Source organism: Tursiops truncatus, chromosome 14, assembly GCF_011762595.2.
Source record: "Tursiops truncatus isolate mTurTru1 chromosome 14, mTurTru1.mat.Y, whole genome shotgun sequence".
In the NCBI taxonomy this organism is placed as follows: Eukaryota; Metazoa; Chordata; class Mammalia; order Artiodactyla; family Delphinidae; genus Tursiops; species Tursiops truncatus.
This window is the reverse complement of record NC_047047.1, coordinates 24,409,024-24,553,202: the sequence shown is the minus strand read 5'-3', so window position 1 is coordinate 24,553,202 and position 144,179 is coordinate 24,409,024. Positions and strand designations below refer to the sequence as shown.

Sequence of the window (144,179 nt, the reverse complement as noted above, 5' to 3'; positions counted from 1 at the left end):
TGGGTCTGAATGGAGATAGACATGCTGCTGTGTGGTGGGTGCAAGGGAGGGGACTGGGCCCTGGCCCCTTAGAAGGAAGTGCCCATTGTGTGGTCAGTGGTGGGCTCCCTGGGTTTCTGTCCATGGGGATGTATGTGGGGATGAAATAAGGCTGGGTATATGCAGTTCAATATTGTGTTTCTCAAGCTAAACCCATTGATAAGGTAATCATTAGAAATTCTCCAGACTGTGTCATATAGATTTCTCTAACCTCCAGATTTAGTGCCTTTGCTAGGTTTTCTTCCTTGAAATATGTCTCCTTGGGTATTAAAATACAATGGTGAAAGAAAGCAGTATTAACCTATTATCACGTTATAATGCAAGATGTTAATTTCACATTTGTTTCCTTTCTTTGATTTGGAGTCACTATATCTCAATTTGCTAAACATTGGTATAAAATTCAGTCAATCTTTTACCCATTTTATCTTTTAGAGCTCTCTGGTCAGAAAAGTTTTGAACACACATCAAATTTCTTTTTAAAATAAAGGTACATGTTATATATACAAGGGTATATTGTGAAAATAAGGTATGTTGTTAAAATAATGGTACTATATTTATATGTTAATATTTATTTATTTATAACTGTCCATGACTCATGGACAATGACTCATGGCCATAGGCCCACCACTGGATATCTGGATATCTATATTTTAGAGCTAACTTGATCCTTTGAAAGCAGACATGCACTGGTTTATGTATGATAAAGATTTTTTTTTTCACTTGGGCATTCTGCTGCCTTCTCCCTGCTAACTTCCTAGCCTCTGCCTGAGAATTAGGTACTAAATTACAGTAATTAAATATAGCCTTTGACTCACCATGTTTGACTCTAATGTGACCCAGTTTTCAGATGTCTGTATATTTCTTAGAGATATCTATTGTTTATACACTAAGACATGGTTGAAAATGAGACATTCATTATACAGAGGTTGTTCTGAATAATTACAGAGCACAGGCAGATTGGAATATTTATCAGCCATGAGGCCTTTACAATTTATCTGTTACAGCGCATTTTGGATAGAGGATTTTCAAAAATCTTGTATCCATTTAACTCATGATAAAATGGTCCCAAGACTGTTATCACAAATTTGCTCAATTCTGTTGTCATCCATTCTTGCTTGAAACCCACATAATCCTTGGGTATGAGGTACTTTTTCTTCTGGAGTAGCTCTCAGATTTAATTATGTGCTAGCTCATTTATCCTCTAAGCAAAAATGAGCCAAGCATCCAAAGATCTGTCAACCACTTTCACAATGGTCCATTAAATGAGCAAGTTCTTAGACATTAACACATCCCAGCAACAGTGTTCATGAATTAGCTCATCAAATGCCTGGCAACAGGATGAAGCCATCTGGTGAAGGATGAATTGTAATTATAACCCATACAAATGTTCCTTCTCATCAACAACACTATCATCTCCCCTATCCTTGTAATCAGTCATGAAACACTAGAGAAGAAAAATGAAAAATAAAAGATCTGATCACCAGTGTTGTGTGTGTAAGTTGGTAGCATCCAATCATACCCAACTCTGAGATGAAGATAAATTTAACTTATGGAAATTGCCTCAGTCGTTGAAGACTAATATCTCTCAGCTCAAAGTTTTCCACATGGGATATTCCAGATCACTGTTATACCTCCCCCTCAGCAGGAAGCCCTTCAAAGATCAAGACAAGGTTGTTCAACAGGGATTCCATGGAATAACCCTTCCTTAGTGCATTTGGTGGCCTTCCAGGCATCCTCATGCCTACAGGAAATTGCAAGAACCACAAAACCATGCTGAAATGTGAGTAACATATCAGTGATGATTTCAACAGAGCTCTAATCTGATTGCTTGTGCTGCCATTCCTGTGAAAACACTGCTCCAATCATAGGGCTAAGCAGTATGAAGATGAACCAGTGTTATGACTGGTTGTACGTTGGGATTGCCTGATGCCTGAGTCTCACTCCCAAGGCTGTTTGGCTCTGTTGTGTAGCCAATGTTGACTGCTCTAAGTAGAGTTAGCAGACCAGCAACAGAAGCATCATATGGGAGCTTGTTAGATGTGCAGAATCTCAGCCCTACCTCAGACCTACAGAATCAGAATCTGAGTTTTTACAAGATCTCCAGGGGATTTGCAGGCACATTGCTGTTTGAGAATCACAAAGATAGAGTACTGCTTTCCAAAACATGTTATTCATCAGAATCAGTAGGGGAGCCCAGACTTATAACATCAGAATTTCCAAGGATGAAACCTGGAAATTTCTATTTATAATAAGTTTTCTAGGTGCTTTATATTCCACCAACCTGGCACAGACCTGTGGACAGCAGCATAATCCAGAGTCTCTCTAATTTCTTTGATTATTAGAATCACCTGGAAGAGGATTTTTAATTTTTTAAAAAAATTTCCCAGTACACTTCCCAGAGATTCTGTTTCTATTGGAACTTTGAGTGTGGCTTGGGGCACATGAGAATCTGTGCCCCCTTTCCACACACATATACACAAAAGTAATTCTTAAAAGCTGGTGTGTAACAGAATTATCTAGAACCTGTGAAAATAAATAAAGAGAACAAACAACGGTTATTTGTTCAGAGTTTGCTATAGTAAAGAAGTTAGCCATCGTCATTTGCATTTGGTGGAAACACAAAGGCAAGCAGGGCAGTATAAAAGGTTACAGTGGAAAAAGAAAAGATTCTGGTATGCCCCGATTGAAGGTTGTTGGCACAGGGAAGTTGGAGGCCAACTAACTAGAGCTGGGGCATCCTATGAGGTTAGTTAGGAGAGCATATTTGGCTTTCTTGGGTTAGTACTAACTTGGAAGCAGGGACAAAAGATGTCATGGTTTGGCTTCCTGGACTGGTTGCTGCAGAGGTTGGGGGTCAGAGCTCTATTTTTATATATGGTGGCTGATGCTGATTTGTCGGTTTGTCTCTCAACATCCACACAGAATTACTAGCAAAAAACAATGATATGACGCCTGAACATTGATATTTTAATAAGCTCCTCAGGTTCACAAATTTGTGAACCACCCGTCTAGAGATATCCTGACTTGGAGCTAACTGTTCTAACACATTTTCTAAGGTGTCAGGAAGTCTTTGCACCAACCTTAACTCCCACATACCATTTCAGCAAGAACTTCACAGTCAGAAGTCTTCTTGGCAGCTTCTCACCATGTATACACAGAACTTTAGCCCTATTAAGGGTGTTGGGAATAACGCTTGAACTCTAGGGATGTCAGGCACTTTATTTGGGGATGGACGGGGAGACAAATTATAATAAAAGCATAACGATGTCTTTCAATATACCAGATGTGGAGTTCTCCACCAGATAATCATATCAGTATCTCCTCAACAGCTTTTGCAATTAGATGAGGCCTCCAGGAGGGGTTGGCTTCCCAGATATGCTCATGTGGAAGGATGTGTACTTTGAAAAATGCACTCTATGATTCTGATATTCCTTTACTCCCCTTTGTTGAGAACCACTGATGAAGAGAATGTAATAATTCAGGAGTTCCAACTCCAACACCTACATAGGGCATGAGGGTAACACAAATTAATATGATGGGTTGGCAACTTAAGTTTTCTTATGAATCAGATCCTTGTTTGCTTATTAAACATATGGATATTTTTTCACTTGCACAAATAAACATGGTCAGTTGTTTATCTTGGGGAAAGAAAACAGTTCTTAGCCTGCCTTTCATTTTCCCACTCTCGAGATTTATTTTACTATTACTAAGAAAAACAGCAGCACAAACATGATGCTAAATGACAAGTGAAACTCAGCTAAAGGAAAGAGTTGTGAATATGAGACTAACACAGACTGGGGTAGACAACCACTCAACTTTGTGCAATTAGAATTTGGGGGAAATACAGGCCATTGTTTTCTTATCAAATGTTATCTTATTTTTATTTTTCAAGAAAGCTAGAAATGAGAGTTTTATATGATATCGTCTGATCTTTAAGTGTTGGCTCAGTTTTTTTAAGACTGTGAATGTCAAACAAGCAAGTCTGACGGTCTGGACAAAGACCCCAAGACACCAAATTTGCATCCTTGGCATTACAGTATCACTGGTAAACCATCTTAACAAGAGGACTTGATTTTTGCAAAGAACCAAAATGCTCTCCAAACAAACACACACTAAGAGCAAGACCACGTCAACCCCACCCAACCCCAGCTCCATCGATAGTTTATCATAGTGGTACTCAATCTTGCTTAACATGTGATCAGAAAATAAAAATGTCAACCAGATCAACTCAATAAGCCTCCATTTTAATGATGAGATAAATCTCTATTTTCTTTCCCTTTTCTCCTCTTTATTTATAAAAATCAGTGGTTAGGCAGCCTAAATAGGGACAGTATGGGAGTAAGAAGTGACTGGTTCCTTGTCAGCACTCACTGAGGTAGCTAAATTGTTTACATCTTTTTTAAAAATCTATTTATTTTGGGCTGCTTTGGGTCTTCGTTGCTGCCTGTGGGCTTTCTCTAGTTGTGGCAAGCGAGGATACTCTTTGTTGTGGTGTGTGGGCTTCTCATTGCAGTGGCTTCTCTTGTTGTGCAGCACGGGCTTTAGGCCTGTGGGCTTTAGTAGTTGTAGCACATGAGCTAAGTAGTTGTAGCTCATGGGCTCTAGAGTGCAGCCTCAGTAGTTGTGGTGCACAGGCTTAGTTGCTCTCTGGCATGTGGGATCTTCCCGGACCAGGGATTGAACCCGTGTCCCCTGCATTGGCAGGTGGATTCTTAACCCTGCATCACCAGGGAAGACCTAAATTGTTTATATATTAAATTTAGTTTAAAATGGATGCAGAATTAACAGCTTCTAATTCCTCTAAGGGCTAAAGAAAAAAATGTTTATATTTCCAAGAGATTTAAGCTTTATTTGGAATCAATGTACTCACATTTGGGTCAGGATCAGGAGTTGTTGATTTGGGGAACCAGAAAGAAAGGGTGGAGAAATTTTCAAATATTTTCATGAACTCTTTCTATAAGAGATGCTGAAATTGCTGAATATTTCTAGTCTTTTCAAAATCAATCAGTGTCGAGGGAGAGGGGGAAGATGGCGGAAGAGTAGGATGCAGAGATCACCTTCCTCCCCAAAGATACATCAGAAATACATCTACATGTGGAACAACTCCTACAGAACACCTACTGAATGCTGGCAGAAGACCTCAGACATCCCAAAAGGCAAGAAACTCCCCACTTACCTGGGTAGGGCAAAAGAAAAAATAAACAGAGACAAAAGAATAGGGACGGGACCTGCACCAGTGGGAGGAAGCTGTGAAGGAGGAAAGGTTTCCACACACTAGGAAGCCCTTTCACGGGCGGAGACGGTGGGTGGTGGAGGGGGAAGCTTCAGAGCCGCGAAGGAGAACACAGCCACAGGGGTGCGGAGGGCAAAGGAGAGAGATTCCCGCAGAGAGGATCAGTGCCGACCAGCACCCACTAGCCCGAGAGGCTTGTCTGCTTACCTGCTGGAGCGGGCGGGACTGGGAGCTGAGGCTCAGGCTTCAGTCGGATCGCAGGGAGAGGACTGGCAGCATGAACACAGCCTGAAGGGGTTAATGCACCACGGCTAGCTGGGAGGGAGTTCGGGAAAAATCTGGACCTGCCGAAGAGGCAAGAGACTTTTTCTTCCCTCTTTGTTTCCTGGTGCGCGAGGAGAGAGGATTAAGAGCGCGGCTTAAAGGAGCTCCAGAGACGGGTGCGAGCGCGGCTAACAGTGCAGACCCCAGAGATGGGCATCAGACGATAGGGCTGCTGCTGCCGCCACCAAAAAGCCTGTGTGCGAGCACAGGTCACTACCCACACCTCCCTTCCGGGGAGGCTGTGCAGCCTGCCACTGCCAGAGTCCCGGGATCCAGGGACAAAATCCCCGAGAGAACGCACGGCGTGCCTCAGGCTGGTGCAACGTCACGCTGGCCTCTGCCGCCGCAGGCTTGCCCCGCATCGTGCCCCACCCTCCCCCCGGTCTGAGTGAGCCAGAGCCCCAGAATCAGCGGCTCCTTTAACCCCGTCCTGTCTGAGCGAAGAACAGACGCCCTCAGGCGACCTACACGCAGAGGTGGGGCCAAATCCAAAGCTGAGTCCTGGGAGCCGTGCGAATGAAGTGAAAGGGAAATCTCTCCCAGCAGCCTGATGAGCAGCGGATTAAAGCTCCACAATCAACTTGATGTACCCTGCATCTGTGGAATGCCTGAATAGACAACGAATCATCCCAAATTTAGGAGGTAGACTTTGAGAGCAAGATTTATTATTTTTTCCCCTTTTCCTCCTTTTGTGAGTGTGTATGTGTATGCTTCTGTGTCACATTTTGTCTGTATAGCTTTGCTTTCACCATTTGTCCCAGGGTTCTATCTGTCCTTTATTTTTTTTTTTTTTTACTTAAAAAATTTTTTTTCTTAATAATTATTTTTTATTTTAATAACTTTATTTTATTTCATCTTACATTATTTTATTTTATCCCCTTTGTTTCTTTCTTTCTTCCTTCTTTCTTTCTTTCTTTCTTTTTCTTTCTTTCTTTCTTTCTTTCTTTCTTTTCCTTTCTTTCTTCTTTCTTTCTTTCTTTCTTTCTTTCTATTTTTTCACCCTTTCATTCTGAGCCATGTGGATGAAAGGCTCTTGGTGCTGCAGCCAGCAGTCAGTGCTGTGCCTCTGAGGTGGGAGAGCCAACTTCAGGACACTGGTCAACAAGAGACCTCCCAGCTCGATGTACTATCAAATGGCAAAAATCTCCCAGACATCTCAATATCAACACCGACACCCAGCTTCACTCAACGACCAGCAAGCTACAGTGCTGGACACCTTATGCCAAACAACTAGCAAGACAGGGACACAACTCCACCCATTAGCAGAGAGGCTGCCTAAAATCATAATAAGTCCACAGACACTCCAAAACACACAACCAGACATGAACCTTCCCACCAGAAAGACAAGATACAGCCTCATCCACCAGAACACAGGCACTAGTCCCCTCCACCAGGAAGCCTACACAACACACTGAACCAACTTTAGCCACTGGAGACAGACACCAAAAACAAGAGGAAGTATGAACCTGCAGCCTGAAAAAGGAGACCCCAAACACAGTAAGATAAGCAAAATGAGAAGACAGAAAAACACACAGCAGATGAAGGAGCAAGATAAAAACCCACCAGACCTAACAAATGAAGAGTAAATAGGCAGTCTACCTGAAAAAGAATTCAGAATAATGATAGTAAAGATGATCCAAAATCTTGGAAATAGAATAGAGAAAATGTAAGAAACATTTAACAAGGACCTAGAAGAACTAAAGATGAAACAAGCAATGATGAACAACAATAACTGAAATTAAAAATACTTTAGAAGGGATCAATAGCAGAATAACTGAGGAAGAAGAACGGATAAGTGACCTGGAAGATAAAATAGTGGAAATAAGTACTGCAGAGCAGAATAAAGAAAAAAGAATGAGAAGAACTGAGAGTCTCAGAGACCTCTGGGACAACATAAAATGCACAAACATTCGAATTATAGGGGTTCCAGAAGAAGAAGAGAAAAACAAAGGGACTGAGAAAATATTTGAAGAGATTATAGTTGAAAACTTCCCTAATATGGGAAAGGAAATAGTTAATCAAATCCAGGAAGCACAGAGAGTCCCATATAGGATAAATCTAAGGAGAAATACACCAAGACACATATTAATCAAACTGTCAAAAGTTAAATACAAAGAAAACATGTTAAAAGCAGCAAGAGAAAACAACAAATAATACACAAGGGAATCCCCATAAGGTTAACAGCTTATCTATCAGCAGAAACTCTACAAGCCAGAAGGGACTGGCAGGATATATTTAAAGTGATGAAGGAGAAAAAGCTACAACCAAGATTACTCTACCCAGCAAGGATCTCATTCAGATTTGATGGAGAAATTAAAATCTTTACAGACAAGCAAAAGCTGAGAGAATTCAGCACCACCAAACCAGCTTTACAACAAATGCTAAAGTATCTTCTCTAGGCAAGAAACACAAGAGAAGGAAAATACCTACAATAACAAACCCAAAACAATTCAGAAAATGGGAATAGGAACATACATATTGATAATTACCTTAAATGTAAATGGATTAAATGTTCCAACCAAAAGACACAGACTGGCTGAATGGATAAAAAAAACAAGACCCATATATATGCTGTCTACAAGAGACCCACTTCAGACCTAGAGACATATACAGACTGAAAGTGAGGGGATGGAAAAAGGTATTCTATGCAAATGGAAACCAAAAGAAAGCTGGAGTAGCAATTCTCATATCAAGAAAAATAGACTTTAAAAAAAGACTATTAGAAGAGACAAAGAAGGACACTAAATAATGATCAAGGGATCAATCCAAGAAGAAGATATAACGATTGCAAATATATATGCACCCAACAAAGGAGCACCTCTATACATAACGCAAATACTAACAGCCATAAAAGGGGAAATCGACAGTAACACGTTCATACTAGGGGACTTTAACACCCTACTTTCACCAATGGACAGATCATCCAAAATGAAAATAAATCAGGAAACACAAGCTTTAAATGATACATTAAACAAGATGGACTTAATTGATATTTATAGGACATTGCATCCAAAAACAACAGAATACACATTTTTCTCAAGTGCTCATGGAACATTCTCCAGGATAGATCATATCGTGGGTCACAAATCAAGCCTTGGTAAATCTAAGACAATTGAAATTGTATCAAGTATCTTTTCCGACCACAACGCTATGAGACTAGATATCAATTACAGGAAAAGATCTGTAAAAAATACAAACACATGGAGGCTAAACAATACACTACTTAATAACGAAGTGATCACTGAAGACATCAAAGAGGAAATCAAAAAATACCTACAAACAAATGACAATGGAGACACAACGACCCAAAACCTATGGGATGCAGCAAAAGCAGTTCTAAGAGGGAGTTTTATAGCATTACAATCCTACCTTAAGAAACAGGAAACATCTCAAATAAACAACCTAACCATGCACCTAAAGCAATTAGAGAAAGAAGAACAAAAAAACCCCAAAATTAACAGAAGGAAAGAAATCATAAAGATCAGATCAGAAATAAAAGAAAAAGAAATGAGGGAAAAGATAGCAAAGATGAATAAAACTAAAAGCTTGTTCTTTGAGAAGATAAACATAATTGATAAACCATTAGCCAGACTCATCAAGAAAATAGGGAGAAGACTAAAAGCAATAGAATTAGAAATGAAAAAGGAGAAGTAACAACTGACACTGCAGAAATACAAAAGATCATGACAGATTACTACAAGGAACTCTATGCCAATAAAATGGAGAACCTGGAAGAAATGGACAAATTCTTAGATATGCACACCCTGCCAAGACTGAATCAGGAAGAAATAGAAATTGTGAACAGACCAATCATAAGCACTGAGGTTGAAACTGTGATTAAACATCTTCCAACAAAGAAAAACCCTGGACCGGATGGCTTCACAGGCTAATTCTCTCAAACACTTAGAGAAGAGCTAACACCTATCCTTCTCAAACTCTTCCAAAATATAGCACAGGGAGGAACACTCCCAAACTCACTCTACAAGGCCACTATCACCCTTATACCAAAACCAGACAAGGATGTCACAAAGAAAGATAACTAAAGGCCAATATCACTGATGAACATAGATGTAAAAATCCTCAACAAAATACTAGCAAACAGAATCCTGCAGCTCATTAAGAGGATCATACAAAATGATCAAGTGGGGTTTATTCCAGGAATGCAAGGTTTCTTCAATATATGCAAAAAAATCAATGTTATACACCATATTAACAAATAGAAGGGGAAAAACCATATGGTCATCTCAATAGATGCAGAGAAAGCTTTCGACAAAATTCAACACCCATTTATGATAAAAACCCTCTGGAAAGTAGGCATAGAGGGAAATTTCCTAAACATAATAAAGGCCATATATGACAAACCCACAGCCAACATTGTCCTCATTGGTGAAAAACTGAAAGCATTTCCACTAAGATCAGGAACAAGACAAGGTTGCTCACTCTCACCACTCTTATCCAACATAGTTTTGGAAGTTTTAGCCACAACAATCAGAGAAGAAAAGGAAACTAAATCGGAAAAGAAGAAGTAAAGCTGTCACTGTTTGCAGATGACATGATATTATACATAGAGAATCCTAAAGATGTTACCAGAAAACTACTAGAGCTAATCAATGAATTTGGTAAAGTAGCAGGATACAAAATTAATGCAGAGAAATCTCTGGCATTCCTATACACTCTTGATGAAAAATCTGAAAGTGAAATCAAGAAAACACTCCCATTTACCATTGCAACAAAAAGAATAAAATATCTAGGAATAAACCTACCTAAGGCGACTGAAGACCTGTATGCAGAGAATTAGAAGACACTGATGAAAGAAATTAAAGATGATACAGATAGATGGAGAGATATACCATGTTCTTGGATTGTAAGAATCAACATTGTGAAAATGACTCTACTACTCAAAGCAATCTACAGATTCAATGCAATCCCTGTCAAACTACCACTGGCAGTTTTCACAGAACTATAACAAAAAATTTCACAATTTGTATGGAAACACAGAAGACCCTGAATAGCCAAAGCAATCTTGAGAACGAAAAGCGGAGCTGGAGGAATCAGGCTTCCTGACCTCAGACTATACTACAAAGCTACAGTAATCAAGACAGTATAGTACTGGCACAAAAACAGAAAGATAGATCAATGGAACAGGATAGAAAGCCCAGAGACAAACCCACGCACATATGGTCACCTTATCTTTGATAAAGGAGGCAGGAATATACAGTGGAGAAAAGACAGCCTCTTCAATAAGTGGTGCTGGGAAAACTGGACAGGTACATGTAAAAGTATGAAATTAGAACACTCCCTAACACCATACACAAAAATAAGTTCAAAATGGGTTAAGGACCTAAATGTAAGGCCAGAAACTATCAAACTCTTAGAGGAAAACTTAGGCAGAACACTCTATGACATAAATCACAGCAAGATCCTTTTTGATCCACCTCCTAGAAAAATGGAAATAAAAACAAAAATAAACAAATGGGACCTAATGAAACTTCAAAGCTCAGAATGGGAGAAAATATTTGCAAATGAAGCAACTGACAAAGGATTAATCTCCAAAATTTATAAGCAGCTCATGAAGCTCAATAACAAAAAAACAAACAACCCAATCCAAAAATGGGCAGAAGACCTAAATAGACATTTCTCCAAAGAATATATACAGATTGCCAAGAAACACATGAAAGAATGCTCAACATCATTAATCATTAGAGAAATGCAAATCAAAACTACAATGATATATCATCTCACACTGGTCAGAATGGCCATCATCAAACAATCTAGAAACAATAAATGCTGGAGAGGGAGTGGAGAAAAGGGATCACTCTCACACTGCTGGTGGGAATGTGAATTGGTTCAGCCACTATGTAGAACGGTATGGAGGTTCCTTAAAAAACTACAAATAGGGCTTCCCTGGTGGCGCAGTTGTTGAGAGTCCGCCTGCCGATGCAGGGGACATGGGTTCGTGCCCCGGTCCGGGAAGATCCCACATGCCGTGGAGTGGCTGGGCTCGTGAGCCATGGCCTCTGAACATGCGCATCTGGAGCCTGTGCTCCACGGCGGGAGAGGCCACAACAGTGAGAGGCCCGCGTACCAGAAAAAAAAAATACTACAAATAGAACTACCATATGTCCCAGCAATCCCACTACTGGGCATATACCCTGAGAAAACCATAATTCAAAAAGAGTCATGTACCAAAATGTTCATTGCAGTTCTATTTACAATAGCCTGGAGATGGAAACAACCTAAGTGCCCATCATTAGATGAATGGGTAAAGAAGATGTGGCTCGTATATACAATGGAATATTACTCAGCCATATAAAGAAACAAAATTGAGTTACTTGTAGTGAGGTGGATGGATCTAGAGTCTGTCATACAGAGTGAAGTAAGTAAGAAAGAGAAAGACAAATACCGTATGCTAACACATATATATGGAATCTAAGAGAAAAAATGTCATGAAGAACCTAGGGGTAAGATAGGAATAAAGACACAGACCTACTAGAGAATGGACTTGAGGATATGGGGATGGGGTAGGGTAAGCTGTGACAAAGTGAGAGAGTGGCATGGACATATATACACTACCAAAGGTAAAATAGATAGCTAGTGGGAAGCAGCTGCATAGCACAGCGAGATCAGCTCGGTGCTGTGTGTCCACCTAGAGGGGTTGTATAGGGAGGGTGGGAGGGAGGGAGACGCAAGAGGGAAGAAATATGGGAACATATGTATATGTATAACAGATTCACTTTTTTATAAAGCAGAAACTAACACATCATTGTGGAGCAATTATACTCCAATAAAGATGTAAAAAACAAAAAAAAGAAGCCAGTTCAGAAAGGTTATCATCCAATTGATCTGAAATATCCAGAGTAGGCAAATCCATAGAGACAGAAAGCAGATTAATGGTTGCCAGGGGCTGGGGTGGGTGCGGGAGAGAGGGATAAAGGGGTGATAGCGAAAGACTCGGGTTTCTAGTTGGGGTGATGAAAATGTTCTAAAATGAATTGCAGGGGATGGTTATGTTACAGAGAAGAGCACACGTTACTCCATATCAGATCTGTTCTTTTAGCTCTAACCTTTGTGCTCTGTTTCCTCTGTCTAGTAATGCTGGCTCTGCACCTTTGGTAAAAGAATGTTGCCTTTAGCTTGAAATATACATAATTGTTCATTCTGAAAAAAAAAAATCAATCAGTGTCCCCAAAGGTGGGCTGGAAAAGTGGGTGGCTTAATGAGACTAATATTTTTGGTGGAGTATTTAATTAAAAGTGATATTTTGGATAACAGAGTTGATTGACTTAAGCAATATTTTGACAGGTAATATGTTTTTAAAAAATCGGTGGTGCAAATCTGAATAATGATGTCAATTAATTCAGATTCCCAAGTAGTGAAATCTAGATTGGAATCTCTTTCTACGAACCTTCATGGAAAGTTTTGGGAAAGTGTTCCTCACCAGCACCTTCTCATTTTGTTTTCTATTTCTACAATGCAGTATTTAAGTTGCATGGTGCAACCTAAGGCTGCATCACTAACTCAGAGACCAAGCCAGCAGTCAGGTGAACTGCAAGTCTGAAATTGATTCATGCCTTATGTTAAGGTGATAATTTGTATTAACTAAAATCATAGTAGGCCTAATATGCAAATGACTTGCAATAAATTTCTTATGTTTTAAATACAAATGGTGTATAAAATTTTTATTAGTGGTAAATTTATCTCATCTTCATTTTTAAAAATTGAATAAATATCTGCATGTAAGAAGTTCTTTGGTATGCTTCCTCAAAGTTTAATTGGTCGTGGTTTCACATGATTACTCAGACACTCATGCCTGTTCATTACCAAGCACTGAAAATGGTGAGCCAGTGAAGACTAGAACGTGGTGATAAAATGACACTGTAAGATAGTTACGATGGACTGGAAATGCTAAAGAACAATTGAAACTGGGAAGAATCACCAAATGTGGTGAGCTGATTCCAATGAGAACCAGATATAAGTAGTTAACTGGCTGTAATCAACAAGAAGAGCCAACAGAAAAGTGCTGGAAGAACAAAAACTGAGGTGAACTTGGAGAATGTTTTCCTATCACATGAACACATCAAAATATGATACAAAAATGTTTGCTTTATTCAAAAGAACATCTTATCTGCTTAGCTTTTTCAATGATCATCAAGTCACAAAGGTAGACTTTTGAAGGAATTTGCTGAAACCTATAATTAGCTCTCTACTCTGTGGGGTTTTCAAGAGCTGTCATTGGCTTTCTTGGGAGTTGTAACTGAGAAAAGAAAGGAGGTTGAGTGTACAGTGAAATTGTATATATAAACTTAAGCGTAATTTGTTGATATGTTATCAAGAGCTATGAAGTTTAGCCAGAATGGATTATGTTACATCAGGGTGAGCTAAAGCAGGCACATTCATTTGAAGGTGTGCCAAATTATTAGCCCACCTCAGGGACTCCATGAATTTTCTCACTGTGGTCTGGAGTTTCCTCTCAACTCTTCATTCCTTTTATTCATCTCCTTCCATCCCAGTTCTACTGTCTACTGGGTTCCAAAAACTTAGACCCCATTCTCTGTGTGCCTTCTCACTTCTGTGTCAGGGTTTTGCCTGAGTTCCTCGCATCTCTAGCAAACACTTAAATACCCACTAACCTAATAGCCTACTTCCTGCTTCCTGAAGCATATTCTGTTGCAGGTGGATAGGAGGGAGGAGCAAGAGGAGAAAGAAAGAGCCTTGAACCCAAATCTCTTTTATGTCTCTGAGGAGCTCTAGGATTCAAGAGATTTGGGTACTTGTGAGATTAGGATTTTAGGTGTTTTTTACTGATTTCTTATTTAAACTGATGTTTTCCTTATTTAATTAAGCTCTTTTTTTTCTTACTAACTTGTGTTAGTTACCTGCAAGGATAGAATGGGAATGAAAAATATATATCAGAAAGTTTTATCAGAGATAGCTTCCCATGTCTCTGTATTTAAGCAGGAGTTAAGTACAAACCCTGCAAATGATAGGGCCTCCATGTATCCCTGACCAAAGGTCACAGATATTTTGTCTGTCATCTGCAGTGAAGAAAGCCAGAAGCCTCTTAGATAAAGGTACTTCATGCTTACCTACAGCACTAGAGTATGCCAAAGGTAACTTGTCCACTAGCAGATAGAGACATCAGGTCAACACAGAACTGTTGGACATAAAAAGAAATCCTTTAAACAATAGCAATCCTTTAGAAATTAAAGTATTTAATTGTTATAATGCTTTAACTCATAGCTGTCTCATGATTTTTTGTTATACAGCAAGCATGTTTCTAAGCATCTTTTGAATTTCTGAGACCCAGTTTTAAAAAAATAAAACTAAAGGCTGGTCCTTTATATAGACTTCTTTGTTTATTATGATTACTCTTTCATATAGAAAACAACATTCAAAATGAACCTTTTCTTTCATTTTCCTGTAACTTCTAGATGCTTGGTATTTATGTTATTTTCTATGCAAGTTTGCAACATTTTCAGTAGACTAAGCTAATTTTTCAACCTTAACTAGAGCCATTAATAGTAATAAAACTCTATACTTAACTAGATTTTTAAAAACATCTTTATTGGAGTATAATTGCTTTACAATGGTGTGTTGGTTTCTGCTTTATAAAAAAGTGAATCAGTTATACATAAACATATATCCCCATATCTCTTCCCTCTTGCATCTCCCTCCCTCCCACCCTCCCTATCGCACCCCTCTAGGTGGACACAAAGCACCGAGCTGATCTCCCTGTGCTATGCGGCTGCTTCCCACTAGCTATCTATTTTACATTTGGTAGTGTATATATGTCCATGCCACTCTCTCACTTTGTCCCAGCTTACCCTTCAGGAATTGGAAAATGGATTCTAAACTTGTGCTTTGGTTCTTTGCTCTTGGTTGTATAGATGGAACCAATTATTCCCTCTAGCCATGGGGAGGATCAAATTTGTCTTTACTCCTCAAACACTTCTCATTCAAGTTAGGTTTTAAATTGCAGATTCTACTGGCTGCTGTAACTTACAGGTCACTTTTCCATGGGGAAATAAAAGGAATAGGAATAATACAAAAAGCAACCTACCTCCATGTGTCCATTTATCAGGCTTGTATTTTAGGTCTTGCCCAATTGCTGTGTTTTACTCTCATCTCTTTCTTAGAAACTAACTACTAGGTGATATTCTTATGCTACTTCTTTGTGCTGAGGATCCTGCCCAGACCTGCTTCCTCAACAAGATCTCCCATGTGTCAAGCCTAGTTCCCCTTCCGCCATTGGGAATATTCCAAAAAGGAAGTCTCTGATAAAGTGTTTATTTATAAGGTGTTGATGTCTGAAGTCTCCCAAACAAGATTTCAATTTTAATAAAGATATCCCTACTCCAAAGGAATTTAAGGCCTGTTGAGGAAATATTCTTTTCAGGGAGGCAGAGAGACCCGTTATGATATCATCATTGAAAGTGTATTCCACCTACATCAATACTTTAGTCAGTGCCCTTTCACCTAGAGTGGATACAAAGACTCCCTTGTGCATCCCTATGCACTTTTGCAGACTTCCTTCTCTGACCCTCTCTACCAATAGCCATTGGTACCATTCCTCCAATACAGAGGTGGTCCTATTCCATGTTCATTAACTCACACACTCAGTCCCATTTTCTGAGCACACACTTCATGTCAGGACCACGTAAGACACTAAGAAATGGAATATGAATAAAAATAGTTCGTTCTAAAGGAACTGTGAATAAAACAAGAGTGCAAACAAATAATCATGGCAATGTAATAAGCATCATAATAAGGCTTGGACAAAGGTTTGACTGAGGCTGGAGAGGTCAGAGAATTCTTCCCTGAGGAGCTTTCATTGCCTGCTTCACCATTATTGATTTTGCTTTTGACAGTGTTTCTTTCCAAGTAGATTATGAGGAGTTGTTTTGTCCCTCATAGTTCCTGGCACAACACTTCACGTGTGCTAAGCACTCAATAAATGTTGGTCAACTTATTGAATAACCATAACTACACGTATCTTTCCCCAGCTGTTTATTAACCACCTCATGAGAATCAAAGTGCAGCAATGAAGTGCATAGCCCAAAGGGGCAGACTCTAATTAAAACTTCCAACCCAGACTTTGCTTGTTTAGTGCTTCAGTTTGACAACTCCCTAAGCTGTGCCACATTGCTCCCACACTGTCCACCACACACAACCACAGACAATGCACCTATATTTTTCTGACATGTTTGGAATGTTGAAAAACCTGAAAATGAGAAATTGCATCTCAAATAAAACAATCTCTCATCAGCTCATCTTTCCCCCCTGCAATTCCCCCAGGAGGTGGCTCTCTAGCATTTGTCATAAACAGAATGGAGATCATTAAAGCTGGGAAAAACCTAAAAACATATCTAATTATAGATTTGAAATTGCAGAACCAAGCAGTGATGACTGGGCATGCTGTGTTTAGTTCTTCTCAACATGCTTTATTGCTTTGCTTTGCGATTCCCCATAAAAAGAAGTGATTTGTTGCATTGTCTCCAAAGGGGCAGTAAGTAGGATAATATCGTGAGGCAGAAACAGTTTTTAAAGTTTTCTAAGTAGACTCTTTAACATAGCTGAATGGAAAGTGCAAACTTTATCAAATGAAGCAGGCAAAACGAAGCTTAAGGACATATGGAAAGAGTGACAATTTACATTTATCTCATAACTCTGTCCCCCTCTTCAAGGTCTTACAAGCCTTGAGAGAGTTGCCAATATTTCTTTAAATTTCTGGATGAAACTGAGTACTTTGGTCAGAGAGAAAAAAAAAAGAATAAAATCATGGTTATGGTTTCTGTCTGTACTTTGATTCTTGAAAAAAATTATGTAAACATATATGTAAAAATATATGTTTTATTCTAAGCCTTTCAAAGTATTCAGAACATGAAAATCTTATAACAATGCCTATGTTGCTGTTATCAAATATAAGATGTGAAAAATGTAAAGGTCTTTAAAAAATTAATAAAACAATAACATGTTGCTTAAATCAATTATACTGATATAAATATAAAAATGTAAAATTTGCTATTGGATTAAATGACCTTTCCTATAGTGTATATAGATTACTGGTAGATTAAAAAATTTTTTAATCCATAAAAATAATTCTTTTTAAAAGAATTATTGTTTTATAAGACAAATCATTTTACTAGTTTTCTTTTCAAAATGTTACTAGACACTCTTGCTCTTTTTTTCCCTTCAGAAATATCTAAGTATGTACATTAAATTTCTAAAATCTCCCTTTAGAATTTCAACTGAAAAATATGGGTATAAATAAATTTGGGGGAAAATGTTAACTTTACAAAACTAAATCTTTTTGCTGTATTTTTAATTCCAAGTCTTCTTTTCTATTTTTATTTTATTTATATTCTTCCAGTTTTACTGAGATACAAATGACTTAAAGCACTGTATAAGTTTAAGATGTATAGCATAATAATTTTACTTACATGCATCATGAAATGATTACCACGATAAGTTTAGTGAACTATCATCTATGTAAGCACAAAATAAAAGAAAAATAAAAAAATATATTGTTTCTATGTGATAAGAACACTTATAATTTACTTTCTTAACTTTCATATATAACATACAACTGTGTTAATTATATTAATCTTGCTGTATATTACATCCCTACTACTTATTAACCTTCTAACTGGAAGCTTATACCTTTTGACCACCTTCATCCAGTTCTCCTTCCCCCACACCACACCTCTGGTCTGATCTCCATTTCTATGAGTTTGTTTGTTTGTTTGCTGAAGTATAATTGACCTATAACATTATGTAAGTTCCTGGTACACAACATAGTGATTCAATATTCCTATACGTTAATAAATGATCACCAGGTTAAGTCTAGTTAAAACAATGTCACCATACAAAAATACTATATTATTACTAACTATATTCCAAATGCTGTGCATTTCATCTCCATGACTCATTTGTGTTGTAACTGGAAGTTTGTACCTCTTAATCTAGCTCACCTAACTCATTCATCCCTCTAACCCTTCTCTCTAACAATACCTGTTTTTTCTCTGTATCTTAGACTCTGTTTCTGTTTCTGTTTTTTATGTTTGTTCATTTGACTTATTTTCTATATTCCACATCTAAGTGAAATCATATGGTATTTGTCTTTCTCTGTCTGACTTATTACATGTAGCATAATACCCTCTAGGTCCATCCATGTTGTTCCAAATGACAAGATTTCATTCTTTTTTATGGATGAGTAGTATTCTTGTTTATATCTATGTATCTATGTATATCTCACATATTCTTTTATTGCTTGTCTTCCCAAAGCAGGACGCATAGGACAGGGAGCCTGATGTGGGGCTTGGATCACTCACTCCTTGGCGAGATCATCTGTTATTATGATTATTCTTCCCCTTTTGGTTTGCCTACCAAGGGGTTGTGGTTCTTGACCGTACTGTGTCTCCACCCCTTCTACCCATCTCATTGTGGACCTTTCTTTATGTCTTTAGTTGAGGAAAATCTGTTCTGCTGGTCTTGATGTCATTCTCATTGATAGATGGAAAACATTTTCTGTTAGTCTTCAGGTTGTACTGATTGGTAGGTGCTCTGTAAGGGGTTGTAATTTTTGTGTACCAATGGGAGGAGGTGAGCTCAGTGTCTTCCTACTTTGCCATCTTGGTCACATCCCCTCTAATTCCAAATCTTTTTGTGTTTTTTTCTTTAGCCTTATTCATACAAGTTTTAACTATGTTTATTTCTAAGTATTATGATTTTTCATATTTGAATTATTTTTTAACTTAATAACTCAATAATCAGTCTACTAGTATTATACTGCCAGCATTACATAGGAGAAACACTAATCATGGTTTATAAATTATTGTTGATCTTCACTTGGGACCACACCATAGATAACCATGTGAGGAGCAGTTTGACCAAAAATTAAGGTTTGCAGTTCGGAAAGTTTCTGATTTGAAATACTTATTGGAAACCAGAGTTTGACTTTTTTACCTGTGAGTGTTGGGGGTGGCCTATTATTCTCTATCCCTAGTATCCATTTTTTCCTACCTTGGCATTCATATGTGCCTCCCAAACCTTCGTTTTGTCTTTTGTTATACTAGTGCTCATCTCTTTGAGATGCTTCTTGGGATACCCAAACAAATGTTTATGGCCTGCAGCCTCTTTAAAATCAGACAACCCAAACATGGTCTCTTAATTAGTGGAAATCCAGCCATCCATTTTCATTAGATATAATCATAAACACATTATACTCATACCATTTATTTAAGATATAACCATATGTGTGTTTTTTTGTGATTTTCTTTTTTGCCACCTATATAAATATTCTTAGATAAAACCTGCTTCTTTATATAGACTGCATACATTGCTGTAATTTTCTGTACACTGAAACAATTCCTGTAGTGTGGCTGATACTAAACGCTTGGAAGTTTGAAATTACACTTATTAGAAGTTGCCTAAATCTGTATTTTGACACATATTTCAAATCTTTTCTGCTTATTCATTCAATTTGTTGAGTGTCTGCTCTCTGCCAGAAGCCATACTTGGTATATTTGGTTTTCTCTGATTTTTTATTCAATTTGGAGTAATTATCTTGTCCTGGAGCTTCATCAATTTCATCGAGCTATTCTAATTGGTTGAAGTGAATAATCTTGTAAATTTAGTATCTTTTAATTTCAGTTTTATAATTTTCTTGCTTTTTGATTATGATTGTCATATTTGTTTACTCTTGTTTATATTTTAAAAATTTGTTCAGAATATCTCAATTCTTCTTTTCCCCCTATTTTATTAGCTTTTTATATCATTATTTACATTTTCTTGCATCTTTAGACTTTTTTCTAATTTGGTAATAATCCACATTAAATCTTTTCTTTAATAATAAAATAGGACATTGAATTTATCTGTCAGAACTGTGCTGTATTCATTTCCATACATTTTTGTATAAAACATTTTGTGTTTTTATTTTACAAAAAGCCTGCAATTTTTTTTCTTATATTTTTGTTACAAATTTAATATATATTCATTTTATATTCTCAAATGAAACAGTCATGTTTAAGGAAGCAAAAAACTTTATGCAGAGTCTGTGAGTCTTCTGGCATTTAATAATAACAGTAGTCATAATTCAAATATTTTAAAACATTAAAATTGAGATATAGATATTTAGCAATGGAATAAATCTAACCTAAATTTCATTTTTCAAAATTCTATCCTCTTACATTGATTTATCTTGTCTAATTGTGTAATATGTTAGTGAGGGTTAAGGACATGCTACCCCAAAATATGGCATTTTGGCATATTGAATATTTTAAGCTGAAGGAGTTTGAGAAAACAACAGAAGCAGGAAGATTACTCTGACCTTCCCTACACACACATCCCTAAAGTAGGTCATAAAACTATCATGTGAGAGGTGTCCTCCGTATACTGGGAAGAAAGGAGCATCCTTATCTCTAAAGACATCTGAAAAAATAGACACTGCTAAGTTTTTTTTAGTTTACTACACTTACTTATACTTTGACCTATCACAGACTGTTCACTCCTCACCAAACCTGGTATTAATACTCAGGTTTAACTGTTTCTTCAGGTCTTCATTTCCTTATGAAGCTTCCTGTGTCATGTAAAACTTATATTAAATCAAATTGTATTCTTTTTTTTTCTGTTACTTTGTCTCTGACAGTTTAATTTTCAGACCCAGCCAGGGGCCCTAAGAGGGCTGAGAAAAATGTTTTCTTCCCCAATACTATGAAAGCAAAAAATTAAGCTTTATTTATCGTTTTTATTCTCCAAGACTTGCATAGTTACAGGCACATAAGTTTACATAAAAGTTTAATTAAACACAAAAAAACAACCAATAGACAAGTCAACTTCAGAAACCTGTGTAACCTTTGGAAAACTTTTTCTCTAGTAGTTGCTGTTACAAGTAATCAAAACTCAAATTAGTTTGAGAAAATAGAATGAGGTTATGGGTAGGGTCTGCGGGTTGAACAGGTCATCTGCAACCATGCCAGGATCACAAAAAATGCTATCAGGATCCTTTCATTTTCATTCCATCTTTTAAGTCTTCTTTCTTGTGCATTGGCTTTGTTCTTCTTAAGGATCTCTCCCCATGCTGGGAAATACAGCTATGGCAGCTATAATCATAGGTGACGTACCAGACAGCAATCCCAGTAAATTAAGGCTTATCTCTCCAAGTAAAGCCACCAGAAGGGCTCAAATCAACCCATTTGTGACTCAGTTCCTGAGGATGGGAAGATGAGATGTTCTGAGATTCCACTCCAAAGGCGTGTTCACACCCCATTAACCAGGTCAATATGGAGCAGCTGCCTTTCACCATCACCAAGGTTTATGCTCAACAGGTTGTAGACTCTGTCTTAGAAGAAAAGGGAATAAATATTGGGTCAGGCAAAAGGTAAGATAGATTTGCTAAATCTTTTCTTTTATAGTTTGAATGTTCTATAATTTGTTGTGACATGGTTGCCTGATGTTAGTCCACAGCTCTGAGCTCCCTGGACAGCTCTTTACTCTTTAGCCAAACTTCAGCTCAAGTCCTATAGCTTCTCAGAATGGGGCAGGAGGGGGATACATTCCGCTCCAGACAGCTTAGGGAAAATTAGAAGCAAAAGACAGATCTGAAATGCTGTCTGACAGTCTATTTTTAATAGAAGAGAGCAATTTTCCCCTCTCAGAGGATGGCTCTTCACATGAAGAGCCAAAAAAAAAAAAAATACCAGAGGATGGTATTTATTTTTGAGGTGATTGCTGATTAATTACTCACATTTACATAAAATTGATCTCTTTTCTAACAATTTAGCCAGCTTCCAGCCGTTTCCGTTTTCCCTCCCCAACAGTCTGGCACAACACTCTTTATCTTAAAATGAACAGAACTACTTTACTAATGCATGGATTCTGAAAATATTCACTTAAACAAAACAGAATCAAGGTCTTATGCAAATCTATAAATCATTATTTTTTGTGATAATTTTATAATTGAGAAGTTCAAGACCAAAAATCAAATGAAACTATAAATGTGACCAATAGTTGACAAAACAACCCAAAACCCCAGAACAACGAAACACTTCTGTAACCATTACAAATGGTTAAATGAGCTCCCATACCCATTCAACTGCTCATGCAGTCTATAAAAAGAGCCCCAGTGTGCCACAAAGTGTGTACTGAGTTTCCAGACTGCATAAGAAAATAAATCGTTATACTTGGAATTAATTTAACCTAAAATTAATGTATGAGTTAGAAAAACTTGAAATACATAATTGACCATAATTTTGTTTTGCTTCTTAGAATTTAAAAGGGCAACTTGTGTATGATTTGATGGCATAGGTCTCTTAAGAAAGCCTTCTAGTTAACTTGGATTGATACTGCCATTGTCTTTTGTTCAGGAGTAGAATTGCTGGATTGTATGGGACTTCTATTTTTAATTTTTTGAGGAAGATCCATACTATTTTATATAGTGACTGTACCAACTTAAAGCCCCACCAATGGTGCATGAGGGTTCCGTTTTCTCCACATCCTCACCAACACTCATGATTTCTTGCCTTTTTGATAATAGCCATTCTAACAGGTGTGAGGTGGTAGCTCCTTGTGTTTCTGGTTTGGATTTCCCTGATGATTAGTCATGTCAAGCATCTTATCATGTGCCTGTTGGTCATCAACATGTCTTCTTTGGAAAAATGACTATCCAAGTCCTCTGCCCATTTTTAATCCATTAGTTTTTTCTTTTGATATTGAGTTGTAGGAGTTTGTTATATATTTTGGATATTAACCTCTGATTGAGCATATTGTTTGCACATATCTTCAACTACTCAGTAGGTTGCCTTTTCATTCTGTTGATGGTCTCCTACTCTCTGCAAAAGCTTTTAGGTTTGATTAAGTGCCAGTTGTATATTTTTGCATTTGCTTCCATTGCTTGAAGAGACAGATACAAAAAATTTTGCCTAGACCAGTGTCAAAGAGCATATGCAAATGCTTTCTTCTAGAAGTTTTATGGTTTCAGGTCTTACATTTAGGTTCTTAATTCATTTTGAGTTTATTTTTTGTATACAGTATGGGAAAATGTTCTAGTTTTATTCTTTTACATGTAGCTGTTCAGTTTTCCCAACACTATTTACTTTAGAGACTCTCTTTTTTGCATTATGCATTCTGGCCTCCTTTATTGTAAATTAATAGACCATATATGCATGTGTTTATTTCTGGCCTCTCTATTCTATTCCATTGATCTATGTGTCTGCCTTTGTGCCATTACCGTACTGTTTTGATTACTGTAGCTTTGTGGTATAATTTGAAATCAGATAATGTGGCTACAGCTTAGTTCTCTTTTGTAAAGATTGCTGTGGCTTTTCAGTGTCTTTTTTGGTTCCATACACATTTTAAGATTGTTTCTAGTTCTGTGAAAAATGTTATAGTTATTTTGATAGAGATTGCACTGAATCTGTAAATGCTTTGGGTAGTGTGGATATTTAAACAATATTAATTTTCCAATCCACAAACATGGATTATCTTCAGTTTCCTTCATCAATGTCTTACAATTTTCTTATAATTTTCACCTAGTTGCTTAAATTAACTCCTAGGTATTTTATTCTTTTTTATTTGATTATAAATTGGATTAGGGGTTCTCTTTATGATACTTTGTTCTTAGTGTATAGAAATACAACAGGTTTCTGTATATTAATCTTGTATCCTGAAAATTTACTAAATTCATTTATTAGTTCAAATAGTACTTTTTAAAAAACATCTTTATTGGAGTATAATTGCTTTACAATGGTGTGATAGTTTCTAGTTTATAACAAAGTGAATCAGCTATACATATATCCCCATATCTTCAAATAGTACTTTGGTTGACTCTTTAGGACTTTCTATATACAGTATCATGTCATCTGCAAACAATAACAATTTTACTTCTTACCTTCAAATTTGGATTCCTTTTATTTCTCATTCTTGTCTGATTGCTGTGGCTAGGACTTCCAATACTATGTTAAATAGAAAAGAAGTGGTAAGAGTGGGCATTTTTATCTTACATCTGATCTTAGAGGAAAAGCTTTCAACTTTTCACCATTGAGTATGATGTTCACTATGGGCTTTTCATAAGGGCTTTATTATGTTAAGGTATATTCCCCCATACAAACCCTGTTGAGAGTTTTTATCATGAATGAATGTTGAATTTTGTCAAATTCTTTCCCAGCATTTATTGAGATGATCATGTTTTTTTCATCCTTCTTCTTGTTAACATGATGTATCACATTAATTTTTGTGTGGCAATTGAACCATCCTTGCATCCCTGGAATAAATCCCATTTGATCATGATGTATGATCCTTTTTGTACTGTTGAATTTTGCTTGATAATATTTTGTTGAGGATTTTTGCATCTATATTTATGAGAGATTTCTGGTGTGTAGTTTTCTTTTTTTATAGTGTCCTTGTCTGGTTTTAGTATCATGGTAATGCTGGCCTCATAGAATGAGTTTGGAAGTGATCCCTTCTCTTCAATATTTTTTGGAATAGTTGGAGAACAATAGATGTTAACTCCTCTTTAAATGTTTAGTAACATTCTTCTGTGAAGCCTCCTCATCATGTACTTTTGTTTGTTGAGAGATTTTAAATTACTGATTCAATTTCAATACTAGTAATTAGTCTGTTCAGATATTCTATTTCTTCCTGATTCAGTCTTGGTATATTGTATGTTTCTTGGAATTTATGCATTTCCCCTAGTATGTCCAATTTTTTGGCATGTAACCATCTGTAGTATTCTCTTATGATAATTTGTATTTCTGGAATATTGGTTGTAACCTTCTCTTTCTTTCTTTTTTTTTTTTTTTTTTTGTGATACACGGGCCTCTCACTGTTGTGGCCTCTCCCATTGCGGATCACAGGCTCCGGACGCGCAGGCTCAGCGGCCATGGCTCACGGGCCTAGCCGCTCTGTGGCATGTGAGATCTTTCCAGACCGGGGCACGAACCCGTGTCCCCTGCATCGGCAGGTGGACTCTCAACCACTGCGTCACCAGGGAAGCCCCTTCTCTTTCCTTGTTGATTTTGTTTATTTGAGCCCCCTCTCTTTTTTGCTTAGTGAGCCTGCCTAAATATTTATCAATTTTGCTTATCGTTTTATAAAACCAGCTCTTTCTTTCATTGATCTTTTTTCCTTTGGTCTCTATTCTGTTGCTAGCACTGGGGAGGGGCTTCAAATAAAGATTATCATTAGCAGAGAGGTTTGACTGCACAGAGACCATAATAAATCAATTGATTGCAGACTCATATCAAAACCGTTTCAGTGAGTGGCAAGTGACAATTAAGCTGCATCTAGTGAAAGGCTTTAAGTCAGAATTCAACTTATTTTAGTCCGTGTGTGGCCTGCCCATTATTTTATTTACCACTCCGTCTGTGCCTCTTTCCCGCACTGTGCACTTGTTTTGGTAAGTCAGAGTTTTGGTAAGCCCACAAGCTAACCCTAGCCAAAATGAGTAAAATACAAACATAGCTGGAGAGCTTCTTTGAAAAGGGGGAAAGACCCAATAATGAGACAGCAGAAGACTCTAAGACTGCCAGCAAAAAGAAAGCTGCATTTAAAAGAAAATACCAAGAGTCCTACTTCAATTATGGGTTCATTGCAACAGGTGATTCACATCTCCAAGCCTGCTTTGTATAATATGTGGCAACTGGCTATCCAACGAAGCCATGAAAACTTCAAAACTGCTCCACCACATGGAGACCAAGCACCCTGCATTAAAAGAAGCCTTTGGAGTTTTTCAAAAGAAAAATAATGTGAACACGAAGAATAGAAGCAATTATTGAAGACCACCACTTCATCAAATGTGTCACTGAAGAGCATCATTCTTAGTGGCTAACTGCATTGCTAAAGCTAAGAAGCGCTTTACTTTTGGTGAGAGTTGATCCTGCCTTCTGCTAAGGACATTTGTCATGAACTTTTAGGAAAGGCTGCAGTTCAAATGGTGGCACGTTCTTCTTTCGGCTTAGCACCATAACTTGACGAATTGATAAAATAGCAGAGGACATTGAGGCACAATTTTTAGAAATGATTTATGAATCACCGTGGTACGCAGTACAGGTTGATGAGTCTATTGATGTTGACATCAAGGCAACAATGCTTGTTTTTATGTGATATATTTTTCGGGAGGATGTGCATGAGGATATGTTATGCGAACTTTTGTTGTCAACCCACACCACAGCTGCGGAACTATTCAAGTTTTTGAATGATTACATATCAGGAAAACTGAACTAGTCATTTTATGTCAGTATATGCATGGACAGAGCAGCTGCCATGACTGACGGCTTTCTGGTTTCACTACACAGGTCAAAGAGGTCATTTCTGAATGTGAGTCTATGCACTGTTTCATCGATAGAAAAATGCTGGCTAGCCAAAAAATGTCACCTGAATTTAACAACGTTTTGTAGGATGTGATTAAAATTATCACATTAAAGTACATGCCCTTAACTCATGTCCGTTCACTCAGCTCTTTAAGGAGATGGACACAGAGCACACATGTCTTCTCTTATACACAGAAGTGAGATGGCTTTCTAAAGGTAGATCACTGACCTGAGTTTCTGAGTTATGAGAGCTGCTCCAGAGATTTCTTTTCAAAAAACAGTAACCAATGGCAACACATTTCAGCGAAAGAGAATGGATCTCAAAACTTGCTTACTTGTGTGACATATTCAACCTGCTCAATGAGCTCAATCTGTCACTTCAGGGGAGAATGATAACTGTGTTCAAGTCAGCAGATAAAGTGGCTGCATTCAAAGCCAAACTGGAATTATGGGGGCAACAAGTGAACATTGGGATTTTTGACATATTTCAAACATTAGCAAGAGATTTTGAAAGAGACTGAGCCAAGGCCTTCTTTCTCACAGCTGGTGCATGATCATCTATCTCAGCTTTCAAAAGAGCTTGAGCATTACTTCCCAACTACAAAAGACCTCCAAACTGGGAAGGCATGGATCCATGACCCATTTGTGAATAAGCCAGCTGAATCAACTTTGTCTGTGCTAAAGAGGATCAACTGCTTGAGATTGCAAATAATGGTGGCCTTAAAAGTATGTTTGAGACAACTTCAAATCTCCATGTCTGGATTAAAGTCAAGGCAGAATATCCTGAGATTGCATTGCACAAAAGCACTGAAAAGTCTTCTTTCATTTTGAACATCCTAGCTTTGTGAAGCAGGGTTTTCTGCAGTGACAGCAACCGAAATGAGATTATGGAGTAGACTGGACATAAGCAACATGCTTTGGGTGTCACTGTCTCCCATCACCCCCTGATAGGACCATCTAGTTGCAGGAAAACAAGCTCAGGGCTCCCACTGATTCTGCATTATGGTGAGCTGTACAATTATTTCATTATAAATTACAATGTAATAATAATAGAAATAAAGTGCACAATAAATGTAATGCACTTCAGTCATCCCCAAACCATATCCCCCCCACCCCACCCCCGGTCCATGGAAAAATTGTCTTCCACGAAACTGGTCCCTGGTGCCAAAAAGCTTGGGAACCACTGATTTAAGGTCACTGTTTCCTCATTGATTTTCTGTCTGAATGATCTATCCATTGATGTACATAGGGTAATAAAGTCCCCTTCTATAATTCTACTACTGTCAATTTCTCCATTTTGTCTATTAATATTTGCTTTATATATTTATGTGCTCCTAAATTAGGTGCATACATGTTTATGAATGTTATATCATCTTCTTGGATTGACTCCTTTATCATTAATATAATGCTCTTCATTATCTTTTATTATAGACTTTATTTTACAGTCAATTTTGTCTGATATGAGTATTGTTATCCCCGCTTTCTTTTATTTATCTTTGCATGAAAAATATCTTTATCTTTTTTTCCATCACTTCACTTTCATTCTGTGAGTGTCTTTAGCTCTGAAGTGAGTCTCTTGCAGGCAGCATGTAGATGAGTCTTTTTCATTATTCAGTCAGCCACCCCGTGTGTCTAAAATAAAAATTGGAGCAGTTAGTCCATTTACATTTTCTTTTAATTAAAGAATACTTGATTTACAACATTGTGTCCATTTCAGGTAAATAGCAAAATGATTCAGTTATACATATATTACATATACACATGTATATATTCTTTTACAGATTCTTTTCCATTATAGGTTATGACAAGATATTGAATATAGTTCCCTATGTTATACAGCAATTCCTTGTTGTTTAATTATATTATATATAGTAGTGTGTATCTGTTATTCCCCAAATTCTAATTTATTCCCTCCCTTCACCTTTAGTACCATAACATTGTTTCTATGCCTGTAAGTCTCTTTCTGTTCTGTAAGTAATTTCATTTGAATCCTTTTAAAGATTCCACAGATAAGTGATATGATATTTGTCTTCTCTGTCTGTCTGACTTACTTCACTTTGTATGATAATCTCTAGGTCCATCCATGTTGCTTCAAATAGCATTATTTCATTCTCTTTTATGGCTGAGTAATATTCCATTGTATATAAATACCAAATTTTTATGCATTCATAATTTGATAGACATTTATTTTTTTCCATGTCTTGGCTGTTGTAAATACTGCTGCTATGAACATTGGAGTGCATGTACCTTTTTGAATTAGAGATTTTGTGTAATGTCTCCAGTATTTATTATTTGCAGACATTTTGATGATGGCAATTCTGACATGTGTGAGGTGATACCTCACTGTAGTTTTGATTTGCATTTCTCCAATATTTAGTGATGTGGAGCATCTTCTTGTGTGCCTGTTGGCCATCTGTATGTCTTCTTTGGAGAAATGTCTATTTAGGTCTTCTGCCCATTTATTGATTGGGTTGTTTGTTTTTTGATCTTTAGTTGTATGAGCTGTTTGCATATTTTGGAAATTAAGCCCTTTTCAGCCTCATGATTTGCAAATATTTTCTCCCAGTCTGTAAGTTATCTCTTCATTTTGTTTATGGTTTCATTTGCTGTGCAAAAGCTTATAAGTTTGATCAGGTCCCATTTGTTTATTTTTGCTTTAATTTATTTTGCCTTGAGAAACTGACCTATCACTATGATTTATAGCAGAAGATGTTTTGTCTATGCCTTTTGCCTATGTTTTGCCTTCTAGGAGTTTTATGGTGTCTTGTCATATTTAGGTCTTTAAGCCATTTTAAGTTTATTTTTGTGCATGGTGTGAGGGAGTGCTATAACTTCATTGATTTACATGTAGCTGTCCAGATTCATCAGCACCATTTGGTGAAGAGGCTGTTTTTCTCTGCTATATATTCTTGAATTCTGTGTCATGGATGCATAGACCATAGGTGTGTGGTTTATTTCTTGGCTCTCTATTCTGTTCCATTGATCCGTATGTCTATTTTTGTGCCAATACCACACTGTTTTAATTACTGTAGCTTTGTAGTATCGTCTGAAGTCTGGAAAGCTGTGCCTCCAGTTTTGTTCTTTTTCATCAGGGTTGCTGGGCAATTCTGGGCCTTTTGGGGTTCCATATAAATTTTAGGATTATTTCTCTAGTTCAGTGAAAATTGTCATTGGTAATTGTATAGTGATTGCATTAAATCTGTAGATTGCTTTGGGGAGTATGGCCATTTTTAAGTCTCCCAATCCAAGAGTATGGAATATCTTTCCACTTTTTGAATCATCTCAAAATACCTTTATCAATGCTTTATAGTTTGCAGCAAATAAGTAATTCACCTCCTTGGTCAGATTTATTCCTAGGTTATTTTATTTTTGATTCAATTTTAAATGGGATTGTTTTCTTATTTTCTCTTTCTGATATTTCATTGTTAGTTAATGAAATACAAGAGATTTCCCTATGTTAATCTTGTATCCTTTTACCTTGCTGAATTTTCCTCAGTTCTAATAGTTTTTGTGTGGAGTCTTTAGTGTTTTCTATATAAAGTATCATTTCATTTGCATTTAATGACAATTTTACCTCTTCCCTTCCAAATTGGATATATTTTATTTCGTTTTCTTGTCTGATTGCTGTGGTTAGGACTTCCAGCACTAAGTTAAATAAAAGTGGAGAGAGTGGGCATCCTTGTCTTATTCCAGAGTTTAGTAGGAAAGCTTTCAGCTTTTCACTGTTGAGTATTATTTTGTCTGAAGCTTTGTCATAGATGGCTTTTATTATGTGGAGATATGATCTCTCTATACCCTCCTTAGTGAGAGTTTTTATCATGAATCAATTTTGAATTTTATCAAATGCTTTTTCTGCTTCTATTGAGATGATCATGCAGTTTTTGTGTTTTCATTTGTTGATGTGGTGTATCACACTGATTCAACATTTGCGTATGTTGAACCATCCTTGTGCCATGGCATGAATCCAACCTGATCATGGTCTGATCCTTTTTATGTGTTGTTGGATTTTGTGCATTAGTATTTTGCTGAAGATTTTTTCATCTAAATTCATCATAGTTATTGATTTGTAATTTTCTGTTTTCGTAGTGTCTTTGGTTTTGGTAACAGGGTGATGGTTGCTTCCTAGGATGCCTTTGGGGGTATTCCATAGACTTTAATTTTTGGAAGTGTTTGAGAAGAATCAGTAAAGGTTCTTCTTTGTATGTTTGGTAAAATTTCTCAGTGAAGCTATCCAATCGTGGATTTTCATTTGCAGGGAGTGTTTTTCTTTTCTTTTTTAAATATCTTTATTGGAGTATAATTGCGTGGTTGTTAGTTTCTGCTTTATAACAAAGTGAATCAGCTCTACATATACATATATCCTCATATTGCCTCCCTCTTGCGTCTCCCTCTCACCATCCCTATCCCACCATTCTAGGTGGTCAGAAAGCACCGAGCTGATCTCCCTGTGCTATGCGGCTGCTTCCCACTAGCTATCTTTTTTACATTTGGTAGTATATATAACTCCAAGCCACTCTCTCACTTCGTCCCACCTTACCCTTTCCCCTCCCTGTGTCCTCAAGTCCATTCTCTACATCTGCATCTTTATTCCTGTCCTGCCCCTACGTTCTTCAGAACAATTTCCTTTTTTTTTTTAGATTCCATATATACCTGTTAGAATACAATATTTGTTTTTGCTCTTTCTGACGTACTTCACTCTGTATGACAGACTCTAGGTCCATCCAACTCACTACAAATGACTCCATTTTGTTTCTTTTTATGGCTGAGTAATATGACATTTTATATATGTGCCACATCTTCTTTATCCATTCATCTGTCAATGGACACTTAGGTTGCTTTCATATCCTGGCTATTGTAAATAGAGCTGCAGTGAACATTGTGGTATATGACTCTTTTTGAAATATGGTTTTCTCAGAGTATATGCCCAGTAGTGGGATTGCTGGGTTGTATGGTAGTTCTATTTTCAGAGACTTAAGGAACCTCCATACTGTTCTCCATAGTGGCTGTATCAATTTACATTCCCACCAGCAGTGCAAGAGAGTTCCCTTTTCTCCACACCCTCAATAGCATTTATTGTTTGTAGGTTTTTGATGATGACCATTCTGACTGGTGGGAGGTGATACCTCATTGTAGTTTTGATTTGCATTTCTCTAATGATATCTGATGTTGAGCATTCTTTCATGTGTTGGTTGGCAACCTGTATATATTCTTTGGAAAAATGTCTATATAGATCTGCCCATTTTGGATTGGGTTGTTTGTGTTTTTGATATTGAGATGCATGAACTGCGTGTATATTTTGGAGATTATTCCTTTGTCAGTTGCTTCATTTGAAAATATTTTCTCCCATTCTGAGGGCTGTTTTTCATCTTGTTTACTGTTTCCTTTGCTGTGCCAAAGATTTTAAGTTTCATTAGGTCCCATTTTTTAATTTTTGTTTGAATTTCCATTTCTCTAGCAGGTGATTCAAAAAGGATATCACTATGATTTATGTCATAAAGGGTTCTGCCTATGTTTTACTTTAAGAGTTTTATAGTGTCTGACCTTACATTTAGGTCTTTAATCCATTTTTGGTTTATTTTTTTGTATGGTGTTAGGGAGTGTTGTAGCTTCATTCTTTCACATGTAGCTTCCAGTTTTCCCAGCACCACTTATTGAAGAGGCTGTCTTTCCTCCATTGTATATTATTGACTCCTTTACCAAAAATAAGGTGACCATATTTGCGTGGGTTTATCTCTGGTCTTTCTATCCTGTTCCATTGATCTATATTTCTGTATTTGTGCCAGTACCATACTGTCTTCATTACTGTAGCTTTGTAGTATAGTCTGAAGACAGGAAGCCTGATTCCTCCAGCTCCATTTCTCTTTCTCAATATTGCTTTAGCTATTCAGAATCTTTTGTGTTTCCATATAAATTTTGAAATTTTTTGTTCTATTTCTGTGAAAAATTCCATTGGTAGTTTGACAGGGATTGCATTGAATCTGTAGATTGCTTTGGGTAGTAGAGTCATTTTCACAATGTTGATTCTTCCAATCCAAGAACATGGTATATCTCTCCATCTGTTTTTATCATCTTTAATTTTTTTCATCAATGTCTTATAGTTTTCTGCATACAGGTGTTTTGTCTCCTTGGGTAGGTTTATTACTAGGTATTTTACTTTTTTTGTTGCAATGGTAAATGGAAGTACTTCCTTAATTTCTCTTTCAGATTTTTCATCATTAGTGTAAAGGAATGTAAGAGATTTCTATGTATTAATTTTGTATCCTGCTACTTTACCAAATTCGTTGATTAGTTCTAGTATTATCTTGTAGCATCTTAGGATTCTATATGTATAGTATCATGTCATCTGCATCTTTGTCAGGCTGCTTCGAAAGATATTCAGGATGCAGTGTCCTTCCATGGGAGGTGCGGAGGAGGCAGGAGTGCAGGAGTCCTGAAAAGCTCACCAACGTGAAGGCAGTACATGGACTCCGTTTTCATGGCAAATGCTGTGCGCCTAATATTGTGGATGCAATACATAGACCTTACTATGAACCTGGCTGGCAGTGTCGTTTTCCCTTTAGGTATTGGAGCCTTTGTGAGGCCTCATACAAGGAACTGGAAGCACCCTATTGTTCTCAGGTAAATGGGCTTTTCCTAGGAGGAGAATTCTAGCATGTACGACAGCCAGTAGCACTATATTTCTGGCAGCTTTGAGGCTGCACCTGTCCTTGTTATAGCTGGGAAGTGCTACCATGCACACACATTGCCAATCCAAAAGTTCCAAACTGCCCAAGTACGTTTAGTTTCCAGCGAGTGAAAAGAGACAGAAGGAGCACTCTGGCCACTTCCCGGATTGTTTTTGAACCAGGGAGTTGTGCAATGTGTGAATGGTCTATGGGACTTAAGGCTTTAGGTAGGTTACGACATGTCCTTGCACCTTCTCTAAGCGTAGTAGTGTTCAGGGGAATCTATACATTTTCAAGACTGCATGGAATGTCTAGTGTCAGCGTGGCATAGAGAGAGGTCAGGTAAGTAAGTGCACACAGAACAGACACTAAGAAAAAAGTGTTTTCATTGCAGCTCACACTCTGCACTGAGAGCCACTGACATTACACCTAAGACTAGTTAGAGCTGTGTTCCGGGGGTCTGTTGAATGTTTTGGCCATCTAGATATCTGGAGAAGAAAGCAGAGGGTTGCCTTTCACTCTGCTTTCAAAGAGGTGATCTGGAGGCCTTAGGTAGTGTAGTGCTGCACAGTCAGCCAAGAAGAGTGAGCCTGTACACAGTGTTGTTCCCTGGGACATAGTGAGGACGCAGGTGCCATAGGAAAAGCATACTAGAGATCCAGCACTACTTCTCCAAAACTCAATGGAAAACCTCTGAACGCCTCAATTCGTGAATGGAACATCTGAGCGATACTTTGAACCTTGTGGAGAGGTCTCGCTTTCCCTTTGGCGATGAGGGTTCTTGGATGCCTCCTGGAAGGACAGGGCACACTCTGTTTTTCCAGGAACTCTCTCTTTTCTCCACAAAGGCATTCTAGCTGTGAAGGGAAGACAGGCAACAACACTGTTTTTCAGTAAACTTTGACGCCGCAAGTATCTTGCTCTCCAGTGGGGAAAATAGTGCTTTTCTCACTAGGTTAACAATATCAAAGTTGCATACAGCATATTACGTGCAGTTATTGATAAAGGCAAAGAGTCTCAAGCAGCACCCTGTCCTTCCCTGTTCAAATTTCATCCCAAGGCAGTTCTGCTTGGGGCGAGTGGCATGACGTACTTACTGCCTTGGGTTAGGCCTCAACACCCATACACCTTATAAAAGGCTAGTTGGTGTTTCAGGGGAAAACTGTGCCTTTGTCAGGCTGCTTCGAAAGTCAACTGTCTGCTTGGCATAGGGAGACGGAAAGTAAGTGTTCCCAATGTAAAGCGTAAAGAGAGTGTTTCTACATTGCAACCCTGGTTCAGTGCTGGGAGCCCCTGGCTGTACACCTAAAAGACCTGCTGGACCTGTGTTTGGGTGGACTTTAGAAAGCTGGGACATCGAGCTATCCAACGAAGAAAGCAGTGTGTCACCTTTCATGCCGCATTTCAAGAGATGATTCGGAGGCCCCAGAGCCCTGAAGGTTGTGAAGTCTCCCAGAAAGAGATATTCGGGACGCAGTGTCCTTCCAAGGGAGGTGCGGAGGACGCAGGAGTCCAGGAGTCCTGAAAAGCTCACTAACATGAAGGCACTACATGGACTACGTTTTCATGGCAAATGCTGTGCCCCTAATATTGTGCATGCAATACATGGACCTTAGTATGAGCCTGGCTGGCAGAGTCTTTTTCCCTTTAGGTATTGGCGTCTATGGGATGCCTCAAGCAAGGAACTGGAAGCACCCTATTGCTCTCAAGTAAACACCCTTTTCCTAAGAGGAGCATTCCAGCACGTAAGACTGGCAGTAGCACTATATTTCAGGCAGCTTTGGGGCGTAAGCAGTCCTTCTTTATAGCTGGGAAGTGCTACCATGTGCATACATTCCCAATCCGAAAGTTCAAAACTGCACAAGTACGTTTAGTTTCCAGCGACTGAAAAGAGCACTGTGGCAACTTCCCGGATTATTTTTGAACCAGGGAGTTGTGCAACGAGTGAATGATCTACGGGACTTAAGGCTTTAGGTAAGTTACGACGTGTCCTCACTACTTCTCTAAGCGCGGTAGTGTACAGGGGAGTCTATACATTTTCAAGACGGCATGGAATGTCCAGTTTCTGCCTGGTGTAGAGAGGGGTCAGGTAAGTAAGTGTACCAACAATGGACACTAAGAAAAGAATGCTTTCATTGCGGCTCACGCTCTGCACTGAGAGCCAGTGACATTACACCTAAGACTAACTAGATCTGTGTTCAGGGGGTCTGTTGAAGGTTTTGGCCATCTAGATATCTGAAGAATAAAGCAGAGGGTTGCCTTTCATTCTGCTTTCAACGAGGTGATCTGGTGGCATTAGGTAGCGTGTTAGTAATCTTCACAACCATTTCAGCTGGGTAAACTGAGTCAAGAAGATCAAAATAACTGAATGAATGAGTAAAAAGATCACTATCTTTAACGTATCTGGGACAGTCATAGTGTAACCAAGTTTCAATCCACAATCATTTATTTACAATTCTGAAAACTTCCACAGAATTACAAATGGGACAATAGTAGTAAATTACTATTTAGATAAAGAAAAAAATACAAGTTAGCACAACCTAGTTTACAAACTTACAATTAGGCACATTCAATTTGGTGCTAAGTCATAAAATATTCTTTTGCAATTTATGAAAAATATCCAATAGGCATGTAATGGCCAAAAAGTACTAATGATACAAATATCTATAGACATGACAGTGTACAAATTGTGACATAAATCTATCAGAAACTAGGAAATCTATGTTGGTCCTATAGTTCCAGCTTGCTAAAAGATACAGGCTTTGGGTGGGAACACAAAAAAATCCAGACCTGGCCATAACAGGGTTGGCAGAAAGTATGGGAACTAGCAAAGAGTAGGCCTCTGGATGGGAGTGGGTCCAACATGAGATAAAACTATGCCTTAATGGGTATGTAGTATGCTGAGATGGAAAATAAAGGAGAAAGGGATATTTGGAGAATCAGACAGCTAAGTATTTGACACTAAAAAAATATACCAGTATCCCATGCAAGCGTTTGAAGGATTCCAGTGTTTAATTAAATCACAATGTGACAATGGGAAGAATTAAGGACAGCCTCAGGGGTAGATGAACTGGGGATGTTACACCAAGACATGTCTCAGTTAACCTGATGGGTTCAAAATGCAGGAAGTGGGTATACGGGACAAGAAAATACCCTAACTATAAGAAAAAACGTTTAGGTCAGGGTAGGGCCTGATGTTGCTAAGTGTTGAAAAAGAGCTCTTTAGTTTCTTCCTCCTCCATGTACGATTCTTTTAGAGGTTAAGATGATGCTGAGCTTGCAAACTAAAGTTAAATGGCTGGAACTAGAGAGAGAAATAAGTTACATAGGCTCGGAACCAGGAAAAGCCTAACTAAGGAATTATAAAGAGCGTACTGTTGCTTCCTAACAGGTGTCATTTGAGAGATCTACCTCTGTACATTCAAATGATTTATTTTGAGACTTTGCTTATATGTGCAGTAAATGCTTTAATACCCTAAGATCTTCCTTTCCTTCATCTCATACCCCATTAAGCCCGCTTCAGTTTATCTCCTGAATTTCTACTGAATCTGTCAACTCTTCCTCAACATCCTAATACTGAACTTGCCTGACTGTTGAAATTAGGTCCTAATTAGTGTCCATATTTCTTGTTTCCTTCCAATCCATTTTTCACACAAGAAACCTAAAAAGCAAGTTGGAACATTGCTCATAAACATCGCTCAAAAACATTGTTTTGAGAAGAGAAAACAAACCGTTGGCCTTTAAGACTGTGCGTGGTCTAGAATCCTCTCTGCTTCTCTGGCCCCATCTTGTGCCACTTTTGCCCTCACTTTCTATGCTTCAGATACACTGAATTAACCTTAGTTCTAACTCATCTTACAGAAGTCAGTTCAGATATTATTTTTCACTGTGATTCCTAGCATTAAGGAATTTTATTATCAGGTTTTGTATGAGGAATAAAACTAAACTGTGAAGGGGAAGAATTGAGTTTAAACTATTTCAGTCAACACGCATGTATTAATGATACCTTAGTAGTCAACAGCGGGCTAGGTTTTATCAGGGATACAGAAGTTCTGGCCAGCTCTCGTTTTAGATATCCCTTATTTGTTGAGACCTTTGCATTGTTTTGTTGCCTTTTATCTGTTTTCAAGATGGGACAACAGGAACAAGGGAAGTATAGGTTATTACTAGGTGGGGTTGAATAAGTGGAGCAGCAAAATGCAAAGCAGAAAGAAGAGGGACCTACCCTAGAGGGATATGATTTCCATTTTCAAGGCGCTTTCATCCTATGCAGGGAGACAGCCTAACATAAAATTTGCCTAACAAAAAATATATTAACAGGTGGGAAGACTATCTCCCAGTTGAACAGCGGATGCCTGGGACTCGTTTCATTGCTTTCAAAGTTCCTTTAAAAAAGGTAAGCAAAAGTTAATACCGTATTCTTCCAGAAATCTGAATTCACCATATACAGCCCTGGCTTTCAACTCCATCATACTCCATTATCCCTTTTTATAACAAATACTTTTCAATACTTCCTTTACTATCCAGAAATGGAATTCATAGATAAATACAACCTACTTTTTTACTTAATTATAAAACAACAACAACAATGTACTGCCCTAACTATAAATAAAGAGTAAAGTAATTTATAATAAAGTAATATGTATCTCAGTATGTAAATGTTTGGGGATGACCATACTAGAAATAAGAAATAGTTACTTGTACCATGAATGCAATAAACTATGGACTTTGAATGATAATGATGTGTCAGCGTTGGTTCATGAATTCTAACAAATGAAGCACACTGGTATGGCATGTTGATCATGGGGAAGGCTGTGAGGGATGTAGGAGAGAGGGTATAAGTGGGAACTCAGTACATTTTGCTCACTTTTGCTGTGAATCTCAAACTGCTCTAAAACTAGTCTACTAATTTAAAAAACAGTGTGTGTTGCTGACAGTTGAATAACCAAACAGATCAACGGAACAGAGTACATAAATAAGCCAAATACATAAAAGAATATTTATCAGTGAAAGCCATCCTTTATATATGTAGATATTCAAGAAGTATTTATTTTTGTGTCTATTTTCAGGCACTATGCTTGGAGATGGCAATACAGTGGTAGGCAAAATTGATGTGGTCCCTGCCTTCTGGGAGTCTACAGTCTGGTTAGGAGACCAAAATGAAATAAAGAAATTTCGAAATAAGTATATAGAAGTGAACTTATTTTCTTCCATCTAATCTCTCTGGAAGAAAGGATTGTAATATCGCTTGTAAACTCCAGCAGAGGAAGCTTTACTTTGAATCTCATATGTTAGCATCACAGGGTTTGAATAAATGGATAAGATAAAAAACGATTTTAAACACATGTGCTTTCTTATTTTATTCTTTCTGACACAGTTTTGAAAAGAATCTTGCTCCAAAGAATGTTTTGCCCCCTTGGATCTTTTTTAACAAACTCCAAGAACACAATGAAGAACTTGGGCTGATTATTGACTTAACATATACTCACCGCTATTATAAGCCAGAGGTAAATGGAACCCGTAATTGAAAATGACCTTCTTTCTGATACTGTAATAATTGAGAGTAATTCAGTAGTTATCATCTTATGCTAAGGTGAATCCTGGCCTTCTTTCATGCGTTCAAAAAGGGAAGCTAGCGGTTTCCTTAAATACACATTTCTAATTGCTGTTTCAAAATGAAATTAAAGATATGAATTGAACTATATATTTGGCAGTAGGCTCTAGATATGCTGAAGAAATTCTATAAGCTTCATGTTTTATATTTTGAAAATGAAGTAAACTTTCAGTAGGAATAGTAGTAGCCTAAAAGGAAAGAAAACTATGTCCATTATGTCTTTAGCACTTATTTTAAGCAGTTGCCTGAGCATGTTTAAGCATCAGGGTGAAAGACACTTGTTCTCTAAGTTTTATGCTTTCTTTTCCTAATATCTTCTGATATAATACAGAAACACATGTATTCTCTTGGCCCATGTAGGACATACCAGTGCAAAATAATTATCCTTCTTCTGACCTGTTCCATGGCCTTGGGAGACAGTAACACCTAATATTTGTTAAGATTTGTATAGCAGTTTGCCATTTAGAAAGTTCTTTCATATCCATTGACTTAGTTAATCTTCGCAACAATCCTTTGCTGTTGAAGTGGAAGTGCTACTGATACCTCCTACTGAGGGCTTACTCTGCACTAAGCTCAGAGGATAGACAACTACAATTACTAATTTTACAGACGATGAAACTGACTGTCGGAAAAGGAAGAATTGAAATTTCAACTCAGTTATTCCTCTTTTTTTTATTGTGGTAAAATATACATAAATCATATTTATTTTAACCATTTATAAATATGCAGTTCAGAGGCATTAAATAGAGTCACAGTGTTGTGTAATCATCACCACTGTCAATAACTAAACTTTTTCATCCTCCTCAACAAAAACTCTGTAACCATCAAACAGTAACAACCCCATTATCCCTCCCACCAGCTCTTAGTAACTTCTATTCTATTTTCTGTCTCTATGAATTTGCCTATTCTAGGTACCTCGTGTAAGTGGAATCTGCAGTATTTGTCCTTCTGTGTCTGGCTTATTGCACTAAACATCATGTTTTCAAGGTTTATCCATGTTATAGCACCTAACGAAATGCTGTTTCTTTTTTGGCTTAGAAAATCCCATTGTGTGTATATAGACCATATTTTGTTATTCAACGGTTGATTGACACTTGGTTGTTTTCCACCTTGTAGGTATTGTGAATCATGCTGCTATGATCATTGGTGTACAGATATTTGTTCAAATCCCTGCTTTCAGTTCTGTTAGATGTGCAGTGTAGGTAGTAGCAGAGTTGTTGGATCATATGGTAGCTCTACGCTTAACCTTTGAGAAAGTGCCAAACTGTTTTCTACAGTGTCGTCTTGTTTTTAAGCAATTATCACAAATTTTAAGCATATAGAAAAGCATAAAAATACTGTGAGTGTTCCTTGTATACCCATGAACTCATCCAACTTTCTTATTTACCAACTGATGGCTGTCATGTTTTATCTATAACCCCACCTGTTTCACCCCATTCCATATTATCTTGAAGCAGCTCCGAGACAACATGTAATTACACCTGTACGTTTTTTTAAATTAATTAATTTATTTATTATTATTTTTTTTTGGCTGTGCTGGATCTTCATTTCTGTGAGAGGGCTTTCTCTAGTTGCGGCAAGCAGGGGCCACTCTTCATCGCGGTGCGTGGGCCTCTCACTATCGTGGACTCTCTATTGTAGAGCACAGGCTCCGGACGCGCAGGCTCAGTAGTTGTGGCTCATGAGCCTAGTTGCTCCGCGGCATGTGGGATCTTACGATTCCAAGTCTCAAACCCGTGTCCCCTGCATTGGCAGGCAGATTCTTAACCACTGTGCCACCAGGGAAGCCCCACCCATACATTTTTGGTATATATATTTAAAATATTGGACTTTTTTTCCTTAATATCATTTTTCAATATTAAATACCCAGAGAGTGCTCAAATTTGCAGTTGTCTCCTAAATGTCATAAAAAATTGTTTTTAAGAATTTTGAATTAGATGCAAATAAGGTCCACACTTTGCCGTTGATTGTTAGGTCTCCGAAGCCTTATTTAATCAATAGTTTCTCCCTCCATGGCCTTCTCACTTTTTCTTTCCTCCTTGAATTTTATTTTTAAAGAAAGCAGGTAATTTGTCCCATCTAGATATTGATGATTACATTCCATGTGTTGTTAACATATTTTTCAATCCTTTTATTTCCTGTAAATTGGTAGTTGATCAGAATGAATTTTGCATGTTTTGTTTTGGCAAGACAGTTTCATAGGTGATGATGTGTTCTTCCATGTAGACATATAATTGTCTCCTTCTGTGATGTTAGCAGTCACTGATGATTCATACCTACGTCCATTAATTCAGTTGAGGTTTCAAAAAATAGTGAATTCTGTTGTTCTTTTTTTCACTTAATAGCTGGGTATATTTCTATCAGAAGTTTCCCCTCATCAACTATTTGGTTGCCCAGTTATACAGGCATGATTCTCTTCTTTTATTTAAGAGTTTTCAAAATAATAAGTTGATTCACAAATATCCTTCAGTGGTGACCAATTTTGTAAAATTTATTTATTCATATCACCGTGGACTCCGTTGCAGTTATTATTCTAACTGAGGCCCTATCTTTGGCCAGTTGCAGCTTTTCAGTGACTCCTGAGTCCTTTGACATGACATCAGTTGTTTCTAGACTTTTTCAGTGGTCAGAGCTAGGAAATATTTATGTTTGTTTTTAATATTTTAAAAATATGTCATAGGTTCATACTGTTACTTTCCATTTAAATTCAGAACTAGAGAATTTTCACTTATCCTTTTCTGTCTTCCATTGATAGTCTACTTTCTCCCACCCCAAGAATACCAGTTCTCAACAATGCCTGAAATTTGCTCTATTTCCTAATTCAAATCCAAGTTCTTCCGACTCTATTCTACTACTCTCCTTAAATCACAGCCGCTTTATGGCCCTTGAAATGTAAGATAGAACATAAATGTAGATAGAACTGTTTATATCATTTTGAGTTACATGTGCATTCATTCACAAAGATTTGCTTTTCATTTTGCATGTCTGGTAACTGTCCATTCTGCAGTTTTAATGAAAATCAAGTGATACTTACTGGTTAAAGCAGCTTTGGAAAAAATGGCTCTTATCAGAATGACTGACATACAAAGTTTAATGTACTCTCCTGGTTTATATTCTGCCTTCTCTAATTAATTTTTTATTCTTTCCCTACAAAGAAATAATACATATTGTCATGGTTTTGCCTTATAGGACTTACCAGAAACTATTCCTTATTTAAAAATTTGTACAATTGGGCATCAGATACCAGACGATGACACTATTTTTAAATTCCAATGTGCCGTTAATGGGTTTCTGAAAGAAAATAAAGATAATGGTGAGTTGTTTTTTTTTTTTTTCCTTTACCTGAACTTTGGTATGCATTGTGAGTGGGGTTGGGGATTTTTAACATTTTTAATAGTTCTGACATTAGTGTCAAGTTGTGTTTTGTAACATTAAGGTGGAAATGTCAGATGGTGCTAATAGAGTACGGTGTTTTTCCTGTTTATGGTCACAAACAATTTAGTTTAGTTTGGAAAGTGATTTTTGTGAGAAATATGAACTGAACTAGCTTACTTATCTCTTTTCTAAAAATTTGAATGGAAAATACATAAAAAAAAATTAAAATGTTCTTTTGTCCTATTTATTTGTTGAGAGGTGGAAGAAAAGGTTAAGACTCTCAGGGTCTTAGCGTATATAAAAGAGAAAACAAAAAGCAAAGGTTCGGAGTGAGACAGATCCCTAGAAGCAAAACAGAACAGAGTGGACCACAAGAGTGGCTTCCTCATCATATGTGTTTAAGATATTTTTGCTGCTTCTACACTTTGGGTGCAGGTGAGGAAGAACACTCCCACCTCTTATTCTTATCTTCAGACAGGAAGAACTTAAAAGGCTGGAGTTTTCTTGTTTCCACTTTAAGATCTACTCTGTTGATAGTAGGTTTTAATAGCGTGTGTATTTTAAGGATCCACTTGCCTTTTTCTAGCATCTAACTGTCAGAAGGAACATGGTGTTTGCCATGTTTTAAGACTGAGGAATCATTTGTCTTTGGAACGCCCTGACCCCCATGAGAAAGTATTCATTTTGTCCTCTTTCTAAATTTAGCCTGAGGAGTGTGCACTTTATTAAATAAATCTAACAGACAGTAAATATTCCGTGTATATATAAAATGATGCACATATATACATAAAACAGGGAGTAGGGGAGAAGGAATAGAGATGGAGGTGGGAAGATAGGGGATAGGAGGTGAGAGAGAGAGGGAGAGACTAGAATTTCAAGATGACTTTTCATTCTATAACCTGGTTGCTTAATGCATGTACTAGCTCTTAAATATCTGCAGCCCTATTCACAAATCTTCCCTGTACTTTAGGTTTAAAACTTGAGAGGCTTGGCCTTGCCTGTGATAACCAGGGTGTCTAGAAAGGAGGCAAATGATCTGATTTGTGTAAACTGTAGTCACAGAAATGTTACCTGTGCTGGCCTACTCACTTCCTCCAGGCTCCTTTGTGTGTGTTCTGTCTGTTCCGTGTGGGCTAGAAGATCCTTACTAGTGCATGAGAACACGTTTGTAAACCTTGATTGTTCACATGTTATACCAAGTGTAGTCCAGTGCATATGCTGACTCCTCTGTGGGTCTTCTGCATGCAGTGGGCTAACTTCACCATGCTCTCTGCCATTGCAGTCTCAGGACCTTAGTTATGATCCATTGGTGACTTCCTCTGCTATAAGCCCCTCCCACAGATGTCAGGCTCACTGATAATGAGAGGAGACTATACTGTCCACTCCCTAGAATTGGTAGAGACTCAGAAAATAAATTGTTTCAGTAAACACCGAGAGGCTTATAGGTTTGTTTTTAGGGCACGGGGATACAGTGGTGAGTAGAAGTCTTTGTTCAGTAGCAACTTACAGTTATCTAGGAAGAGAAACATGTAGTGACTATAAATGGGTTAATTATAATAAAAGAATCAAGTGCAGCCAGAATATAGAGGAGAAATTGAGGAAGGCCTGACTGAGGAGACAGCGTTTGAGCTGGGCTTGGGGAAAGAGGATTTTGCCGGAATGAGGAAAGGACAGCCCAGGTATTGGGGACAGGTACAGAAGGCACAGGGCTTGAACTTGTGCTCTGGAGCGGCAGCCTCTGGTGTGACTAGAGGGTAGTGTGAAAGGGCAGAGAATTCATACATTCATTTTCAGCAAATATTTGTATAACAACTTCTAAGTTGAAGGCACTGTTCTAGGAAGTAGGAAGAGAACAAAATTCTTGCCCTTATCTGCTTTACATTCTAGTGGGGGGGAGAGATAAATAAATAAATAAATATATGAAGTGTTAAGTGGTGGTAAATGCTTTGGAGAATAACAAAACAAGATGAAGAGGTGAGGGAATGTGGTAGGTGATCAGGGAAGTCCCCTCTATTAAGATGTCGATTGAGCAGAGCCTTGAAGTGAGAAACAAGCCATTGGCTATCTGGGAGAGTGGAGATGGGGTGGGAGGGTGTGTTCTGGGAGAGTGGAGATGGGGTGGGAGGGTGTGTTCTGGGAGAATGGAGATGGGGTGGGAGGGTGTGTTCTGAAGCAGAAAGAATAGTAGGTGCAAAGTCCCCGAGGCACGACTGTGCTTGGCATGTTTGAGGAAAGGTAAGCAAGCCAGTGTGGCTGGACAGGGGAATGTGAGTGATGGCAGGGCAGTAGAGAATGAGATCAGGGAGGCTGGCAGGGGAAAGGAGGGAGGTGGATGATGTAGGTCCTTGTAAGTCATAGTTTGAACTTATAATTCAGTTGGAGAGACAGACTGATATTTGTTTATAAAGAGTTCTCAATGCTATGCTAAAAACTTGGGTTTTTTCTGTGATAAGTGAAGATCTTTAAACAACAGAGCAATCCAGCCAAGTTTATATTTCAGAAAGATAACATCTTCCAAGTGGAGGATCATTTGAAATAGAAGAGATTGTTAGAATTGTAGGGCAGTAGTAATCCAGGCAGGAGATGTCACATGCCAGACACCACCTAGTCACAGACATAACTTTTGCAGAGATCAGCTACATGTTTTTGTTTTTTATTTACTTTCTCATATAATTTTTTTTTAAGTGCTGGACCACGAAACACTGTGGCATAGTTGGACAAATCTGAGACTTGATTCTAGTCTTTTTTTCTGTTTGCCTGCTGTGCAGCTTGGACTTACATCTCAAGCCTTACTTTTTCTTTGTGAAATAAGAACAGTGCTAGTTAACCCGAGAACTCAACAAGCACATAGACCCGTGGCCTGTGAGGAGCAGTGAATGAGAGAAGGAATGGAGGTGTTTGGGACCCCAAGAGCCCTTCAGAAAACGTTTGTTCTTTTTAATATTGAGCATTAAAAGTGAAGGCATTCCATTTGTTTCACTCAAAAACAAATTCTATTCTTCTGTTAGCCTGTTTTGTTTTTTTTTTGTGCTCCCTTTTTCTATAGTCAGATCAGTTCCTGATGGGCATTCTCCAGTCCACACTATTGCATCTGATTGGAGGCTATGCAAAATTTCCCAGAGACAATGAATTTTGACTTTATAGTAGTTAATTCTTCATAGTACGTTCCTGCAAAATACTCTTTTCTTCAGAGTTTTTCCTTTTCAGGATAGTGGTCGTGTTTTGGTAACTAATAAACGCTACTCTTCAGAAAATTGTATAACTTGTGTTTAGTGTATCTACTTCGCTTACTTAATTCCATATTCCCTGTTTTATAGACAGACTTATTGGTGTCCAAAGTACCCATGGTTGAAATAGGACTGCCTACCTCATCTGCAGGTGAGTTGCCAACCGCAAGAGGCAGACCATGTTTAAATTGTTTTGTTTACAACAGTAACGTAAGCTAATGTAAGCTGAATGCAAAAAATGCAGTCAGAGAAATGTATGAAGTGGAAGGCAATTTTGCCCCCTACTCAGAGGTTACCACCAGTAATAATTTAGCACATATTTTTTCAGACGTAAAAAATGCAGATATAAGCATATACAATGGTCCCTTGGTATCTGCAGAGGATTGGTTTTAGGACTCCCCATGGATACCAAAATCCTCGGATGCTCAAGTCCCATATGTAAAATGGTGTAGTATATTCGGCCTTCCATATCTGCAGGATATGGAACCGTTGGATATGCAGAACTGACTGTACATGTGATTTAATGGTATAGTATTTAGACATTCTGGTTTATAATTTAATATATGGTGGACATCTTCCTATGAAAATATTTGGAGACCTCATTCTTATTTATTTATTTATTTATTAATATGTTTTTCCTCAAATTTGCTTTATGTAGTTGGATATAAATTAATGAACAAAAACTTAAGCAAGATACATTTAACAATTTACTAGAACCTGATACTCGAATTCTTTCAGTTTTTCTCAAACTCACCATGGGACTCGTAAGAAAAGTCCCTGAGGCACGACTATGCTTGGCATGTTTGAGGAATAGTAAGGAGGCCAGTGTGGCTGGACAGGGGAAATTCAGTGAGGGCAGGGCAGTAGAGAATGGAATCAGGGAGGCTGGCAGGGGAAAGGAGGGAGGTGGATGATGTAGGTCCTTGTAAGTCATAGTTTGAACTTATAATTCAGTTGGAGAGACAGACTGATATTTGTTTATAAAGAGTTCTCAATGCTACGCTAACAACCTGGGCTGTATTCTGTGCTAAGTGAAGATGTTCAAGCAACAGAGCAATCCAACCAAGTTTATATTTTAGAAAGATAACAGCGTCACTATCCAAGAAACATTGTAGACTATGTATATAGTATGTGTATAGTGTGCTGCCCTTCTATAAACTACAGGATACCTGTTACGTACAAATACTTACATACAAGATACAAGTGTGAATGTAAGCACTTGGGAAATATCTGAAAGAACCACACAAGAAACTGGGAGAGTGGGACAACTTTCCATGTCCCGTATGATTGGAATTCTGAAGGGTACACACACGAACTAATGGACCTCTGCTACCAGCCTCCTGCTAAGGAGGGAAATTGCAGGCATCAAATCCTCTTTACTAATGAAGCGTCTCAGTAGGCCGACGTGATGACGTCATCTCGACGGGCGGTGGCGCATGCGCAGTAGTAGGAGGTCCGCGACCTGCGTGGGGTAACGCCTAGCCGCCTGTGGTTCATGGCCTTGTGCTGGCACCGGGGTCGCCGGGTTGGCGACTTTGGCACTCTTGGCGTTGGGTGGGCGGTATCTTGGGGGGTCACGTGAGACAGTGGCGTCATGCCCGAGGGCGCTGGAGTCAGCGTCGCGGCTTTTCCGGACGTTCATCGGCCAGGAGGAAGGGCAGAAAGCACATCTCGGAAAGGTAATACGCCTTGGCCCCTGGGCGTTGCCGTTGGAGCTCAGAGCCCCTGGGCCTGGGCTTCATCTCTTGTGCTGTTTCCTGTGACTGTTGCCCCCACGCGCTGCCCCGTCCGCACTGTGCTAGGGGGTATTGGTCGTCTCGCGGCTCAGTTCACAGTAGCTGAAAGGGGCAGTGTGTGGTGTTCTGATTTCCCCCCATCGTTTTAAATGGGAGGCTCTGGCCATTGCTCCTCGGGTAAAATGCAGAGGGACTGTTTTTTAAGATGGGACTGTCTGTCAGTGTTGGGGACACTCCTTAATTACCAAAATGGAATCCCCTTCAGTTCCTCAAGCTGTGTTGTTTTGGCACAGAAAATGTGAGTAAGAGGAACTGAAACTAAGTTTGAGTGAAAAAAATGCACCGGTACCGCCGAATTTTCCATCGAACAGTTGATTTGTGTGCCCCTCGGAATTATAAAGGGCGTACTGTTGCTTCCTAACCGGTGTCATTTGAGAGATCTACCTCTGTACGTTCAAATGATTAATTTTGAGACTTTGCTCATGTGTGCGGTAAATGCTTTAATTCCCTAAGACCTTCCTTTCCTCCATCTCATACCTCATTAAGCCCGCTTCAGTTTATCTGAATTTCTTCTGAATCTGTCAACTCTTCCTCAACATCCTAATACTGAACTTGCCTGTCTGTTGCAATTAGGTCCTAAGTAGTGTCCATATATCTTGCTTCCTTCCAATCCGTTCTTCACAAAAGAAACCTAAAAAGCAAGTTGGAACATTGCTCATAAACATCGCTCAGAAACATTGTTTTGAGAATAGAAAACAAACCGTTGGCCTTTAAGACTGTACGTGGTCAAGAATCCTCTCTGCTTCTATGGCCCCACCTTGTGCCACTTTTGCCCTCACTTTCTATGCTTCAGATACACTGAATTAACCTTAGTTCTAACTCATCTTACAGAAGTCAGTTCAGATATTATTTTTCACTGTGATTCCTAGCATTAAGGAATTTTATTATCAGGTTTTGTATGAGGACTGAAAATAAACTGTGAAGTGGAAGAATTGAGTTTAAACTATTTCAGTCAACACGCATGTATTAATGATACCTTAGCAGTCAGCACCGGGCTAGGTTTTATCAGGGATGCAGAAGTTCTGGTCATCTCTGGTTTTAGATATCCCTTATTTGTTGAGACCTTTGCATTGTTTTGTTGCCTTTTATCTGTTTTCAAGATGGGACAACAGGAACAAGGGAAGTATAGGTTATTACTAGGTGGGATTGAATAAGTGGAGCAGCAAAATGCAAAGCAGAAAGAAGAGGGACCTACCCTAGAGGGATATGATTTCCATTTTCAAGGCACATCCATCCTATGCAGGGAGACAGCCTAACATAAAATTTGCCTAACAAAAAATATATTAACAGGTGGAAGGACTAATTCCCAGTTGAACAGCGGATGCCTGGGACTCGTTTCCTTGCTTTCAAAGTTCCTTTAAAAAAGGTAAGCAAAAGTTAATACCGTATTCTTCCAGAAATCTGAATTCACCATATAGACCTGGCTCTCAACCCTGTCATACTCCATTTTCCCTTTTTGTAGCAAATACTTTTTAATACCTCCTTTACTATCCAGAAATGGAATTCATAGATGAATACAACCTACTTTTGATCTTAATTAAAAAAAAAGAAACCAATGGAATGCCCTAATTATAAATAAGAATAAAGTAATTTATAAGAAAGTAATATGTATCTCAGTATGTAGATGTTTGGGGATGACCATACTAGAAATAAGAAATAGTCAGTTACTTGTACCATGAATGCAATAAACTATGGACTTTGAATGATAATGATGTGTCAGCATTGGTTCATGAATTCTCACAAATGAAGCACACTGGTATAGCATGTAGATAACAGGGAAGGCTGTGTGGGATGAAGGAGAGCAGGTATAAGTGGGAACTGTGTACTCTCTGCTCAGTTTTGCTGTGAAGTTCAAACTGCTCTAAAACTAGTCTACTAATTTAACAAACACTGTGTGTTGCTGACACTTGAATAACCAAAGAGATCAATGGAACAGGGTACATGTATAAGCCAAATACATGAAAGAATATTTAGCAGTGAAAGCCATCCTTCCTATATGTTGATATTCAAGAAGTATTTATTTCTGTGTCTATTTTCAGGCACTCTGCTTGGAGCTGGCAATACAGTGGTAGGCAAAATTGATGTGGTCCCTGCCTTCTGGAGGTTTACAGTCTGGTTAGGAGACCAAAATGAAATAAACAAACCTAGAAATAAATGTATAGAAGTGAACTTATTTTCTTCCGTCTAATCTCTCTGGAAGAAACGATCATAATATCGCTTGTAAACTCCAGAGGAGGAAACTTTACTTTGAATCTCATATGTTAGCATCACAGGGTTTGAATAAATGGATAAGATAATAAAGGATTTTAAACACATGTGCTTTCTTATTTTATTCTTTCTGACACAGTTTTGAAAAGAATCTTGCTTCAGAAGAATTATTTTCCCCCTTGGATCGTTTTTAACAAACTCCAGGAACAAAATGAAGAACTTGGGCTGATTATTGACTTAACATATACTCGCGGCTATTATAAGCCAGAGGTAAATGGAACCCGTAATTGAAAATGACCTTCTTTCTGATACTGTAATAATTGAGAGTAATTCAGTAGTTATCATCTTATGCTAAGGTGAATCCTGGCCTTCTCTCGTGGGTTCAAAAAGGGAAGCTAGTGGTTTCCATAAATACACATTTGTAATTGCTGTTTCAAAATGAGATTAAAGATATGAATTGAACTATAGTATTTGGCAGTAGGCTCTAGATATGCTTAAGAAATTCTATAAGCTTCCATGTTCTATATTTTGAAATTGAAATAAACTTTTAGGTAGAATAGTAGTAGCCTAAAAGGAAAGAAAGGTATGTCCATTATGTCTTTAGCACTTATTTTAAGCAGTTGCCTGAGCATGTTTAAGCATCAGGGTAAAAGACACTTGTTCTCTAAGTTTTATGCTTTCTTTTCCTAATATCTTCTGATATAATACAGAAACACATGCATTCTCTTGGCCCATGTAGGACATACCAGTGCAAAATAATTATCCTTCTTCTGACCTGTTCCATGGCCTTGAGAGACAGTAACACCTAATGTTTGTTAAGATTTGTATAGCAGTTTGCCATTTAGAAAGTTCTTTCATATCCATTGACTTTGTTAATCTTCACAACAATCCTTTGCTGCTGAAGTGGAAGTAGTACTGATACCTCCTACTGAGGGCTTACTCTGCACTAAGCTCAGAGGATAGACAACTACAATTACTAATTTTATGGACGATGAAACTGACTCTCGGACAAGGAAGAATTGAAATTTCAACTCAGTTATTCCTGTTATTTTACTGTGGTAAAATATAGATAAATCATATTTATTTTCACCATTTATAAATATGCAGTTCAGTGGCATTAAATACAGTCACAGTGTTGTGTAACTATCACCACTGTCTATAACCAAAACTTTTTCATCATCCTCAACAAAAACTCTGTAAGCATCAAACAGTAACAACCCCATTATCCCTCCCGCCGGCCCTTAGACACCTCTATTCTATTTTCTGTCTCTATGAATTTGCCTATTCTAGGTACCTCGTGTAAGTGGAATCTACAACATTTATCCTTCTATGTCTGGCTTATTTCACTAAACCTAGTGTTTTCAAGGTTCATCCATGTTATGGCATGTAACAAAATGCCATTCCTTTTTTGGCTTAATAAATCCCACTGTGTGTATATAGACCATAGTTTGTTATTCAACGGTTGATTGACACTTGGTTGTTTTTCACCTTGTAGGTATTGTGAATCATGCTGCTGTGGTCATTGGTGTACAGATATTTGTTCAAATCCCTGCTTTCAGTTCTGTTAGATGTGCAGCGTAGGTAGTAGCAGAGTTGTTGGATCATACGGTAGCTCTACGCTTAACCTTTGAGAACGCGCCAGACTGTTTTCTACAGTGTTGTCTTGTTTATAAACAATTATCACAATCTTAAGCATATACAAAAGTATACAAAATACTGTGAGTGTTCCTTGTATACCCACGAACTCATCCAGCTTTAATATTTACCAACTGATGGCTGTCATGTTTTATCTATACCCCCACCTGTTTCACCCCATTCCATATTATCTTGAAGCAGCTCCAAGACAACATGTAATTACACCTATACATTTTTTAAAATTAATTAATTTTTGGCTGTGTTGGGTCTTCGTTTCTGTGCAAGGGCTTTCTCTACTGGCGGCAAGCGGGGGACGCTCTTCATCTCAGTGCATGGGCCTCTCACTATCGCGGCCTTTCGTGTTGTGGAGCACAGGCTCTAGAGTGCAGGCTCAGTAGTTGTGGCTCACGGCCCTAGTTGCTCCGCGGCATGTGGGATCTTCCCAGACCAGGGCTCGAACCTGTGTTCCCTGCATTGGCAGGCAGATTCTCAACCACTGTGCCACCAGGGAAGCCCCAGGTATACATTTTTGGTATGTGTATTTAAAATATAGGACTTTTATTCCTTAATATCATTTTTTAATAGTAAACACCCAGTGAGTGCTCAAATTTGCAGTTGTCTCCTAAATGTCATAAAAAATTCTTTTTAAGAATTTTGAATTAGATGCAAATAAGGTCCACACTTTGCCGTGGATTGTTAGGTCTCTGAAGTCTTATTTAATCTCTAGGTTCTCCCTCCATGTCTCTTTAACTTTTTTTCCTCCTTGAATTTTTTTTTAAAGAAAACAGGTAATTTGTTCCATCTAGATTTTGATGATTACAGTCCATGTGTTGTTAACATATTCTTCAGTCCTTTTATTTCCTGTAAATTGGTAGTTGATCAGTATGAAGCTTGCATGTTTTGTTTTGGCAAGACAGTTTCATAGGTGATGATGTGTTCTTCCATGGAGACATATATAATTGTGTCTTTTCTGTGGTATTAGCAGTCATTGATGATTCATACCTTCATCCATTAATTCAGTTGAGGCTTCAAAGAATGGTGAATTCTGTTGTTCTTTTTTTCACTTATTAGCTGGGTATATTTGTATGAGGAGAATATTCCTCTCATCAACTATTTGGTTGCCCAGTTATAGAGGCATGATTCTCTTCTTTTATTTAAGAGTTTTCAAACTAATGAGTTGATTCACAAATATCCTTCAGTGGTGACCAATTTCGTAAAATTTATTTATTCATATCACCGTGGACTGCGTTACAGTTATTATTCTAACTGAAGCCCTATCTTTGGGCAGTTGGAGCTTCTCAGTGGCTCCTGAGTACTTTTAACATGACATCAGTTGTTTCTAGACTTTTTCAGTGGTCAGAGCTAGGAAATATTTATGTTTTTTTTTTAATATTTTAAAAATATGTCATAGGTTCATACTGTTACTTTCCATTTAAATTCAGAACTAGAGAATTTTCACTTATCCTTTTCTGTCTTCTATTGATAGTCTACTTTCTCCCACCCCAAGAATACCAGTTCTCAACAATGCCTGAAATTTGCTCTATTTCCTAATTCGAATCCAAGTTCTTCTGACTCTATCCTACTCTTCTGCTTAAATCACAGCCTCTTTATGGCCCTTGAAATGTAAGATAGAACATAAATGTAGGCAGAACTGTTTATATCATTTTGAGTTACATGTCCATTCGTTCACATAGATTTGCTTTTCCTTTTGCATGCCTGGTAACTGTCCATTCTGCAGTTTTAATGAAAATCAAGTGATAATTACTGGTTAAAGCAGCTTTGGAAAAAATGGCTCTTATCAGAATGACTGACATACTAAGTTTAATGTACTCTCTTTGTTTGTATTCTGCCTTCTCTAATTTTTTAGTCTTTCCCTACAAAAGAAATAATACGTATTTTCATGGTTTTGCCTTATAGGACTTACCAGCAACTATTCCTTATTTAAAAATTTGTACAATTGGGCATCAGGTGCCAGATGACGACACTAGTGTTAAATTCCAGTGGGAATTTAAATGGGTTTCTGAAAGAAAATAAAGATAATGGTGAGTTGTTTTTGGTTTTTTTCCTTTACCTGAACTTTGGTATGCATTGTGAGTGGGGTTGGGGATTTTGAACATTTTTAATAGTTCTGACATTAGGCCTGTTGTGTTTGGTAACATTAAGGTGGAAATGTCAGATGGTGCTAATAGAGTACGGTGCTTTTCCTATTTATCGTCACTAACAATTTAGTTTAGTTTGGAAAGTGATTTTTGTGAGAAATATGAACTGAACTAGCTTATCTCTATTCTAAAAATTTGAAGATAAGGGATAGGAGGTGAGAGAGAGAGGGAGAGACTAGAATTTCAAGATGACTTTTCATTCTATAACCTGGTTGCTTAATGCAGGTACTAGCTCTTAAATATCTGCAGCCCTATTCACAAATCTTCCCTGTACTTTAGGTTTAAAACTTGAGAGGCTTGGCCTTGCCTGTGATAACCAGGGTGTCTAGAAAGGAGGCAAATGATCTGATTTGTGTAAACTGTAGTCACAGAAATGTTACCTGTGCTGGCCTACTCACTTCCTCCAGGCTCCTTTGTGTGTGTTCTGTCTGTTCCGTGTGGGCTAGAAGATCCTTACTAGTGCATGAGAACACGTTTGTAAACCTTGATTGTTCACACGTTATACCAAGTGTAGTCCAGTGCATATGCTGACTCCTCTGTGGGTCTTCTGCATGTAGTGGACTAACTTCACCATGCTCTCTGCCATTGCAGTCTCAGGACCTTAGTTATGATCCATTGGTGACTTCCTCTGCTATAAGCCCCTCCCACAGATGTCAGGCTCACTGATAATGAGGAGGAGACTATACTATCCACTCCCTAGAATTGGTAGAGACTCAGAAAATAAATTGTTTCAGTAAACACCGAGAGCCTTATAGGTTTGTTGTTAGGGCACGGGGATACAGAGGTGAGTAGAAGTCTTTGTTCAGTAGCAACTTACAGTTATCTAGGAAGATAAACATGTAGTGACTATAAGTGGGTTAATTATGGTAAAAGAATCAAGTGCAGCAGGATGTTGAGTGATGATTAGTGATGTTGAGCAGCTTTTCATGTGCCTCTTGGCCATCTTATGTGTTCTTTGGAGAAATGTCTGTTTAGGTCTTCTGCCCATTTTTTGATTGGGTTGTTTGTTTTTTTAGTAATGAGCTGCATGACCTATTTATATATTTTGGAGATTAATCCATTGTCTGTTGATTTGTTTGGAAATATTTTCTCCCATCCTGAGGGTTGTCTTTTTGTCCTGTTTATACTTTCCTTTGCTGTGCAAAAGCTTTTAAGTTTCATTAGGTCCCATTTGTTTATTTTTTTTAAGGCTGCATCGTTCCTTTGCTCACTGATGAACATATAAAAGTCCGAAGTTTTTGATACTATAAAATGTCGAAGTAATGAACATTGCTGTGTGAACACCTTTGAATATATATGCTTTGTCTCACTTAACTTCACTCAGAATGGGACTTCTGCATCAAAGAGTTGGTGCCCTTATGCTTTTTGTGGTTGTTGCTACACTGTACCAATTTATGGTTGTTCATGCAGGAAATACTTATTGAGCATGTGTTATGTTTAAGCACTGTGCTGGGGGCTAGCAAAAAGACTTGTGAAATTTTGTGAGTGAAAAGACTTGACCTGCCCTTTGTGAATTCTAACAGTCCAGAGAGGGAATAGATATTCAAGAATCATACACTGCATGTAGAATTACATCTCTGACAAGTGCCAAGGAGAGGAACATGGTACCATGAGAGCATATTTTAGGGAGGATTTGATCTCATCATGGAGACTAGAGAAGGTTTATTTAGGGATGTTTCAGCTGATATCTGAAGGATGAGTAGGTATTAAGCAGATAGGGACACTGTAGAGAGATTTCTGAGCATAAGGAATATCAAAAGACCCTATAAGAGGAAAGCATATGGTGTGTTGGAGGAACAGGCCAGGAAGGTGGGGCTGTTGGGGGAGCATGTGATTATAATGGAGCTACAAGTATGGGTAGGAGCTCGATCGTGCAGGCTTATGTTTAAGGTTTCAGACTTTAATAGAAAACCATTGAACTTTGTTGTTGAAGGTGAGTGCATGGAACATACCCAATTGCATTTTCAACCTATCATTTTGCTACCAAGTGGAGAATAGACTGCAAGGAGAAAGAGTGGAAGCGAGGAAACAAGTTAGGAGACTTTTGTAGAAATTGGGCATAATGATGGCTTGGACCAGGGTATGGTGGTCATTTTGGTGGAAAGATGTGGACAGATTCTAGAGGTATGTAGGCCGTATCATTGTTAGCACTGGTGGTGGGCTGAGGATGAGGGTGAGGGAGAAATAGCTGTCAGTGATGGTGATTCCTAAGTCTCTGGCTCCTATGGTTGGTTAGATAGGGTTTTTTAGATATGATGTTAATATTTGTCCTGATTTGTCTTTTGTTATTTGTTGGTTCTTGATGAATACTCTGTCATATTAAGTCTCCTGTTTTTAGCGTACAGAGCATTTTCACCCAAACTGACTGTTGCACGTTATCAGATAACTTTTTAACATCTGCCAGTTTGGTCCTGTATTTTATGCTCTTTCATTTATTAATTAAGTTGTTGTATCAATGTAAATAATTATATTAATAAATTTTCTAAAGTTGCGTTATCCTTGCATCCTTGGAATAATGCCTTTTTGTGGTCCTGGTGCATATCATTCTTTAATAATTATTGATTAGATGTGCTGATATTTTCTTAGGATTTTTATATCTATATTTGTAAAGTGATATTGGACCTTTTTTGCAAAACCTTGATTTTCTTTTCTTTTTATTTACAAATGACTCGAATTTTGTTGTTTTGTAGATATTTGATTGATGTAGAAGGCATGTGGCCAGATGATGCAATTGGATGTAAGTATAAGGGTTGTCACTACTTTTCCCTTTTTATAAAATTTGAAGGTAGAAGTGTAGGAGAATTTCTCAAATTTTGGACAAAGAGAAAAGTTTGTAATTCATTTGTTCTGACATAAGATAACGTTTTACCAAAAGTGTTGAAAGAGATGTATCTGGAAATAGCGAGATATAACAGCCTGAATAATTAGTCAGTGGATTTCAGCATTTTTTTTCTTTTTTAAATTTATTTAATTAATTACCTTATTTTTGATATTATATCTACTGCACCACCAAGGAAGTCCCTTTTTCTTCCTTCCTTCCTTCCTTTCTTTAAAACTCCAAGTCATTTAAAATATATGACTTCTTACTAAAAATCTCCAGTTCATATAGCCAAGGGGTTTATAACTTCTCCTCTAAAAGTTATATTCCTGGGACTTCCCTCGTGGTCCAGTGGTTAAGACTCTGCGCTTCCAGTGCAGCAGGTGTGGGTTCAATCCCTAGTTGGGGAGCTAAGATCCCACATGCTGCGCAGCCAAAGAAAAATGTTTTAAAAGTTATATTCCTGTATTATTGAATTTAGTGGTTTAGATTTTTTTTAATGTTTAGAAGATTTAAATTTATTTACCAAGAACAAACAAAACATAATGTAAAAATAGTTTTCCGGAAACTATTTCCATCATTCTCTTCTTCCCTTTCTCCTGCAGACTGGTGTTTTATCCTTACAAGTTCTCCATCGTTCCATAAGAGAGCTGCTCTTCTTCTGGTTTCATAACAGATGGTGAACAGTGTTAAAATATCCAGTATACCTAAATTTCTAGAGTACACTTCAGGGAGTGAATGATGGGGTGGGATGTTGGGGCAGAGTGAGAGATACAGATTCTGGCGAGACTGAGAGTCATTCACAAAAATTACTGGGCTGTGGTGAAGGGAGAATAAAAATAAATCAGGTTCCTGCTGGTGAACAGGAAGCCAAAATGAAGAAGAATGGTGCGTAGCCGGGCAATGTAATTAGACCCATAAGTGCTGTGTCTTCTGATAGTAATTATGAACAGAAACCAACTAATAATTACGAATAACATGTAGGTGGCCAATCCTTGAGAGCTGAGGCAGAGAGAAGGAAAGATGGCATTATACCTTGTCTCTGGTTCATTGAGTTTCCCAGGCTGGTTGTGACCAATCTTGGGTGAAATCATAACTAAATCATTTTTGCTAAGGTGATCAGCTTTCGTGGGGTCATTTCCCTGAACTCTGTACAATGATAAAGCCCACTGGTTTATGCCTCCTGGAAAAGAGTTATTTCAAAACAGTATAAATGAAGCATTGATGAAACAGCCATGAGGAACACGTTTCCACATGGCCTCACACCTCCTTTTCAAAGTGCTTTAAAACTTTTTTCATCCAAAAATCAATAAAAGAAAAGGATTGGGATCATATCCCATACAGAGGTAGTGTAAGCAAAAAGAGAATAAGGAGCAGAATAGCATCTCTTCAGACAATAAAATCAAGTTGGAAAAGACAGGTCCACAAAACAGATCAAAACTGTAACCTATTATTTCAAAGTGGGCTAAAAGATGTTAGGAAAAACAGTGGAAAAGATGAAAGAACATGGATCAAGGAGGGAATGGGAAGTTACTGTTTAATGGCTCTAGAGTCTCTGTTTGGGATGGTGAAAAAGTTCTGGAAAAGGTAAATGCTGATAAATGCCACCTATGGGTGTTTGGTTTTAGTTGATCTTCTTCCATGAAAGGGTTTGGAGAGATTCAGAAACTATGCTGCTGCCTCCATCTTTCTGAGGTCCTGCTCAATCTTTAGACATAATTATTTTGAATTTGAATAGTGGTGATGGTCGCACAGCATTGTGAGTGTATTTAATGTCACTGAATTATATACTTGAAAATGGTTGAAGTACTAAATTTTGTTTTATGTATATTTTACCATAATTAAAAAAAAAGATGAAGGAACTGCGTAAACCAGAATATTAGGTAAGATGATAGAACTCAGGACAGAATTCAAAATAAAAGAAAAAAAATTCAGAAATGAGGACTAAATTTAAAATAATACAAGAGTGGGGACTTCCTTGGTTGTCTAGTGGTTAAGAATCTGCCTTCCAATGCAGGGGATGCAGGTTCGATCCTTGGCTGAGGAACTGAGATCCCCCATGCCGCAGGCCAACTAAGCCCGCATGCCGCAACTACTGAGCCCAAGCACCACAACTAGAGAGCCCACGAGCCGTGAGGGAGAGCCCCCACGCTGCAACGAAGAGCCCACATGCTGCAACTAATACCCGACATTGCCAAAAGTAAATCATTTAAATAAAATCATACGAGTGAATGAACATAATGCCTTAAGAGAAACAAACAGGAAAAGGAAAAATTTTTTTGAAGATAAAAAGGATTTTAGAGAAATGGAAAACATAAAAGATAGGCAAAAACGAGCCAGGACAGCTCTGCGAAAAGTAATATAAATATGTATAAGAATCTATTATACCATAAAAGTGACATTTCAAATCATTGGGACAGATTAGTCAATAAATTGTGATACATACACGTTGAGGTATAAATAGTTCTCTGGAAGGATCCACAGCATGGCAAAAGCAGATGTCTCTGAGGAGGGAAATGTGTGGCTGGGGCACGTGGGGAAAAGGGTGACTTTTCGTTGAATACCCTTGTGGACCTTTTCTAATGTTCTGTCATGTGAATTTATTACCTCTGAAGTTCGCCTGAGTTCAAACCCCAGTTCCCCCAGTTGCTAGCTCTTAATCTTGGGCAAACTCTTCACACTCTCCAAGCCTCTTTATCTGTGAAATAAGGTCAGTAACTTAGCCTGGTGCTGCCTGGCACAGAATAAACTGTCAATAAATGGAGATTATTAGTGTAAAAAAACCAAATGCCCATGAATGGATAAATGGATTTTTAAAATGTGGTTATATGTGAAATATTATACAGTCATAAAAAGGAATGAAGTACTGACACATGCTACGACATGGACGAACTTGAAAACATTATGCTAAGTGAAAGAAGCCACACACAGTGGTCCCATTTGTATTATGTCATGAAATGTCCAGAAAAGGCAAAACCATAGCAACAGAAAGGAAATTAATGGTTGCAGGGACTGAAGGAGGAGGGGATGAAGAGGGCCTGCTGATGGTTACGGGGGCTTCTTTGTGGGTTGATGAAAACGTGATGGGTTAGATGACGGTGATGGTTGCATAGGCTTGTGAATGTACGAAATGACGCTGAATTCGCAGTTTCAGAAGGTGAATGTTATGGCATGTGAATGACATCTCAAAAAATTAATGTTGAAAATGAAAATTGCCAGTTTTCCCATGGTCACTATCCACTATCCACTGTCTCCATCTCTCCCTTCTCCCCACTGCATTCCTTTTGACGCCCACCCCTGCCGCTCTCTCCCATCCTCACTCCCTCGACCTGCCCCACGAGGCCTCCCAGGGAGCCCGTGAACCACTGGGCGCCTGGGTCCTGTGGCTGTTGGAGCGGCTGCCCAGTGTGCGTGCCCCCACCGCTCTCACCCGTGAGAGTGGACGCTTCCGTCGGATTTTTCTCGTGCGTTTCAGTTGATGGTGATGTTTACAGAAGGCGGCATGCGCCCTGGTCAATGGAGGAAGCCCCTCAAGATAATATTTAGGCCTGTCCAGAAGTTTGATCTCATCCACCAGTAACCTCAGGATGCTGTGCTCTGAAAACCAGGTTGGCCGCCTGCGGGCACTTGCAGATACTGAGGACTTTGGAGGCATTTGGGCCTGCAATTGAGGCCTTGTACCTCCACATGCGACGTGACCTCAGCCCTTTGCTGCACCTCTCTAAGTGAAGTGGCACAGGAATACTGGCCTTGCCTGTCGTTGCCAGGATTAACTGAGTAGTGCATTAGCTGCCCTGGTGCTTAGGTGTTGAGTACATGGTGATTTACATACCAGGCCCTGCTCGTGGGCCTCCTGATGCAGCAGTTCCTTGGCTGTGCCCCTGTCGTCAGCTGCCCCTAGGATAACTCTGAGCCCTAGCCACCTCTCTGGTAGATTTCCCTATCCCCCACTATAATCACACCTGAATAAGGCAACTCTAGCTTTTCAGAGATGTGTGCTGAACCTCCTGTTTTCTTAAATACCTATCTGGTGGTTGTGAGACTTAAGGCCAACCTCCCCAAGAGACTTTTTCTTTCTCCTAGTAAACCTAGACTCACCTTCTGTCATCTTCAACTCTATTCAAATTTTGTTCTTTCACCCCTGACCTCTGACCCTGCTTTTTACTTCTGCCATTTCATCCTCACTCCTGCTTCCTTTCATAAATCCATAAATGCCTTTTGGCCTTCCTAGCCCTGGGCCAAGTTCCTTTCTCTTTCCTCTGTTTTTACCCCTTTCCTTCATTCATCCATCCAACTTTCAGTCCTTCCTTTCTCATGCAGACTTTGATTCCAACCCCATCAAAAAACAAACAAAAAATACACCCCAGTTAGCAGCATCTCAAAAATCAAAAGTTTTATTACCTATGAATTCTATTACATTTATTTATTCAGTTTTATTGTTTTAAAATATATCAAAATAAATAGAGAAATTTATACCTGTCTTATCTGTATATGGAAGAGCAGCTGGTCCCCAAGGTGGCACCAACACTCCTAGCAGCTCTGACTTTACATATCCGTAATAGTCAGCAATTTCCATTCTTTTTCCCTCTCAATGAAAAATTGCACTTTCCCCAAAGAGGTGTATTTGGCAGCATTCTCATGTTCTTGTTGAGCCCGTCTCTTCATGGCTTCCCGCTCTGGCCTCTGCTCTTGTTTGATGGGCTTTGACATTACTGGCTCAGGAACATTCGGTTCCCTCCATGGAATTGGTTGCTCGCTGAAGTCTTGGAGTAGAAAGGGGTTTGGAGTTTGGGTGGGGACTGGCGCTTAGTCACAGCAGGGGGAACAGGCTCCCACTGGAGAGAAGTGCAAGATGAAGTTCCGTAGGGTGCAGGTCTAGGAGCAGCAGACTGAGGGACACTAGGCTGCGTATGGTCGGTCCAACCCGGTTGGGTTGGTTAGTCATAGTTGGCTGAGATGGTTTGGCAGGACCTGGCAAAGAGGCAGGAGCTGGGTGGGATGAACTCACTGCAGGAGGTTGAGCTGTGTTAGTAAAAACAGGCCGGGCACACTCAGCCACAGCAGGCCGATGTGAGGCCAGAGACTGTGGCCTCCGCGGAGCAGGTCGAGATTGAGGCTTGTCCCAGGCAGAAAACGGCAGAGGTATCAACTTGACCTTCCCAGGAGGCGGCAGCTCCTACTGGGATGGAGATGGACACTCTTTTTCAGCACTGCTGTCTGGTTTCTGGGCTTTGACTTGAGTTTTCTCAGGACTCTTATCCTCAGGTGGGGTATACCTCCATGGCTGGATAGCTGGGGGTGTTTAGGGTTGCTTGAATTTCCCAAGACCCGACAGGAAGAGAGCCCAGTTTTCTTATCATTCTTCTCCCCCAGTGCATGAAAAACCTTCACAGAGGCCAGCCTGCACATGCCTAGGGAGGTTCGAGGCTTTTTAAAGCTCTCTTGGATAAGCTCAGTTTGCTGCTTCCTTCGCTTCGTCTGGGGAATTGTTGGCTTCTCTCCTGCCTTGACTTTGTTCCCTGACTGCTTATTCTCTTCAGCCTTCTTCCTTCCTCTGGTCCTTGAGGTGCTTTCCTGCCCGTGGCTCTGAGTATTGCTGATCTTTCTGGATGCAGCTTTCTGAGGTTTGCCTTTGGAATGCTTGGCCGTGGTCACAGGAGCGCTGTCCCTGACTGCAGCATGGCATAGAAGCACTTCTCCCCCTAGCAGGCACTCTGGATTCTTTGGCTGGATTTTGGCCTTGGGAGCACCACTGATAGGCTCAGAGGCTTTATGTTTGTTCTTCCTGGGTTGAGCAGAGGGAACCTTTATGACACTTGGCTTTTCCTGCACCTGATTCACCTTAATGGCTCTGGTGTCTTTGGCTTTGGTCACGTTGGGACCTTTGGATTGATCAAGATCTTTCAAAGAATTAAAGAGCTGGGGAAGGTGAATATCCTCTGCCAGTGTAGTAATGTCTGCAAAACCACTGCTAGATTCCATCCCATTTTTAGGTGTCCCTGGGTCCTCAAGACTCAGGCTGTTCTTTCCCAGATCAGCATTTTCAGAAGCAGCTGCTCCTCTTGGCCGAGGGGATGCATCCGTGCAGGCCAGGAGCTGCTGAATATCAGGGATTTCTAAAGGGAGTAGTGGAGGCTCTTGGTTTTCTCTTGGGATCTGTAGGCATCCAGAGGCTTTGAAAGCTTGGTTTTCATATCCTCCAAGTGCTCACTCTCTATTTGTCCCTGGCTTGGAGCTGGAGGCAGGGCCAGGAGACTACTGGCGCTCTGGACTGGAGCTGTCCCTGAAATGTCCCCAAGTTCAGGTGGTGGGTTACTCTCAAGTATCTGGATATTTCTGCTCCTGCAGGACCTGGGGAGTTCTTGAGTTTGTGTCACACAAGATGTCTGGCTTGGAGGTGGCAATCCCAGGGAATTTTTCATCACCAGGGAAGTCTCCATCCCTACAAAGGAATCAAGGTAGAAGTCAGTCCCTGGTAAGTGAGATGCTCCCCCTAAACACCAACACAGCACTCATGTACCTTTCAAGGTACATGATTGATGTGTTGGTGTATAGGGGCAAGATGGGCAAGGCATTTCTAGTAACTCTTCTTAAGGATCACGGACAGTGCCCTATGCTACGAGATAAGGGGTGACTGTTGTAATTCTTACTGGTGATCATTTCATGTCACCGATTCTTGGCTTTCTTTGTATTTCATAGGATTGTTCAAAGTCAAATAAAAAGTGAGTCTTATTTTTTAAAGAAATGAAATGTTTTACAAGGCCTAGCATTCTCTTATAGAGTCCTTTCAATTCTCCCCACTTTCCTGAGAGGCTAAGAACACTTCACACCATGAACTAGGAGAGGGAGTAGAGCCCTTCCTGATGAAATAAATAAACAAAGACAGAGTCTTAGCCTGCTTGCTCTGGACAGGATCCCGGACCACAAGGTCTTAAATCCTGGTATAAATTAGGGAAGTGAGGACGGTTAAACTGTCACTATGATAACAAGAGTTCTGAAACACCTTCCAAAGAGACTGTAGCAGTAGATCAGGGAAGGGAGTGATACAGTGTGGTAGTACAGGGGGAATGATCGGCTACAGCAGTGAAAAATGTGGTACCTCTTGGTATGCTCTCGGGGTTCTTGTACATGCAGCATAGATGACATTTAGAGTGTCCCTCCCACCTTCCAACCTGAATTAGGTGTTCTTTTTTAAAAATTTTATTTTTATTTATTTATTTTTGAACTTACTTATTTTATGTATGTATTTGTTTGGCTGCACTGGGTCTTCATTGCTGTGCACGGGCTTTCTCTAGTTGCGGCTAGCGGGGGCTACTCTTGGTTGCGGTGTGCGGGCTTCTCATTGCGGTGGCTTCTCTTGCTGCGGAGCACGGGCTCTAGGCGCGTGGGCTTCAGTAGATGTGGCTCACGGGCTCTAGAATGCAGGCTCCGTAGTTGTGGCACATGGGCTTAGTTGTTCCACGGCCTGTGGGATCTTCCCAGACCAGGGCTCGAACCCGTGTCCCCTGCATTGGCAGGCGGATTCTTAACCACTGCGCCACCAGGGAAGCCCTAGGTGTTCTTGTATAGAGTCTAAAACCAGAGAGCCCTGAGCGAAGGTAGTGGTTATTAAAGGCTCAGGATCTAAATTCTACCTGTCTGTACAACACTTCCCAGCTGTAGATTTGACCCCATTTTTGAATGATGACCTCATTGTTCAACTTTCTTGCCATTTGTACTCACCTTGAAAACTTGTTTCTGTGACGGGTTGAGCAGACACAGGGTAGTAGATTCCAGAGGTGGAAGCTGGTGGTTGGATATTTGTGGGCTGAATCTCCTTTAGTACCATAACCACTTTTGGTTGCACAGAGGCCCTACTTCCTGTGTATGACACAGAGCCATAGGATTGCAGGCAGGAGCCAAGTTCTCCATTCAGTAAAGACCCCAATGTGCCTTGGTTATAGTAATACACCTGGCTTCCTTCCTGGTAGGGAAGTGACAGGATGTGTCCCTGATTTGGAATCTGAGATGGTGTTTCCTGAGCAAGCCTGGCAGAAGGTGATGGATATAGAGGGACCATGTTATTGGTGTCTGCAGTTTTATCATGCCGTAAACATGGAGGAAGCAGCTGTGTGCTGGTCAGTGACTGCCAGAGTAAAGTCTCCGAGTGAAGGAGAATTCTTTTCAGTGCTTCCTGTGATGTCCCAGTCAAGAACACCCGGATAGGAAGCAGCTGAAGTGGAGATCTGTCTCTCATCAGTAACTCCAGATAACATAGTTGTGCTAGAATGGTGGTGAATGTAGGCACTACCCATGAGTGTGTAGAAATAGGTAGCCATAGCTGATTCCGAACTGGCGGCACTAGCAGAGACTCTGGAGAAGTTGCAGACACTTCCTGTTAGGGAAGTTGCATTGCTCACCCCAGGAAGAGAGTGCTGCAGAGAATTCAGAGTTCCCAGTCGAGATTGATTTTGGAAATTTTCTGTAAGAACAAGAGGGTAATGAAAACATCAGGGAGATTGATAAATTCTCACTATATTTGAGGAACAGCATTATCTTAAGTTTCTTGCTATCAAGACGCCTGTAATGTCAATACTTACTGAGAAACCAAAAATCAGACCGTTATGATGGTTGCAAGGACTGAGCAGTTTTACAGTCTTCTGTATTAGCTGCCTGTGCTCCCATGTTGGGCACAGATGGGCAGAAGACCCAAGTGGTGTGGTTCAGACATTGTTCTCTAGGCTGGAAGCAACCTTCTCCCTGCCCTATCTTTCCCTTCAGCTTGCACTTGTTTTGACTTCTATGCTGTTTCCTAGACTGGAAACCTTTTCGAACTAGGAGGTCTTAGAGAACTTCTATTTTCACAGTCGCATTTCATGAGGAAAGAAACTGAGACTCAGAGAGGTCGGGTTGACTTGTTCAAGTTCTCTCATTATGTTAGTATCCTTACCAGGTTTCAGAACCTAAGTATCCTGACTTGCTCTCCAGGACACTACTCTGAGCATGATGCCGCCAGAAAGCGGGAGAAATAGAACTTATAATATAGGCATTTTTTTCATCCGTTAGAAAACAGTACGGCTATTACCATTGTATTCTTCAGTGTCTCACTTTGCTTGTGCAGTTCCCACGCTATTACCTAGAGTTCACATATAGCTCAGTCCAACTGGTAAATTTAAAGAGTCATTTTTACCCTCTTCAAACCTGGTTTATTATCTCACCTCAAAATGATTACCTGAAAGTGAATTTCTTAAGTGCTTTTGGAAAGAAAAAAGTTATCTGATTACTTCAGATTACTCATCTGTAAAGTGCTTATTACACCACCACCAATAATAATAGCAGTAATAATTAATACATGAATAAACTGATATATTGCATATGATTTATATGGAGGAAGATACAATAAGTTCTAGAAAGACAAAGAAATATCATGAAAAACATATTACATAATGTAAAACACATAGTTATGAAAACTGGGGTATGTGGCAAGTGTCAAAGCATAATGAGTTTACTAACAAATGACCTTCTGTACCATACATGCAATATTATGAAAGTGAATTTTGCCCACTGTATTTTAGTGAATACTATTAACCAAAAAACACGATAGAAGGTGATTTTGAATGAATTCCAAGCCAATACATACAGACAGAGAAGATATATCAGTAAAAATGCATAACAAGCAACAAAATTCAATCAATGTAAATATATAGGGGGCCACAATATATGCAGACAAGTATTTCAATGAAAACTGGTACAAAGCAGACAGCAAAATAATAAGTGTAAAAGAATTTCATTGTGCTCATTCATATTTTTACCCAGCAATAACAGGTATTAAGCCTGGTAGAAATATATATTTCAAAGAATAGAAACATACAATAAGCAGAAAGGAAGCTTAAAAAGTATCAAGAAGGTTTTTGTATTTATCCTAGAACTTAGATTATCTTATTATTATCTTCAACATCCACGAAGATGACATCCCAAAACCTAAAAAAACCATCATCACTAGAATCCAATTAAAAAAGATTTTCAAATGTAAGAACATCAAAAGGACTCCACAATATTGTTCTAGATAAATGTGGATTTTTTTTTTTTTTTTTGCCATGCCACGTGGCCCTGGCAGTGAAAGCACCGAGTCCTAACCACTGGACCGCCAGCGAATTCCCTCAATTTGGAATTAGAGATGTGGGGCTTGAATTTTTCTTTTTCTTCTTAGGTAGCTAAGATCTAAAAACGAACGATGGCTGTTGATCAATGTGCTCTCTGTGTTAGGAAGGAAAGAACTGTAAAGATGAAAAGCAACCTTGCCTTAGAAGCTACATATCACACAAAGGAAATAGTCCTTCTGATTCAATTTCGAAGATATCATTTAAAAATTTTAATTGGTAAAACGTCTACATAGTTGAAAAATTAGAAAGAATCAAACATTGAAAAGCAGAACCCTAGATAACCACTTTGGTTTCTTGTATATAGGAAGCATCATTTCTGGGACGTATTTCTAAAATGTTTATATTCAAAACTGTCAAGTGCCAACTGTATTCAGAGAGGCAATAAAAGAAAAAAAACTGAGTATGACTTTTCTGGTAAGCTGCCTTTCCTGGTGATACCCTGTTCTGTCCTTACTTTCCTCTTAGTCTGTTAAAATAAGGATTTGCTACAATCAACTTTGTTTTGCCCTGCTCTGAGCAGAATTCACTCTATGCTGTTTCTGCTTTAATTTAAAATCTTTTTTTCCCATCAACATTCCATTGCAAACTACATTTTTCTTGAGAGCTCCTCTATGCTTTCCCTCTTCATTCTTATATTTTTATCCTATCTCTTGGTTCCTCTTGGCCTGTGCTGATGAAAACAATCCTAAACTTCCTTACGTTTGACTCTGTGCCTCCCTATAGCCCAGTACCCTCCATCCTCTCTCCCTATTTTCTCTTTTCAACTAGTCGACATATTAGTGGAGGGAGACCTTTAGAGATGAAACATCTTGCTGTATATTGCTAGTTTTCTGTGTCACCTGGCTTTTCTGTGTTTCTGTTGAAACACTCTTGAGAAGTCTCTGATTTCATTTTCTACATGGGTACCCTTTAAGGCTCAATATTAGAAAAGAAAGGGATCAGAGTGATCAACCAATGTAGTATCCTAACGTAACAGATAAGGAAAATATCAGGCTTTGTGAGACAGTCAATGATTTGTCCAAAGTGACACAGATAGTAAATGACAAAGTCAAAACTGAAATTAGGTCTCCAGACTTCTAGTTCAGTACTTTCCCTCATTATTCCATGCTATTGTGAATCTACTAGTAAATTTAGGGGCAAAATAAACCTAACGAAAAACTTTAAAAAGTTTCTTTTCTTACCTGACGTGGTCAGAGAAGAAGAGAAAACATCAACTGCAGATACAAGGGATGAGGAGACAACACCAGAGGATGTCTGAGTGGCTGCAGCTGAACGGCGCATGTGTGCAGTACAAAGGTCACAGGTTACTGCTCACTGGTCACTTGTGATGATGTAGGAGAATGATGTCACGAGGCAGGCAGTTTCAAGGTATGAGATAGCCAATAGGGAGGTCCGATCCCCAACAGGAAGGCGGGGTTGGGTGGAGAGAGTGTAGGAGAGCTAAAACAACACCTAAATTTCTGAGCTCTGGGGAGGAAATCCTAGAAGACAGATTTACCTCCCCCAGGCTCTTACATGAGGGAAATCATTGCAACATTTCTTACAGACGTTCATTAATATAATTTACTAACAGTTACCTATATCCTGGAGAGTATTATATTTCATGTATCATATACTTAGAGCTATATATATATATATCTTATTTAATTAATATCCTTAGGAAGGCAAGAGCCATCTAGTTTGAACTATTACAGTTGTTCTGAAATCATACCTGTCTAATTAGTGAACTTATAGCAGCTTTTAAGGAGCAAAAGTAGGGATTAAGAAGCTCTTTTTGTAACTTGGTTGAAGCGTAGGGTGAACTTTGTTGAGTGTACCTTGTGGAGAGTGTTGTGGTCCAAGGCTCTTCTCTTTCAGTTTCGTCTCCTTGACTCCTACCTTCCTTGGGCTGGGCCAGGCTGGGCCAGGTTGGACTTGCGACTTACATTTCTCTTCTGCTTTCCTTTTTTTTTTTTTTTTTCCCATTATGGGCATTGTTTCTAGGACAAGCCTTGATCTTGCATTCTCACCCTCATGGATGTTACTTCCTGTCAACTTCCTGCAGCAGGAATCGTCTTTTCAGTGCTTGATGCTTCACAAAATAGACTCTGCTCGTTGGACGCAAATACCAGAGAGCTAGGAGACAGAGCTGGTTGCAAACCTTTCCTCTTCCAGCCTTTGACTGCAATTTTTTCCCCATAATTTGCTAACTGGAAGTTCCTTGGGCCACACAGGTATCCTGCCATCCAGCTCCTTTATATGTGAGAGACATTCTGAATACTGTCCCTTTTTCTTTGCACAGAAGTATATACAGTGTGGCAGTTACTGTAATCTCCTCCCCCTTGCAAACAGCCACTCTAGAATCTTGGACCTCTAGGATTCTCTGTCTTGCATGCTTGGGTGCAAGGCCAAGCAAAATGAAGAGGAGAATAATTAGAGAAGGAAGAGGACATTTCATGGAGAACTGGGAGCAGATAAGGTGAAAGGGCACAGGAGAAAAGAGATTCATGTAGACTTTTTGGTTTCTGTGGGAAACAAGTTGACACACTTTGGCCTCATTTAGTATTACCAGAACAGACAGTCATAGATGTAAGTAGCTCGATAGTGCGGCAACTGCCATGAATTCTGTACACCAAAGGGAACAGTCTTACATATATTTCTCATTTTGTTTTCTCTCATAGTACCTTATTAATAGCATTCACTGGTACGTTTGTAGAATACAGATTTTTTAAAATGCTCTGGTTTTGTCTGCATGGTTATTTCCTTGTCATATTTTTAAGGACTCCAACATTGTAAGACATACTGCATGTTTTTCTCTTGATGATCGTTTATCTTGAAGCATCATGAACGAACTTGACCTGCTGGATTTTGTGGAGAAACTTTAAAAAGGGTCTGTGAAAAAGGCATTGCGGTGAGTCGCGTTATGCACCCAAGCGTAAGGAGCAGACATCTGCCATCAGCCCAGCTTGGCCTGGGTTGCCTCTGTTTTAGTTCCCGTGGTTGGTGCTTTGCTCCCTAACCACTCTTGTGACTGTAGTGATGTGAGTAAGAGCTGAGTTGCTAATGATTTATATGTGAGGTAAGCTGGTTTGAGGGAGGAAATCTATGGATCTAGTCATTTTCCTTGGTGGTAAGCTTTCAGGGAGGGGTGAAAAGATTGATATTTCTGGGGACTTTTCTAGTACCAGGAAGATATCCCATAGATGGGACCTCCAAAGACACACATTTAATTTTTAGGCCTGTTTTTCCTATTATGAGATATGAGTTTTTTCACTGATGGGGATGATGCTTACCTGAGTAGAAATTGTGAAAGTTGTTGTAGTACAGAGATGTGGCTTAAGCTTTTAAGTGTTTTTCAAGGTTTTTCCCCTGAGCTTCCTACTTCAGATAGCCTACTTACATGATACTAATATGTGATGTGAGGCTAACAACTTACTAAATACCTGCAAGCCAGATCAGTGTCTCTTTTCTCTGTATTTCCATGGAAATCAAGGGACCCATAGCTACTGCAGGTTAGGATGGGTGGTGTGAGATTGGGGGAAGTGTGGTAAGACACATTTTGGTATCAGTAAAATGTTTACATATTAAAATATTCAGTTCCAACATTCTATTCTATTTAGTTAGGCAAACCCTTAGTTAGGCTTTTCCTGGTTCCGAGCCTATGTAACTTATTTTCTCTCCCTAGTTCCAGCCGTTTAACTTTAGCTTGCAGGTTGAGCATCATCTTAACCTCTAAAGAATCTTACATGTAGGAGGAAGAAACTAAAGAGCTCTATTTCAACACTTAGCAACATCAGGCCCTACCCTGACCTAAACCTTTATTCTTACAGTTAGGGTATTGTCTTGTCCCGTATACCCACTTCCTGCATTTTGAACCCATCAGGTTAACTGAGACATGTCTTGGTGTAACATCCCCAGTTCATCTACCCCTGAGGCTGTCCTTAATTCCTCCCATTGTCACATTTTGGTTTAATTAAATACTGGAATCCCTCAAACCCTTGCATGGTACCTGAGGCCCTATGGGATACTGGTAGATTTTGTTAGTGTCAAATACTTAGCTGTCAGATTCTCCAAATATCCCTTGCTCCTATATTTTCCATCCCAGCCTACTACATACCCATTAATGCATTGTTTTATCTCATGTTGGACCCACTCCCATCCAGAGGCCTACTCTTTGCTAGTTCCCATACTTTCTGGAAACCCTTTTATGGCCAGGTCTGGATTTTTTTGTGTTCCCACCCAAAGCCTGTATCTTTTAGCAAGCTGGAACTATAGGACCAACATAGATTTTCTAGTTTCTGATAGATTTATGTCACAATTTGTACACTGTCATGTTTATAGATATTTGTATCATTAGTACTTTTTGGCCATTACATGCCTATTGGATATTTTTCATAAATTGCAAAAGAATATTTTATGACTTAGCACCAAATTGAATGTGCCTAATTGTAAGTTTGTAAACTAGGTTGTGCTAACTTGTATTTTTTCTTTATCCAAATAGTAATTTACTACTCTTGTCCCATTTGTAATTCTGTGGAAGTTTTCAGAATTGTAAATAAATGCTTGTGGATTGAAACTTGGTTAGACTATGACTGTCCCAGGTACGTTAAAGCTAGTGATGTTTTACTCATTCACTCATTCATTCATTCAATAATTCTGACCTTCCTGACTCAGTTAACCCAGCTCAAATGGTTGTGAAGATTACTCACAGTGTATGTAAGATACTTTCAGAAATTAGAAACTGAAAAGTAAAACTAACAAAAAACATTTGTTATTATAAATAACAATGGAATTTAGTATGCTGTTATACCTTCAGACCTACTATAGGACATGCTGTTCTTTGCTGTTCCACTTGTGGCAGGATTCATAGTTTTTCTAACAGGTGCAGATCCCTATGCCTGATACTGTGAGGAAATGTTATACTTCAGCTCCACTCTTATCTCTCTCAGGCATTTTTTGGTGTTGTCTAAAATGTAAATACATACTGTCAACCTCCAGCTTGATACCAGGCTCATAATAGAAACCCAATAAATGTTTCACTGTGAGTGGAGTATAAGTTGATAGAATATTTTTGGAGGTTGATCAGGCAGATTAGATTGTTTGAAAAACTTTCAATATTTTAAGTTTGCATCTCTTTCATTCCAGAAATTCTATGTCTAGAAATTTATATATAGCTATACACATGTATAAAGAGGTTCACATTGCAGCCTATCTGTAACAGAGGACACAAACAAAAACAAACAAAATGCCCCCAAACTGAAAACAACCAAAAGTCCATCAATATTGGACTGGCCATGTAAATTATGTAATGTGACGCAGCTATTAAAGAGAATGGAATTGATGCACGCAAAAATTGACTGGGAGAATCACTATCCAAGACAGATGGTAGACTATGTATAGTACGCTGCTCTTGTATAAAATACAGGATCTCCATTAGGTAGAAATACTTACATACAAGATACAACAAGTGTGAATGTAAGCACTTGGGAAATATCTGAAAGAACCACACAAGATACTGGGAGAGTGGGACAACTTTCCATGTCCCATATGATTGGAATTCTGAAGGGTACACACACGAACTAATGGACCTCTGCTACCATCTTCCGGCTAAGGAGGGAATTGCAGGCGTCAGACTCCTCTTTACCAATGAAGCGTCTCAGTCGGCCGGTGTGAGGACGTCATCTGGACTGGCGGTGGCGCATGCGCAGTAGAAGATGGTCCGCGAGCTGCGTGGGCTTGTGCCAAGGCGCTTGTGTTTCGGGGCCTTCTGCTGGCACCGGGGGCGCCGGGTTGGCGACTTTGGCACTCCTGGCGTTGGGTGGGCGGCATCGTGCCCGTGGGCGCTGGGGTCAGCGTCGCGGCTTTTCCGGACGTTCGTCGGCCAGGAGGAAGGGCAGAAAGCACATCCCGGAAAGGTAATACGCCTTGGCCCCTGGGCGTTGCCGTTGGAGCTCAGAACCCCTGGGTCTGGGCTTCGTCTCCTGTGCTGTCTCCTGTGACTGTTGCTCCCGCGCGCTGCCCCGTCCGCGCTGTGCTAGGGGGTACTGGTCGTCTCACGGATCAGTTCCCAGTAGGTGAAAGGGACAGTGTGTGATGTTCTGATTTCCCCCCATCGTTTTAAATGGGAGGCTCTGGCCATTGCTCCTCGGGTAAAATGCAGAGGGACTGCTTTTTAAGATGGGACTGTCAGTGTTGGGGACCCTCCTTAGTTACCAGGATGGAATCCCCTTCAATTCCTCAAGCTGTGTTGTTTTGGCACAGAAAATGTGAGTAAGAGGAACTGGAACTAAGTTTGAGTGAAAAAAATGCACCGGTACCGCCGAATTTTCCATCGAACAGTTGATTTGTGTTGCCCCTCGGAATTATAAAGGGCGTACTGTTGCTTCCTAACCGGTGTCATTTGAGAGATCTACCTCTGTACGTTCAAATGATTAATTTTGAGACTTTGCTCATGTGTGCGGTAAACGCTTTAATTCCCTAAGATCTTCCTTTCCTCCATCTCATACCCCATTAAGCCCGCTTCAGTTTATCTCCTGAATTTCTTCTGAATCTGTCAACTCTTCCTCAACATCCTAATACTGAACTTGCCTGCCTGTTGCAATTAGGTCCTAAGTAGTGTCCATATATCTTGTTTCCTTCTAATCCATTCTTCACAAAAGAAACCGTAAAAACAAGTTGGAACATTGCTCATAAACATCGCTCAAAACCATTGTTTTGAGAATAGAAAACAAACCGTTGGCCTTTAAGACTGTGCGTGGTCTAGAATCCTCTCTGCTTCTATGACCCCACCTTGTGCCACTTTTGCCCTCATTTTTTATGCTTCAGATTCACTGAATTAACCTTAGTTTAACTCATCTTACAGAAGTCAGTTCAGATATTATTTTTCACTGTGATTCCTAGCATTAAGGAATTTTATTATCAGGTTTTGTATGAGGACTGAAAATAAACTGTGAAGTGGAAGAATTGAGTTTAAACTATTTCAGTCAACACGCAGGTATTAATGATACCTTAGTAGTCAGCACCGGGCTAGGTTTTATCAGGGATACAGAAGTTCTGGCCAGCTCTGGTTTTAGATATCCCTTATTTGTGGAGACCTTTGCATTGTTTTGTTACCTTTTATCTGTTTTCAAGATGAGACAACAGGAACAAGGGAAGTATAGGTTATAACTAGGTGGGGTTGAATAAGTGGAGCAGCAAAATGCAAAGCAGAAAGAAGAGGGACCTACCCTACAGGGGTATGATTTCCATTTTCACGGCACATCCATCCTATGCAGGGAGACAGCCTAACATAAAATTTGCCTAACAAAAAATATATTAACAGGTGGGAAGACTATCTCCCAGTTGAACAGCCGATGTCTGGGACTCGTTTCCTTGCTTTCAAAGTTCCTTTAAAAAAGGTAAGCAAAAGTTAATACCGTATTCTTCCAGAAATCTGAATTCACCATATAGCAACCTGGCTCTCAACCCTGTCATACTCCATTTTCCCTTTTTGTAGCAAATACTTTTTAATACCTCCTTTACTATCCAGAAATGGAATTCATAGATGAATACAACCTACTTTTGTACTTAATTAAAAAACAACAACAACAGTGTACTGCCCTAACTATAAATAAAGAGTAAAGTAATTTATAAGAAAGTAATATGTATCTCAGTATGTAAATGTTTGGGGATGACTATACTAGAAATAAAGAAATAGTCAGTTACTTGTACCATGAATGCAATAAACTATGGATTTTGAATGATAATGATGTGTCAGTGTTGGTTCATGAATTCTAACAAATGAAGCACACTGGTATGGCATGTTGATCATGGGGAAGGCTGTGTGGGATGAAGGAGAGAAGGTATAAGTGGGAACTGTGAACTTTTTGCTCACTTTTGCTGTGAATCTCAAACTGCTCTAAAACTAGTCTACTAATTTAAAAAAAACTGTGTGTTGCTGACAGTTGAATAACCAAACAGATCAATGGAACAGAGTACATAAATAAGCCAAATACATAAAAGAATATTTAGCAGTGAAAACCATCCTTCCTATATGTAGATATTCAAGACGTATTTATTTTTGTGTCTATTTTCAGGCACTCTGCTTGGAGCTGACAGTACAGTGGTAGGCAAAATTGATGTGGTCCCTGCCTTCTGGGAGTTTACAGTCTGGTTAGGAGACCAACATGAAATAAACAAACATAGAAATAAATATATAGAAGTGAGCTTATTTTCTTCCTTCTAATCTCTCTGGAAGAAAGGATTGTAATATCGCTTGTAAATTCCAGAGGAAGAAACTTTACTTTGAATCTCATATGTTAGCATCACAGGGTTTGAATAAATGGATAATACAATAAAGGATTTTAAACACATGTGCTTTCTTATTTTATTCTTTCTGACACAGTTTTGAAAAGAATCTTGCTCCAGAAGAATGATTTTCCCTCTTGGACCTTTTTTAACAAACTCTAAGAACAGAATGAAGAACTTGGGCTGATTATTGACTTAACATATAATCGCCGCTTTTATAAGCCAGAGGTAAATGGAACCCGTAATTGAAAATGACCTTCTTTCTGATACTGTAATAATTGATAGTAATTCAGTAGTTATCATCTTAAGCTAAGGTGAATCCTGGCCTTCTTTCATGGGTTCAAAAAGGGAAGCTAGTGGTTTCCATAAATACACATTTGTAATTGCTGTTTCAAAATGAGATTAAAGATATGAATTGAACTATAGTATTTGGCAGTAGGCTCTAGATATGCTTAAGAAATTCTATAAGCTTCCATGTTCTATATTTTGAAATTGAAATAAACTTTTAGGTAGAATAGTAGTAGCCTGAAAGGAAAGAAAGGTATGTCCATTATGTCTTCAGCACTTATTTTAAGCAGTTGCCTGAGCGTGTTTAAGCATCACTGTAAAAGACAATTGTTCTCTAATTTTTATGCTTCCTTTTCCTAATGCCTTCTGATTTAGTACAGAAACCCATATATTCTCTTGGCCCATGTAGGACATACCAGTGCAAAAGAATTATCCTTCTTCTGACCTGTTCCATGGCCTTGGGAGACAGTAACACCTAATGTTTGTTAAGATTTGTATAGCAGTTTGCCATTTAGAAAGTTCTTTCATATCCATTGACTTTGTTAATCTTCACAACAATCCTTTGCTGTTGAAGTGGAAGTAGTACTGATACCTCCTACTGAGGGCTTACTCTGCACTAAGCTCAGAGGATAGACAACTACAATTACTAATTTTAAAGACGATGAAACTGACTCTCGGACAAGGAAGAATTGAAATTTCAACTCAGTTATTCCTGTTTTTTTTATTGTGGTAAAATATAGATAAATCATATTTATTTTCACCATTTATAAATATGCAGTTCAGTGGCATTAAATACAGTAACAGTGTTGTGTAACTATCACCACTGTCTATAACCAAAACTTTTTCATCATCCTCAACAAAAACTCTGTAACCATCAAACAGTAACAACCCCATTTTCCCTCCCACCAACCCTTGGTAACCTCTATTCTATTTTCTGTCTCTATGAATTTGCCTATTCTAGGTACCTCGTGTAAGTGGAATCTACCACATTTATCCTTCTATGTCTGGCTTATTTCACTAAACCTAGTGTTTTCAAGGTTCATCCATGTTATGGCATGTAACAAAATGCCATTCCTTTTTTGGCTTAATAAATCCCACTGTGTGTATATAGACCATAGTTTGTTATTCAACGGTTGATTGACACTTGGTTGTTTTCCACCTTGTAGGTATTGTGAATCATGCTGCTGTGGTCATTGGTGTACAGATATTTGTTCAAATCCCTGCTTTCAGTTCTGTTAGATGTGCAGCGTAGGTAGTAGCAGAGTTGTTGGATCATATGGTAGCTCTACGTTTAACCTTTGAGAAACTGCCAAGCTGTTTTCTACAGTGTCATCTTGTTTTTAAACAATTATCACAAATTTTAAACATATACAAAAGTATACAAAATACTGTGAGTGTTCCTTGTATACCCATGAACTCATCCAGCTTTAATATTTCCCAACTGATGGCTGTCATGTTTTATCTATACCCCCACCTGTTTCACCCCATTCCATATTATCTTGAAGCAGCTCCGAGACAACATGTAATAACACCTATACATTTTTTAAAATTAATTAATTAATTACGTTTTTTTTGGCTGTGTTGGGTCTTCGTTTCTGTGCGAGGGCTTTCTCTAGTGGCGGCAAGTGGGGGCCACTCTTCATCGCGGTGCACGGGCCTCTCACTGTCGCGGCCTCTCTTGTTGTGGAGCACAGGCTCCAGATGCGCAGTCTCAGTAGTTGTGACTCACGGCCCTAGTTGCTCCGCGGCGTGTGGGATCTTCCCAGACTAGGGTTCGAACCTGTGTTCCCTGCATTGGCAGGCAGATTCTCAACCACTGCGCCACCAGGGAAGCCCCACCCATACAATTTTGGTGTGTATATTTAAAATATAGGACTTTTATTCCTTAATATCATTTTTTAATAGTAAACACCCAGTGAGTGCTCAAATTTGCAGTTGTCTCCTAAATGTCATAAAAAATTGTTTATAAGAATTTTGAATTAGATCCAAATAAGGTCCGTACTTTGCCATTGATTGTTAGGTCTCTGAAGTCTTGTTTAATCTCTAGGTTCTCCCTCCATGTCTCTCTCACTTTTTTTTTCCTCCTTGAATTTTATTTTTAAAGAAACCAGGTAATTTGTCCCATCTAGATTTTGATGATTACAGTCCATGTGTTGTTAACATATTCTTCAATCCTTTTATTTCCTGTAAATTGGTAGTTGATCAATTACAAATTAGTTGATCAATGAAGCTTGCATGTTTTGTTTTGGCAAGACAGTTTCATAGGTGATGATGTGTTCTTCCATGGAGACATATAATTGTCTCTTTCTGTGATATTAGCAGTCACTGATGATTCATACCTACATCCATTAATTCAGTTGAGGCTTCAAAAAATGGTGAATTCTGTTGTTCTTTTTTCACTTATTAGCTGGGTATATTTGTATGAGGAGAAGATTCCCCTCATCAACTATTTGGTTGCCCAGTTATAGAGGCATGATTCTCTTCTTTTATTTAAGAGTTTTCAAACTAATGAGTTGATTCACAAATATCCTCCAGTGGTGACCAGTTTTGTAAAATTTTATTTATTCCTATCACCGTGGACTCCATTACAGTTATTATTCTAACTGAGGCCCTATCTTTGGCCAGTTGGAGCTTCTCAGTGACTCCTGAGTACTTTTAACATGACATCAGTTGTTTCTAGACTTTTTCAGTGGTCAGAGCTAGGAAATATGTTTGTTTTTAATATTTTTAAAATTTGTCATAGGTTCCTGCTGCTACTTTCCATTTAAATTCAGAACTAGAGAATTTTCACTTATCCTTTTCTGTCTTCTATTGATAGTCTACTTTCTCCCACCCCAAGAATACCAGTTCTCAACAATGCCTGAAATTTGCTCTATTTCCTAATTCGAATCCAAGTTCTTCTGACTCTATTCTACTACTCTCCTTAAATCACAGCCGCTTTATGGCCCTTGAAATGTAAGATAGAACATAAATGTAGGTAGAACTGTTTATATCATTTTGAGTTACATGTCCATTCGTTCACATAGATTTGCTTTTCCTTTTGCATGCCTGGTAACTGTCCATTCTGCAGTTTTAATGAAAATCAAGTGATAATTACTGGTTAAAGCAGCTTTGGAAAAAATGGCTCTTATCAGAATGACTGACATACTAAGTTTAATGTACTCTCTTGGTTTATATTCTGCCTTCTCTTAATTTTTTATTCTTTCCCTACAAAGGAAATAATACATATTGTCATGGTTTTGCCTTATAGGACTTACCAGCAACTATTCCTTATTTAAAAATTTGTACAATTGGGCATCAGGTGCCAGATGACGACACTAGTGTTAAATTCCAGTGGGAATTTATATGGGTTTCTGAAAGAAAATAAAGATAATGGTGAGTTGTTTTTGTTTTTGTTTTCCTTTACCTGAACTTTGGTATGCATTTTGAGTGGGGTTGGGGATTTTGAACATTTTTAATAGTTCTGACATTAGGCCTGTTACGTTTGGTAACATTAAGGTGGAAATGTCAGATGGTGCTAATAGAGTACGGTGCTTTTCCTGTTTATTGTCACTAACAATTTAGTTTAGTTTGGAAAGTGATTTTTGTGAGAAATATGAACTGAACTAGCTTACTTATCTCTTTTTTAAAAATTTGAATGGAAAATAAATAAAAAATGAAAATGTTCTTTTATCCTATTTATTGGTTGCGAGCTGGAAGAAAACGTTAAGACTCTCAGGTTCTTAGCGTATATAAAAGAGAAAACTAAAAGCAAGGGTTCGGAGTGAGACAGATCCCTAGAAGCAAAACAGAACAAGTGGACCAGAAGAGCGGCTTCCTCATCATATGTGTTTAAGATATTTTTGCTGCTTTTACACTTTGGGTGCAGGTGAGGAAGAACACTACCACGTCTTATTCTTATCTTCAGACAGGAAGAACTTAAAAGGCTGGTGTTTTCTTGTTTCCGCTTTAAGATCTACTCTGTTGATAGTAGGTCTTAATAGCGTGTGAATTTTAAGGATCCACTTGCCTTTTTCTAGCATCTAACTATCAGAAGGAACGTGGTGTTTGCCATGTTTTAAGACTGAGGAATCTTTTGTCTTTGGAACGCCACTGACGCCCATGTTAAAGTGTTCATTTTGTCCTCTTTCTAAATTTAGCCTGAGGAGTGTGCACTTTATTAAATAAATCTAACAGACAGTAAATATTCCGTGTATATATAAAATGATGCACATTTATACATAAAACAGGGAGTAGGGGAGAGGAATAGAGATGGAGGCGGGAAGATAGGGGATAGGAGGTGAGAGAGCGAGGGAGAGACTGGAATTTCAAGATGACTTTTCATTCTATAACCTGGTTGCTTAATGCAGGTACTAGCTCTTAAATATCTGCAGCCCTATTCACAGATCTTCCCTGTACTCTAGCTTTAAAACTTGAGAGGCTTGGCCTTGCCTGTGATAACCAGGGTGTCTAGAAAGGGGGCAAATGATCCAATTTGTGTAAACTGTAGTCACAGAAATGTTACCTGTTAAGATAATAGGGTGCAGCTGCCGGCCTACTCGCTTCCTCCAGGCTCCTTTGTGTGTGTTCTATCTGTTCTGCGTGGGCTAGAAGATCCTTACAAGTGCATGAGAACACGTTTGTAAACCTTGATTGTTCACATGTTATACCAAGTGTAGTCCAGTGCATATGCTGACTCCTCTGTGGGTCTTCTGCATGTAGTGGGCTAACTTCACCATGCTCTCTGCCATTGCAGTCTCCCGACCTTAGTTATGATCCATTGGTGACTTCCTCTGCTATAAGCCCCTCCCACAGATGTCAGGCTCACTGATAATGAGGAGGAGACTATACTATCCACTCCCTAGAATTGGTAGAGACTCAGAAAATAAATTGTTTCAGTAAACACCGAGAGCCTTATAGGTTTGTTGTTAGGGCACGGGGATACAGAGGTGAGTAGAAGTCTTTGTTCAGTAGCAACTTACAGTTATCTAGGAAGATAAACATGTAGTGACTATAAGTGGGTTAATTATGAAAGAAGAATCAAGTGCAGCAGGATGTTGAGTGATGATTAGTGATGTTGAGCAGCTTTTCATGTGCCTCTTGGCCATCTGTATGTGTTCTTTGGAGAAATGTCTGTTTAGGTCTTCTGCCCATTTTTTGATTGGGTTGTTTGTTTTTTTAATAATGAGCTGCATGACCTATTTATATATTTTGGAGATTAATCCATTGTCTGTTGATTTGTTTGCAAATATTTTCTCCCATCCTGAGGGTTGTCTTTTTGTCCTGTTTCTACTTTCCTTTGCTGTGCAAAAGCTTTTAAGTTTCATTAGGTCCCATTTGTTTATTTTTTTTAAGGCTGCATTGTTCCTTTGCTCACTGATGAACATATAAAAGTCCGAAGTTTTTGATATTATAAAACGTCAAAGTAATGAACATTGCTGTGTGGACACCTTTGAATATATATGCTTTGTCTCAGTTAACTTCACTCAGAATGGGACTTCTGCATCAAAGAGTTGGTGCCCTTATGCTTTTTGTGGTTGTTGCTACACTGTACCAATTTATGGTTGTTCATGCAGGAAATACTTATTGAGCATGTGTTATGTTTAAGTACTGTGCTGGGGGCTAGCAAAAAGACTTGTGAAATTTTGTGAGTGAAAAGACTTGACCTGCCCTTTGTGAATTCTAACAGTCCAGAGAGGGAATAGATATTCAAGAATCATACACTGCATGTAGAATTACATCTCTGACAAGTGCCAAGGAGAGGAACATGGTACCATGAGAGCACATTTTAGGGAGGATTTGATCTCATCATGGAGACTAGAGAAGGTTTATTTAGGGATGTTTCAGCTGATATCTGAAGGATGAGTAGGTATTAAGCAGATAGGGACACTGTAGAGAGATTTCTGAGCATAAGGAATATCAAAAGACCCTATAAGAGGAAAGCATATGGTGTGTTGGAGGAACAGGCCAGGAAGGTGGGGCTGTTGGGGGAGCATGTGATTATAATGGAGCTACAAGTATGGGTAGGAGCTCGATCGTGCAGGCTTATGTTTAAGGTTTCAGACTTTAATAGAAAACCATTGAACTTTGTTGTTGAAGGTGAGTGCATGGAACATACCCAATTGCATTTTCAACCTATCATTTTGCTACCGAGTAGAGAATAGACTGCAGGGAGAAAGAGTGGAAGCGAGGAAACAAGTTAGGAGACTTTTGTAGAAATTGGGCATAATGGTGGCTTGGACCAGGGTATGGTGGTCATTTTGGTGGAAAGATGTGGACAGATTCTAGAGGTATGTAGGCCGTATCATTGTTAGCACTGGTGGTGGGCTGAGGATGAGGGTGAGGGAGAAATAGCTGTCAGTGATGGTGATTCCTAAGTCTCTGGCTCCTATGGTTGGTTAGATAGGGTTTTTTAGATATGATGTTAATATTTGTCCTGATTTGTCTTTTGTTATTTGTTGGTTCTTGATGAATACTCTGTCATATTAAGTCTCCTGTTTTTAGCGTACAGAGCATTTTCACCCAAACTGACTGTTGCACGTTATCAGATAACTTTTTAACATCTGCCAGTTTGGTCCTGTATTTTATGCTCTTTCATTTATTAATTAAGTTGTTGTATCAATGTAAATAATTATATTAATAAATTTTCTAAAGTTGCGTTATCCTTGCATCCTTGGAATAACGCCTTTTTGTGGTCCTGGTGCATATCATTCTTTAATAATTATTGATTAGATGTGCTGATATTTTCTTAGGATTTTTATATCTATATTTGTAAAGGGAAATTGGACCTTTTTTGCGAAACCTTGATTTTCTTTTCTTTTTATTTACAAATGACTCGAATTTTGTTGTTTTGTAGATATTTGATTGATGTAGAAGGCATGTGGCCAGATGATGCAATTGGATGTAAGTATAAGGGTTGTCACTACTTTTCCCTTTTTATAAAATTTGAAGGTAGAAGTGTAGGAGAATTTCTCAAATTTTGGACAAAGAGAAAAGTTTGTAATTCATTTGTTCTGACATAAGGTAATGTTTTACCGAAAGTTTTGAAAGGGATGTATCTGGAAATAGCGAGATATAACAGCCTGAATAGTCAGTGGATTTCAGCATTTTTTTTCTTTTTTAAATTTATTTAATTAATTACTTTATTTTTGATATTATATCTACTGCACCACCAAGGAAGTCCCTTTTTCTTCCTTCCTTCCTTTCTTTAAAGCTCCAAGTCATTTAAAATATATGACTTCGTACTAAAAATCTCCAGTTCACATAGCCAAGGGGTTTATAACTTCTCCTCTAAAAGTTATATTCCTGGGACTTCCCTGGTGGTCCAGTGGTTAAGACTCTACGCTTCCAGTGCAACAGGCGTGGGTTCAATCCCTAGTTGGGGAGCTAAGATCCCAAATGCTGCGCAGCCAAAGAAAAATGTTTTAAAAGTTATATTCCTGTATTATTGAATTTAGTGGTTTAGATTTTCTTTTAATGTTTAGAAGATTTCAATTTATTTACCAGGAACAAACAAAACAAAATGTAAAAATAGTTTTCCGGAAACTATTTCCATCATTCTCTTCTTCCCTTTCTCCTGCAGACTGGTGTTTTATCCTTGCAAGTTCTCCGTCATTCCATAAGAGAGCTGCTCTTCTTCTGGTTTCATAAGAGATGGTGAACAGTGTTAAAATATCCAGTTTACCTAAATTTCTAGAGTACACTTCAGGGAGCGAATGATGGGGTGGGATGTTGGGGCAGAGTGAGAGATACAGATTCTGGCGAGACTGAGAGTCATTCACAAAAATTACTGGGCTGTGGTGAGGGGAGAACAAAAATAAATCAGGTTCCTGCTGGTGGACAGGAAGCCAAAATGAAGAAGAATGGTGCGTAGCCGGGCAATGTAATTAGACCCATAAGTGCTGTGTCTTCTGATAGTAATTATGAACAGAAACCAACTAATAATTACAAATAACATGTAGGTGACCAATCCTTGAGAGCTGAGTCAGAGAGAAGGAAAGATGGCATTATACCTTGTCTCTGGTTCATTGAGTTTCCCAGGCTGGTTGGTGACCAATCTTGGGTGAAATCATAACTAAATCATTTTTGCTAAGGTGATCAGCTTTCGTGGGGTCGTTTCCCTGAACTCTGTACAATGATAAAGCCCACTGGTTTATGCCTCCTGGAAAAGAGTTATTTCAAAACAGTATAAGTGAAGCATTGATGAAACAGCCATGAGGAACACGTTTCCACATGGCCTCGCACCTCCTTTTCAAAGTGCTTTAAAACTTTTTTCATCCAAAAATCAATAAAAGAAAAGGATTGGGATCATATCCCATACAGAGGTAGTGTAAGCAAAAAGAGAATAAGGAGCAGAATAGCATCTGTTCAGACAATAAAATCAAGTTGGAAAAGACAGGTCCACAAAACAGATCAAAACTGTAACCTATTATTTCAAAGTGGGCTAAAAGATGTTAGGAAAAACAGTGGAAAAGGTGAAAGAACATGGATCAAGGAGGGAATGGGAAGTTACTGTTTAATGGCTCTAGAGTCTCTGTTTGGGATGGTGAAAAAGTTCTGGAAAAGGTAAATGCTGATAAATGCCACCTATGGGTGTTTGGTTTTAGTTGATCTTCTTCCATGAAAGGGTTTGGAGAGATTCAGAAACTATGCTGCTGCCTCCATCTTTCTGAGGTCCTGCTCAATCTTTAGACATAATTATTTTGAATTTGAATAGTGGTGATGGTCACACAGCATTGTGAGTGTATTTAATGTCACTGAATTATATACTTGAAAATGGTTGAAGTACTAAATTTTGTTTTATGTATATTTTACCATAATTAAAAAAAAAGATGAAGGAACTGCGTAAACCAGAATATTAGGTAAGATGATAGAACTCAGGACAGAATTCAAAATAAAAGAAAAAAAATTCAGAAATGAGGACTAAATTTAAAATAATATAAGAGTGGGGACTTCCTTGGTTGTCCAGTGGTTAAGAATCTGCCTTCCAATGCAGGGGATGCAGGTTCGATCCCTGGCTGAGGAACTGAGATCCCCCATGCCGCAGGCCAACTAAGCCCGCACGCCGCAACTACTGAGCCCACGTGCTGTGGAGCCCACGCCCCACAACTAGAGAGCCCACGAGCTGCGAGGGAGAGCCCCTGCGCTGCAACGAAGAGCCCACATGCTGCAACTAATACCCAACACCGCCAAAAGTAAATCATTTAAATAAAATCATACGAGTGAATGAACATAATGCCTTAAGAGAAACAAACAGGAAAAGGAAAAATTTTTTTGAAGATAAAAAGGATTTTAGAGAAATGGAAAACATAAAAGATAGGCAAAAACGAGCCAGGACAGCTCTGAGAAAAGTAATATAAATATGTATAAGAATCTATTATACCATAAAAGTGACATTTCAAATCATTGGGACAGATTAGTCAATAAATTGTGATACATACACGTTGAGGTATAAATAGTTCTCTGGAAGGATCCACAGCATGGCAAAAGCAGATGTCTCTGAGGAGGGAAATGTGTGGCTGGGGCACGTGGGGAAAAGGGTGACTTTTCATTGAATGCCCTTGTGGACCTTTTCTAATGTTCTGTCATGTGAATTTATTACCTCTGAAGTTCGCCTGAGTTCAAACCCCAGTTCCCCCAGTTGCTAGCTCTTAATCTTGGGCAAACTCTTCACACTCTCCAAGCCTCTTTATCTGTGAAATAAGGTCAGTAACTTAGCCTGGTGCTGCCTGGCACAGAATAAACTGTCAATAAATGGAGATTATTAGTGTAAAAAAACCAAATGCCCATGAATGGATAAATGGATTTTTAAAATGTGGTTATATGTGAAATATTATACAGTCATAAAAAGGAATGAAGTACTGACACATGCTACGACATGGACGAACTTGAAAACATTATGCTAAGTGAAAGAAGCCACACACAGTGGTCCCATTTGTATTATGTCATGAAATGTCCAGAAAAGGCAAAACCATAGCAACAGAAAGGAAATTAATGGTTGCAGGGACTGAAGGAGGAGGGGATGAAGAGGGCCTGCTGATGGTTACGGGGGCTTCTTTGTGGGTTGATGAAAACGTGATGGGTTAGATGACGGTGATGGTTGCATAGGCTTGTGAATGTACGAAATGACGCTGAATTCGCAGTTTCAGAAGGTGAATGTTATGGCATGTGAATGACATCTCAAAAAATTAATGTTGAAAATGAAAATTGCCAGTTTTCCCATGGTCACTATCCACTATCCACTGTCTCCATCTCTCCCTTCTCCCCACTGCATTCCTTTTGACGCCCACCCCTGCCGCTCTCTCCCATCCTCACTCCCTCGACCTGCCCCACGAGGCCTCCCAGGGAGCCCGTGAACCACTGGGCGCCTGGGTCCTGTGGCTGTTGGAGCGGCTGCCCAGTGTGCGTGCCCCCACCGCTCTCACCCGTGAGAGTGGACGCTTCCGTCGGATTTTTCTCGTGCGTTTCAGTTGATGGTGATGTTTACAGAAGGCGGCATGCGCCCTGGTCAATGGAGGAAGCCCCTCAAGATAATATTTAGGCCTGTCCAGAAGTTTGATCTCATCCACCAGTAACCTCAGGATGCTGTGCTCTGAAAACCAGGTTGGCCGCCTGCGGGCACTTGCAGATACTGAGGACTTTGGAGGCATTTGGGCCTGCAATTGAGGCCTTGTACCTCCACATGCGACGTGACCTCAGCCCTTTGCTGCACCTCTCTAAGTGAAGTGGCACAGGAATACTGGCCTTGCCTGTCGTTGCCAGGATTAACTGAGTAGTGCATTAGCTGCCCTGGTGCTTAGGTGTTGAGTACATGGTGATTTACATACCAGGCCCTGCTCGTGGGCCTCCTGATGCAGCAGTTCCTTGGCTGTGCCCCTGTCGTCAGCTGCCCCTAGGATAACTCTGAGCCCTAGCCACCTCTCTGGTAGATTTCCCTATCCCCCACTATAATCACACCTGAATAAGGCAACTCTAGCTTTTCAGAGATGTGTGCTGAACCTCCTGTTTTCTTAAATACCTATCTGGTGGTTGTGAGACTTAAGGCCAACCTCCCCAAGAGACTTTTTCTTTCTCCTAGTAAACCTAGACTCACCTTCTGTCATCTTCAACTCTATTCAAATTTTGTTCTTTCACCCCTGACCTCTGACCCTGCTTTTTACTTCTGCCATTTCATCCTCACTCCTGCTTCCTTTCATAAATCCATAAATGCCTTTTGGCCTTCCTAGCCCTGGGCCAAGTTCCTTTCTCTTTCCTCTGTTTTTACCCCTTTCCTTCATTCATCCATCCAACTTTCAGTCCTTCCTTTCTCATGCAGACTTTGATTCCAACCCCATCAAAAAACAAACAAAAAATACACCCCAGTTAGCAGCATCTCAAAAATCAAAAGTTTTATTACCTATGAATTCTATTACATTTATTTATTCAGTTTTATTGTTTTAAAATATATCAAAATAAATAGAGAAATTTATACCTGTCTTATCTGTATATGGAAGAGCAGCTGGTCCCCAAGGTGGCACCAACACTCCTAGCAGCTCTGACTTTACATATCCGTAATAGTCAGCAATTTCCATTCTTTTTCCCTCTCAATGAAAAATTGCACTTTCCCCAAAGAGGTGTATTTGGCAGCATTCTCATGTTCTTGTTGAGCCCGTCTCTTCATGGCTTCCCGCTCTGGCCTCTGCTCTTGTTTGATGGGCTTTGACATTACTGGCTCAGGAACATTCGGTTCCCTCCATGGAATTGGTTGCTCGCTGAAGTCTTGGAGTAGAAAGGGGTTTGGAGTTTGGGTGGGGACTGGCGCTTAGTCACAGCAGGGGGAACAGGCTCCCACTGGAGAGAAGTGCAAGATGAAGTTCCGTAGGGTGCAGGTCTAGGAGCAGCAGACTGAGGGACACTAGGCTGCGTATGGTCGGTCCAACCCGGTTGGGTTGGTTAGTCATAGTTGGCTGAGATGGTTTGGCAGGACCTGGCAAAGAGGCAGGAGCTGGGTGGGATGAACTCACTGCAGGAGGTTGAGCTGTGTTAGTAAAAACAGGCCGGGCACACTCAGCCACAGCAGGCCGATGTGAGGCCAGAGACTGTGGCCTCCGCGGAGCAGGTCGAGATTGAGGCTTGTCCCAGGCAGAAAACGGCAGAGGTATCAACTTGACCTTCCCAGGAGGCGGCAGCTCCTACTGGGATGGAGATGGACACTCTTTTTCAGCACTGCTGTCTGGTTTCTGGGCTTTGACTTGAGTTTTCTCAGGACTCTTATCCTCAGGTGGGGTATACCTCCATGGCTGGATAGCTGGGGGTGTTTAGGGTTGCTTGAATTTCCCAAGACCCGACAGGAAGAGAGCCCAGTTTTCTTATCATTCTTCTCCCCCAGTGCATGAAAAACCTTCACAGACCCCAGCCTGCACATGCCTAGGGAGGTTCGAGGCTTTTTAAAGCTCTCTTGGATAAGCTCAGTTTGCTGCTTCCTTCGCTTCGTCTGGGGAATTGTTGGCTTCTCTCCTGCCTTGACTTTGTTCCCTGACTGCTTTTTCTCTTCAGCCTTCTTCCTTCGTCTGGTCCTTGAGGTGCTTTCCTGCCCGTGGCTCTTCGTTTTGCTGATCTTTCTGGATGCAGCTTTCTGAGGTTTGCCTTTGGAATGCTTGGCCGTGGTCACAGGAGCGCTGTCCCTGACTGCAGCATGGCATAGAAGCACTTCTCCCCCTAGCAGGCACTCTGGATTCTTTGGCTGGATTTTGGCCTTGGGAGCACCACTGATAGGCTCAGAGGCTTTATGTTTGTTCTTCCTGGGTTGAGCAGAGGGAACCTTTATGACACTTGGCTTTTCCTGCATCTGATTCACCTTAAAGGCTCTGGTGTCTTTGGCTTTGATCCTGTTGGGACCTTTGGATCAAGTTCCTTCAAAGAATTAAAGAGCTGGGGAAGGTGAATATCCTCCGCCAGTGTAGTAATGTCTGCAAAACCACTGCTAGATTCCATCCCATTTTCAGGTGTCCCTAGACCCTCAAGACTCAGGCTGTTCTTTCCCAGATCAGCATTTTCAGAAGCAGCTGCTCCTCTTGGCTGAGGGGATGCATCAGTGCAGGCCAGGAGCTGCTGAATATCAGGGATTTCTAAAGGGAGTAGTGGAGGCTCTTGGTTTTCTCTTGGGATCTGTAGGCATCCAGAGGCTTTGAAAGCTTGGTTTTCATATCCTCCAAGTGCTCACTCTCTATTTGTCCCTGGCTTGGAGCTGGAGGCAGGGCCAGGAGACTACTGGCGCTCTGGACTGGAGCTGTCCCTGAAATGTCCCCAAGTTCAGGTGGTGGGTTACTCTCAAGTATCTGGATATTTCTGCTCCTGCAGGGCCTGAGGAGTTCTTGAGTTTGTGTCACACAAGATGTCTGGCTTGGAGGTTGCAATCCCAGGGAATTTTTCATCACCAGGGAAGTCTCCATCCCTACAAAGGAATCAAGGTAGAAGTCAGTCCCTGGTAAGTGAGATGCTCCCCCTAAACACCAACACAGCACTCATGTATCTTTCAAGGTACATGATTGATGTGTTGGTGTATAGGGGCAAGATGGGCAAGGCATTTCTAGTAACTCTTCTTAAGGATCACGGACAGTGCCCTATGCTACGAGATAAGCGGTGACTGTTGTAATTCTTACTGGTGATCATTTCATGTCACCGATTCTTGGCTTTCTTTGTATTTCCTAGGATTGTTCAAAGTCAAATAAAAAATGAGTCTTATTTTTTAAAGAAACGAAATATTTTACAAAGCCTAGCATTCTCTTATAGAGTCCTTTCAATTCTCCCCACTTTCCTGAGAGGCTAAGAACACTTCACACCATGAACTAGGAGAGGGAGTAGAGCCCTTCCTGATGAAATAAATAAACAAAGACAGAGTCTTAGCCTGCTTGCTCTGGACAGGATCCCGGACCACAAGGTCTTAAATCCTGGTATAAATTAGGGAAGTGAGGACAGTTAAACTGGCACTATGAAAACAAGAGTTCTGAAACACCTTCCAAAGAGACTGTAGCAGTAGATCAGGGAAGGGAGTGATACACTGTGGGAGTACAGGGGGAATGATCGGCTACAGCAGTGAAAAATGTGGTACCTCTTGGTATGCTCTCGGGGTTCTTGTACATGCAGCATAGATGACATTTAGAGTGTCCCTCCCACCTTCCAACCTGAATTAGGTGTTCTTTTTTAAAAATTTTATATTTATTTATTTATTTTTGAACTTACTTATTTTATGTATGTATTTGTTTGGCTGCACTGGGTCTTCATTGCTGTGCACGGGCTTTCTCTAGTTGCGGCTAGCGGGGGCTACTCTTGGTTGCGGTGTGCAGGCTTCTCATTGCGGTGGCTTCTCTTGCTATGGAGCACAGGCTCTAGGCGCGTGGGCTTCAGTAGATGTGGCTCACGGGCTCTAGAATGCAGGCTCAGTAGTTGTGGCACATGGGCTTAGTTGCTCCACGGCCTGTGGGATCTTCCCTGACCAGGGCTCGAACCCGTGTCCCCTGCATTGGCAGGCGGATTCTTAACCACTGCGCCACCAGGGAAGCCCTAGGTGTTCTTATATAGAGTCTAAAACCAGAGAGCCCTGAGCGAAGGTAGTGGTTATTAAAGGCTCAGGATCTAAATTCTAGCTGTCTGTACACCACTTCCCAGCTGTAGATTTGACCCCACTTTTGAATGCTGACCTCATTGTTCAACTTTCTTGTTCTTTGTACTCACCTTGCAAACTTGTTTCTGTGACGGGTTGAGCAGACACAGGGTAGTAGATTCCAGAGGTGGAAGCTGGTGGTTGGATATTTGTGGGCTGAATCTCCTTTAGTACCATTACCACTTTTGGTTGCACAGAGGCCCTACTTCCTGTGTATGACACAGAGCCATAGGATTGCAGGCAGGAGCCAAGTTCTCCATTCAGTAAAGACCCCAATGTGCCTTGGTTATAGTAATACACCTGGCTTCCTTCCTGGTACGGAAGTGACAGGCTGTGTCCCTGATTTGGAATCTGAGATGGTGTTCCCTGAGCAAGCCTGGCAGAAGGTGATGGATATAGAGGGACCATGTTATTGGTGTCTGCAGTTTTATCATGCCGTAAACATGGAGGAAGCAGCTGTGTGCTGGTCAGTGACTGCCAGAGTACAGTCTCCGAGTGAAGGAGAATTCTTTTCGGTGCTTCCTGTGATGTCCCAGTCAAGAACACCCGGATAGGAAGCAGCTGAAGTGGTGGTCTGGCTCTGGTCAGTAACTCCAGATAACATAGTTGTGCTAGACTGTTGGTGAAGGTAGGCGCTACCCATGAGTGTCTGGAAAGAGGTACCAGTAGCTGATGCCGAACTGACGGCAGGAGCAGAGACTCTGGAGAAGTTGCAGACACTTCCTGTTAGGGAAGTTGCATTGCTCACCCCAGGAAGAGAGTGCTGCAGAGAATTCAGAGTTCCAAGTCGAGATGGATTTTGGAAATTTTCTGTAAGAACAAGAGGGTAATGAAAACATCAGGGAGATTGATAAATTCTCACTATGTTTGAGGAACAGCATTATCTTAAGTTTCTTGCTATCCAGACACCTGTAATGTCAATACTTACTGAGAAACCAAAAATCAGACCGTTATGATGGTTGCAAGGACTGAGCAGTTTTACACTCTTCTGTATTAGCTGCCTGTGCTCCCATGTTGGGCACAGATGGGCAGAAGACCCAAGTGGTATGGTTCAGACATTGTTCTCTAGGCTGGAAGCAACTTTCTCCCTGACCTATCTTTCCTTTCAGCCTGCACTAGTATGGACTTCTATGCTGTTTCCTAAACTGGGAGCATTTTAGAACTAGGAGGTCCTTAGAGAACTTCTGTTTTCACAGTCTCATTTCATGAGGAAGGAAATTGAGGCTCAGAGAGGTCGGGTTGACTTGTTCAAGTTCTCTCATTATGTTAGTATCCTTACCAGATTTCAGAACCTAAGTATCCTGACTTGCTTGCCAGGACACTATTCTGAGCATGATACTGCCAGAAAGCAGGAGAAATAGAACTTATAATATAGGCATTTTTTTCGTCCGTTAGAAAACAGTACGGCTATTACCATTGGAATCTTCAGTGTCTCACTTTGCTTGTGCAGTTCCCACGCTATTACCTAGAGTTCACATATAGCTCAGTCTAACTGGTAAATTTAAAGAGTCATTTCTACCCTCTTCAATCCTGGAGGTTGAGCTGAGTTAGTAGAAACAGGCTGGGCACACTCAGCCACAGCAGGCCGATGTGAGGCCAGAGACTGTGGCCTCCGCGGAGCAGGTCGAGATTGAGGCTTGTCCCAGGCAGAAAACGGCAGAGGTATCAACTTGACCTTCCCAGGAGGCGGCAGCTCCTACTGGGATGGAGATGGACACTGTTTTCCAGCACTGCTGTCTGGTTTCTGGGCTTCGACTTGAGTTTTCTCAGGACTCTTACCCTCACGTGGGGTATACCTCCATGGCTGGATAGCTGGGGGTGTTTAGGGTTGCTTGAATTTCCCAAGACCTGACAGGAAGAGAGCCCAGTTTTCTTATCATTCTTCTCCCCCAGTGCATGAAAAACCTTCACAGAGGCCAGCCTGCACATGCCTAGGGAGGTTCGAGGCTTTTTAAAGCTCTCTTGGATAAGCTCAGTTTGCTGCTTCCTTTGCTTCGTCTGGGGAATTGTTGGCTTCTCTCCTGCCTTGACTTTGTTCCCTGACTGCTTTTTCTCTTCAGCCTTCTTCCTTCGTTTGGTCCTTGAGGTGCTTTCCTGCCCGTGGCTCTGAGTATTGCTGATCTTTCTGGATGCAGCTTTCTGAGGTTTGCCTTTGGAATGCTTGGCCGTGGTCACAGGAGCGCTGTCCCTGACTGCAGCATGGCATAGAAGCACTTCTCCCCCTAGCAGGCACTCTGGATTCTTTGGCTGGATTTTGGCCTTGGGAGCACCACTGATAGGCTCAGAGGCTTTATGTTTGTTCTTCCTGGGTTGAGCAGAGGGAACCTTTATGACACTTGGCTTTTCCTGCACCTGATTCACCTTAAAGGCTCTGATTCACCTTAAAGGCTCTGAGTGTCTTTGGCTTTGATCCTGTTGGGACCTTTGGATCAAGATCTTTCAAAGAATTAAAGAGCTGGGGAAGGTGAATATCCTCCGCCAGTGTAGTAATGTCTGCAAAACCACTGCTAGATTCCATCCCATTTTCAGGTGTCCCTAGGTCCTCAAGACTCAGGCTGTTCTTTCCCAGATCAGCATTTTCAGAAGCAGGCTGCTCCTCTTGGCTAAGGGGATGCATCAGTGCAGGCCAGGAGCTGCTGAATATCAGGGATTTCTAAAGGGAGTAGTGGAGGCTCTTGGTTTTCTCTTGGGATCTGTAGGCATCCAGAGGCTTTGAAAGCTTGGTTTTCATATCCTCCAAGTGCTCACTCTCTATTTGTCCCTGGCTTGGAGCTGGAGGCAGGGCCAGGAGACTACTGGCGCTCTGGACTGGAGCTGTCCCTGAAATGTCCCCAAGTTCAGGTGGTGGGTTACTCTCAAGTATCTGGATATTTCTGCTCCTGCAGGACCTGGGGAGTTCTTGAGTTTGTGTCACACAAGATGTCTGGCTTGGAGGTGGCAATCCCAGGGAATTTTTCGTCACCAGGGAAGTCTCCATCCCTACAAAGGAATCAAGGTAGAAGTCAGTCCCTGGTAAGTGAGATGCTCCCCCTAAACACCAACACAGCACTCATGTATCTTTCAAGGTACATGATTGATGTGTTGGTGTATAGGGGCAAGATGGGCAAGGCATTTCTAGTAACTCTTCTTAAGGATCACGGACAGTGCCCTATGCTACGAGATAAGTGGTGACTGTTGTAATTCTTACTGGTGATCATTTCATGTCACCGATTCTTGGCTTTCTTTGTATTTCCTAGGATTGTTCAAAGTCAAATAAAAAATGAGTCTTATTTTTTAAAGAAACGAAATATTTTACAAAGCCTAGCATTCTCTTATAGAGTCCTTTCAATTCTCCCCACTTTCCTGAGAGGCTAAGAACACTTCACACCATGAACTAGGAGAGGGAGTAGAGCCCTTCCTGATGAAATAAATAAACAAGGACAGAGTCTTAGCCTGCTTGCTCTGGACAGGATCCCGGACCACAAGGTCTTAAATCCTGGTATAAATTAGGGAAGTGAGGACAGTTAAACTGGCACTATGATAACAAGAGTTCTGAAACACCTTCCAAAGAGACTGTGGCAGTAGATCAGGGAAGGGAGTGATACAGTGTGGTAGTACAGGGGAAATGATCAGCTACAGCAGTGAAAAATGTGGTACCTCTTGGTATGCTCTCAGGGTTCTTGTACATGCAGCATAGATGACATTTAGAGTGTCCCTCCCACCTTCCAACCTGAATTAGGTGTTCTTTTTTTAAAATTTTATATTTATTTATTTATTTTTGAACTTACTTATTTTATGTATGTATTTGTTTGGCTGCACTGGGTCTTCATTGCTGTGCACGGGCTTTCTCTAGTTGCGGCTAGCGGGGGCTACTCTTGGTTGCGGTGTGCGGGCTTCTCATTGCGGTGGCTTCTCTTGCTATGGAGCACGGGCTCTAGGCGCGTGGGCTTCAGTAGATGTGGCTCACGGGCTCTAGAATGCAGGCTCAGTAGTTATGGCACATGGGCTTAGTTGCTCCACGGCCTGTGGGATCTTCCCTGACCAGGGCTCGAACCCGTGTCCCCTGCATTGGCAGGCGGATTCTTAACCACTGCGCCACCAGGGAAGCCCTAGGTGTTCTTATATAGAGTCTAAAACCAGAGAGCCCTGAGCGAAGGTAGTGGTTATTAAAGGCTCAGGATCTAAATTCTACCTGTCTGTACACCACTTCCCAGCTGTAGATTTGACCCCACTTTTGAATGCTGACCTCATTGTTCAACTTTCTTGTTCTTTGTACTCACCTTGCAAACTTGTTTCTGTGACGGGTTGAGCAGACACAGGGTAGTAGATTCCAGAGGTGGAAGCTGGTGGTTGGATATTTGTGGGCTGAATCTCCTTTAGTACCATTACCACTTTTGGTTGCACAGAGGCCCTACTTCCTGTGTATGACACAGAGCCATAGGATTGCAGGCAGGAGCCAAGTTCTCCATTCAGTAAAGACCCCAATGTGCCTTGGTTATAGTAATACACCTGGCTTCCTTCCTGGTACGGAAGTGACAGGCTGTGTCCCTGATTTGGAATCTGAGATGGTGTTCCCTGAGCAAGCCTGGCAGAAGGTGATGGATATAGAGGGACCATGTTATTGGTGTCTGCAGTTTTATCATGCCGTAAACATGGAGGAAGCAGCTGTGTGCTGGTCAGTGACTGCCAGAGTACAGTCTCCGAGTGAAGGAGAATTCTTTTCGGTGCTTCCTGTGATGTCCCAGTCAAGAACACCCGGATAGGAAGCAGCTGAAGTGGTGGTCTGGCTCTGGTCAGTAACTCCAGATAACATAGTTGTGCTAGACTGTTGGTGAAGGTAGGCGCTACCCATGAGTGTCTGGAAAGAGCTACCAGTACCTGATGCCGAACTGACGGCAGGAGCAGAGACTCTGGAGAAGTTGCAGACACTTCCTGTTAGGGAAGTTGCATTGCTCACCCCAGGAAGAGAGTGCTGCAGAGAATTCAGAGTTCCAAGTCGAGATGGATTTTGGAAATTTTCTGTAAGAACAAGAGGGTAATGAAAAAGTCAGGGACATTGATAAATTCTCACTATGTTTGAGGAACAGCATTATCTTAAGTTTCTTGCTATCCAGACACCTGTAATGTCAATACTTACTGAGAAACCAAAAATCAGACCGTTATGATGGTTGCAAGGACTGAGCAGTTTTACACTCTTCTGTATTAGCTGCCTGTGCTCCCATGTTGGGCACAGATGGGCAGAAGACCCAAGTGGTATGGTTCAGACATTGTTCTCTAGGCTGGAAGCAACTTTCTCCCTGACCTATCTTTCCTTTCAGCCTGCACTAGTATGGACTTCTATGCTGTTTCCTAAACTGGGAGCATTTTAGAACTAGGAGGTCCTTAGAGAACTTCTGTTTTCACAGTCTCATTTCATGAGGAAGGAAATTGAGGCTCAGAGAGGTCGGGTTGACTTGTTCAAGTTCTCTCATTATGTTAGTATCCTTACCAGATTTCAGAACCTAAGTATCCTGACTTGCTTGCCAGGACACTATTCTGAGCATGATACTGCCAGAAAGCAGGAGAAATAGAACTTATAATATAGGCATTTTTTTCGTCCGTTAGAAAACAGTACGGCTATTACCATTGGAATCTTCAGTGTCTCACTTTGCTTGTGCAGTTCCCACGCTATTACCTAGAGTTCACATATAGCTCAGTCTAACTGGTAAATTTAAAGAGTCATTTCTACCCTCTTCAATCCTGGAGGTTGAGCTGAGTTAGTAGAAACAGGCTGGGCACACTCAGCCACAGCAGGCCGATGTGAGGCCAGAGACTGTGGCCTCCGCGGAGCAGGTCGAGATTGAGGCTTGTCCCAGGCAGAAAACGGCAGAGGTATCAACTTGACCTTCCCAGGAGGCGGCAGCTCCTACTGGGATGGAGATGGACACTGTTTTCCAGCACTGCTGTCTGGTTTCTGGGCTTCGACTTGAGTTTTCTCAGGACTCTTACCCTCACGTGGGGTATACCTCCATGGCTGGATAGCTGGGGGTGTTTAGGGTTGCTTGAATTTCCCAAGACCTGACAGGAAGAGAGCCCAGTTTTCTTATCATTCTTCTCCCCCAGTGCATGAAAAACCTTCACAGAGGCCAGCCTGCACATGCCTAGGGAGGTTCGAGGCTTTTTAAAGCTCTCTTGGATAAGCTCAGTTTGCTGCTTCCTTTGCTTCGTCTGGGGAATTGTTGGCTTCTCTCCTGCCTTGACTTTGTTCCCTGACTGCTTTTTCTCTTCAACCTTCTTCCTTCGTTTGGTCCTTGAGGTGCTTTCCTGCCCGTGGCTCTGAGTATTGCTGATCTTTCTGGATGCAGCTTTCTGAGGTTTGCCTTTGGAATGCTTGGCCGTGGTCACAGGAGCGCTGTCCCTGACTGCAGCATGGCATAGAAGCACTTCTCCCCCTAGCAGGCACTCTGGATTCTTTGGCTGGATTTTGGCCTTGGGAGCACCACTGATAGGCTCAGAGGCTTTATGTTTGTTCTTCCTGGGTTGAGCAGAGGGAACCTTTATGACACTTGGCTTTTCCTGCACCTGATTCACCTTAAAGGCTCTGATTCACCTTAAAGGCTCTGAGTGTCTTTGGCTTTGATCCTGTTGGGACCTTTGGATCAAGATCTTTCAAAGAATTAAAGAGCTGGGGAAGGTGAATATCCTCCGCCAGTGTAGTAATGTCTGCAAAACCACTGCTAGATTCCATCCCATTTTCAGGTGTCCCTAGGTCCTCAAGACTCAGGCTGTTCTTTCCCAGATCAGCATTTTCAGAAGCAGGCTGCTCCTCTTGGCTAAGGGGATGCATCAGTGCAGGCCAGGAGCTGCTGAATATCAGGGATTTCTAAAGGGAGTAGTGGAGGCTCTTGGTTTTCTCTTGGGATCTGTAGGCATCCAGAGGCTTTGAAAGCTTGGTTTTCATATCCTCCAAGTGCTCACTCTCTATTTGTCCCTGGCTTGGAGCTGGAGGCAGGGCCAGGAGACTACTGGCGCTCTGGACTGGAGCTGTCCCTGAAATGTCCCCAAGTTCAGGTGGTGGGTTACTCTCAAGTATCTGGATATTTCTGCTCCTGCAGGACCTGGGGAGTTCTTGAGTTTGTGTCACACAAGATGTCTGGCTTGGAGGTGGCAATCCCAGGGAATTTTTCGTCACCAGGGAAGTCTCCATCCCTACAAAGGAATCAAGGTAGAAGTCAGTCCCTGGTAAGTGAGATGCTCCCCCTAAACACCAACACAGCACTCATGTATCTTTCAAGGTACATGATTGATGTGTTGGTGTATAGGGGCAAGATGGGCAAGGCATTTCTAGTAACTCTTCTTAAGGATCACGGACAGTGCCCTATGCTACGAGATAAGCGGTGACTGTTGTAATTCTTACTGGTGATCATTTCATGTCACCGATTCTTGGCTTTCTTTGTATTTCCTAGGATTGTTCAAAGTCAAATAAAAAATGAGTCTTATTTTTTAAAGAAACGAAATATTTTACAAAGCCTAGCATTCTCTTATAGAGTCCTTTCAATTCTCCCCACTTTCCTGAGAGGCTAAGAACACTTCACACCATGAACTAGGAGAGGGAGTAGAGCCCTTCCTGATGAAATAAATAAACAAGGACAGAGTCTTAGCCTGCTTGCTCTGGACAGGATCCCGGACCACAAGGTCTTAAATCCTGGTATAAATTAGGGAAGTGAGGACAGTTAAACTGGCACTATGATAACAAGAGTTCTGAAACACCTTCCAAAGAGACTGTGGCAGTAGATCAGGGAAGGGAGTGATACAGTGTGGTAGTACAGGGGAAATGATCAGCTACAGCAGTGAAAAATGTGGTACCTCTTGGTATGCTCTCAGGGTTCTTGTACATGCAGCATAGATGACATTTAGAGTGTCCCTCCCACCTTCCAACCTGAATTAGGTGTTCTTTTTTTAAAATTTTATATTTATTTATTTATTTTTGAACTTACTTATTTTATGTATGTATTTGTTTGGCTGCACTGGGTCTTCATTGCTGTGCACGGGCTTTCTCTAGTTGCGGCTAGCGGGGGCTACTCTTGGTTGCGGTGTGCGGGCTTCTCATTGCGGTGGCTTCTCTTGCTATGGAGCACGGGCTCTAGGCGCGTGGGCTTCAGTAGATGTGGCTCACGGGCTCTAGAATGCAGGCTCAGTAGTTATGGCACATGGGCTTAGTTGCTCCACGGCCTGTGGGATCTTCCCTGACCAGGGCTCGAACCCGTGTCCCCTGCATTGGCAGGCGGATTCTTAACCACTGCGCCACCAGGGAAGCCCTAGGTGTTCTTATATAGAGTCTAAAACCAGAGAGCCCTGAGCGAAGGTAGTGGTTATTAAAGGCTCAGGATCTAAATTCTACCTGTCTGTACACCACTTCCCAGCTGTAGATTTGACCCCACTTTTGAATGCTGACCTCATTGTTCAACTTTCTTGTTCTTTGTACTCACCTTGCAAACTTGTTTCTGTGACGGGTTGAGCAGACACAGGGTAGTAGATTCCAGAGGTGGAAGCTGGTGGTTGGATATTTGTGGGCTGAATCTCCTTTAGTACCATTACCACTTTTGGTTGCACAGAGGCCCTACTTCCTGTGTATGACACAGAGCCATAGGATTGCAGGCAGGAGCCAAGTTCTCCATTCAGTAAAGACCCCAATGTGCCTTGGTTATAGTAATACACCTGGCTTCCTTCCTGGTACGGAAGTGACAGGCTGTGTCCCTGATTTGGAATCTGAGATGGTGTTCCCTGAGCAAGCCTGGCAGAAGGTGATGGATATAGAGGGACCATGTTATTGGTGTCTGCAGTTTTATCATGCCGTAAACATGGAGGAAGCAGCTGTGTGCTGGTCAGTGACTGCCAGAGTACAGTCTCCGAGTGAAGGAGAATTCTTTTCGGTGCTTCCTGTGATGTCCCAGTCAAGAACACCCGGATAGGAAGCAGCTGAAGTGGTGGTCTGGCTCTGGTCAGTAACTCCAGATAACATAGTTGTGCTAGACTGTTGGTGAAGGTAGGCGCTACCCATGAGTGTCTGGAAAGAGCTACCAGTACCTGATGCCGAACTGACGGCAGGAGCAGAGACTCTGGAGAAGTTGCAGACACTTCCTGTTAGGGAAGTTGCATTGCTCACCCCAGGAAGAGAGTGCTGCAGAGAATTCAGAGTTCCAAGTCGAGATGGATTTTGGAAATTTTCTGTAAGAACAAGAGGGTAATGAAAAAGTCAGGGACATTGATAAATTCTCACTATGTTTGAGGAACAGCATTATCTTAAGTTTCTTGCTATCCAGACACCTGTAATGTCAATACTTACTGAGAAACCAAAAATCAGACCGTTATGATGGTTGCAAGGACTGAGCAGTTTTACACTCTTCTGTATTAGCTGCCTGTGCTCCCATGTTGGGCACAGATGGGCAGAAGACCCAAGTGGTATGGTTCAGACATTGTTCTCTAGGCTGGAAGCAACTTTCTCCCTGACCTATCTTTCCTTTCAGCCTGCACTAGTATGGACTTCTATGCTGTTTCCTAAACTGGGAGCATTTTAGAACTAGGAGGTCCTTAGAGAACTTCTGTTTTCACAGTCTCATTTCATGAGGAAGGAAATTGAGGCTCAGAGAGGTCGGGTTGACTTGTTCAAGTTCTCTCATTATGTTAGTATCCTTACCAGATTTCAGAACCTAAGTATCCTGACTTGCTTGCCAGGACACTATTCTGAGCATGATACTGCCAGAAAGCAGGAGAAATAGAACTTATAATATAGGCATTTTTTTCGTCCGTTAGAAAACAGTACGGCTATTACCATTGGAATCTTCAGTGTCTCACTTTGCTTGTGCAGTTCCCACGCTATTACCTAGAGTTCACATATAGCTCAGTCTAACTGGTAAATTTAAAGAGTCATTTCTACCCTCTTCAATCCTGGAGGTTGAGCTGAGTTAGTAGAAACAGGCTGGGCACACTCAGCCACAGCAGGCCGATGTGAGGCCAGAGACTGTGGCCTCCGCGGAGCAGGTCGAGATTGAGGCTTGTCCCAGGCAGAAAACGGCAGAGGTATCAACTTGACCTTCCCAGGAGGCGGCAGCTCCTACTGGGATGGAGATGGACACTGTTTTCCAGCACTGCTGTCTGGTTTCTGGGCTTCGACTTGAGTTTTCTCAGGACTCTTACCCTCACGTGGGGTATACCTCCATGGCTGGATAGCTGGGGGTGTTTAGGGTTGCTTGAATTTCCCAAGACCTGACAGGAAGAGAGCCCAGTTTTCTTATCATTCTTCTCCCCCAGTGCATGAAAAACCTTCACAGAGGCCAGCCTGCACATGCCTAGGGAGGTTCGAGGCTTTTTAAAGCTCTCTTGGATAAGCTCAGTTTGCTGCTTCCTTTGCTTCGTCTGGGGAATTGTTGGCTTCTCTCCTGCCTTGACTTTGTTCCCTGACTGCTTTTTCTCTTCAACCTTCTTCCTTCGTTTGGTCCTTGAGGTGCTTTCCTGCCCGTGGCTCTGAGTATTGCTGATCTTTCTGGATGCAGCTTTCTGAGGTTTGCCTTTGGAATGCTTGGCCGTGGTCACAGGAGCGCTGTCCCTGACTGCAGCATGGCATAGAAGCACTTCTCCCCCTAGCAGGCACTCTGGATTCTTTGGCTGGATTTTGGCCTTGGGAGCACCACTGATAGGCTCAGAGGCTTTATGTTTGTTCTTCCTGGGTTGAGCAGAGGGAACCTTTATGACACTTGGCTTTTCCTGCACCTGATTCACCTTAAAGGCTCTGATTCACCTTAAAGGCTCTGAGTGTCTTTGGCTTTGATCCTGTTGGGACCTTTGGATCAAGATCTTTCAAAGAATTAAAGAGCTGGGGAAGGTGAATATCCTCCGCCAGTGTAGTAATGTCTGCAAAACCACTGCTAGATTCCATCCCATTTTCAGGTGTCCCTAGGTCCTCAAGACTCAGGCTGTTCTTTCCCAGATCAGCATTTTCAGAAGCAGGCTGCTCCTCTTGGCTAAGGGGATGCATCAGTGCAGGCCAGGAGCTGCTGAATATCAGGGATTTCTAAAGGGAGTAGTGGAGGCTCTTGGTTTTCTCTTGGGATCTGTAGGCATCCAGAGGCTTTGAAAGCTTGGTTTTCATATCCTCCAAGTGCTCACTCTCTATTTGTCCCTGGCTTGGAGCTGGAGGCAGGGCCAGGAGACTACTGGCGCTCTGGACTGGAGCTGTCCCTGAAATGTCCCCAAGTTCAGGTGGTGGGTTACTCTCAAGTATCTGGATATTTCTGCTCCTGCAGGACCTGGGGAGTTCTTGAGTTTGTGTCACACAAGATGTCTGGCTTGGAGGTGGCAATCCCAGGGAATTTTTCGTCACCAGGGAAGTCTCCATCCCTACAAAGGAATCAAGGTAGAAGTCAGTCCCTGGTAAGTGAGATGCTCCCCCTAAACACCAACACAGCACTCATGTATCTTTCAAGGTACATGATTGATGTGTTGGTGTATAGGGGCAAGATGGGCAAGGCATTTCTAGTAACTCTTCTTAAGGATCACGGACAGTGCCCTATGCTACGAGATAAGTGGTGACTGTTGTAATTCTTACTGGTGATCATTTCATGTCACCGATTCTTGGCTTTCTTTGTATTTCCTAGGATTGTTCAAAGTCAAATAAAAAATGAGTCTTATTTTTTAAAGAAACGAAATATTTTACAAAGCCTAGCATTCTCTTATAGAGTCCTTTCAATTCTCCCCACTTTCCTGAGAGGCTAAGAACACTTCACACCATGAACTAGGAGAGGGAGTAGAGCCCTTCCTGATGAAATAAATAAACAAGGACAGAGTCTTAGCCTGCTTGCTCTGGACAGGATCCCGGACCACAAGGTCTTAAATCCTGGTATAAATTAGGGAAGTGAGGACAGTTAAACTGGCACTATGATAACAAGAGTTCTGAAACACCTTCCAAAGAGACTGTGGCAGTAGATCAGGGAAGGGAGTGATACAGTGTGGTAGTACAGGGGAAATGATCGGCTACAGCAGTGAAAAATGTGGTACCTCTTGGTATGCTCTCAGGGTTCTTGTACATGCAGCATAGATGACATTTAGAGTGTCCCTCCCACCTTCCAACCTGAATTAGGTGTTCTTTTTTTAAAATTTTATATTTATTTATTTATTTTTGAACTTACTTATTTTATGTATGTATTTGTTTGGCTGCACTGGGTCTTCATTGCTGTGCACGGGCTTTCTCTAGTTGCGGCTAGCGGGGGCTACTCTTGGTTGCGGTGTGCGGGCTTCTCATTGCGGTGGCTTCTCTTGCTATGGAGCACGGGCTCTAGGCGCGTGGGCTTCAGTAGATGTGGCTCACGGGCTCTAGAATGCAGGCTCAGTAGTTATGGCACATGGGCTTAGTTGCTCCACGGCCTGTGGGATCTTCCCTGACCAGGGCTCGAACCCGTGTCCCCTGCATTGGCAGGCGGATTCTTAACCACTGCGCCACCAGGGAAGCCCTAGGTGTTCTTATATAGAGTCTAAAACCAGAGAGCCCTGAGCGAAGGTAGTGGTTATTAAAGGCTCAGGATCTAAATTCTACCTGTCTGTACACCACTTCCCAGCTGTAGATTTGACCCCACTTTTGAATGCTGACCTCATTGTTCAACTTTCTTGTTCTTTGTACTCACCTTGCAAACTTGTTTCTGTGACGGGTTGAGCAGACACAGGGTAGTAGATTCCAGAGGTGGAAGCTGGTGGTTGGATATTTGTGGGCTGAATCTCCTTTAGTACCATTACCACTTTTGGTTGCACAGAGGCCCTACTTCCTGTGTATGACACAGAGCCATAGGATTGCAGGCAGGAGCCAAGTTCTCCATTCAGTAAAGACCCCAATGTGCCTTGGTTATAGTAATACACCTGGCTTCCTTCCTGGTACGGAAGTGACAGGCTGTGTCCCTGATTTGGAATCTGAGATGGTGTTCCCTGAGCAAGCCTGGCAGAAGGTGATGGATATAGAGGGACCATGTTATTGGTGTCTGCAGTTTTATCATGCCGTAAACATGGAGGAAGCAGCTGTGTGCTGGTCAGTGACTGCCAGAGTACAGTCTCCGAGTGAAGGAGAATTCTTTTCGGTGCTTCCTGTGATGTCCCAGTCAAGAACACCCGGATAGGAAGCAGCTGAAGTGGTGGTCTGGCTCTGGTCAGTAACTCCAGATAACATAGTTGTGCTAGACTGTTGGTGAAGGTAGGCGCTACCCATGAGTGTCTGGAAAGAGCTACCAGTACCTGATGCCGAACTGACGGCAGGAGCAGAGACTCTGGAGAAGTTGCAGACACTTCCTGTTAGGGAAGTTGCATTGCTCACCCCAGGAAGAGAGTGCTGCAGAGAATTCAGAGTTCCAAGTCGAGATGGATTTTGGAAATTTTCTGTAAGAACAAGAGGGTAATGAAAACGTCAGGGACATTGATAAATTCTCACTATGTTTGAGGAACAGCATTATCTTAAGTTTCTTGCTATCCAGACACCTGTAATGTCAATACTTACTGAGAAACCAAAAATCAGACCGTTATGATGGTTGCAAGGACTGAGCAGTTTTACACTCTTCTGTATTAGCTGCCTGTGCTCCCATGTTGGGCACAGATGGGCAGAAGACCCAAGTGGTATGGTTCAGACATTGTTCTCTAGGCTGGAAGCAACTTTCTCCCTGACCTATCTTTCCTTTCAGCCTGCACTAGTATGGACTTCTATGCTGTTTCCTAAACTGGGAGCATTTTAGAACTAGGAGGTCCTTAGAGAACTTCTGTTTTCACAGTCTCATTTCATGAGGAAGGAAATTGAGGCTCAGAGAGGTCGGGTTGACTTGTTCAAGTTCTCTCATTATGTTAGTATCCTTACCAGATTTCAGAACCTAAGTATCCTGACTTGCTTGCCAGGACACTATTCTGAGCATGATACTGCCAGAAAGCAGGAGAAATAGAACTTATAATATAGGCATTTTTTTCGTCCGTTAGAAAACAGTACGGCTATTACCATTGGAATCTTCAGTGTCTCACTTTGCTTGTGCAGTTCCCACGCTATTACCTAGAGTTCACATATAGCTCAGTCTAACTGGTAAATTTAAAGAGTCATTTCTACCCTCTTCAATCCTGGAGGTTGAGCTGAGTTAGTAGAAACAGGCTGGGCACACTCAGCCACAGCAGGCCGATGTGAGGCCAGAGACTGTGGCCTCCGCGGAGCAGGTCGAGATTGAGGCTTGTCCCAGGCAGAAAACGGCAGAGGTATCAACTTGACCTTCCCAGGAGGCGGCAGCTCCTACTGGGATGGAGATGGACACTGTTTTCCAGCACTGCTGTCTGGTTTCTGGGCTTCGACTTGAGTTTTCTCAGGACTCTTACCCTCACGTGGGGTATACCTCCATGGCTGGATAGCTGGGGGTGTTTAGGGTTGCTTGAATTTCCCAAGACCTGACAGGAAGAGAGCCCAGTTTTCTTATCATTCTTCTCCCCCAGTGCATGAAAAACCTTCACAGAGGCCAGCCTGCACATGCCTAGGGAGGTTCGAGGCTTTTTAAAGCTCTCTTGGATAAGCTCAGTTTGCTGCTTCCTTTGCTTCGTCTGGGGAATTGTTGGCTTCTCTCCTGCCTTGACTTTGTTCCCTGACTGCTTTTTCTCTTCAACCTTCTTCCTTCGTTTGGTCCTTGAGGTGCTTTCCTGCCCGTGGCTCTGAGTATTGCTGATCTTTCTGGATGCAGCTTTCTGAGGTTTGCCTTTGGAATGCTTGGCCGTGGTCACAGGAGCGCTGTCCCTGACTGCAGCATGGCATAGAAGCACTTCTCCCCCTAGCAGGCACTCTGGATTCTTTGGCTGGATTTTGGCCTTGGGAGCACCACTGATAGGCTCAGAGGCTTTATGTTTGTTCTTCCTGGGTTGAGCAGAGGGAACCTTTATGACACTTGGCTTTTCCTGCACCTGATTCACCTTAAAGGCTCTGATTCACCTTAAAGGCTCTGAGTGTCTTTGGCTTTGATCCTGTTGGGACCTTTGGATCAAGATCTTTCAAAGAATTAAAGAGCTGGGGAAGGTGAATATCCTCCGCCAGTGTAGTAATGTCTGCAAAACCACTGCTAGATTCCATCCCATTTTCAGGTGTCCCTAGGTCCTCAAGACTCAGGCTGTTCTTTCCCAGATCAGCATTTTCAGAAGCAGGCTGCTCCTCTTGGCTAAGGGGATGCATCAGTGCAGGCCAGGAGCTGCTGAATATCAGGGATTTCTAAAGGGAGTAGTGGAGGCTCTTGGTTTTCTCTTGGGATCTGTAGGCATCCAGAGGCTTTGAAAGCTTGGTTTTCATATCCTCCAAGTGCTCACTCTCTATTTGTCCCTGGCTTGGAGCTGGAGGCAGGGCCAGGAGACTACTGGCGCTCTGGACTGGAGCTGTCCCTGAAATGTCCCCAAGTTCAGGTGGTGGGTTACTCTCAAGTATCTGGATATTTCTGCTCCTGCAGGACCTGGGGAGTTCTTGAGTTTGTGTCACACAAGATGTCTGGCTTGGAGGTGGCAATCCCAGGGAATTTTTCGTCACCAGGGAAGTCTCCATCCCTACAAAGGAATCAAGGTAGAAGTCAGTCCCTGGTAAGTGAGATGCTCCCCCTAAACACCAACACAGCACTCATGTATCTTTCAAGGTACATGATTGATGTGTTGGTGTATAGGGGCAAGATGGGCAAGGCATTTCTAGTAACTCTTCTTAAGGATCACGGACAGTGCCCTATGCTACGAGATAAGTGGTGACTGTTGTAATTCTTACTGGTGATCATTTCATGTCACCGATTCTTGGCTTTCTTTGTATTTCCTAGGATTGTTCAAAGTCAAATAAAAAATGAGTCTTATTTTTTAAAGAAACGAAATATTTTACAAAGCCTAGCATTCTCTTATAGAGTCCTTTCAATTCTCCCCACTTTCCTGAGAGGCTAAGAACACTTCACACCATGAACTAGGAGAGGGAGTAGAGCCCTTCCTGATGAAATAAATAAACAAGGACAGAGTCTTAGCCTGCTTGCTCTGGACAGGATCCCGGACCACAAGGTCTTAAATCCTGGTATAAATTAGGGAAGTGAGGACAGTTAAACTGGCACTATGATAACAAGAGTTCTGAAACACCTTCCAAAGAGACTGTGGCAGTAGATCAGGGAAGGGAGTGATACAGTGTGGTAGTACAGGGGAAATGATCGGCTACAGCAGTGAAAAATGTGGTACCTCTTGGTATGCTCTCAGGGTTCTTGTACATGCAGCATAGATGACATTTAGAGTGTCCCTCCCACCTTCCAACCTGAATTAGGTGTTCTTTTTTTAAAATTTTATATTTATTTATTTATTTTTGAACTTACTTATTTTATGTATGTATTTGTTTGGCTGCACTGGGTCTTCATTGCTGTGCACGGGCTTTCTCTAGTTGCGGCTAGCGGGGGCTACTCTTGGTTGCGGTGTGCGGGCTTCTCATTGCGGTGGCTTCTCTTGCTATGGAGCACGGGCTCTAGGCGCGTGGGCTTCAGTAGATGTGGCTCACGGGCTCTAGAATGCAGGCTCAGTAGTTATGGCACATGGGCTTAGTTGCTCCACGGCCTGTGGGATCTTCCCTGACCAGGGCTCGAACCCGTGTCCCCTGCATTGGCAGGCGGATTCTTAACCACTGCGCCACCAGGGAAGCCCTAGGTGTTCTTATATAGAGTCTAAAACCAGAGAGCCCTGAGCGAAGGTAGTGGTTATTAAAGGCTCAGGATCTAAATTCTACCTGTCTGTACACCACTTCCCAGCTGTAGATTTGACCCCACTTTTGAATGCTGACCTCATTGTTCAACTTTCTTGTTCTTTGTACTCACCTTGCAAACTTGTTTCTGTGACGGGTTGAGCAGACACAGGGTAGTAGATTCCAGAGGTGGAAGCTGGTGGTTGGATATTTGTGGGCTGAATCTCCTTTAGTACCATTACCACTTTTGGTTGCACAGAGGCCCTACTTCCTGTGTATGACACAGAGCCATAGGATTGCAGGCAGGAGCCAAGTTCTCCATTCAGTAAAGACCCCAATGTGCCTTGGTTATAGTAATACACCTGGCTTCCTTCCTGGTACGGAAGTGACAGGCTGTGTCCCTGATTTGGAATCTGAGATGGTGTTCCCTGAGCAAGCCTGGCAGAAGGTGATGGATATAGAGGGACCATGTTATTGGTGTCTGCAGTTTTATCATGCCGTAAACATGGAGGAAGCAGCTGTGTGCTGGTCAGTGACTGCCAGAGTACAGTCTCCGAGTGAAGGAGAATTCTTTTCGGTGCTTCCTGTGATGTCCCAGTCAAGAACACCCGGATAGGAAGCAGCTGAAGTGGTGGTCTGGCTCTGGTCAGTAACTCCAGATAACATAGTTGTGCTAGACTGTTGGTGAAGGTAGGCGCTACCCATGAGTGTCTGGAAAGAGCTACCAGTACCTGATGCCGAACTGACGGCAGGAGCAGAGACTCTGGAGAAGTTGCAGACACTTCCTGTTAGGGAAGTTGCATTGCTCACCCCAGGAAGAGAGTGCTGCAGAGAATTCAGAGTTCCAAGTCGAGAAGGATTTTGGAAATTTTCTGTAAGAACAAGAGGGTAATGAAAAAGTCAGGGACATTGATAAATTCTCACTGTGTTTGAGGAACAGCATTATCTTAAGTTTCTTGCTATCCGGATACCTCTAGTGTCAATACTTACTGAGAAACCAAAAATCAGACCGTTATGATGGTTGCAAGGACTGAGCAGTTTTACAGTCTTCTGTATTAGCTGCCTGTGCTCCCATGTTGGGCACAGATGGGCAGAAGACCCAAGTGGTATGGTTCAGACATTGTTCTCTAGGCTGGAAGCAACCTTCTCCCTGACCTATCTTTCCCTTCAGCCTGCACTAGTATGGACTTCTATGCTGTTTCCTAGACTGGGAGCATTTTAGAACTAGGAGGTCCTTAGAGAACTTCTGTTCTCACAGTCTCATTTCATGAGGAAGGAAATTGAGGCTCAGAGAGGTCGGGTTGACTTGTTCAAGTTCTCTCATTATGTTAGTATCCTTACTAGATTTCAGAACCTAAGTATCCTGACTTGCTTGCCAGGACACTATTCTGAGCATGATACTGCCAGAAAGCAGGAGAAATAGAACTTATAATATAGGCATTTTTTTCGTCCGTTAGAAAACAGTACGGCTATTACCATTGGAATCTTCAGTGTCTCACTTTGCTTGTGCAGTTCCCACGCTATTACCTAGGGTTCACATATAGCTCAGTCTAACTGGTAAATTTAAAGAGTCATTTCTACCCTCTTCAATCCTGGAGGTTGAGCTGAGTTAGTAGAAACAGGCTGGGCACACTCAGCCACAGCAGGCCGATGTGAGGCCAGAGACTGTGGCCTCTGCGGAGCAGGTCGAGATTGAGGCTTGTCCCAGGCAGAAAACGGCAGAGGTATCAACTTGACCTTCCCAGGAGGCGGCAGCTCCTACTGGGATGGAGATGGACACTGTTTTCCAGCACTGCTGTCTGGTTTCTGGGCTTCGACTTGAGTTTTCTCAGGACTCTTACCCTCACGTGGGGTATACCTCCATGGCTGGATAGCTGGGGGTGTTTAGGGTTGCTTGAATTTCCCAAGACCCGACAGGAAGAGAGCCCAGTTTTCTTATCATTCTTCTCCCCCAGTGCATGAAAAACCATCACAGACGCCAGCCTGCACATGCCTAGGGAGGTTCGAGGCTTTTTAAAGCTCTCTTGGATAAGCTCAGTTTGCTGCTTCCTTCGCTTCGTCTGGGGAATTGTTGGCTTCTCTCCTGCCTTGACTTTGTTCCCTGACTGCTTTTTCTCTTCAGCCTTCTTCCTTCGTTTGGTCCTTGAGGTGCTTTCCTGCCCGTGGCTCTGAGTATTGCTGATCTTTCTGGATGCAGCTTTCTGAGGTTTGCCTTTGGAATGCTTGGCCGTGGTCACAGGAGCGCTGTCCCTGACTGCAGCATGGCATAGAAGCACTTCTCCCCCTAGCAGGCACTCTGGATTCTTTGGCTGGATTTTGGCCTTGGGAGCACCACTGATAGGCTCAGAGGCTTTATGTTTGTTCTTCCTGGGTTGAGCAGAGGGAACCTTTATGACACTTGGCTTTTCCTGCACCTGATTCACCTTAAAGGCTCTGATTCACCTTAAAGGCTCTGAGTGTCTTTGGCTTTGATCCTGTTGGGACCTTTGGATCAAGATCTTTCAAAGAATTAAAGAACTGGGGAAGGTGAATATCCTCCGCCAGTGTAGTAATGTCTGCAAAACCACTGCTAGATTCCATCCCATTTTCAGGTGTCCCTAGGTCCTCAAGACTCAGGCTGTTCTTTCCCAGATCAGCATTTTCAGAAGCAGGCTGCTCCTCTTGGCTAAGGGGATGCATCAGTGCAGGCCAGGAGCTGCTGAATATCAGGGATTTCTAAAGGGAGTAGTGGAGGCTCTTGGTTTTCTCTTGGGATCTGTAGGCATCCAGAGGCTTTGAAAGCTTGGTTTTCATATCCTCCAAGTGCTCACTCTCTATTTGTCCCTGGCTTGGAGCTGGAGGCAGGGCCAGGAGACTACTGGCGCTCTGGACTGGAGCTGTCCCTGAAATGTCCCCAAGTTCAGGTGGTGGGTTACTCTCAAGTATCTGGATATTTCTGCTCCTGCAGGACCTGGGGAGTTCTTGAGTTTGTGTCACACAAGATGTCTGGCTTGGAGGTGGCAATCCCAGGGAATTTTTCGTCACCAGGGAAGTCTCCATCCCTACAAAGGAATCAAGGTAGAAGTCAGTCCCTGGTAAGTGAGATGCTCCCCCTAAACACCAACACAGCACTCATGTATCTTTCAAGGTACATGATTGATGTGTTGGTGTATAGGGGCAAGATGGGCAAGGCATTTCTAGTAACTCTTCTTAAGGATCACGGACAGTGCCCTATGCTACGAGATAAGCGGTGACTGTTGTAATTCTTACTGGTGATCATTTCATGTCACCGATTCTTGGCTTTCTTTGTATTTCCTAGGATTGTTCAAAGTCAAATAAAAAATGAGTCTTATTTTTTAAAGAAACGAAATATTTTACAAAGCCTAGCATTCTCTTATAGAGTCCTTTCAATTCTCCCCACTTTCCTGAGAGGCTAAGAACACTTCACACCATGAACTAGGAGAGGGAGTAGAGCCCTTCCTGATGAAATAAATAAACAAGGACAGAGTCTTAGCCTGCTTGCTCTGGACAGGATCCCGGACCACAAGGTCTTAAATCCTGGTATAAATTAGGGAAGTGAGGACAGTTAAACTGGCACTATGATAACAAGAGTTCTGAAACACCTTCCAAAGAGACTGTGGCAGTAGATCAGGGAAGGGAGTGATACAGTGTGGTAGTACAGGGGAAATGATCGGCTACAGCAGTGAAAAATGTGGTACCTCTTGGTATGCTCTCAGGGTTCTTGTACATGCAGCATAGATGACATTTAGAGTGTCCCTCCCACCTTCCAACCTGAATTAGGTGTTCTTTTTTTAAAATTTTATATTTATTTATTTATTTTTGAACTTACTTATTTTATGTATGTATTTGTTTGGCTGCACTGGGTCTTCATTGCTGTGCACGGGCTTTCTCTAGTTGCGGCTAGCGGGGGCTACTCTTGGTTGCGGTGTGCGGGCTTCTCATTGCGGTGGCTTCTCTTGCTATGGAGCACGGGCTCTAGGCGCGTGGGCTTCAGTAGATGTGGCTCACGGGCTCTAGAATGCAGGCTCAGTAGTTATGGCACATGGGCTTAGTTGCTCCACGGCCTGTGGGATCTTCCCTGACCAGGGCTCGAACCCGTGTCCCCTGCATTGGCAGGCGGATTCTTAACCACTGCGCCACCAGGGAAGCCCTAGGTGTTCTTATATAGAGTCTAAAACCAGAGAGCCCTGAGCGAAGGTAGTGGTTATTAAAGGCTCAGGATCTAAATTCTACCTGTCTGTACACCACTTCCCAGCTGTAGATTTGACCCCACTTTTGAATGCTGACCTCATTGTTCAACTTTCTTGTTCTTTGTACTCACCTTGCAAACTTGTTTCTGTGACGGGTTGAGCAGACACAGGGTAGTAGATTCCAGAGGTGGAAGCTGGTGGTTGGATATTTGTGGGCTGAATCTCCTTTAGTACCATTACCACTTTTGGTTGCACAGAGGCCCTACTTCCTGTGTATGACACAGAGCCATAGGATTGCAGGCAGGAGCCAAGTTCTCCATTCAGTAAAGACCCCAATGTGCCTTGGTTATAGTAATACACCTGGCTTCCTTCCTGGTACGGAAGTGACAGGCTGTGTCCCTGATTTGGAATCTGAGATGGTGTTCCCTGAGCAAGCCTGGCAGAAGGTGATGGATATAGAGGGACCATGTTATTGGTGTCTGCAGTTTTATCATGCCGTAAACATGGAGGAAGCAGCTGTGTGCTGGTCAGTGACTGCCAGAGTACAGTCTCCGAGTGAAGGAGAATTCTTTTCGGTGCTTCCTGTGATGTCCCAGTCAAGAACACCCGGATAGGAAGCAGCTGAAGTGGTGGTCTGGCTCTGGTCAGTAACTCCAGATAACATAGTTGTGCTAGACTGTTGGTGAAGGTAGGCGCTACCCATGAGTGTCTGGAAAGAGCTACCAGTACCTGATGCCGAACTGACGGCAGGAGCAGAGACTCTGGAGAAGTTGCAGACACTTCCTGTTAGGGAAGTTGCATTGCTCACCCCAGGAAGAGAGTGCTGCAGAGAATTCAGAGTTCCAAGTCGAGAAGGATTTTGGAAATTTTCTGTAAGAACAAGAGGGTAATGAAAAAGTCAGGGACATTGATAAATTCTCACTGTGTTTGAGGAACAGCATTATCTTAAGTTTCTTGCTATCCGGATACCTCTAGTGTCAATACTTACTGAGAAACCAAAAATCAGACCGTTATGATGGTTGCAAGGACTGAGCAGTTTTACAGTCTTCTGTATTAGCTGCCTGTGCTCCCATGTTGGGCACAGATGGGCAGAAGACCCAAGTGGTATGGTTCAGACATTGTTCTCTAGGCTGGAAGCAACCTTCTCCCTGACCTATCTTTCCCTTCAGCCTGCACTAGTATGGACTTCTATGCTGTTTCCTAGACTGGGAGCATTTTAGAACTAGGAGGTCCTTAGAGAACTTCTGTTCTCACAGTCTCATTTCATGAGGAAGGAAATTGAGGCTCAGAGAGGTCGGGTTGACTTGTTCAAGTTCTCTCATTATGTTAGTATCCTTACTAGATTTCAGAACCTAAGTATCCTGACTTGCTTGCCAGGACACTATTCTGAGCATGATACTGCCAGAAAGCAGGAGAAATAGAACTTATAATATAGGCATCTTTTTCGTCCGTTAGAAAACAGTACGGCTATTACCATTGGAATCTTCAGTGTCTCACTTTGCTTGTGCAGTTCCCACGCTATTACCTAGGGTTCACATATAGCTCAGTCTAACTGGTAAATTTAAAGAGTCATTTCTACCCTCTTCAATCCTGGAGGTTGAGCTGAGTTAGTAGAAACAGGCTGGGCACACTCAGCCACAGCAGGCCGATGTGAGGCCAGAGACTGTGGCCTCTGCGGAGCAGGTCGAGATTGAGGCTTGTCCCAGGCAGAAAACGGCAGAGGTATCAACTTGACCTTCCCAGGAGGCGGCAGCTCCTACTGGGATGGAGATGGACACTGTTTTCCAGCACTGCTGTCTGGTTTCTGGGCTTCGACTTGAGTTTTCTCAGGACTCTTACCCTCACGTGGGGTATACCTCCATGGCTGGATAGCTGGGGGTGTTTAGGGTTGCTTGAATTTCCCAAGACCCGACAGGAAGAGAGCCCAGTTTTCTTATCATTCTTCTCCCCCAGTGCATGAAAAACCATCACAGACGCCAGCCTGCACATGCCTAGGGAGGTTCGAGGCTTTTTAAAGCTCTCTTGGATAAGCTCAGTTTGCTGCTTCCTTCGCTTCGTCTGGGGAATTGTTGGCTTCTCTCCTGCCTTGACTTTGTTCCCTGACTGCTTTTTCTCTTCAGCCTTCTTCCTTCGTTTGGTCCTTGAGGTGCTTTCCTGCCCGTGGCTCTGAGTATTGCTGATCTTTCTGGATGCAGCTTTCTGAGGTTTGCCTTTGGAATGCTTGGCCGTGGTCACAGGAGCGCTGTCCCTGACTGCAGCACGGCATAGAAGCACTTCTCCCCCTAGCAGGCACTCTGGATTCTTTGGCTGGATTTTGGCCTTGGGAGCACCACTGATAGGCTCAGAGGCTTTATGTTTGTTCTTCCTGGGTTGAGCAGAGGGAACCTTTATGACACTTGGCTTTTCCTGCACCTGATTCACCTTAAAGGCTCTGATTCACCTTAAAGGCTCTGAGTGTCTTTGGCTTTGATCCTGTTGGGACCTTTGGATCAAGATCTTTCAAAGAATTAAAGAGCTGGGGAAGGTGAATATCCTCCGCCAGTGTAGTAATGTCTGCAAAACCACTGCTAGATTCCATCCCATTTTCAGGTGTCCCTAGGTCCTCAAGACTCAGGCTGTTCTTTCCCAGATCAGCATTTTCAGAAGCAGGCTGCTCCTCTTGGCTAAGGGGATGCATCAGTGCAGGCCAGGAGCTGCTGAATGTCAGGGATTTCTAAAGGGAGTAGTGGAGGCTCTTGGTTTTCTCTTGGGATCTGTAGGCATCCAGAGGCTTTGAAAGCTTGGTTTTCGTATCCTCCAAGTGCTCACTCTCTATTTGTCCCTGGCTTGGAGCTGGAGGCAGGGCCAGGAGACTACTGGCGCTCTGGACTGGAGCTGTCCCTGAAATGTCCCCAAGTTCAGGTGGTGGGTTACTCTCAAGTATCTGGATATTTCTGCTCCTGCAGGACCTGGGGAGTTCTTGAGTTTGTGTCACACAAGATGTCTGGCTTGGAGGTGGCAATCCCAGGGAATTTTTCGTCACCAGGGAAGTCTCCATCCCTACAAAGGAATCAAGGTAGAAGTCAGTCCCTGGTAAGTGAGATGCTCCCCCTAAACACCAACACAGCACTCATGTATCTTTCAAGGTACATGATTGATGTGTTGGTGTATAGGGGCAAGATGGGCAAGGCATTTCTAGTAACTCTTCTTAAGGATCACGGACAGTGCCCTATGCTACGAGATAAGCGGTGACTGTTGTAATTCTTACTGGTGATCATTTCATGTCACCGATTCTTGGCTTTCTTTGTATTTCCTAGGATTGTTCAAAGTCAAATAAAAAATGAGTCTTATTTTTTAAAGAAACGAAATATTTTACAAAGCCTAGCATTCTCTTATAGAGTCCTTTCAATTCTCCCCACTTTCCTGAGAGGCTAAGAACACTTCACACCATGAACTAGGAGAGGGAGTAGAGCCCTTCCTGATGAAATAAATAAACAAGGACAGAGTCTTAGCCTGCTTGCTCTGGACAGGATCCCGGACCACAAGGTCTTAAATCCTGGTATAAATTAGGGAAGTGAGGACAGTTAAACTGGCACTATGATAACAAGAGTTCTGAAACACCTTCCAAAGAGACTGTGGCAGTAGATCAGGGAAGGGAGTGATACAGTGTGGTAGTACAGGGGGAATGATCGGCTACAGCAGTGAAAAATGTGGTACCTCTTGGTATGCTCTCAGGGTTCTTGTACATGCAGCATAGATGACATTTAGAGTGTCCCTCCCACCTTCCAACCTGAATTAGGTGTTCTTTTTTAAAAATTTTATATTTATTTATTTATTTTTGAACTTACTTATTTTATGTATGTATTTGTTTGGCTGCACTGGGTCTTCATTGCTGTGCACGGGCTTTCTCTAGTTGCGGCTAGCGGGGGCTACTCTTGGTTGCGGTGTGCGGGCTTCTCATTGCGGTGGCTTCTCTTGCTACGGAGCACGGGCTCTAGGCGCGTGGGCTTCGGTAGATGTGGCTCACGGGCTCTATAATGCAGGCTCAGTAGTTGTGGCACATGGGCTTAGTATCTCCACGGCCTGTGGGATCTTCCCAGACCAGGGCTCGAACCCGTGTCCCCTGCATTGGCAGGTGGATTCTTAACCACTGCGCCACCAGGGAAGCCCTAGGTGTTCTTATATAGAGTCTAAAACCATAGAGCCCTGAGCGAAGATAGTGGTTATTAAAGGCTCAAACTGAAAGGATCCAAGGGAAGCCAGGGAGAGCAGATCTTGCAATAGATCCAGCTGGGAGGTGCTGGCCGCTGAGATCAGATTTGTACCAGTGGAGGTTTTGAGAAGTAGTTCAGTGATGGATATTATCCTGCAGGATGCAGGTGAAATCAGGTGTTCAGTTTTGAGCATGTGAAGTTGATCAGAAATCCAAGTGAAGATGTCCTGTAGGCATGTTGACAGGCATGAACATGATAGGAGCCCAGGGCCTGTCTGTGTTGTAGATGTATTAGGATACATCAGTGAAGAGACAATATTTAAACCCATGAAAATAGGTGGAATCATCTGGAAAGTGGGTGTTGTAAACAAGGAAGTGTCTGAAGTCAGAGACCTGTAGCACTGCAACATTTGCCAGTTAGAGGATGTCAAGGCACCAGCAAAGAAGGCTGGGAAGGTGTGGCCCATGGGGAGGTGAGTGGAGAGAGATGCGGTCCAGGAAGCTGGGAAATAAAGAGGAAGGTGAGATTCCCTCTGTCATGTGGTGCCACTAGGTCAAACGTTTGTATATATATACTTATGTACAAAATGTATATATATATGTATGTACAGTATTAGCCTTCTTAACTTGACGTTACTTCATGAGGGTATTTTCCCATGTAAATGATGGTTTAACACTGTTAACAAGAAATGTATATTTGACTTTGCCTGTGCCCGCCCTGAGCCTCGATCCTCCATGCTCCCTGCATCCAGTGAGATGCGCTACACACTGATGGAGCGGACATGAGCAGAACGATGGTGGCCAGGCTCCGACTGGGGCTGCTGCTTCTGGTGCTGCTCTTACCTACGTAGATTTATTCAAATCAAACAATTGTTGTAACACCTTCAAGTAACCCCTCCCAGAATATCTCAGCTGCCCCCAATCCAGCCAATGCCACCATCATGTCAAGTGATGATGCTCCACAGTCAACAGCCAGTCTCTTCATGATCTCGGTCTCCCTTCTACATCTCTGCTGTTAAGAGACTCAGGGCAAGAAGCATCTATACATCCCCATCTTCTAAACCCAGTTCAAAAGGCATCTAGACATCTAGTGTGACAAGGAAAACAACAACAACCAGGGCTTCATTGAATGAATCTGCTGATTTCACACCTTATTTTATTGACAGAAATTGTTGAGGATCCCACATTTGATTGGTTTGAAGAGCATGTGAAGGGTTTGACTAGATGATGAATGCCAATATTAAAGCTGCTGGAGTTTCCTGTACAAGATGAAGAGAGACAATATCCAAAATTAGTTGAGATGATTTTCTTAAATGTGGCTTAAGAAGTATGGGCACATAAAACTCTACCTTGAAAATGAGAATAGATTTTATCTTACTTAGAGATAAAGAATAAGATGTAGAACAAAGATTCAGTTTTCATTTGGTGCATTAAATTTATAAGGCCATAAAACAATTGGATAAAACAGAAAGCTTCCATGATTCTCTTTATACATACATTAGAAGGAACTTCCAGGTGTTACTGCAAATCCTCCATGTGTTGTTTCAGCATTACTAACTTAATGCCGATGTACTCTAAATAAAATTTTATGTTAAGCTATCACTGTTCTCTTGGGAACTGAACTCTTTCTTCTGGGGCTTTGTGTTTGACATTGAATTTGGATTATTATTTCTTTTTGCGGTACGCGGGCCTCTCACTGTTGTGGCCTCTCCCATTGCGGAGCACAGGCTCTGGACGCGCAGACTCAGCGGCCATGGCTCACGGGCCTAGCCGCTCTGCGGCATGTGGGATCTTCCCGGACCGGGGCACGAACCCGTGTCCCCTGAGTCGGCAGGTGGACTCTCAACCACTGCGCCACCAGGGAAGCCCCAAATTTGGATTTTTATATAGCCATTGACATGTGCCAGCTCAATGATGGATTGGAATCTACCCCAAATCCAAGCATAATGAGTACATTTTGCTTATATACTTATCAACTATTCTTATTCAAAAAGAGTGCTAGATTCATTTAGCTAGACAGATAACAAAGAGTAGAAGTATATTAATCTCAACTAATTTCAAAATGCTTTTTATTTCTGCATAGGTTGAATAATTTTTACAATTTAAAAAATGCTCTGTTTTGAAGGTAAAATTGACAAACCTTGAAATTAAAAAGGTAAATATGTGAAGGAACCAAACTGTAAATCAAATATTCGAGAACTGAAGACTGGAAGCTTGCTTACATTAAATTCAGAAAAAAAATTATACTCTTTTCTGTAAATACTTCCTTTTAAACGGAATCAGAATGGCCATATTTGGAACACTTTCTGTTGTCATTCAATATTTTTAGACAGTTGGAACCCGGTCTTAAGCCTAAAGTGGGCTTGATTTTGGAAAGTAAAACTTTTCACAACTGCTTTGATGCACAGAAACCTTTTTAAAAGTAGCCATTCCCTAAAGTCTTTTGTTCACATGGTCACACAATGATGCTTAGATGTTCCAAAATCTAATATGGTCACAGTTAACCAAAGTCATATTTTTCCATCTTTAAAAACCTACATTGGAATAACCATATCCAACAGATCTCAAGCTATTGTGTGTGTGAATGAACATTCTCTTTTGTTTCATACCTGAATGCTGTATCTCTATTTTGGATTGTATATTGTTTTTTATTGTATTTATGCTTTGATTTATAGTAACTTCTCATGTTATGGAATTGATATTGTATTAAACATAAACTGTAAATAAAAAGAAGTGGCTGAAAGAGCAAAAAAATCAAGATATGTATATTTTCCTTGCTGTGTTATATTTAATATATAGAGGGAATATAGGACAGTTATAATGATATTAATTTCTGTTAGGATAATGGTAACATTAGAGCATGAGAATGATATTACTGCAAACAGTTCTCCATTTAGTTTGATTTTGGGGGTTAAAGTTAGGTTGGTGAGAGTTGCTAGGAGTCATAATGCTGCTATAGGTGGAAGGAGTGTTCATAAACTGTGAGCTAGAACTATAGTTCAACTGTGAATTTGTTCATAATTCAGGTTTGGTAGGTAGAATAATATTGATGATGTAAGGCATTGGACAATTATTAGGGCTGTAGCTCCTATACAGCTTCCTGGTGTTTAAATAAGAATGGCTACAATGACTAGTACTATGTGGCTGAAAGAGTGATTTTAAGTCTGGCATAAACAGATTGAGCTGGTTATGATTGGTCCTCAGAAGAATAATATGAGGAGGAATTATGCCATGTAATTTGTTAAGATGCTTAGTATTGTTCTAATTCATCAAGTTTTAGCAGTAATGCTGCAAGTAGATTCAACAAGTAGTGGCTTTTGCTTTGTGCTTTTGGTAGTCAAATGGTTGTTGCTATGGCTTGAGTGTTGACTATGTGCAAAGCACAGCATTTTACAAGCATATTATTTCATTTTACCATCATGACAACCTTATGAAGTATTATTTTCATTATATAGATGTAATTTTTGAGGCACAGAGAGGTTAAGTAACATTCCCCAAATCGCAAAGTTAGGAAGTAGAGAATCAAAGTCTATGTCCAGTTCCATCTGTCTCTCAAACCACTGTTCTGTTTTAAGGTGATGTCTTTGAAGAGAATAAAACAAAAAGTATGACATGACTCTTTCCTATGGTATATATCTGGAGAAAGCTTTAATCATACCAGATAAAAATAGAAAAAAAGTCCATTTTGAAAAAGGCAGATCACATATTCTGCAGAAGTAGAAAGAGCATCAAAGTGGGGTTGTAATTTGTACAGGTAGGAATAGGTTAGAGAGGGCATCTTTTTGCTGATCCATCTTGTTATCTAAGCAGGACTGGAAAGACTATAAAATATAGGACCTGAAACTCAACCCATCTCCAGAGGTGAGTGGGCTCCAGGGGACAGACCCAGCTGGGTATTAGCAGGCAGTATGTGCCACTTAGATGAATGGATCTAGAGTGTCTGCTCCAAAGAAATGCAACCCAAGGAAGCAGAGTATACTGGTGGGTGAGCAGAAATTACACAAGAAGGGGATTTATTTGCCATATGGAGAAGGATAATGAAGTGGGTCAGAGGGAAGGCTGGCTTATTCACACATTTATCAATCACAACCTTCGTGATCTTGGACATGTTATATACTCCCTGATTCTGTTTCTTTATCTAGAAATTGGAGATAATAATGTAATCTACATAATAAAGTTGTAAGGAAGATTAAAATGATTCATGGAAAGCAATTAGCACAGTGTCTAAAATAGGTTAGGTACTATATAAAGGCTTCCTATTATTTTAATCATACACAGGACATAGTAAAAATAAAAGGGGGAAGTTATCAGAACTGGAGAGGTCAGCAAGGGAGAGAGTAAAGCATATGACAGCATGGAAGAAGTTGTTGGCAATGAGATGTACCTTGGATGGTGGATCATGGGCATGTGGTTGGTGGAGTTAAGAGGTACTATAATAACTGATCCTTTTATATGTGCCGGACATGACTTAACTCATTACATATCTATGATGTAGTCTACTATATTGCTCCATTTTACAGATGTAGAAACTGAGGCTCAGGGATAGGGATTCAAATAATCTATTTATTGTCCTCAGATTTTTATTACATCATTGGTTCAGAATTATTTTGGTGCCTATACCAGATGTTGGGGAGGCTTTTAGTCCTGTCTAGCCTCTAAACTGATTCTCTTTAACCTCTAACAATCCCAGCTACCTAACAACATGACATTTTCTGTCTTAGGATACATTTGATCTAATCTCACTAGATTATTATCATTTTCCCCACACTTTATCCATCCCCCAAATTATTCATTCAGTCTCTCATTCAACCAATACTTGTTGTTAAGCTCTTTCCAACATTCTAGATACAATTTAGGATGTAGTGACTCAGAGATGATAAAATACAGAGGCAGAGATACAGGTAAATAGATATTCACAGATCGCTCTATAAATATTATGGTAGAAGCTTAATAGACACGTGTATATTGGGAGGGAGTGTCACAGGGAACAGTCAAGAGGCCAATTACCTCACCTAAGCAGCCCAACTCTTGAAATCTAGAATTAGATTAGTTCCTGGACACTCTCATTCATTCCTCTGTCTCATTTCATCTCTGCCTGCTCTGTGCCCAATCCTTGCTTCATCCTTCAAGTCTCACATTGACTTCAGAATCATCTCTGTCTCAGTCCCTGGAATTTCTATTTAAGTTCCTATGACCATATAAGGTTTAAATTGACTAATCAATATTGAAGCTGAGACTTGCCTTTTTCCCAAAAGTCAAAAGTCATCTTTAGATGACAAAGAGATGGAAAATAATGACTAAATTCTGAGGGAAGAAGCAGGGAGAGAACTATGGCAGAAAAATTCTATATATCTCATTTTCAGTTAAAGGAGATTTTATGTGTTTTTTGTTTGATTGCTAGATCTTGAACTAGTAGCTAATATTGAATGTAGCTATGAATGACACATTAATCAGGGCAAAAGTCTCATAACCGCAAAAAGCCTATTTCAATGACACCACAGGGGTTATTCTATCCTTCCCTCTTTTTTAATGAACAGTTGTTTGTCGCCTACATTGGGCAAAGCAATGAGATAGATACAAAATGGAGGGTGACATATACCCTACTTTTTTTAAAGGAACTTCTTTGTTTTTTATTGTCACTGTAAATGACTACTGAGATAATTTTTAAAACTTTAACACAGATCTTTCTAGGCTAACAGAATCACAGCCTCTAATTTTATAAATCTCTCTTCTTCTGGTATCAAGAGTTAAAATTTGTGGAACAAAACGATTTTCCTAAAAACACAAAATCAGCTGTTAATCATGCATATACCCTACTTTTAAGGAACATTATATTATTTACTATAGTGTATATGAAACAGAATCAGTATTACCCCAGAGAAGCAATTAAATAACCAGACTATATATAAAGATTTGACAGGGTCACAAGGATTTTTCAACATACACAAATCAATCAGTGTGATACACCACATCAACAAGACAAAAATTACATGATCATCTCAATATATTCAGAAAAAGTATTTGATAAAATGCAACATCCATTCATGATTTAAAAAATAAAACCTACAAAAGTGGATATAGAAGGAACATATCTTAACATAATAAAACCTATTTATGATAAACCCACAGCCAATATAATATTCAACAGTGAAAAGCTTAAAAGCCTTCATGCTAAAATCTGGAACAAGACAAGGATGCCCACTCTCACCACTTTTCTTCAACATAGTATTGGAAGTCCTAGCCACAGCAATCAGAAAAGAAAAAGAAATAAAGGTATTCAAATTGGTAGGGAAGAGGTAAAATTGTCATTATATGCAGATGACATGATGCTATATATAGAAAACACTAAAGACTCCACACAAAAACTACTAGAACTGATAAATGAATTCAGCAAGGTAGCAGGATACAAGATTAACGTACAAAAATCATTACATTTCCTTACAGTAACAATGAAATATCAGAAAGGAATGTAAACAAACAATCTTTTTAAAATTGCATCAAAAATAACATACTTAGGGGGACTTCCCTGGCAGTAAAGTCATTAAGACTTTGCTTTCCAATGTAGGTTGTGCAGGTTCGATCCCTGGTTGGGGAGCTAAGATTCCACATACCTCGTGACCAAAAACATTTAAAAAAAGCCATATTGTAACAAAATCAATAAAGACTTTAAAAATGGTTCACATCAAAAGAAAATCTTTAAAAAAAACACCTAGGAATAAACCTAACCAAGGAATGTGAAAGACTTATATGCTGAGAACTACAAAACATTAATAAAGGAAATTGAAGATCATTCAAAGAAATGGAAAGATAGCCAATGCTCTTGGGAAGAGTTAATATTGTTAAAATGGTCATACAACCCAAAGCAATTTACAGATTTAATGCAATCCCTATCAAATTACCCATGACATCTTCTCACAGAACTAGAACAAATAATCCTAAAATTTATATGGAACCATAAAAGACCCATAATTGTCAAAGCAATCTTGAGGAAAAAGAGCAAAGCAGGAGGCATAGCCCTCCCAGACTTCAGACAATACTACAAAGCTACAGTAATCAAAACAGTGTGGTATTGGCACTAAAACAGACATATGGATCAAGGGAACAGAATAGAGAGCCCAGAAATAAACCCACATACTGATGGACAATTCATTCTTTACAAGAGGCAAGAATATACAGTGGGAAAAAGACAGTCTCTTCAACAAGTTGTGTTGGAAAAGTTGGACAGCTACATGTAAATCAATGAAGTTAGAACACACCCTCATACCATGCACAAAAATAAACTCAAAATGGCTTAAAGACTTACATATAAGATGTGACACCATAAAACTCTTAGAAGAGAATATAGGCACAACATTCTCTGATGTAAATTGTACCAATGTTTTCTTAGATCAATCTCCCAGGGCAATAGAAATAAAAGCAAAAATAAACAAATGGAACCTAATCAAACTTATAAGCTTTTGCACAGCAAATGAAACCATAAACAAAATGAAAACTCAACCTACAGACTGAAGAAAGTATTTGCAAAAGATGCGACTGACAAGGGCTTGATTTGCAGAATATACAAACAGCTTATAGAATTCAATAACAAAAGAACAAACAACCCAATTGATAAATGGGTAGAAGACCTAAATAGACATTTCTCCAAAGAAGACATGCAGATGGCCAAAAGGCACATGAAAAGATGCTTATCATTGTTAATTATTAGAGAAATACAAATCAAAACTACAATGAGGTACCACCTCACACCAGTCAGAATAGCCATCATTAAAATGTCTACAAATAATAAAAGCTGGAGAGGATGTGGAGAAAAGGAAACCTTCTTACACTGTTGGTGGGAATATGTACTGGTGCAGCCACTATGGAAAATAGTATGGAGGTTCCTCAAAAAACTAAAATTAGAGTTCCATATTATCCAGCAATCCTACTCCTGGGCATATACCCAGACAAAACTATAATTCAAAAAGATACATGGACCACTATGTTCATAGCAACACTATTCACAATATCCAAGACATGGAAACAACCTAAATGTCCATTCACAGATGAAGATGTGGTATATGTGTACAGTGGAATACTCCTCAGCAATGTAATGCCATTTGCAGCAACGTGGATGGACCTAGAGGTTATCATACTAAAGTGAAGTCAGAAAGAGAAAGATAAATACCATATGATACCACTTATATATGGAATCTAAAATACAACACAAGTGAACATATCTACAAAACAGAAACAGACTCACAGACATAGAGAACAGACTTGTGGTTGCCAAGGGGGAGGGGAGTGGGGTAAGGAAGGACTGGGAATTTTGGATTAGCAGATGCAAACTATTATATATAGGATGGATAAAAAACAAGGTTCTAGTGTGTAGTTCAGGGAACTATATTCAACATCCTGTGATAAACCATAACTGAAAAGAATAAGAAAATAATATATAATATATATATAATAATATATATATATATATAAAACTGAGTCACTTTGCAGTACAGCAGAAATTAACACAACATTGTAAATCAACTGCGCTTCAATAAAAGTTTTAAAAAATAAAGATTTGACAGTTACTTATGGTCTTAATAGCTAATATTCTCAAAATGCTTTTAAGCTATTCTGATAAGGTCAGTCTATAGCACCAGTGACATTTCCCAAACCCCCCCAGAGGCCAAGAGTCTTTGTCTTTTCATGCTGTTGCTGGAGCTGATGGTCTGGTCTAGTGTGCGTATTCCTTAGAGGACACATGGGTGTCAGTCTATTACAGAGACACTATAGAAAAATCCATCATCACATTAGAATATAAGCTTGACACGGTTTTTTGAGGGCAAAGAAAAATCAAAGGTGGAGGAGCAGGTATGACTAAAAATCATCAGTGTCACTTGGGGTACCTATAAACAGTCCCTCTGATGTCTGCTTTACTACCTTTTTTTGAAGTATAGTTGACTTACAACTATATTTACATTAGTTTCATGTGTAACATAGTGATTCAATATTTTATACATTCCAAAATGAACACCACAATAAGTCTAGTTGCCATATTGACTATATACCCTACACAGTAGATCACATCACTCTGGCTTATTTATTTTATAAATGGAGGCTTTTAATATCCTCATCTATTTCACTTATCCAAACACAACCCTTCCCTCTGGCAAACACATTTGTTCTCTGTATCTATGAATCTATTTCTGTTTTTTTATGTTTGTTCATTTCCTTTTTTAGATTTCACATATAAGTGAAATCATATAGTATTTGTCTTTCTCTGTCTGACTTACTTCAGTTAGCTCAATATTCTCTAGGTACATCCATGTTGTCACAAATGGCAAGATTTCACTTTCATGGTTGAATAATATTCCATTGTATATACAATGGACTATTATATATAATATATACCACATCTTCTTTATCCATTCATCTACCAACCTAACAATTAAGTTCTTCCCATATCTTGGGTATTGTAAATAATGCCACAAAAATCCCGTGTTCATATATCTTTTCAAATTAGCATTTTCTTACTTGCAGAATTTCTGCTGAAAGATCAGCTGTTAACCTTATGGAGAGTCACTTGTGTGTTATTTGTTGCTTTTCCGTTGCTGCTTTTAATATTTTTTTCCTTGTATTTAATTTTTGTTAGTTGGGTTAATATGCGTCTTGGCCTGTTTCTCCTTGGATTTATCCTGTATGGGACTCTCTGCACTTCCTGGACTTGATTGACTATTTCCTTTCCCATATTAGGGAAGTTTTCAATTATAATCTCTTCAAATATTTTCTCAGTCCCTTTCTTTTTCTCTTCTTCTTCTGGGACCCCTTTAATTCGAATGTTGGTGCATTTAACGTTGTCCCAGAGGTCTCTGAGACTGTCCTCAATTCTTTTCATTCTTTTTTCATTATTCTGCTCTGTGGCAGTTATTTCCACCATTTTATCTTCCAGGTCACTTATCCGTTCTTCTGCCTCAGTTATTCTGCTATTGATCTCATCTAGAGTATTTTTCATTTCATTTATTGTGTTGTTCATCATTGTTTGTTTGCTCTTTAGTTCTTCTAGGTCCTTGTTAAATGTTTCTTGCATTTTCTCTATTCTATTTCCAAGATTTTGGATCATCTTTACTATCATTATTCTGAATTCTTTTTCAGGTAGACTGCCTATTTCCTCTTCATTTGTTGGGTCTGGTGGGTTTTTATCTTGCTCCTTCATCTGCTGCATGTTTCTCTGTCTTCTCATTTTGTTTATCTTACTGTGTTTGGGGTCTGCTTTTTGCAGGCTGCAGGTTTGTAGTTCCCATTGTTTTTGGTGTCTGCCCCCAGTGGGTGAGGTTGGTTCAGTGGCTTGTGTAGGTTTCCTGGTGGAGAGGACTGGTGCTTGTTTTCCAACGGGTGGGGCTGGATCTTGTCCTTCTGGTGGGCAGGGTTCCATCCAGTGGTGTGTTTTGTGGTGTCAGTGAACTTAGTATGACTTTAGGCAGCCTCTCTGTTAATGAGTGGGGTTGTGCTCCTGTCTTGCTAGTTGTTTGGCATGGGGCATCCAGCACTGGAGCTTGCTGGCAGTTGGGTGGAGCTGTGTCTTTGTGTTGAGATGGAGATCTCTAGGAAAGCTCTTGTCAATTGACATTACGTGAGGCTGGGAGTTCTCTGGTGCTCCAATGTTCTGCACTTGGCTCTTCCACCTCAGAGGCTCAGGCCTGACACTCAGCTGGAGCACAAAGACCCAGCCAGCCACACGGCTCAGAAGAAAAGGAAGAAAAAAAAGAAAACCAACAGAAAGGACCCCAAACCAAATGGTAAAAGCAAAACTAAACAGACAAAATCACACACAGAAACATACACACTCATAAAAAGAAAGCAAAGAAACAAACAAAAATAACAACCAAAAAAGAACAGTCAGAACCCTAGGAAAAATGTTAAAAGCAAACCTAAACAGACAAAATCACACAAGAAAACATACACATACACACTCACAAAAAGAGAAAAAAGAAAAAAAAATTATAAATTTAAAAAATAATAAAATAAATTTAAAATTTTAAAAAGGAATTGAGCAACCAAACCAATAAACAAATGGAGCCAACAAATCAATCCACCTATGATAACAAGCACTAAAAACTAAACTAAGATAAACATAAAAACCAGAAACAAATCAGATGCAGAAAACAAACCCCATGTCTACAGTTGCTTCCAAAGTCTGCCACCTCAATTTTGGGAACTTTTATTGTCTATTCAGGTATTCCACATGTGCAGGGTTCAACAAGTTGATTGTGGGTATTTAATCTGCTGCTCCTGAAGCTGCAGGGAGAAATTTCCCTTTCTCTTCTTTGTTCACACAACTCCTGGGCTTCAGCTTTGGTTTTGGCCCCTCCTCTGCCTGTAGGCCACCCTCAGGCATGTTATTAGAGCTCTCTTGCTCACTCAGGCCAGGGAGAGGGAGGGGTATGGTAGTCGTAATTGGAATGCCGTGCAAGCCTGCAGTGGCAGAGGCCGGTTTGACATTGCAATGGCCTGAGGCATGCCATGTGTTATCCCGGGGAAGTTGTCCCTTGGTCTCGGGACCCTGGCAGTGGCATGCTGCACAGGTTCCCAGCGGGATGTGGTTAGTGACCTGCACTTGCACACAGGATTCTTGTTGGTGGCGGTTGTAAGGTTAACAGTTCATGCCCATCTCTGTGGTCTGAGCTGATAGCTGTGGCTCATGTCTATCTCTGGAGCTTGCTTAGGCAGAGCTCTGCCTTCTGTGGGCACATGGAGTACAAATTCCCTCTCCTCATGCACCCCAAAACAATGATCTCTTGCCTCTTCAGCAGCTCCAGACTTTTCCCCTGACTCCTTCCTGGCTAGCTGTGGCACACTAACCCCCTTCAGGCTGTCTTAATGCAGCCAACCCCAGTCCTCTACCTGGGGTCTGACCTCTGAAGCCAGAGCCTCAGTTCCCAGCCCCCACCCGACCCAAGCAGACAAGCGTCTCAGGTTGGTGAGTGCTGGTCAGCACTGATCTCCTGTTGCTGTGCTCTCCTCTGTGGCTCTGAAGCTTCTGCCCTGCCCACACCCTGTCCCCACCAGTGAAGGGGCTCCCTAGTGTGTGGAAATTTTTCCTCCTTCACAGCTCTCTCCCAGAGGTGCAGGCCCTGTCCCTATTCTTTTGTCTCTGTTTTTCCTTTTTTCTTTTGCCCTACCCAGGTACGTTGGGATTTTCTGGCCTTTTGGGAAGTCTGGGGTCTTCTGCCAGCATTCAGTAGGTGTTCTGTAAGAGTTGTTCCACATGTAGATGCATTTTTGATGTATTTGTGGGGAGGAAGGTGATCTCCACATCTTACTCCTCTGCCATCTTGAAGGTCTCCCCTTTGATATTTTGGATATTAACCCCTTGTCAGATATATTGTTTGCAAATATCTTCTCCTATTCAGTAGGCTGCCTTTTCATTTTATTGATAGTTTCCTTTGCTATGCAAAAGGTTTATAGCTTGATAGAGTCCCATTTGTTTATTTTTGCTTTTGTTTACCTTGACATATCCAAAAAAAATACTGCTAAGACCAATGTCAAGGAGTATACTGCCTGTGTTTTCTTTTAGACATTTATGACCTTACATTTAACTCTTTAATCCATTTTGAGTTTATTTTTGTATACGGTGATAGAAAGTAGTCCAGTTTGATTGTTTTGCATGTAGCTCTCCAGTTTTCCCAACACAATTTATTGAAGATTGTCTTTTCTCTATTATATATTCTTGCCTCTTTTGTCATAGATTAATTGCCCATATAAGTGTGGGTTCATTTCTGTCTGTCTATCCTGTTCCATTTATCTATGTGCTTGTTTTTGTGCCAATGCCATACAGTTCCAATAAGAGTAGCTTTGTAGTATAGATTAAATTAGGGTGTGTGGTACCTTCAATTTTGTTCATCTTTCTCAAGATCATTTAGTCTATTTGGGGTTTTTTGTGCTTCCATAGAAATTTTAGAATTATTTTTTCGAAATCCATGGGGAAAAAAATGTCCTTGGTATTTTGATAGGAGGAATTGCCTTGAATCTCTATATTGCCTTGGGTAGTATGGTCATTTTAACAATAGTAATTATTCCAATTTATGAACATTATATCTTTTTATTTTGGGTGTCTTCTTCAGTTTCTTTCATCAATGTGTGATAGTTTTCTGAGTACATGCCTTTTACCTACTTGGTTAAGTTGATTCCTAGATATTTTATTCTTTTTGATGCAGTTGTAGATCAGATTGTTTTCTTGATTTCTCTTTCTGATTGTTAATATATAGCAATGAAACAGATTTCTGTACATTAATTTTGTAACCCTGAAACCTTACTGAATTCATTTATTAGTTCTAATAGTTCTTTGGTAGAGTCTATAGAATTTTCTATATATAATATCATGTCATCTGCAAATAATGACAGTTTCAATCCTCTCTTCCAATTTGGGTCCTTTTATTTTTTCTTGCTTATTGCTGTGGCGGGGACTTTCAATACTATGTTGAACAAAAGTTGAGTGAGTGGGCATCCTTATCTTTTTCCTGATCTTAGAGGAAATGCATTCAGCTTTTCACCATTGAGTAACGTGTTGTCACATATGGCTTTTATGTTAAGTATGAGTAACATATTAAGATATGTTTCTATACCCACTTTTTTGAGAGTTTTAAAAATCATAAATGTATGTTGAATTTTGTCATAAGGTTTCTCTGCATCTATTGAGGTAACCATAAGATTTTTATTCTTCAATTTGTTAAGGTAGTGTATCACATCAATTGATTTGCAGATATGGAACCATCCTTGCATCCTGGGATAGATGCCACTTGATCGTGGTGTATGACCCTTTTAATGTATTGTTGAATTCAGTTTGCTAATATTTTGTTGAGGCTTTTTGCTTCTATGCTCATTAGTGATATTGGCCTATACTTTTCTTTTTCTGTAGTATCTTTGTCTAGTTTTGGTACCAGGGTGATGCTGGCTCTGTAGAATGAGTTTGTAAGCATTATTTACCCATCAATTTTTTGAAATGGTTTGAGAAGGATAGGTGCTAATTCTTCTTTAAATGTTTTATAGAATTCACCTGTGAAGCTGTCTGGTCCTGGACTTTTGTTTGTTGAGCATTTTTTGATTACTAATTCAACCTCAATTACTGGTAATTGATCTGTTCACATTTTCTATTTCTTTTTGACTCAGTAGTGGGAGATTGTATATTTATAAATTTATCCACTTCTTCTAGGTTGTCCATTTTATTGGCATATAATTATTCATAATAAATCTCTTATGATCTTTGAGTTTCTGTGGTTTTGGTTGTAACCTCTCTTTCATTTCTGTTTTTATTTATTTGAGCCTTCTCTCTTTCTTCATGTCTGGCTAGAGGTCTGTCAATTTTGTTTATCTTTTCAAAGAACCAGCTCTTAGTTTCATTTTCATTTTTAATCTTTATTTTATTTATTTCTGCTCTGATATTTATTATTTCTTTTCTTCTACTACTTTTGGGTTTTATTTGTTCTTTTTCTAGCTCTTTTAGGTGTAATGTTAGATTGTTTATTTTGAATTTTTGTTTTTCCTGAGGTAGGCTTGTATCCCTATAAACTTTCTTAGAACTGCTTTTTCTATATTCCACATGTTTTTGTTTTTTTTTTTTTTTTTTTTTTTTTTTTTTTAACATCTTTATTGGGGTATAATTACTTTACAATGGTGTGTTAGTTTCTGCTTTATAACAAAGTGAATCAGTTATACATATACATATGTTCCCATATCTCTTCCCTCTTGCGTCTCCCTCCCTCCCACCCTCCCTATCCCACCCCTCCAGGCTGTCACAGAACACCGAGCCAATATCCCTGTGCCATGCGGCTGCTTCCCACTAGCTATCTACCTTACTACGTTTGTTAGTGTGTATATGTCCATGACTCTCTCTCGCCCTTCCACATGTTTTTGGATCATTGTCTTTCCATTTTCATTTGTCCCCAGGTATTTTTTAAATTTCCCTTTGATTTCTTCAGTGACCCATTCGTTGTTTAGCATGTTGTTTAGCCTCCATGAGTTTGTGTTTTTTGTAGTATTTTTCTTGTGGTTGATTTCTAGTCTTATACCATTGTGGTTGAAAAATGTGCTTGATAGAATTTCAATCTTCTTAAATTTGAGACTTGTTTTGGGGTTTAACTTGTGATATATCCTGGATAATACACCATGTGCCCTTGAAAAGAATGTGTATTCTGCTACTTTTGGATGGAATGTTATATATATATAAAGTTTTATATATATATATATATATATATAAAGTAAGTCCACCTGGTGTAAAATGTCATTTAAGGCCAGAGTATACTTATTAATTTTCTATCTGGATGATCTGTCCATTGATGTAAGTGGGGTGTTATGTAATGTCCTTCTTTGTCTCTTGTTACAGTCTTTGTTTTAAAGTCTACTTTGTCCGATATAAGTATAGCTACCCCACCTTTCTTTCCATTTTCATTTGCAGGGAGTATCGTTTCCCATTCCCTCGCTTTCAGTCTGTGTGTGTCTTTAGCTCTGAAGTTTTATTTTTGTTTGTTTTGGTTTTTTTTGCAGGCAGCATATATACAGGTCTTATTCTTGTATCCATTCAGCCACTCTATGTCTTTTGGTTGGAGAATTTAGTTCATTTACATTTAAAGTAATTATTGGTAGGTATGCATTTATTGCTATTTTGTTACTTGTTTTCTAGTTGTTTTTGTTGTTCTTTTTTGTTCCTTTCTTTTTATTTTGCTCTCTTCCCTTGTGATTTGATGACAATCTTTAGTGTTATGTTTGTATTCCTTTTTCTTTGTGTGTGTGTATGTATCTAATATGTATATATATATGATTATTTTAAGTCGATCTCTTAATTTTGAATGCATTTGAGCAACCCAGCATTTTTACTGTTACACCCCACATTTAAAGTTTTTGACATCATATTTTACATCTTTTTTGTGTGTGCACACCTTAACTACTTATTGTGCCTATAGATGGATTACTGTTTTTTTCTCTTAACCTTCCTATTAGCTTTATAAGTGGTTGATCTACTTCCTTTGCTTATATTTTCCTTTACCAGTGAGATTTTTCCTTTCATAATTTTCATATTCTAGTTGAGGTCTTTTCTTTTTCACTTAGAGGAGTCCTTTTAACATTTCTTTGAAAGCTGATTTAGTAGGCAGAATTCTTTTAGCTTTTGCTTGTTTGTAAAACTCTTCATCTCTCCTTCAATTCTGAATGATAACTTTTCAAGGTAGAGTATTCTTGGTTAAATGTTTTTTTTCTCCTTTTATCACTTTGAACATATTATGCCACTTTTTCTGGTGAAAAAATTTCTGCTTAATAGTCAGCTGATAGTCTTATGTGAGTTTCCATTATTAACTAATTGTTTACTGCTTTTCGATGTTGTCATATTTTTCACTTTCTCCAGAGGTCAGGTCAGATCCATGACAGACACCCTGGGAGTAAGAAGACCATGTCAGTGATCTTTCTGTTCAGCTCATAAAGGTCCTTCCCACAGCCTTGACAGTACCAGTGGATGTTCTGAGAAGAACCCCAGCCATCATGCCAGTTTTCCAGAGGAGATATGTAAAGCTTTTGATATGGCAATAATAGCATGGATATAGTTACCAATCTCCCTAAAATGCCAATGTTGTCATGGTGACCTAGGCCAGGGAGGCCAAGACTTCTGCTGGAGGCATTACTGATCATCTTGAGGGAGTGGTCATACATCATGTTTCACTGCCATAACATTGAAACATCAGCTAGGCAGCATCAGCAGAAGGGGCAGAGGTGATGATCCTTTGGTATCTATACTTTAAGTGAACCCCAGGCTTCTATAAGGTAAGGAAGACACCAGTGGATTCCACATCATATTCAGCACTAGCATCACCCCCATTTGATATTTTAAGATGGAGATTTACTGCCATTGATCACAAGCTTTCCTGTCTCAGCTTAGACACTGCCATTGAACTTTCCATGGACACTAAAACCACAGATCATGTGGTTGAGGTCAAAGAGAGGACCAATGATGGTGACAATATTGCCTTTCCAGTGTTGAAAGAAGTACTCCCTGGTAATCATGCACCCTGTATGGCCAAATCTGTTTATTTTGACTTTCATCATCATGTCTTAGTGGAAAAGAACTTTCTCTTAAGGAGGCAAGATAGCAACATGATTCTATGTACCTAGTCTCTCCTTTCTCACATTTTCAATGAAGTAACCAAAGAGGAATTCATCTATATTAGCACTAGAACCTGGGGGTGGGTGTCAACACACGCACATGAAGAAATCTCTTAGATATATTGTGCAGACGGAACCATTGAGTATTGACATGAGATCCTCAGAGTAAACATAGTGGAGAGAATGAAAACGTGATGAAAAAAGTTCTCAAGGGCTTCCCTGGTGGTGCAGTGGTTGAGAGTCCACCTGCCGATGCAGGGGACACGGGTTCATGCCCCAGTCTGGGAAGATCCCACATGCCGTGGAGAGGCTAGGCCCGTGAGCCATGGCCGCTGAGCCTGTGCGTCCGTAGCCTGTGCTCCACAATGGGAGAGGCCACAACAGTGAGAGGCCTGCGTACCGCAAGAAAAAAAAAAGTTCCCAAGGCCAAAGCATTCAACCCCTAGTGGTTCATAGGAAATGTGTTTTACTTGTCTATTGAGTATCAGCTGAAAATTTTTAACCAGGGGTGTAATGGATATTTTTAACAGATTGAGAGACCAGTTATAAAACTTGGACTAGTAGAAATTTCTACTAATACTTGGTAGTAGAAATGGAATAAAATGGATGAATTTCCCAAATATATTGACAGTACAATGATAGGATTTAGTATTGGATTGAATGTTGAAAGTAGCTGTCTCTGGGTGATGGATTAAAGGATGATTTTTAGCCACCTCTTTTTTCTTTTATACATTTTACAATTTTTCTAACTGAACATTATTTCCATAATTTTTAAAAACTTTAAAAAAAATTTTCTTGAATACACCAAAAATGGATAACTAAATTATGTACAAGGCAGTTCCTAGAGAAACAACTTCCAAAGAATAAAAGTCCATAAGAGAAAAGCAAAACAGAAGAAACAAAGCAAGACTAGCAGATGGTAGGAATCTCTGTATCTCTGTATTTGGCTAGGCTGTTGTCAGAGTTTTTCTTCAGCAATGGAATGCTTTTCTTCTAATAAAATCTACACAGAGGCCCTGTATGTAACAGAAATCACAAGAGTACTATTCTGATTGAAGGGTTAGTAGACCCTGAGCCCCAACTACTTTACTTATGCTTGAGGTCACCCTCCCCTATTTCTCCCCTTCCCCAGGAACAAAAGACAAGGCAGTGTCTTTTGAGAGTGATATCAACAATGGTTGGCTTTTTCTTTTTTGTTTCCTTGGCTTTAGGGATTTAAGCAGAGGCAGGTCTCTTTGATGTAAGTGATATACGGGTGACAGACAAAGCTGAGTGGAAGCCTGATTTCAAACTTTCATTGATCTCAGCAATTATTGTGCACTGGATAGAAAAATGTATTTTGAAGGCAGTGCAGCACTGACTAGAAAATGCCTTAGATAGGACAACATTTTAGATGGAAAAACAAGAAAAAGAAATCTTTTATTTTTCAAGGAAAGAAAAGGCAAATGAGAGATGAGACCATGACTTACAAACAAAATGTTTGCACCAGGTTGGGCTTCCACCATATGTTTCTTTGATCTTCTGTGTGTACCTGGACACTTAAATAAGTCACAATGCTAAGGGAGCAGGGCCAATCTAGCGAAGGTAAGTGAGCTGGGCCATATGATCCACAAGCAGTCACTGCCCCTTGTCTGTTACCACTCAGACAATGAAGGAATGTAATTGTTCCTACCAAATTGAGTTTGCAACACAGCGCTAACAGTTTATGAATCAAGGTTGGCAAACCATACCTTTTAGACCAATTTATCTGGGAAGAAGTTTAATGAAAAACAAGTTTATGAGGTAATTGGTTAAGAATGCATTTTTTTTCACCCCTCACTCCTCTTCCTCTTCATCCTTATGGTTTCTGTGGCAGCTGCCTTGTTCTCTTAATAGTGTGCCCTTGTGGTCGAAGATGAAACAATAGGACTGAGCATAGACCCAAGTTAGACCAGTTCAACACCTTATCCTGAATTCTAACTGATTTCTTCAGAGATGGTGATCTAATTCATGATAGGCCTGTTAGTAACTCACAAGGGTTTCTGGATTTGAAACCAAGAACATCAATTAGTTATTTTCTTGCAACTAAAGAGATAAGCATTAAAACTTCATCTCATTCTACAGTAGCTGGATGGATTAAACAAAATTTGGTACATTCACACAATGGAATAATATACCTCTGTAACAAGGAAGAAACTAGTGATACATACATCAACTTGAGTTAATCACAAAGACACTATGGCGATTGAAGGAAGCCAGTTCTCCAAATTTACATACTGTATGATTCTGCTTATATTACATTCTCAAAAAGACAAAACTATAGTGATGGAGAACATATCAGTGGTTGCCAGGGGTTATGGATGGGGGCAAAGTGTGACTGAAAAGGGATAGCATGTGATAGTTTGGGAGGTTATGAAACCGTTCTGTATCCTGATGTGATAGTGGTTACACAAATTTATATGTGCATTAAAATTCACAAAATTCATAAGTATTTTTCAAAAGAAAAAAGTTCATTTTGCTATGATACTTTTAAAAATTAAAAAAAAATTAAATTATTACAAAGAAACTCTCTCACCTGCAAGGAGAAAGCAGAGATGGCTGATCTACAGAAGATAGAAAGTAGAGGCTACAACTGGTGAGGGGAGAGAAGATATGAGAGATGAACCAGGGCACTTTGAGGCCCTGCTTTTCCAGCAGGTGTGTTCTCATTCTTGGGTTCCATGAGACAATCTTATATTCCCCTTTTGTGTTTAAGCTAGTTCATCTAGGCTATTTCACTTGCAATCCAGAATCCTAATTTCTTAGGGACTGTCTGGTTAAATTTTGCATTAGCTGTTCTGGAGCTGGAGAGTAGCTTTACTCTCTATAAGTGTAGTAGTGAATGGAGAGCTACTTTACAGATAATGTCACCTCAGTATTTAAAGGTGACATTACTACTTGGATAATAAAACCCACATTCCCAATTGCTGACCCACTAAGTCCTAACCCTTTCCAAAAAGTCTCTCTCCCTAAGGTTGGCACACAACACCGGAAGTGCTCATTAAATCTAAGAAAATTAAGTGATATTTATTGTTTTACACAGTTTAGTTGACTATATGGTGGTAATTTTCACAAAACATGCCAAGAAAATTCCATGTTACTACATTGTTGGTGGAGTTTCCTTCCAAGGTGAAGGTTGAGGTGAGTGAAATCCAGAATACTTAGAGACCAGACATTCTTTTTGTCTAATCCCTAGAGTGACAAATACCTGGCATCTCCAACAAGATTATTTTTTTTTTCTCATGGAGATCTGTTCTATCTAATTCCACTAGGCAAATGCAGTGAGCATCTCCTTTATTCAGGACTGCAGTTTTCCTTGCTAGCAAAAGGGATAAAAGAGGGAACTATGCTAGGGACATTCATTCATATGATTACATCAACCATTAATAATGTTTTATTTCTCTCAGTGTGGCCAGCACTTTGCTTTAGTTTAGGAAACTAAAACTAGGATCAAGGAGATCACAACCATACAGGGAAATAGACTCTCCAATAAATATTTACATACTCGCAGCAGATCAATATTCCAAAATGACACCCAGGAAGAAGTGAAGAATTGAGGGTGGTACAGGGCAACTTCTGGGAGAAAGTGACACATGGGTTTTAAAGGATGAGAAGGAGTTTGCCATGCTTCCAAGTGGGGAAGCTGTATATACTGAGAGAACACATGCAATGCAAGGGGGCATGAAAATAGGCAGTGGATTTGGAGGCTCAAAGGAGTCTGACACATGGAGAGAGGGGAGCTGAAGAGACCAGAGGGTTCAAGGTAAAAAGCTTGGACTTTTTATCCTGAAGGAGATGAGCAACTGGGTGGAGTTTTAGACAGGCAAATGACATACACAGATTTGCAATTTAGAAATGTCATTTTGGTGGCAGTGTGGATGGCTGATGAAAATAGGGCTGAATCTAATGGGAGGAAGATAAATTGGAAGTCCTAGACTATAATCCAGGTGAAAGAATCCAGTGGTAGTATGGGCAAAATTGGGAGGATAAATTTAGAAGACAGAATTGATAATGTGTGGTGACCAATACTGTGTAGAGTTGGAAAAGAAAGAGACTAGGATGCTGCTCACATTTATGATTTGGCATTACAGGTGGACAGGGAATGATGGTGTTAAGGAACAAGAGGGAAGACAGAAGGAGGAACAAGGTGGGTAAGTTTAGGTGGGTATGAGAAACATTGAATTCAAGAGGGAAGCTCTCTCTTTCAAGACAAATAAATCAGTAGGGAGGTCTGCCATTGGAATCAGAATTTTATTTTGTCAACAGAGCAGTGCCCTGCACCATGTTTTATCTCTTGAAATTCATGTAGAAGAAACAAAGAGAGGCAGGATGAGGAACCCAGGGAATTTTTAACAGACTGAAAATTAAAGCTTTATCATCTTAAACACTCCTGGACAGCTAGTGAGAGGTGAAGCCACTCTGATTATGAGCAGCACACAAAGGTGAACACAAACTACTAAAAGAGGCTGATTATGCCCAGCTCAATGCAGCGATTTTCAAACTCAGCAATCTAACCACCCCCTGTGCATAAGATTAGATTTGGGAAAAGTTCAAAACATTTCAGAAACAGCAGAAAAGGCAAAGGTTCTCTTGACTATGAAATTTGCTCTTGGTCACCAAGATTTCGTGTAACATTAAGATCACTGTTTTAATATGAAATTTCACTTTTTACTAGAAAAAATGGGAAAGATAGGCTTTGTTAATGCCTTATTGCTCCTATTATAAACCAAAAGACAGGGGCAGCAATTCTGATAGATGGAGAAATAAATGTTTTATTTTAAATGTTGATGTTGCAAAACAGAATTCATGATTTAAAGGCAAGCATCACTAATTTATATTCTTAGGATTTATGTTATACCTCTCTTAAACAGTCTCAACTAATTAGCAAATAAAGCAATATACCTCACTTTCTTTGTAAAACACTCTGACCCACACTCAGTCTGCTCAGTTACTCTGTAAAATGTCCCCTCCCATTGAGTTGTGTACTTACAACAATGAGTATTTCTTCCTCATCTAATTCCACTTGTTATGTTATATGCGCTATAATTAAATATTCCATAATTTGACAAGTGTGACTTCATAAAGAAAATGTTTAATGCTTTAGAAAGATTCAGGACAAAGCTGCTTAATAAAAAAGAAGAAGAAGGAGAATTAGGTTGACAGAAACAACTATAAATAACCAAAAGGAAAAGTGAATCTCTAGAGAGAATATATATATAGATTCTTTGCAAGCATTTTTTGGCCTTCATTCCACTTTATAGAGGCTGAAAACTGGGAATTGCAGGTGCTTCATTCCAAGTATGAACTCAGCAAGAAATACCATGTAAAACTCTAATCACTAGACCTAAGTTTTTGAAAAGCCATAATTTTATATCAAAGATTGTCATGTGAATATATTTATTTTTTGAGTTAACACAAAATGTTTGGTAATTTTACATAAAATATGCCCTTTTGTTCTTCACCTTAATCAACATTTTGATTCTTGTCTACCTGCTGGTCCCATGACAACTATTGAGAGAGCACCTGCTAAATACTTTGCCCATCGGCTCATATAGCTTCAGTTATCATCAGAATACTGTCTCCAATCTCCTAACTTAAGACCCATTTATCAAATAGCTTATTGGCTACTTCCCTTTGTATATTTAGGGTATTAAAATAATAAACATAATATACCAAACATATACCAAAACATATTCACCCCCCACCCTCCACCTCAAAACTTCTCCCCATCCTGTGTCTCTTATCTCAGTAGACCCAACACTGTCCACATGAAGACTTCATCTCTAAATTCTTCCTAGCCCACTGTCACTAATCAATTCCTGAAGGTTGTGTGTGTATGAGAGAGAGAGGACTCCAAAATAATTTACATCTACCACACTACCACTTTTTTATTCAGGGCCAATTTAAACTCTCCTGGATTATGGCAACAAGTTCCTAATTGATCCTTCTGCTTCAATCCTGTTCCAATTCAATCATTCTCTTTTCCACAAAGTGACCTTTCAAAAATGTAAGTGTGATCATGTTAATCCTCTGATGAATATCTTGATAAAAATTATATGGTTTCCCTTTGTTCTTATAATAAAGTCTAAACTCCTCAACGTGGTTATAAGACCCCACAAGATCTATACTCTAATTGTGGCTCCAGCCTCAGATATTACTACTCCCCTTTCACATTCTAAACACCAGCTAGAATAAACTTCTTCCCTTCTAGGAACATACGAGGCTCCCTCTTGTCTCCTGGGCTTTGAATAGATCCTTCCTTCTTGGTGCACCTTCCTGCCCTCTCCACCCCATCTCCCCCCAAAACATCTTCTCCTGGATTACTTCCACTCATCCTATAACTCTCATCCTATAACAGGCATCACATCCACAAAACATCTTTAGCACGAACCCGCGTCCCCTGCACCGGCAGGCACACTCTCAACCACTGCGCTACCAGGGAAGCCCCAGACTTCCTTTTCAATTCAGTACTCCATCTGTTCCTACAGGGAAGTTTTGTTCTTTTTATTTTGAATAAAAAAGAAACCTGGCATTTAATCCTGCTTCTTGCTTGCTTCTATTTGACAGCAAGTTTATGAAAATTGTCCCTTTTTTTCCCCTGACTACTAGAAAAGTCCAAGCTAAAGTCAATGCTCAGTCAAAATAACCAGATTTTCTTGGGCATTTAGTAAATTTGTTTCCTGTTCCCTCTCCTTATTTCAAACTATTTTTATTTCTACTTTAACAACTGTACTGCAATTGTTTCTATTCTTGAAAGCTGCCTTAAACTTTCTGGAAGTTTTATGTCGATATAAATTATGAATAAATAGAACTCCTGTGTCCATTTTCTCCCTCACAGCAATCTCTTAACCTTTGCCCTTACTATAGTCACATTGCCTCCTCCTTTGGCCTTTCCACAGTCTCCATAATTATCCTTTGTTACTGTTCGCTGCAGGCACCAACATACTCCTGGAACCTCTCATTCCCTTCATTTTCTCTTTGATTTCCACTTGCTGGCCTTGAAACTGGTTCCCATGCCTGCCCTGACCCCTAAGTTTAGTGTTCATTGTTCTTCCCTGGCTCTGATGCCTCAACTCTGTGTCCCAGATCTTGGCCACCATGACACCCATTCCACTTGAGTGGAATCAGAGTCACCTTTCTTTCCACAAAGGATTCCCCAAGAGAAATTGAGAACTTAGTTGAGGGGACCTAAGAAGGACTTAGTTCAAAGATCTTACACCTTGGTCCCAAACTCCAGACAATAAAATAACTAAGGTTTCCCTTTGGATGCTGAAGAAAAAGAGGTGAAAAGTTGTGCTGAGTTTTTGTCTCTTCCAAAGATCAGGACTGAAGAATATGAGAAAGACATGGAGAAGATGAAGAACATAATTCCATTTGATAAGATGACCATTGAGGACTTGAATGAAATCTTCCCAGAAACCAAATTAGGCAAGAAGAAGTACCCCTACCAGCCTCACAAGCCAAGTGAAAATTTATAAACTCAACCCTGAGAGAAAGCTCTGGCCCTCGAATTATAAACTCTGCACATTAAAAAATAATTATATACTGCAAATAGTCATTTAAAATAATTTCAAAGAGACAGAAAGCCTGGATCAGATGGGCATTTTCTGTTAATCTTGGATGATAGATTTCTGTCTTATAAGATTCTCTCATATAAGAGAACACCTTAGTTACCCACAAAAGGCTCTGGTAAACAATAAATAATCCAGTGTGTTGGTGCAGGGAGCATCAATAAAACATTAAAGTGAGCATTACTGGTAACTAGAATGTACTTTGGTAAGGCCTCCCTTTGTATGAAGAATATTATGAGCACATGCTGTTCCACAAACAGCAATGAGGTGTTCTACTTTAAGAAAAGATTATTAATAAATGTGTGTTATTTTGAATGTGTATTTATCTGGCTTTCCGGCGCCATTGAGTCTTCATTCTCCCTAAGACTGAACACTTGAGGGATATGGACGTAGCTCCATGGCTATTTTTCCCCAGCTGCCAGTGATCTCTTCATCCTTGGAAGTTCTAGCACATTGTATCTTTCAGTTTTACTCTTTTCATATTATACTTTGCAAAGCAGCCATTATGTACTTTCTTATCTCCTCTGGCAGACTCAGGTAGAGGACACAATTCTCTTGCTGTCTTGAACATACTAAATACTCAGTAAATGTTTGTTGAAATGATGCCAGTGGAATCTCCAAAATCTATCCCAGTGAATCTCAGGGGTAAAAAAAAAATGGATGCTTTATAAACATTCTACTCTTTCATATATTTTTCTCATGTTAACAGAATCTTCAGATACAACCAGATGTTATTTTACTTATTTGTTCATTTTCACCAAAATAAGACATTTTCCCTCTATTGGCAACTAAAACAGCCTGGCAGAAAATAACTCACAATAATACAATTAGTATTACATCCTTGTATAGCAATAACAACAACACCAAAATTGCCTCTGAATTTCAGAAGAGCTTTTGGATGCTAAAAGTTAACATTTAGTCACAATGCATGTGTACTGAGCACATACTAAGGAAAGGCATTGTGTTAGGAATATTGAAAAGAAATTTTTTTTTTTACCTCATAGAACTTGGAATCTAGTGGAGGACACAGACAATAAGATATTACCTGTCAAATATCCTTTAAGTACTCAATGCATAAGAGAGGTTAAACTCAATTAACAAATTGCCTGCCTCTCCATTTGCCATATGTCAAGGTTGATCCTAGGGGTTCTGTTTCATATCCAACCAGGAAACACCAGCATTCTTGCATTCTTCACACATTCAATGTTAGGCAAAAGGGAAGAGTTGGGCATCCTGCATGTCAAGATCTTTAGCAACACCTGCTGCCTTCCTGGTCTCCAGAGAAGTATTGCATATGGTCCCCATCACCTAGAAGGAACCAATTATTGAGAGCTGCAGGCATCTTGGGAAAAGGGACATTGTGGGTCATTGCACCCACATGCAAGTTGGTTCAGGAAGTTCAAAAACTGCTCACATATCTGGAGAGAACCTCCAAAAGTAGCCTTGGATTTTCATGTTTTTATATTCATACTGTTCATAGATAATTTTGAATTGTAGGGTCTATTCTAGTATGGACCCAAATTTCTGAGAAAGCCTCAGGTATTGCATGTACTGGTATTTCTTCCAAGCCCTGGAACACTACTAAGAACTCACTCCAAATTGCAGGGATTTTAAAATTAATTTTTATTGGAGTATGGTTGCCTTACAATGTTGTGTTATTTTCTATTGTACAGCAAAATGAATCAGCTACACGTATACATATATACCCTTTTGTATTTCCTTCCCATTTAGGTCACCACAGTACATTAAGTAGAGTTCCCTGTGCTATACAGTATGTTCTCATTAGTTGTCTATTTTATACATAGTATCAAAAGCATATATGTGTCAATCTCAATCTCCCAATTCCCAAATTTCAGTTTTAATCTGTGTTTTACATTCTGTTTTAATGACTTAAAGAGATGTTTTCCAAACTGTGTTTTATGGACCTCTAGTTCCAAGGTGTAGTAATTGGTGATCTCAAATTGGACATAATTTGAGAAATGTTGTATTAAGAGATATTGGTCTATTTAGTGAATAGTTTCTAGAGTGAGGACATCATTTTGAACTCTAAGAGCTGTATCTGCAACAAATGACTGGTCACCAAGGTTACCACTGTGTGCAAATTACGGAAAACATAATAGGGAGATGGATTGTTAGTCGGAGGAAGGAAATTTCATTTGAATTAAGAGGCAGGTGGAGATAAATATTCCGTTTGGTAAGGAAGTCACAGGGCTTATATGGCTGACATAAAACACAACCTTAATAATTTTAAGAACTTTCTTCCCTTTTGTTTTTCTACCAATGGTGGCATCATTAGATTTCAGAGAGACACCTGGATAGCGGCCATTCAAAACCTGAGGTTAGCTAATGCTACTATGTCTCAACTCCCAGTTCCTTCAATCATTTACCTTCCCTTGACTTTCAGTCACATTCCACTCTACAGTTCTTCCTTCCCTGATTACAACTGAGTTCTTCCTTGGGTGCCTTTTCCAAATACTCTCTAAAACCAAAAATGTGCAATCAGCTACACTAAATTTCTCTCACAACTTTACCTCTACCTCTTGCCCAGCTTGCCTATAGGCACTCAATATATTTTGGGAGACTCTATGGTGAAGCCTAAAATTCTACCACCCAAGGAGCACAGGGCTGATAGATGTATTGACTTCCTATTACAGCTGTGACACATTAATATTAAAAACCTGGTGGCTTAAAACAACACAAATTTATTATCTTATAGTTCTGGAGTTGAGAAGTCCAAAATGAGTCTTATGGAGCTAAAATCAAAATGTTGGCAGGGCTGGCTGTATCTGAAGACTCCAGGGGAGCATCTGTTTCCTTGCCAAGAGGAAGGCTCATTGAAACCTCTACTTCTGTCATCACATATCCTGTCTGACTTTGACCCTTCTGCCTCCCTATTAGATTGACCCTTGTGATTATATTGTCCATCCCCAGATAACTTAGAATAATATCCTATCTCAATATCCTTAATTTAATCACATCTGTAAAATCCTTCTTGCCATGTAAAGTAACATATTCACATATTCCAAGGATTTGGATGTTGATATCTTAGGATTAGGGTTAGGGTCAACCTACCACAGTTGGGGAGGAGAAAGAGTCCTGCATTACTCATATTCTCTACTGATATTTCAAGACCATTACTCTATAACAGGTGAAAGCAAACTTTTTCCATAATGGGCCAGATAGCAAATATTTTAGGATTTGTGGTCCAAGAGGCAAAATTGAGGATATTACATAGGTGCTTACATTTAAAATGTAACTATTTTAAGTTGTAAAATCAACCATTCTTAGCTTGAAAGTGGTAGGTATATAAACAGGTGATGGGCTGTATTTGGCCCATGGGTTGTAGTTTGCCAAATCCTGCTCTACAATCTCTTATAAAATACTTTCTTAGATGCTAATGCCATTCAGCTAATCGCCTCTACTTTACTTGATTTTTTACTTACAGATATCCTGGTCACTATTCAATACACATTGATGAACCACCCACTTGGAGAAGTATCCAAATAGGTAGAAACAGTCTCTTGAGTCCTGGATATGCAAAAGGCTAATTCCACAATGGAACAGCAACATCATAAAGAGAAAATATATTCCTGTTTATGCATCTCCCCTATCAAAAGTTCCTGATTCAGAAATGCATTCTTGGGACTTCCCTTGTGGTCCAGTGGTTAAGACTCCATGCTCCCAATGCAGGGGACCTGGGTTCGATCCCTGGTCAGAGAACTAGATCCCGCATGCTGCAACTAAGACCCAGTGCAGCCAAACAAACAAATAAATAAATATTTTCTAAAAATACATTCTTCACATTCAAGGAACTCACTTGGAAATACCTGATATTGCACTGAGTGGCAACAGTTTTTCCATTCCAAAGACATATATAAGACTTGGTGTAGTAACATGGTATAAAAGTCACTGTCCCTGAAAAGACCAGAGACTATGGATAAAAACACAAACTTTCAGGAATTCAAACGAAAAGTTTTAGCTCATCACTTGGTCTTTTAAAAATGTTTTTACTGAAGTATAGTTGATGTACAATATTATATGTTACAGGTGTATAATATAATGACTCACAATTTTTTAAAGTTATATTCCATTTATAGTTATTATAAAATATTAGCAAAATTACCTGTGTTGTACAATATATCCTGGTAGCTTATCTTATACATTATACTTTCTACCTCTGAGTCCCTTATCCCTTATTACCCCTCTCTCCTTCCCTCTCCCCACTGGTAACCACTAGTTTGTTCTCTATAAATATGTCTGCTTCCTTTTTGCTACATTCACTAGTTTATTGTATTTTTTAGATTCCACATATAAACACCGCCTTTTCTTTTTGACTATGTGAGCTAGTTGCACCTTTCTGAGTCTGAATGGACTCCCAAATATGGGGCCTGAACTGTGGTCCAGAGAAATCTTTCTTCTCAGAAACTCAGAGGTTTCTTGTACTCTTCAAATGGGAGCTGGAAGTGTGAATCATTTTTAATTTCATTATCTTCACTGTTAGGCTCAGATCTCTGCCTACTGCCAAGAAAAAAAACAAAAAGGAACACATGGCAAAGAAAAGAGACTTTCATATGACAGTTTCCTCTCTCAGTGACTAAATGATGGTTATTCCTATAGAACAGAGATATTATTTTATTTTTTTAAATTTGTCTTATTGAAGTACAGTGGATTTACAATGCTGTTAATT

General features: G+C 40.2%; 1 protein-coding gene, 1 long non-coding RNA gene and 8 pseudogenes across 8 annotated transcripts; 2 read left to right on the top strand and 8 right to left on the bottom strand.

Annotated features, from left to right (window-relative positions):
- Positions 1-47,259: 47,259 nt before the first annotated feature.
- On the top strand, positions 47,260-58,336 carry LOC117307822 (uncharacterized). Its single transcript, XR_004521714.2, has 6 exons — positions 47,260-47,461; positions 48,869-48,944; positions 49,926-50,056; positions 53,339-53,463; positions 56,271-56,317; positions 57,004-58,336. It is a non-coding gene; the product is annotated as an uncharacterized lncRNA (long non-coding RNA).
- Positions 58,337-60,839: 2,503 nt separating this feature from the next.
- Positions 60,840-67,821, bottom strand: LOC117307852 (uncharacterized protein C2orf78-like; annotated as a pseudogene).
- Positions 67,822-72,232: 4,411 nt separating this feature from the next.
- On the top strand, positions 72,233-139,815 carry LOC109551027 (ATP synthase peripheral stalk subunit d, mitochondrial-like). 7 transcript variants are annotated; one of them, XM_073791205.1, is made up of 9 exons: positions 72,233-72,434; positions 73,841-73,916; positions 74,903-75,033; positions 78,344-78,468; positions 81,929-81,975; positions 82,655-82,728; positions 84,077-84,266; positions 136,013-136,068; positions 139,241-139,815. In XM_073791205.1, the coding sequence occupies exons 7-9, from the start codon at positions 84,236-84,238 to the stop codon at positions 139,397-139,399; spliced, it is 246 nt and encodes an 81-aa protein (XP_073647306.1). In that variant the 5' UTR covers positions 72,233-72,434; positions 73,841-73,916; positions 74,903-75,033; positions 78,344-78,468; positions 81,929-81,975; positions 82,655-82,728; positions 84,077-84,235; the 3' UTR covers positions 139,400-139,815. The 7 variants fall into 7 exon arrangements, 4 of the variants coding, with proteins under 4 accessions (XP_073647306.1, XP_073647305.1, XP_073647304.1 ...); XM_073791204.1 differs by having other exon boundaries at positions 84,068-84,266; XR_012325633.1 differs by having other exon boundaries at positions 82,655-84,266; positions 139,246-139,815.
- On the bottom strand, positions 86,140-90,551 carry LOC117307818 (uncharacterized protein C2orf78-like; annotated as a pseudogene).
- On the bottom strand, positions 90,925-95,235 carry LOC117307923 (uncharacterized protein C2orf78-like; annotated as a pseudogene).
- On the bottom strand, positions 95,113-99,423 carry LOC117307922 (uncharacterized protein C2orf78-like; annotated as a pseudogene).
- LOC117307921 (uncharacterized protein C2orf78-like) lies at positions 99,301-103,611 on the bottom strand (annotated as a pseudogene).
- On the bottom strand, positions 103,489-107,346 carry LOC117307920 (uncharacterized protein C2orf78-like; annotated as a pseudogene).
- LOC117307919 (uncharacterized protein C2orf78-like) lies at positions 107,498-111,534 on the bottom strand (annotated as a pseudogene).
- LOC117307819 (uncharacterized protein C2orf78-like) lies at positions 111,697-115,955 on the bottom strand (annotated as a pseudogene).
- Positions 139,816-144,179: the final 4,364 nt, after the last annotated feature.

Coding starts and splice junctions, on each gene's coding strand:
- LOC109551027 (XM_073791206.1), top strand. CDS start 84,236: ATGCTGCAACTAATACCCAACACCGCCAAAA. Junction 84,267..136,012: donor AATACCCAACACCGCCAAAA/GTAAATCATTTA, acceptor TTGGCATTACAG/GTGGACAGGGAATGATGGTG. Junction 136,069..139,240: donor AAGACAGAAGGAGGAACAAG/GTGGGTAAGTTT, acceptor TCTCTTCCAAAG/ATCAGGACTGAAGAATATGA.